This window comes from Poecile atricapillus, chromosome 6 (assembly GCF_030490865.1).
Source record: "Poecile atricapillus isolate bPoeAtr1 chromosome 6, bPoeAtr1.hap1, whole genome shotgun sequence".
NCBI lineage: Eukaryota > Metazoa > Chordata > Aves > Passeriformes > Paridae > Poecile > Poecile atricapillus.
The window spans coordinates 15238183-15382361 of record NC_081254.1 but is presented as its reverse complement, the minus strand read 5'-3'; the positions used below and the strand labels follow the sequence as shown (position 1 = coordinate 15382361).

At 38.7% G+C, this 144179-nt stretch overlaps 1 protein-coding gene across 5 annotated transcripts; it reads right to left on the bottom strand.

The window, feature by feature from the left end:
* Positions 1-45161: 45161 nt before the first annotated feature.
* Positions 45162-143089, bottom strand: DLG5 (discs large MAGUK scaffold protein 5). Of its 5 annotated transcripts, none has more exons than XM_058841418.1 (34): positions 142682-143087; positions 107333-107401; positions 95576-95741; positions 90160-90303; positions 88472-88655; positions 85152-85411; positions 83828-84140; positions 79761-79991; positions 78568-78752; positions 77847-77972; positions 77051-77183; positions 74070-74197; positions 73211-73386; positions 72554-72657; positions 71754-71846; positions 69843-70862; positions 66676-66814; positions 64714-64861; positions 64105-64226; positions 62976-63065; positions 61583-61751; positions 58529-58606; positions 57708-57870; positions 56702-56835; positions 55895-56059; positions 55344-55527; positions 54271-54419; positions 53808-53978; positions 53296-53492; positions 52457-52600; positions 52141-52268; positions 51273-51382; positions 49410-49519; positions 45162-47009 (listed from the first exon to the last, which is right to left on the bottom strand). In XM_058841418.1, exons 1-34 carry the CDS (start codon positions 142980-142982, stop codon positions 46906-46908), a joined length of 6138 nt encoding a protein of 2045 aa, XP_058697401.1. In that variant the 5' UTR covers positions 142983-143087; the 3' UTR covers positions 45162-46905. The 5 variants fall into 5 exon arrangements, with proteins under 5 accessions (XP_058697401.1, XP_058697402.1, XP_058697403.1 ...); XM_058841419.1 differs by having other exon boundaries at positions 64714-64858; XM_058841420.1 differs by lacking the exon at positions 58529-58606 and having other exon boundaries at positions 142682-143086.
* Between the last annotated feature and the right edge of the window lie 1090 nt (positions 143090-144179).

Below are 144179 nucleotides of genomic sequence, written 5' to 3'. Positions count from 1 at the left end.
TCATAATGTGCAGCAAAATCAGCTCAGCTGTATTAAGGTTATTCTTTCCACATCTCATGAATTAGCCACTCGTGTTTTCATTTTCCTATGAATTAAAATATCATCATTTCAGTCATCATTTTTAGCAGCTATTCCCTTTTCAGTACTTATTGCCTCCAGTTCAAAACTTCACTGGAACAGTTGCTCAGCAAACAATCTTCCATATGTGTATCCTTCCACTTAATAATAATGATGATTGTTTTAGTTCAATCCTTCAACCACATCTGAATAAATGGGACAGCTCCCTTCAGGATGACCCGTGTTAACACTGCAGTGACTTCAATTGTGTAATTCATATTCTTCCTGGCATTACAAGAGGCATTACCATGTGCTCAGGGCAGTCATATGGGCAACAAGTTCAACGAGGTATTTCAATCTATGTGACACGAATAGGCTTCACCAAAATGAGCGAAATGCCGGTGTTATAAAAGGCAGAGCATAGATGTCACGTTTATTTTGTGCTTCGGGCTCGTGAGCTCTAATTAGCTGTCAAGCCAATTAGTCTAAGCAGGCGTGCCAAAGTCCTTGCTGTAAGCCTGGCTCAAGTTGGGCGAGGCCAGGGCTGAGGAGGAGCGGGAGCTGCTGCCGGTGCTGTCCCCAGCTCTGTGCCCTGTGCCAGGGGATCAAACCCAGCAGGGACAGCTCCCACTGCTGACACCCAGAGCCCCCCTGAGTCAGCCTCCAGCATCCATCATTCATGTGCTGCCTTCCCCTTCCTTACCTCCCGTTTATTGCAAGGCTTCCCAGCGGCTAAAGGAAAGGGACAGATTTCGCCCTGCATTTATTCTTCAGCTGGGAAGCAGCACAGGGTTTATGTTTCCCTTAAACCCTCAAAACAAGGATTAAGTGTGACTTCACTGCTGTTGGCCTAGTTGGTTCTGTTAGAGAGGTGTGAAATTCATCTAGACTGATCATAGCAAAAATATTTTAGTCTCCTTTTCCAACTGGTATTAAAACTAACTTCTGCAGAAGGAAACTTTTGTTGGAACAGCTGCAGTAGCAAGAGATGGGGAGACAGGAGGAGAACTCTTAAATTTTACAAGCTGTTTTAAGTTCTCTGAGGCTTTGAACTGTTTTAGGGTGATCCTGCTTGTTCCATTTTGAGAGCTGTTCAGGTTTTTGGCCTTTATTAGATTTTTGCATTACATATTTTGTTATATTAAGATATAACTGTATTTCAATTGGTCCCTATATTTTCAATAGTTCCTTTCTTGAAAAGCTAAAATTCAAAAATTAAAATTATTAACTCTGTACTATTAAGTCTTTCTAAATGAGACTGTCCTACTTGGTTATTTATTGTATCACAGTAGAAGCAGTAGTGTCTTCTGCAGTGTGAGCATAAAAATATGCTTTTTTAGATGATATTTGTTTATTCCCTAAAGCAAAGAGTCATTTAATTTTTCAGGTAAAACCAGAGCAGTTACATAGATAGCCCTGAGGTTGAATAGTAACCACCTAAAGACAACTCAAGGGAAAGTTGCTATGACAATGGCTTCTGAAGAGAGTAAAAAATAGAAAAAAACCCAAAACTTCACCATTGCTTATCAGAAGAAAAGTATGACACAGGAGTTGAGGTCATTCTGAAATTAGACCCCCTGCCCTACAGCTTTCAGTAAAGCTCTGACAGAGATTTCATGAATCCAAACCTTGCTGTGACCCCCAACATTTGTAGAAAAGTAAAAGTATGAGAAATATTCTCTCACTCACAGTTGGAAAATAATGAGATAGCCAGGTAAGCTACACAAAGGCACAGAACAAATTGAAGCCAAGCAGTTAAGAATACCAATTCTCAGTTCCATTCAGACTCCAAATTTGTACATCTTCCTGTGTAGCTCCTGTGCATTGGCCTATGTACAGGAGTTATGTAGAAGAGTTACAAATGTGCTGTTCTACACCCAAATCTGGAGCAACTCAGCTTTCCCTACCAGGGCTCCTTTAACATCTCCCCAGCTTGATATGCCTGGCATGCATCACTCTGAACATGTGAGCTGTTAATTACCACAGTGCAAGGTTTCCCTTGGAGGAGAATTCCCATGGTGGGACTTGTCTGCAGAGCCTATTTTGTGCTACTTAAGGGACAGCTGTTACAGCAGATGAGAAAATCTGAGCACAAATTGATACAAGCATGCTTTGATACGTGGAACTGCTCTTTTAGAAATGCCAAGAGGTTTGCATTACAGCATGGCTGCAGGGGTGGTTTCCTATGATATCTCCAGGTCTGCATGTGGCACACAGTGCATGCTAACTCAGCGAGATACAGCTGGGGGAAAGTGGCTGCTTGGATGCAAAGCCTACACAACCCATGCTTTTAGTGAAGGTAAAGATGTACCACCAAAAATACTGGTTTCTGAAGGTAACCAACATGCTGTGTTTGGGTACCCTCTGAAATGGAGACAGAGACTATACAGGTTTAACATTAATGATTAATTAATATTAATTAACAATCCCAGAGTGACTTGTGATGCCTTCACTTCAGGATGCAAAACTTGTGATGCTGTCAGAGACAGCTCCTGTAAACTCTGAAATCAGTTCAAGGGGTCTCATACTAGATGCCCAAAATAAGGAACCCAATTGATTTTTCAGTGCTGAATTTCTGGATTTTTTTTTCATTACAAATTTGTGCATTTTCTATTCAAATAAAGAACAGTCAACACATTTCTACTAGGAAGAGTATCCAGCTGAGGCACTAGGCTGTCAGCATGTTCCCTCCAGGCAAGATCCTCTCTCTGCTTTAGCCATACTGAATTATATTTTATAATAATAAGTATAATGACAGTCTTACCCGCCTATATGTAAAAATGCTATTGTTTATTTTAGACAGACCTTGATCCATTGATTTAATGTCCTTTAAACATTGATCAGTTTAACCGGTTAATAGCAGTGGAAATCCCATTCTGAATTCTTCTGGCTTTCAAATTTTGCCAGCCTAACGCTCCACTTCTTGCTATGCTGTGGGCATCACTGTTGACCCAGCCCATGCAGTTTCACTGTCAAGAGAAAACCAGCTGTAAATGAGTTACTCCTGGTGTATGACTTTAATCCATGCAGGTTTGGGGATTTCCCTGCTAATCCTTGTGTGTTAAGCAGTAGGTGGTCGATGGGCTGCTAACACAAGGCATAAGTGGCTATGACAGGTCAGTTTGCAAGAGAGAATCTCAGACTTTCCCTCTCCACTTTTGTATCACTGTGCCTCATGTGCAAGGCTCTGGGTGGGAACAGCAGACCTCCTCACACATGGGCATCTTTAATCTCTCTTCAGCTGCCACATTCAGGAAAAAATGAAGCTGTAGCAGGGGTGTATGGTACAACCACATGAGATAAAGAAAAGGCAATCTCAGCTGGCCAGAGTCACCCCAAGCTCTCAGGCAAAGATCTTGCCCCTGGCTACTTTTTCTCTGACTCTTTGCAGTCTGTTTCCCCCCCTCCCTGTACACCTCTAACCAAAGGAGATACAATATTTCTGTGCCAGGCAGGCAATTACGGCTTTCAGCCACATGGCTTTCTCCCAGCTATCGACCACATTACCTTCAAAACAGCACAGTGTCAGAAAATTTATGTCCCCAGTTTAGGCTCAGTCTTGTGTTTGCAACACAAGCCACACCAACCAGAGAGCGCATCTCAGGTTAATGATAAATGCTCCACTTAGAGCAATTGTTCAATATATTCTCCCAAGGACTTTATCTGACAGCCTATATCAACAATATTAGAGTATTTGTCTTAATTGCTGCCTACAAAGAATGGTTCCCCACTGGAAATATAAAGCATTTCCCTCTTTCTTCAAAGGAATTTGTGAACTGGTCCTCTCTTACCTCCATTCCTTCTGTAATTGATGTTGGCATCCAAAGCAGACAAATGGTAGTAGTCTCCTTAATTTCCTTGACTGATTGTCCTGAAAAGATGTTCTCAGTTGGTGATGTAAGGAAAACGACTGTATCTAGAAGACACAATATGTCCAGACAGCAGATAGAAGGTACTGCTTTTCAAAGGGGCCTGTTCCTCAAAAGACATGTCAACAGTTTCACGCTTTAAACATCTCAGTAATGCGGTGACGTCTGGCCTATGTGGTTCCCATTACTTGACATACCACAGCATAAAATATAACAGCAAAGGATGAGGCATAGTACTGAGTTGAAAAGAGAATCCATGTGCTATAGGAAGTCTGGAGCATTTTGGCTGACTCAGTTAACTCCATTCTATTATAAGGTTTTCAATCAGGGACCAGCTGTTACCAAAGGAAAATGTGCATGGAGTCAGATGGACACTTTCTATAAACTGACCAAAACCCCAAACTTGCAAGCTTGAAGTAATCTAATATATCAAATGTTCTCATACGGATGTCAGTAGCTGTAATGTTGTCCAGCCATACAGATTATTTTATGAAAAATGTGGTTTGGCAGTATTACTGGCATAAATGTTTTAATTTCTGCCTTCCTTGTTATTTTAAATATTACTGCAGTATAGAAAAAACCTTCTGAAATGAGGTATTCATGCCAATTTCTCAAGCAGCTTGCAAAAAATCTGAACATATTTTTTGATATCTATAGTACTTAAGCTCTTTTGTTTAGCTACTGAAAATATGCAGTAGTGATAGCCCTGGTGGGCTACTCCTCACAAAAGCAAGTCTTCTTCTAAGACCCTTTCACCCAAAGTCTTATTTGAGATTGGCAACAAAGATCCCTTTTTTATGTTTCATTTTTTGTGTTGGTTTGGTTTGGTTTGGTTTGGTTTGGTTTGGTTTGGTTTGGTTTGGTTTGGTTTGGTTTGGTTTGGTTTGGTTTGGTTTGGTTTGGTTTGGTTTGGTTTGGTTTGGTTTGGTTTGGTTTGGTTTGGTTTGGTTTGGAGGTATTTTGTTGGATGATTGCTGGTTTGTTGGTTGGCTGTGTTTTGTGTTTTTTTTTCTTTCATTAGGAAATAAACTTTAAGCACTAAGTTATCCCAGAAAGGACCTCAGACTTCAAACTGTTGAGTCAGTGATCGTCAAATCTTCAAAAATAACAGTTAGATCTGAGTTGAGGCAATGATTGAGAGTGACAATTTCTACATCCCATCACCAAATCCCTTCAGGTCAGGGATATGAGCTTACATCCTGAACCATCTGCTGCCAGAAAAAAAAGCCTGCTCACTTACAGGCCTCACTCTCACTCTTGTCCAAAAGGAAAGGGGACAACTGACAATGGATCTTAACAGCCAGCACTGCACTTTCCTGGAAAAGCTACAAAACCTCATTTTCACATAGAAGGTGATGAGACAGTAGAGCTGCCTCTCCAGCTGCAGCAGCAGGAACTGAGAGCCACGGTTGTGCCCAGGCTTGAGATTTTACTGCATGCTTGCAGAGGACAGTTCAGCTCTGGTGCACTGCCCGCTCTTCCAGAAGGGAAGACTAATCTTACTAGCCTGTGGAGCCAGCTACTTTCTGGCAAGAGTCATTACAGTGTTAGCTGTGATTAGCCATCTCCTTCTCCCCTGAGCCTACATACTCTCCCTAAGGCAAAACAAAAACTTCCTCTCTCAGGGTTTCTTGTGTCATAAAAAATGGAGCTGCAAACATCATCCTCAGTCATTTTGTACATTTGGGCTGTATTCTGTGTGGTGCGTTTGGGCTCTTTGCACAATGCAATTTCAAACTCAGAGATATCTGTTCCTCAAGTAATGGATCTAATTTGAAACCACAAGTTTCTCCTTTAATCTTTACAATGATATATGAGTGCATTCCTCCTCTAGAAAATAAATGATTCTCTCTTTCCGGAGCACATTTGATTATTCATTTTACATGTTTGAAAAGGGTTCTGTGAGTAGTCCAAGCTGTAATATTTTATTTCTAGGCCCCTGTCAGAAACAGCAGTTGATATCATTAGATATTTTCATTCAATAATGGAGGCTAAAAAGGGGTAATGCTAATGGACACCCTGTCACATCTTGTCCATCTTAAAAAACATGTCTCCTATAGTAAAAAAATACAACAGGATGCCTCACTGCCTTTAGCTTTCCTTTTAGATGAGCAAAGCAAAGTCATTCAGATTCCACAGACACTATTCACAGTACCTTAAAAGTGAAATCCCAGCCTCAGAGCACCTGCCAAGAGAAGAGAACAAAATAATACGAGGGAAGACTGTGTAAAGGGATTGAAAAGCCTCAAATCCCTGAGAGAGCTATTATTAACTGACAGATTTAGATTTCATTTCTGCTAGAAAAAATTCAGATGTTAGGGATGCTTCATCATTAGCTACAGAGCAGAAAATAAAATATCATGACTTTTTACCATCTATCCCATTTGAAACAAGACAGATATTTTAACCAAAAACAAACCAATATAGTCAAGACAGGTTAACTGAGAGTTTCCCAATTCATTTCTCAGAAGAAAAGTAAAAATTTTAACCTTTCCTAATAATAGTAATTTCTCAGGAAGAAGCTGGTTGACCCAGCAAGTCTCCTGAAATTAAATGAGTTGAACCATGAGAGGAAACAGACCATAATGTGACTACAGATTCTTCTGTAAAAGTCTGGAACACTTTTTGAGGGGAATGTTTCAATGGAAGTGGCAGAAACTATGGCATTAAATTTTGGTTTTTTTCCTGTTTCTTTTCACCGTATTTATTGAAATCTTTCCCCTCATAGAAAGAAAAGCATGAATAAAAAGAAATAAAATAGCTTTAAGACTGCCAAAAATGTTTCAGTTCTCAATAACTGAAAACAGTTTAATGGAAATTAAAAAATCAAGGTTTGAGAAAAACCTTTGTGTCCCCTCTGTACTTCTATTTGTATGGAATCCAGCAATGTTATCTAGTGCTTATAATGATCACTCATGTGAAAAGCACTTCCACCATTTGTTTTTTTCTTTCTCCCTAGTCAGCCATCCAAATGTAGCCCATGGGAGTAACAGGAGGAGGACAAAGGTAGGAGAGCAGTTCCTTGGGTACCAGGAGTAAGAAAGCTTTGTCCTGAAGTCCCTGCTTCAGCCAGAGCACTGCAGAATCTCCCCTCTCTTTCTAGCCCAGTGTTTTTTTCTTGATCTATAGAAATCTTGTTTTCCTACAGATTTATTTTTTTTTCTTCATTTCTGCCAAATGGATGAAATCAGACAGCTATTTAAAAGTGATTTGAGAGAGACAGCAATTGCAGGAAACAGACAAGGACAGCACAGCAGGTTGCCTTTCTCTAGGAAAACAGACTATGAAAAACTAGGTGAACAGAGAAGACAGTACATTTTCTGCAAACCAGAGGGCTGTGAGACACCAACAACCATGCAGAGCTTGAAAATGAAAAGGCAGAAAGAAAAGTTTGAAGGCTAATGAAGCATTTTCTGAAATACCTACAAAGAGTTTTATAAGAGTTCACATTCTGACATCTTGCCAGCAGCAGCTTTAAATAGAATATATAGGAGGGAAGAAAAAGTAATTTTGTTGTTTAACAGCAACTATCCAGTGGCCAGAAACAAGGAGAACACACATGTAAGGGATGGAGCTTAGGGCCATAGGCTTGGCTTCTCTTCCTGGCCTTGACATTGTCCTGTAGGAAGATCTTCAGCAAATGGGACTTTTTTTGGCTCTGTGTCCCTGCAACCTTCTTGACCATTTTGGTTGTGAATATCACGATGCTACAGTTACAGAAATAGCCCTGTTTGCTGTCTCTCATACTCCCTTCTGATTAGGCAAGGTTTTTAACAGGGTCACATCTCTGTAAATCTCAAAGTCCTCCCTGAATTTCCATGTTTTAGTGAAAAAAAAATTTTAAAAGGCTTAAAGACTGCAAATAGTTATTTTACATGAAAGTAAAAGTGATGAATAATTCAAAAGCAGAATTCAAGCATCGGTCATACTCTGGATGCACTCAGTAACCACTAGAAATAACAGTAATTAGCAAGAGGCTTTGAAAATGCCTGTAGGGTTTTTCTCCTTCAGTCCTACAAAGCTAAAATTCATCTTTTATTTGCTATTCTCTGCATTCTACTCCTTTGTTTTTCACATGCATCATTATATAACAAAGAAATATAAGTCTTCTTATTTAGTATTTTTCCTCTTCAGTGAAAAAAATAAGACAAAACAGGGAGAAGAAAAGGGATTTTATTTACTTTGGGGTTAGGCCAGGATATATTTCTCTGGCCTTTTGCTTGCAGGCTGCATCTTAAGGAAATAACAGGATTGCCTCATTCTTTTTCTTCAGGTTTTCATTGTTAGGTGTTCCTCAAGTTTTATCTGCTATGCTTTTTTCCTGTCTAGAAAATTTCCTTCAATTTTCTCCCCTTCCCTTCTTACAGAGAGAGGAAAAGATGCTGATTTATTCTGGAACAGTTATCAAAGAGGACCAAGCTTACACATCAGTGCAGTGAAGCTGAATAAAAAAAGCTATAGTGTACTTTAAAAGGGAGACATGAGCTGAAAGGTAATGAGGGATACTTCATTGGTAATAAGAAACTCACTCTTGGGACCCCATGCATATGACAAAAGACCAACTAAAAGATAGAATGCCCTAAAACAGGTGGATATATAGGACAGGACTAGAGCAGGAAGTGTCTCTGATATGTCACTTTAATCGAATATGACTTAAGGAAATAAAGTGCTTAAATGCCTGCACAAATGTTGCCAGCATGGTGGAATAAAGAGAGGAAGGAATCTGCAAATAGAGGCTGTGGAAGGACCTGGCTAAGTAGAACAGCCAGGTCACAGGAATTCATGGCAGGATGCCAAGCTGGGCTAAGACCCTTCCCTCCTAAGCCTTATACCAGTCCTGTCACCAGCTGTCAATGAAGAAAAAAATTAAGGGGCAGTTTTTAAAATAAAGGCCACTTCTGTGGCTAAGGTCCTCTATAATATAACAATTTTCCTCTGCCTTTCAGCTTTATTTTCTAAATAAATAAATAATTGGATTGTGAAACATGACTGAAGAGTATTAAAGGCTATTAGCATGTGAAATGAGCTGTCTTCTGGTGCAGTTCTAACCCCATGTAGAGCAAATCTATGTAGTTCATAGGGGACTGATGGATAATTAGTCCTCAGAGCTGCTGGAAGCCTCTGATGTGTGAAAAATCAGAACAACTTTCAATAAGCTTTCTTCTGCCACTTCCTTCCCAGTCACACCAGTATGTTCCAGTCATACATGTAAAACTGAATGTGTAGCGAGGCTGACAGCTGGTTCAAAGGCAGACACAAGCAAGGCAGCAACCCAAACAGCTTCCTGCACTGCTGGCTATTATCCTCGCTCTGGCCTGAGCTCCACTTTGCACACTCTGCTGGGAAAAGCCCTGGAGACCTGCCGACAGACTGCTGCATCAGCTTATCGGGATCAAACACAGAAAAGTTGAAGTTCTCTCTTTGTCTTTGAGGGCTCTTTGCTGCCTGGCATAATTCTAGCAAAGCTTTCCCTTTCATTCACACAACCACGGCAGCTGAGGGGAGTTTGGAGGTGAAGCCAAGACTCACATAATAGTGAAACAGGAGAAGAGACATAATGGTAGAGCTCTGAGCTTACCCTTTCACAGCTCCGAATGCAGCAAGGCAAGGGAGCATGACTGGACCCAAGGGTATCCAGACTCAAAATCTCCACCTTGACGTGACTCCTGGCTACCAGGTTCCTCTTTTCTCCCTTCCATACTGAGGCCAAGGCAGGCAGGAAGCCAGCAATGCCCTGCAAAATCTGGATAGCACTTTACACTTCTGTGTAACAACTATTTTAGTGCTTCTTAAGCTTCTGTGCAGATGAAAAAGAAAATGCAAAATTTATTAGTGAACAAAATGTCTTTATTTTTCTTTAGAAATATCTTTTTTCCTGGCTTCTTTAGACTAGGCAATTGCTCTTTGCCAAAGGACACACACTCTTCAACTCTGGTTCTTTACTGTAAGAATAATACTTATTCAGACTAAAATGAAAGTTTCCATCTTCTATATTGTGGCAAAATCTGTATGACAAATGTTGCTGCTGATAGATTCTGTAGCTATGCCAACTAAGGAGACCACACTACAGCTCTCCACACTCTGCCATCTCCTAACAAGGCTTCCAACCATGCCCTTAGTACAATACACTTGGGTCTCTGCAGAGCTGATAAGAAGACATCTAGATGTACATGCAGTTCCCAAGCTCTCCCTTTGCCCTGCAGTCCAAATACTTAATCTAGTACTCCCTGAAGCCCCTTGGAATCCATACTCACTGTATAGGCAGTGCTGTTTTACATTTTTCTGTGTAGTATTTTGCATTTGCCTTAAGTCTTCAAAAATTCACAAATTGCTTACACGGAACACAAGGTGATAAATTCAAGCACGTACAGATTTAAATGAACCAAAAATTTTAATTGAGCAAGAAGGAGAGCATGGCAAATTACCAAGGCTGCAGAAAGGCAGCTTACTCAGTGAAGTCAGCTAAAGAACCAGCAGTACAGCTGGTTTCACACTGACCTCCCTGGCTTCCATTTCACATTCTTCCTGTTGATGTATGTGTGTGTATATTCACATATATACACACACATTAGCAAAGCAGCTGAGATTTTCCATATTCAGTTGGACAATGTTTATTTATTTTATCATTCTGATCTCTTGTGCTGTGCAAACATTTGCTTTTGGAATATCTGGAAGAAAAACCTCCAACAGGACAGTAATATGTCAGAGCCATACAGAACTTTGTAATCCCTAATTTACACATTGTATGGTATATCTAAGGTATCTCTCTCATCTTGCATGAACTTTTTACTTTTTACCTGAGCTTGAAGAAAATGAGAAGAAATAAGAGCACAGAAGAGGAAAGAAGATTCCAACTGCATTAGCAGCCCATTGGGAGACCCCAATTTCCCAATGGCTGCTTGTCCCCTCCCCTTGTCTCCAAAATGCTCCAAATGGCTGCATGGAGCAGGTCTTGCATTCTGTAATTTGTAACATGATATATTTAATAGCCACCCAGCACTCTACTGCTGCCACACCGTAAGATTCATGGAGTCTGCAGCCATCTACAAGTTGATTATCCCTTTTTATTTGGCTGCACTGGGCTTTTTTTCATTAGAGATTATATATTTTAATTCTTGTGTTAGTAGTAGGTAGCTATATATTTCTTTATTTTTTCTTGAAATATGGCTGCTTTGGGAGTTCTTTCTTTGCCTGAAGTTGCAAGAATTAGTATGATTCATGTTCTCAGCATTTTGTTGGGGATATAAACTGTGAAGCTTACTCTGTACATGACAGAAATACAGATTTGCTGAGCCATAGAATCATCAGAGTAAATCCAAAGTTGCATCATTCCCCAGTCTATCATACTGCTTTAGTCCCTTTACTTTGGTTGAAAGTTATTATTTAACTTTTAACTTGTAAGGCTGGTACACAATCACTTACTGGAGAACACCTTAAGGGCGGGATCATCTGGAAGCACCCAATACCCTTGTGCTCATGCCAGTGCTCTGCATCGTGTTCTACATCCCCTGCAGCTCATTTTCAAACATTAAGCTTGTACTGCAGGTTAATGCACACATTCACCCAGCTAAGTTCTAGCCATGTAGCTGCTGCAGACAGATTCAGCTGGAAAACTCGCCCAGGAAGCTAAATGAATATTCAGGCAGTGAGCCCACACTGAGCTCCAGTCTGCCACAGCTCTGTTGATAGCTGTATTTCATTTGTGGAGTTTAAAGCTGGCTGCTTCTTCTGTGTGTGAGATGCAGTGCTGGCAGTGCTGGCAGGAGACAGAAGGACAGGAGGGGAAGGCAGGCAGAGTGTGACCCACAGCAGCGCTCCCAGTTCCAGGTAACCCTGCAGGACACACCTGCCTCAGGAGGAGTCACACAACATCGGTTCCTTGCCTGTGGCACAGGTCACAGGACAGCACCACAGGAAGAATATCTTCACCATAGGGTGCCTCTGGAAGGGAGCAGGAGGGGTCAAGAAAAATCACACCTAGAGCTTAGTAAGTAAAACTTGTTAGTGATGACCTTAGTGATTGGAGAGATGCAGAGATGGAGGTGGAAACCTACCACAAAGCTTAGCAGCCTGATCTGGGCCCTCCCCACCAGGACTGAAGGAAATTGCTTGAATAAAGAGTGGGTTCTTACCTACAAATGAGAGGACAGGTTACTGTGAAAGAAATTTAAGTTTGATGTTTAGCTTCTTAGTTCCTGTGGCTGGAAGGGTTTGACAATTTTCTGGGAAACAGCATCACAACTCTCTGCCAAGATGATCTGGAATGGAGCTAAACCTTGATGAGACCCAGGACCCCCATTTATTTCAGTTTTGACTGCAGTTATATTTAGCATAGATACACTATCTTAAAAATAATAATAAAAAAATCTCTAAACTACTTGCCAAAGAAAGTTTGTGCCCATATATGTGATTCTGTGTCATAACAACTCGGGCTCTGCTCCGTGTCTTAATGACGCTCATGTGATATCAGTTATAAATGGGAACTGTGAGAGCAAGTGACACAGTGTATCTGAGAAGGAGTTATAAAAAAATATGCTAATTCTTGGAAGATTCTTGGAAGGAAATTTGAATATGTTGATGGAACTCTACAGAAAGTAACATATTCCTCCACAAAGACCTCTCTGTTGCCAAGAACCTCTTTTTACCCACCTTAAAGAATTACTTTATATAAATGCAGAAGTGGTGAGTGTTGTCACAAAAGAAAGAAAATTCTGTCTTAGTTGTGTTCACATGCTCTTGGGGATGCAAAATCTTTAATCAGCCATTATGTTATACGGTTTTTTAGATGTCTCTTCGTCTTCCAAATTCTGATGACTGAAACATGTTTAGAACAAGAACAGCTATATCTGTAAAGACTTGTGCCTTTTTGAAAAGTCATGGCTAATGATAGTTTTTTAAAATGAGCTTCTCAGTACTCTGTATCCTCTAGAGGGCTGGTGGGAGGAAGGGATTACATGCGTTCATGGCTGCTCCTGCTAGTTCATCATTCTACTTCTGAAACCTCTTTATGGCTTTCTGAAACTAGCTGCTGTGGAAAAGAAAAAACAAATGGAGAACTAAAGCCCTTTCTACATTCACCATTTGCACATTAACCCATCAGCAAAAATAGAACGCTTTGGAATCTTCTTATTTAGAAAGCCCCTGTGTTCCCTACCTTGAGTGAAAACAGAATGGCCAAAATATTTCAGTTCAAACAATTCTGCTCAGGGGATGCTAACTAGCCAGTCACATGCAATTTTTTCAAGAATGATGAGTTTATGCAGATTGGTTTGGGTTTGTAAGAAAATGCAATACCTTTTATTATTAATTTTAATTTCTTTCTAAAGCATAGTGTTTCATACTACCTGCGGTGTTCTTCAACTTCTTTCGTCCCCCATGGGCTGTGACTCCTCACTATGTGTCTATGCAATGTCCAAGGCTCCCTCTCAAGAGGAGATTGTGCTGTGCAAATTCAATTTATCCAAAACCAGCTGTACAATAACCACGCTACTCCATCTCAAGATGGAAACAGAGCTGTTTTCATTCACAATATTATATGGATTATTTCCTGTGCTTTTCATTAACACCCACAAGGTAAATTGATGATTGTTCATATTGCAGTTGAGATGCAGTGTTAAATTATTCAGTATGGATGCTGTGATATGTAACCACGTATTCATGTAATGTGATTTTCATTCTTTCATAGACAAGCACAAACGCTAAAGACCAGTGACAATGTTAATGAACTGAAGCACAGGTCTAATTGATTCCATTGGTAAAATTAAGGTAGTAGCTTATATCTCTTTTCTACAGCTTCCAAATTCTTATTGTCAGTCCAGGATCAGTACTGTTGCCCCTAGACACCTTGCATTGTGCAGCACTGAGAAAGCAAAATATGAAATAATGAAAAAAATCCAGAAATCAATAAAAACCCCAACAACAATCTTGTTAATTTGCTTTAGCAGCTAACATATTTGTGCTAGAAATTAAGCCTCCCCCACTTTTTTCCTTTGAAGATACTGATAATACTGTCAGAACAACACAGAGAACATGCATTTCTATTACCTAAAATATTTGACCAGAGACACTTCCTTCTCCTTTTTAACTCAATTAACATCAAGACAAAAATGTAATTTTCTTTCCTTTATGCTACTCAAATGAGGATGAAGAATAACAAACTGCAAATACAGAATTAGGGAATTACCCTACCATGTCTATTAAATGGACAGTGTAAGGAAAAATGTTAGTGAATTCACCATTTATTTTACAATATTTCAGTTTGAAGGGTATATGTGGGAAAGCTTCTTATGTCTACTAGGGTTTTTCCAGAAGAAAACATTTATAATAGTTGTCTTGGCAACATGAGCTCTGTGGAAATATAAATCACAGCTTACAAAGGTTTTGTTTTTAAACTCTGAAATAAAACAGAAGAAAAATAGGATAACTAGGTGAGCAGAATTTTATGATCTTAAATGCATGAAATGACCAGACCCATTACATGTTAAAGTATTCCACCTTGCTTTGTGCTGATAAAACCTTGGCTGAGGTAAAGTCTTAAACAGGAGCCGGGAGCGATGCACAGAAAAAGCTGTAACAAGCTGCAGTGAGCACACATTAAAACAGGATAATAAGCAGGATAATAAGCTTAGAGGGAGAGGACCCTTAACAAAGTCAGAAGGAATTCAGAGTAGAATGTAGGAGACTGAAGGAACTCATGATTGTGATTTTTCAAAACCTAAATGTTGTTATAAAAAGCACGGTTATAAAACTGTTATAATAGTTATAAAAAGAACAGTTCCACATGGCCATCAGGATCCCAGCCTTGAGAAGCAATGCAGGGAAAGACTACGAAAATTCAGCTGAAATGGGGTGAAATTTTAATTTGTTAATAAATGTCTTTAAACGTGTTAAGAAGTTACCTAGAAAACCTCCTAACCATTAGTAATTTTTGAGACTAAACAAGAGATTTTAATTATTTGTCCGTGTGCAGTCATAAATTGCTTCAAAGGTTTACAGAGCTGTAAAACATTCTGTTGCACACCATCACATATCTTTTTTTTAACTGGAAAACCAGCAATCCCTTCCTCTTGTCTGCTGGGTGAGCCTGGCCTGAAGCAGGGTGTTTACAGGGCTGCCCTCCGTGTAACAGAAGAACAGGACACAGCTCCAGCTGAGCAGGCACACCTGCCTGTCCTCCAGAAGTTGCTGCTGCTATCTTTGCCTTGATATTTACCTTTACTGAGAATCAGGAACTTAGAACTGGGAATCAAAGTCTCGGAAGCTTTCTTCTCCTGGTATTTTAACTACAAGGCTCATCTAGCAGCAATTGAAAGGGAGAGCAGAGATATGTGTGACCCTGAGGGAGCTGAGCCTTTAAGGGTTGCCCCAACTCCCTACTCCCACCAGTAGTTTTTGTCCAATACCACAAAGAAAATATACTATGAAATTTCAAAGAGGTAGCTGAAACATTTCTAGCTACACAGCATGCAAACCTAATTTCAACAGGAAACAGAAGGTACAAAAATAGATGAAAGACAAATTCACCGACCAGTGATTCCAGTCTGGATACGAATGTCAAGAAAATTTTGACTGTGTTTTCTGAAGTCCCCAGCCCTGCCATGTCGTACAAAGATACTATTTCTTGTTCAACTTTCTGGACAGCAGTAGTAGCATATTTCTAGCTTGGCACCAGCCTAGCAAGGACAAATACAGTTCCTTCTTCAAGCCATCACTAGTAAAATGGTAAAGGAAACAGTCAACTAAAGCCCACATGACACCACGAAGAAATCAAACAAATTTGACAGGAAAAATGCCATTCTTGTGCTCCTATTGCTGCTGTTCCATTTAAAGCTCAACTGTGATCTAAAATGAACAAAAAGGAGTAGTCAATGGCTAAAGTTACTCTAACTCAGTGAGAATTTAAAAAAATTCAGTAGCACTTTTTTCCAGAACTTTTCAGGACTTCCTTGATCTCAAAAACTCATCTCATTATAGCTAATGTTCTCAAACACTTTCAAGAACCTTGATAGATGAAACTTATCACAGAAGCAGCACGTCTGGATAGAAATCACTCAATGACCCAGTAGGACACGTCTGCTCTGTCTCAAAGAAATGTTCAAAACCTTCTGATCTTCAGAATGTCTCAACTTATTTCTGTAGAGGTAAAAAGAATTAAAAAAAAACTCTGTGTCTCCCTGCACTTTCCTTTATTGATCTTTCTCCTTTAGCACCTGTTAACCTAAGATGTGATAAATCGACTCTATGCAGTAGGGCAGACATGCAATGCACACCTGTGATCTCAAAACTTGCTCTTGTCTTCATCTCAGATGTAGGGAGGGACGGTAACAGCAGCTACAGGAAATGTTTTGAGTTTTTGCTGGTGCTACACATCACACAGTCCTGATGAGGAAATGAGGAACACTGCTCCCAGGCATGACCCGCTCGGCACAACAGTCAAAGTATAAAGATTCAAAGGACATAAGGACACCTACTGAAGGTCTTTAAGGAAGGAAAGGCTTCTTCTGCTTGAAAGTATTATTTAGGAAGCCGGTACACACAGAGATCATCTACCAACGCAGGTCAGACTGTTGTCTACACATTGCTTAAGAGTTTACCTTGGCTAAACTTGTTAAATTTAATCTTTCTTGAGGAAGCTGCTGTCTTTCATTCTTCTCTGTTGCCCATTACAGAAGTATCTATGAAACTTTAAATTTGAGATGTACCTGTCTTCAATGCATCACAGTGAAACAAAGATAAAGTACAATTTCCCCCATTTTATTGATGGGTAACAGAGCTGAGATGTTTAAGATTGTACCTAGGATTCCAGGAAAACTGTCAGAATGAAGAAACAAGCTCCATTCTCCCAAATTTTCATCTGATATGTGAAACTTCACTCCATTTAATGCTTTTTCTCTCTTTTTGCTTTTTTTGCTATGCCAATCAACAGTCTGTGAGTGATTCTTGATGGAAAGAGCAAAAGTGCAGGGGAAATAAACCCTAAGATACATTTAGAGCTTCTCTATATACAACAGTGTAGCTCCTTATTTGTATGGGGATGGTTTTCAGTGCCAGCAAAGTTTGGTTATGTTAAAACAAATCAGACTGTGTTTGAAACAGGTGTTTTTACCAGCATCAGTACCCTATGTACTGTGACAGCTGGATCATTCAAATATTCTGAAAAAAGCTGCAAAATTTGGTTTTCTTTCTCATTTCCAAGGTGGAAGAATGTATACTTATGTGATAGAAGTAAGAAGGAAAATGTTTAAGCTGGGGAAGACAAATGCTGAATTTTCACAATTGCCTGCAATAATGTGTTTTCAAAAGACTCTAGTCTAAAAGCTGCTCTTTCACTTGCCATCTTGTCCTCAGAGACAGGTTTTGCTCATGTCAAGGTTGAGTGATCTCAATATCTGAAATGGCAGCATGATGACAAGCACAGAAGAGAATGAGAAATAGAAGCACTCGCTCTCTATTTCAATCTCTTTTCATTTGAAGCTTGCTGCTGATGCTACTGCAGATGAAATCATTATATTTCTGGTGCAGAGCCTCTAGCTGGAGACTCAGAGCTGGTAGTTTTAAGGAAAAAAATAAGTGATGCTGTTCACTATATTTTGTGATTGTCAAGAGATACTTCTGCTTCACTAATGGAATCCAGCGCAAGCTTGTTGGAGGAATTACCAGGCATGGGAAGATATGGCAACTATCAAAAGAATTTTAAGTTTCTTTACTCCAAACTTAAGCTGCTAAAAAGGTGGGAAGAATGTGTATGCATTCTGGAGCAGCTAAACAGCTGCAGACATAGGAGACCAAGCCCAATAGCAGCATTAATGTTATGAGCTAAGCATCAGCCAGCAGGAGGATATCTTGCAAGAAGAGGTAGAAGAAGAAGGAAACACTCTCTTTGACTGGCCAGGGTCTCTCTCCAATGATTATCCCTCAGAAACCTTAATTGCTATTATTAATACTTCTTTTTTGTTTCTCTCAAAACCCATTAAAAAGTCACACTATGAAAGCTTGGGTGTCACAGTACAAAATGTCATTGGATGGGCTGTTTTCATAATGCTTCTCATCATCAGAAGCAGAATAAAGACAAAATCACTTATTCTTTGGGGTTATTGGAAGAAAACTAGTTTTGTGGTTAAAGTAGTAGTATCTAAATTTTTTGTGCTTCTACAAAGTTTAGTGATTAAAGTAGTGCCTTCTAAATGTTTTGTGCTTTTACAAAGTAGCAACTATTCTTGAAGGCATTTGCAAAGCATAATGTGGTGTGACAGCTATAATCCTGGAACAAAAATGTAAAAGTAAGATGCTACACTCCAGCTGGGGAAATAAGCATTTAAATTATTTCTCCATTGTTTCTTTTTCTGGTTTTTCTCTATAAAACTCTTCCCCCTTAGATCTTAGAAATTTTATAAACCTCACTTAGAGCAATTCCAAGTGTACGCATATTAAGTGACTTTTACTAATCCTTTACATCTGCTGATTGACCTTCTGTCCAAGTGATTGCTTTAAAAATATGGGCTATTTTCATCTAGAATTCAACATACTGTGATGTAAATTTTAGATCTTATTTATTCTGTTAACCTGTGAAATGCTACACAACATTAAGTGCTCTGAAAAAATCCTGTTCCTGTGTGTATGAAAATAGATTGTCAGAACCAAGCAACAGCTTTAGAATAAATAACTGCTTCTCTCAGGTCTTCATCTGTAAATTAGCAAATGAATGATAGCATTCATTTTATCTCATAGTGACAGCAGTAATAAAAATTAATATTACACATAGTTGAAATATTTTAAAGATGAGCCCATAGAAAAGATCATGAGGGGATATATTGCTATTTTGTCATCAGTAAAGATGCATTACATTTTATAAGGAAAAAATATATCTTAAATAATTTTTCATTATGGCTTGTCTGTTGGGAAAGGTCACCATGAAATAAGAAATTTCTATGATAAACTGATTTTGGACAGGTCTGTTGGCTGATCTGCCTCAAGACAAACACTAAGACCCCAGACTGCAAGTTCTTCCTGGCATCTCTTTGTTCTTAAAACAAGAACACACTGTGATAAATTTAACATGGAACCTTGTTTCCTTGTCTGTCAAATATTTTGTCAGCGTAGGCTATGCTGTTACAGGTCTGCTACACATTGCTGTGAGAGGGGATTTTAAGAAGTGTTCTGTTTGAGCCACATCAAACTAAGTTTTCCAAACCTATGAAAGACATTATTTCTCAGTGTGGCTAATTAACAAGAGATAGGAGAAATCTAATGTTTTACCATAAGTCATTTTGTCTGCAAAGACAGTTATGAAAAAAATCCATAGAAATCATATTTATTGGTAGAATATGCCGCTCCTCCTTCCTCCCTCCTTCCCCTCAAACCCAATGAAATTTATGGAGTTAGTGCTTATATGGACAGTAGTCCTGGCAGAGAGCTTCATAATTATTATGAAAAGTTTAAAAACCTTAACTACCATTGTTCTGGATCCTTCAATAGTAGTATCTAATGGCACAACAAAACGTCTTCTCCTGATTTCAAAAGAATTCAGGATCACACCTTCTGGGAACAATGTTTTCCTGCTAATGATACTATGTATTACACAACATGAAATGAATTAGAGGCCTTGTTAATGGTCCCTAAAACAATGGCACCTTTGAATATGAAATGAGCTCAAAATGAAAAACAACATTTTAAAATCCTAGCAGCATTCCAAAATTCTAATAGATTTGTAATATACTGTAAACTATGGAACATTTATTCCTTATGTTTCTAAGACACTGTATTCAGATGCATTTTAAATACAATGAAGATATAACTACAGCTCATAATGGGAAGTGTTGCTTACCAGATATGATTCTGTCTTGATAAAAAACTCATACACTACTATGCATAAAAATCTCTTGTTAAAATACTTACTGAGTAAAAATGCACACAGAGAAAAACACCCATTAGCTTTTCTCATTATAGCTAATGGCAAAACCTCATTGATTACAACAGGAGTTCTTTTCAGAGAGCATTTCTGCTTACTTTCACTGCAGGCCAAATTATACCTCTGTAATCTCTGGAACTCTCAGTATTTTCCATTGCCACATCAACAGCTGCTAGCAAGCGCTCAGCCTTTTTTCAAGTGCCTGAGTCTCTGCTGATGTCCCCAGCCAGCCTGCTCCATGGGGTCACATCTGAAATACACACATTCTGCTGCTTGAATTGTCATTTCCCTCCCACCTAATAACTAATCTCAGCAAGGATTTATACCAATCAAATGAAAGATGTGCAGAACATGATTATTTGGGTGTAAATCTCTGCATACACTCATTTTTGGGATAGTAAATCAATTTGGTAAAGGTCAGCGACAAGCCTGTTTTAGCTAAATCAAGATTAATTACTGAAATGCTAAGTAATAATAGAGTCACTGGTTGAACTTAGACAATGTTTTAAAATATGTTTTCTGTTAATTTGATTCAAATCTGGTTTTATTAGGTATCATGTAAGGAAAGGGAACAGATACTATTCTATATGTATATAAAAAAATGCATGTTGTTTGCCATTTGTTGTGTGTTTTAAGTCAAGATGCTTAAATTTTGGCTCATTATTTTTGCTTTCTATGAGCATGAAGAATGGGATTTTGAGTTTGTTCACATGAAGATACTAAATTCCAAAACTTCCTATCTGTCAACATCTGTTGCTTCCCAAAAGCCCCCCTTTCATGGTCACTCACTCCGGAAAAATATTCAAAATATTAGAGTTCATGTAGCCGAATGCAGCTATACACAAAATAATAACATGTACCTTTAAAATTTGTGGTAGATCTTGGAGTAAAAAAATAAGTTAAAATAGTCTTAAAAATCACCCCCCACAAGGGGCTCCTGAAATGCAAAACTTCCAAAAAAACATGCAATAAAGATTCACACAAGCTCACAGGGAAATTGCCATTTGAGATCTCATCCAAACTCCCCTCTGATGGCTGTAGATGTAAACACATGTCCTGTTTCAGACAGGGATGTCTGGGACCAGGAAGATGCAAGGAGCTATCTACATGTATGGGGAACTTGTGAAGAAAAAAATGACTATAATGTGAATTAGATTCCTGGTTCTGACAAACTCTTGGCCAGGAATTATTTCTCTTAGCGCTGTCAGAGAAAGGCACTGATTGTGGCAAATTCCTCCTGTCTTCATGCTAATTATTTTCTCCTGTTCTGTGTTAAAGTTTCTGTACACTTTTCATTTGTTATCCTGAGTGAAATATTTTACTTTTTTTTTTTTTCCTGGAAATTCAGCTTCTTCTATTTCTTTGAAGATGACAGTAAGTTTGTCATTACAATGAACTGATAAAATGTACAGTTCCTCAGCCCAGGCCATTTGCAGCTGTGGAGCATCACTTATAATGAGACCAGCTGGAGATGCCAAAGGTATCATTAACCAAAGATAGAAAAAATTCCACAAAACTGCAGAACAACCAGCAAGATACATTTGCTGTTATTATTTTTCAGTCTCTTTTAATAAGATATGTTTTCAATGAGCCGAGCCAGAACAAATACTATGGCCAAACCTCAGCTACCTTGGAAAGAATCTATCATCAAAAAGACAGTCACAGCATTACCACTGCAGCCTGTAATGACAATGCACCTGTACAAAGATTTATTTTTTAAGTTCTAACCAGATAAAGAATTGAAGCCATTATCAAATTGACAAGGCTGCTGATGTAAAGTATGCAGACAATCATTTTTGTACATTGATGCCTATATTTCTCACACAGGGTATTTAAACATGATAGCTGCTCTTTTGCTCCCATGTTAGATTCTCATGGACATTTATTAACTGTGCAGAGCAGCATATAAGCTTGTTGGATTCACTTTGCTAAGGGCTGGGCTCACAGTGGATTTTTACTATTACAGGATATGATCTGTACAAATTCATATTTTCCTGCCTCGCTTTCTTCCATTAGGTGTTTCCGCGGGGCCTGGAGAACTGTTCTCAGTTGCCTGCTGCCTCATTGAAACAAGGGCAAGAAGCCTTGGGGACCCATGATACAGGAAGGTCACCTGTGGAGTTTCCTGGCTCTGCAGGGACGGCAGTGATGTGAGCAGGCAGCAGCACGTACACGTATGGAACACACGTGCAGAGTTCAATGGCTAGTGATGAATCCCATCAGATACTCACACATTCATTCCCTTTCTTTTTGTAAATTGCTTTGCATCTGCCATCTTACAGTTCCTTGTAGTTGGCTTTTGCTGATCACCTTGACTTTGGGCAAGTCACTTTTTCTCTCTTTTACAGATAACATAGGAATAGACTACTGGCAACCTCCTTCTAATGGAAAACTAAGCACTTACTTGTCCCCTTTGTTTTCTGTCATTTCTTTCTTAATTCAGAACTGGACTATTCCTCTCATGCCAGGGTTACTAAGCTGCCCTCACAGACCTCATGAAGAATCTTCTTTGCTGCTTTCCTAAAACCCTAAGCATTTTGCATTCATACCTCATGAAGCCTTTGACAGTATTAACAAACACAGAGGCGTGAGGTTGTGCCATCCCTTTTACAAGGTTCTCTCACCTCTTCTCCAGTATATTACAGCTACCTGTGTGTCTACTAATTGCATTCTTTATTACAGTTCTACTAATTTTCCTAGCATGAAAATCAGATTTACAGTCAATCTGCAGTCATCCCTGAACCCAAGGGGGACAAACCCCAGGCTCTGCCTCTGGTAAAAATTTGAGGAACCCATAACATACCACATTGCTACATGAACCATTTCTATTTAACATATTTTTGAACATGATGGTAAATAACCTTAAATCCTGGCACTCTACTAAGAGAGTGGAAGATTTCTGTAAATAAAATCTCTTTTATGGTATCTTCAATATTTCTCCAATTAATGCCTAGTTTAAAAAAAAAAAGTACAGCTGGAAGAATTTCTTTGATCACCTTTTCCCTGAATAATGATGCAGCCAATATATTTAGCTTTTCAGCAACGGCTTTTATCTTCTCTGACTGCTCCTTTTATACCCTGGATCAAGAGTCTGTTCCAAACAACTCTCTTAAAACCTTCCTAAGTTCTGATGTGATAAAAACAGATTTTTATATAAATTTTCATATCTCTAATAGAATACTCCATTTTTTAGCTTTAGCTAGCAATACACATTGTTTCTTCATGGAAACAATCTCTATTTGGAAAGACTGAGTGTTGGAATTTTTAAAAAAATCTTACTTTACTTCCTTTACATGGCTGTGGAATCATGTTGACCTTTGAAGGTCATTAAAATAAAATAAAATCCTACTGCAGTGGGTTAGTTTCAACATTTCTCCCTAAAAAAATGCTCTTTTTATCGAATATATCTGTTAGATCTTGAACACTTCAAAATGGCAAGTCACAGCACAGTACGGAATGCCATATCCCACATTATGCTCATCATGCCATTTATGTAAATGTCATTATATGCCATGAAACAGTGCATTGTTTCATTTTTAATACATAAACCCTTTTTTTTTTTTAATGTGGTACGTGTTGACATCTCCTTTCTGATTTATTGGATAGCTTGCAATGGAAGTGAACACCAAATTCAATGAAACCATTTAATACAAGGAAGAAGAAAACCAGATAAGCATTCAGCGTACTAATTAGAGGAGCAGCTATTTTTTTGGATATGTCTCTTAGCCTGGAATCATTTTTCCTAGGATATTCAAAACAGATGCTCTTTTAATTAGAAGCAGAAAATCTGAATTTCGGCTAGCAACACCCAAGAGTACGCTTGAGTGTATTGGAGATAAAACACCCAGTTTACATAAGTTCTACCACCTTCTGTTATGTAAATGTCTGCTATGTATACATCTGCTCGGTGGCATGGGCTCAGTCAGAACGTGTGCCTCTCCCTGTGGCTGTCACAGCCTCCCCTGCACGCAGGACAGACTGCAAGCCAATAAAACACCATGAGCTGCTCTTCTCCAACAGCAGTGCTCGAGACCTGTGGTGTTTCAGACAGAGGATCCTGGATTCTGCTGCCTGTGCTGCCTATATGCAATTTAGTTAGCTGTTGCTGTCAATGGCTATATATAGAACCAGATTTATTACTAGGGGTATGTTTCCAAGAGAGCAGATCCAGCCTGATAGGAGAAAAAAAATATTAATTCCATTGAGTTAAAAAAATACCTCCTGTAGCCTGCTTATCCTTGTCTCAGTTTTATAGCCATGACAGCGGTAATAGATGTCTGAGAAATACCTAAGCCAGAATAAACCTCAGGAGAAAACCCAAAATGAAATGTGACCTCTCAAAAATTTTAATTTCATGACAGCAAAAATACAATAGCACCTTATTGCAAATGACAACTTCATAGACACAAAGAAAGCAAACCCATATTATCATCCTAGTTCACTCCATGTCTAAATGTGGACAAGAAGAATGAGAAGGGAAAAGCACAGCCTTGTTTACAATACTGTCTTCTTGAGGTTCAGGCAGCCATTCCAAAAATAATAGCCAGCAAGTCACAACAAAAAGCATTGCCTGGACCTTAACTTCTTTTGGCTCTACATAAGATAAAAGTTAAGTATAGCAGTTTTATTCCTTCACAACCCAGGGTTTTCCATGACAACACAGTTACCACAGTTCTTATCTTCCACACTGTTTTTGACTGCCTGAGGTTGCATTCTGTACACTGCATTTCCAAAGGCAGAAATACCCTAACATTTAAGCTTTCCCCTGGGTCAAGTCTCGGTTGGAGGCTGAGAGGTGAGTGAGCAAGAGGCTCCTTGGTGGTTTAAGATAACACAATCAATTATGAGACTCACCTAAGCTCAGCCAAGGGCCAGTATCAAATATTCTGAGAGCCCTAGAACCAAGGATGTCTATCAAAGGCTTACTTCTGATGAGAGGGAAAGCCAACTTCTTCTTGAGCTCTTTTAGTTACTTTGCAGAATGAAAAGAGGAACAAGATCTAATGGAATAGGGCTTTAATTGGCTCATCAATGCTAATAAGACCTGCAGTAACTAGATTGCTCAATACTTTCTCACTGATTTGATAAAAAGGATTGGGTATTTAGGTTGTCCTGCCTTACTGAACACAGGCACCACACCCAGACAAGCTTGCAGACCCTGGCCCTAAGCAGACCACAAGACTTTGAACACAGACTGTAGCTGCTTGTTACTATAGAGAGGACAGTGTGGGAGGCAAGCTGTAGAGTTTTAAATAGGTTTTTAAGACCTAGAAAAAAAGCCTGAGTCAACTGCAGAGAATAGGGAGAGTGAAGGGAAGGAAAACTGATATAGTGAGATGCATAAGCAGATTGGCAAGACTTGTGACAGTTGGTGCTTTCCTTAGAGCTTCAGCTTTTAGAATTAAGGGACTAAGGAGAGAGATTGATTTAATTTAATATTAGAATACTTTTAGCTCTTGACCAGGTCATTTCAACATTAAATTTGTAACAGCCTCTCTGAAATCACACATTAGAGAAAAGAGTAAATCCTTTAGAAAGGGGGAAAAACTGTTCAGGAGATGCATCATTTATACAACTTATCTATTGAGAAGTAAAATGTTCTTATCATAAATACAATCTTGTTTTGAATGTCAGTACTACTTTGAGAGAATCACATGGAAGTATCAAAGAAACCAGCAAAGTTTTGGAGCACAGAGGGCTAAGTGAGAATAAGAGAAAATATGGTGTTTTCCTTCCATTGTAGCTGCCTTGGCATGCATTATTTTAGGGCTAGCTTCAAACTGCATAGTGCTGTCCAAAGTAAATCTTGAAATCACGGTAGTTGGGGCAGCAATGCAATTTGGAAGGTGCACTATACATGCCTTCTTCCCAAGGAATGACTTCAACTTTTCTATTATAAAAACATTTTTCTTTTAGAATTCAGAGAAATGAAAAGTGAATATATCCATGGCTGCCTGCTGATCACTAGGACAGCTTGAAGACTCCTGAAGCACTCTGCAAATACAAGTTCTTTCATTCACACACAGGAGTTGTAAGACCAGCCTTATAGCTACGTTACAGAATAAATGGTCCTCTGGGCACACCACAAGTCAAGTTCAAGGTCACACAATTAAGGAGAAGCAGACCTTGGAATAAACCAGAACAAGCCTATAATTCCTGGTCCCTCTTGGTTGGCATTCTTTCCTATTCCTATGCTCGAGTCTGATGACTCCACAGCACTGTAAATACCAGCCAGTCCTTCAGTACAGAAGGACAGGGTTTGCTTTAATGCTATTTTTAGTTAAGCAGATCCCACTTTTAAATCTGCAACGCCTTCATTTTCAATATCGTGATTATGTTTAATGTTCCATAGGAAGATGAGGGGATTAGTATGAATCAGAAAGCACAATGCAGCGTAGGCAGCACCACGCTGCCTCCTGAAACACCAGCACACAGCAAGTAGGAGCTTCGGAGGGGGCTTTGCACGGGCAAAAGGCATTAGGCAGCTGGACGTGTCAGCTGGGTGCCTCATCAGGCAGCTGGTGAGAGTGGAAGGTCAAGAGCACATTTACTGTTTACTGAATTTGTAAATTACTAATTATTCAGCTCACTAAGCAAGGCAGGCTCATTGCCTGCGCGTGATAGTCCCCCTCCTGTCAAGCCTAAGCACACGTGGAAGAGAAGGAATTCTCAACTATATTTTGATAGATGGAAGTCATTAAAGTACCACAATAAAGGACATAAAGAGCTATAATGGGTAGGTCACTAGTAAGTGTAAGCACACTTCTGTGTTGGTCAGAGAACAGATATAGAATCCAGCTGGGCACTGAAAACAGCAGTTCTCTGTCTCTGCAGAGAGCTCAGGGGCTGCCCTGCTAACCAGGAGATGGTAGGATTTGGTGTCTGTGTCCATGGGAAGCAGTGGCCAAGGAGTCAAAGAGGGGTCTGCACTCACATTCCACTCTGGGAGACAGAGGCAGTAGCCAGGCAGACACCACCTCAGAGCCAGGGAGATTTCAGAGGTACTGGCCAGTAGAAGCTGTGGGAGCTACACCACAAGGAAGGAGACTGCCAAGAAAGGAAACAAGGAAATGGTCTGCAACATGAGGGTCAGGAAAAAAATTGCGTGGTGGGCTGGGCCTTGAACCAAGAAAACAAATTTGTTCTTTCTGTCCTGTCTGTCAGCAAAAGTGATGATTTTGGAAACAAGCTACTCAGGAATTTGTAAAAAAGAGATCTGAGACAATCACATCATCACAACTAGCAAAATAAATGAACTCTGATGTCTTTTAGTCTGCCTCCATTGGGGCATTCAGAGATGACTGACTTAAGGATGCTTGTGGCAGCTTCAACTGAATAAACTCAAATGAGAGAAAAAGTTGGTTAGGTTAGCCAAGTGGCCAAATAGGCATGTCTTCTTCTCCAAAAGTGTATCCTTGCACAGGGAAATATTTGCCAAAAGTAGAATCAAAATGTAACACTTCTGGAGTGAATGGGACTAAAGGATACCCTCTCTGCCAAGCCTCTGGGTATGTGCAATATCTACCAAAATCCTTTATGAAGTGAAAAAAGATTTACCCTCTCCTGTACTTGACTGGTCGGATGAGACTAGGAGTGAAGATTAACAAGGTACCAGATCTTCCCAGGCTGAAGACAAGAAAAGTCAGGAAAAGAAGAATTATAGATAAAGTCAGCATTTGTCGTGGAGGGATGGAAATAGGGGTAGCTATAGCAGACAAATGAGATAATCTCAGAATATTGGAAAAACAGAAGTAGTCCAGGTGGGAGGGTGGGCTTGGAAACAAACAAAATTTTAAAATCCTCAGACACTTATTCCAGTGGAAGAAAACAAAGCAGCAATGAAATCAGCTGTTAAATCCAACAGAGAGACTTTGGATAAACTGTACTCTTTCAGAAGTTTTACACCAAGGCCCAAGCATGCCACTCAATCTGTGCATATCACTAGAAGGCAGGCTTTAGAGGCAGTGTTCAGGCACTGGAAGCAGGGGAAGTGAGGTAATGCATTGGTGAGAGGGCAATGAAGACTGTTCTGCTAGATATGCCAAAAAGAGCTGGGTTTTGTGATGGCAACTTTCATTTCTCAATTCTGGCTGAGATAATTCTGCATCAGAAAAAGGATATTCACCTGAGATGACTTGGAAATGACAACACTACATAGCTTTCTCTTTTTATTTTTTTCTTTCCTTATTTTTAGAGCAGGACTACTTTAATACAGACTTCCATGGAGACAGTTCAAGACTTTTTCAATCACAGTTTGATTTCCAGACCCTGCATTATCCTAAAATGTATGAAATTGCATCTGACATTCTGAAAGATCTGTTTCAAAAGTAAGAGGCACTATCAGCTTCTCAAAGCGCTTCATGCAGCTCAATTCCCAGTGGACAGATGGGAACACCAAGGGGCTGCCAAAGCATATCTCCAGTCTTGCAGCAAACAGAAAATGCATATGCATCTACTGGTTTGAGTATATGTGAAGATGTTCTTATAAGCCTTCTCAGTATGATTTATTATATTAATGTGTATCTCAATTGTTTCTATCATTTTTTTTTCAATTTTTGCATATTGTTGCAATCATGCAAGCTATGATCTTGTGTCCACACCTGGTTGCCTGCCATTGCACTGTGGCGAGTGACCTTGGTGAGGTTCAAATAGTCCTGGAAGGACTGGGGCTTTTAAGAAGATTTGAAAATCTCCCTGAGTCATGATGACATGCTGGGCAGCACATCCCCAGTTCTTGGAAGGTGTTGTTCCTACAAGGGACCGTGTACTCACAGGGTCACGGGTCAGCAGGGCATGGACCCCGTGTGGGAGCTGACTCTGAGGGGCTTGAAGAGGAGGGAAGGCAGCAGCTTACACTCTGCCTAATGAAAGTTTTATTTTAACTCCTACTTTAAAAGCTTTCAAGGTTATAAAAGAAATAACACTCCCAAGAAACTACTAAAGAGAACTATGGGACAAATTAAGCTGGCAGAACGACTGTGGAATAAATATGGTGCTGAAAGCAGAGGCAGAAGGGCAGGCAACTATTTCCTATATGCAAGTATGGCTAGAAACTGCTTCTCCCTCGTTTTCATCTTCCCTCAAGCACAAAAAGGGCTAAGTAAAATCTATACAAAGATAAACATCACACCAAGCAGTCAGTGCCCATATACCCCTGGAGGTCAAGTAGTACCTTGACACCTTGTGCTTCCCACCTTTGTTTCTCTCTGAACTACATTTCAACTCAGTTTGTCTTTCAAGCCTAAAAGAATAATCAAGAAGTGAAACTTATAAGTGAAAAGCAGATTTAGAGATCCTCAGGCTGTTGAATAATGTGATTATGGATCTTCAGTGTTTGGAAGGAGCAGCAAAATGTGATGCACTAAAGACTTTAGCATATCTTTTCAGCAAACTGTACATGTGTTATGCTTTTGATCTGCTTTCTACGGAGAAAGACCAGTCACTCCCATCACAGACTGGAAGCTTCTTTTGAAAGAGAATGGGCAACAGCGAGATTTGGAGTTTGCATGAGTTTCTAGAGACCCCCTTTGCTGTTGTGTCAGAGGCTCTGCAGCACTGCCTCACCCATCCCCACACTGAGCTTTCAGAGGTCTGGTAGAAATCAACTGCAGAATAATTACTGCAGCACTTGGCTCCAGATCTAACTTGGAAAGTGCTAAGTCACCAGCTCTGCAAGATATAAATTATCATTTCTGGTCAGTTTCAATGAAAAGTATGAAACCCACAGCATCTTGAAAGAGCATCTAGACATAGCTTAAGTCCAAATAAAATAAAAACACATGATGGAAGTGTGCAATGCTTTCTGCAGTGGTTTGTGATGCCTTTAGGATGAAGGGGCAGATAAGGATGGCTTTGAGACTGAGCAGTGCTTGTGCCATCCTGTGTATATTTCTTATGGTCTAAACCTGGTCTGAAAAGCCAGAAAGACTTTTATAGTGGAACTTCTCCATAATCTTAAAGTAAAACACTTTCCTTTTCAGAGTTCCATTCTTAGTGCCTGACTGCAAGGTAAAAGTCACATCTAGACAGAACTACTGGTCCGGGAGATAAGCACACTAGAAAAAGTATTTTGGTTATGAATTGCTATTGAACATCTTCCAATTCTCACATTTACTAATATTCTCTAAGTGATTTCTGCAATAGGTTTTTGAATTAAAGTCTAAGAAATTTAATTTTTTTAAACCCTAGCCTTGCAAACCACTTGATGAATAGATCATGTGGGCTGTTTCCATTACTTTGAGTGAAACCAGGCTCCTTCTGCAAATAGTTGTCTTAGAGTTCAAGATTTGCCTTCCTTAAATACTTCTATTTGTCTAAGATTAGCTGTTTCCCAAACATTCTTTGCCATGATTTCTTAAAACTTCTTTGCTAAAATACTGCTAAGATGAGAAAACTGCTCATAGATAAAATTCTCCATTTTCTTAAAACAGAGACAATATGTACTTTCAGTTATTTGTTGTACTGTGCTAACAGGATATTAATCAAACAATTAAGAAGCATTTATCCACTTACTGCGCAGAAGCCAGAATCAAGTACCTCACAGTCTTCTAGAAAATGTTTCCACATGGAAAGAATGGACCAATGCTCCCATTTTATAGCCTAAAAGCAAGGCCTAGAGAGGCTGAACAACCATGTAGAGATTGCCCAGAGCCTTTGAGTAAAAGGAAAACATAAACAGGGGCTCCACTGGAATACCTTTCCTTTCCTGAAGAAAAAGGAAAACTAAATTACCAAGTGACCCTCGCCAAACAGCACCACTCGGTCACAGAGCACTCACTGATGCTTGTTGGATTGTTTCAGGAATTTTGCAGGCATGAGTCTTTGTTTTAGCCTCCCTGACACTTTGTCTAATTCCCAAATCCCAGTGGTACTGAGGTAGGATATATTTTGGCACACCACAAAAAGTTCCAAGCTATTGTGAAAGATTTACTTAGGTAACTTTTTGTAAAATATGCAAGAGTCATTACAAGTATCCCATTTACTTCTAACTTTGAAGTTAAAAAATCACAAATGCTTTAGCTAGCTAAATATTTATAATAGCTTGTCTTTATGCATGCAATGCATAATGCCTTCCAAGTACTTTAACAAGCTAGAAATAGAGAAACATCCAAAGCTGAAAGAGCCATATTTGGGGTGAAAAATGGAAATTGTTTAAAAACATCACATTCAGTTAGAAGAGAAATGACACATTTTAATGTATGGGCTATTTTGAGTCAAGCAGGCGGTAAGGATTATAGTTAGAATTTGGCCAGAATATCAGACCAGGATATCATACTTGCAAAAGAGAGCAGCTGTCAGTAATAAAAGAAAATAAGCAATAGGAGCCCTCCAAAGAGACATCTGCACCCATGGCCAGCCTGGAGGCTGAGCTCAGGCATGATCTGTGTACAGCAATCTCAGTGCTCCCTCCTGCAGTGCCCTACGTTTCCTGGTGAGGAAGCATTCCTTGAAATAAACACCTACTGTCCAAAATTGCCCACAAGATGCCCAGGGCATATAATGTAGTTGTACTCATTTGTCTCACAAAGTTCTTGGAACATGGGTGCTCATCTTTCAGTGTAGGCTCTCCCTCACTCAAGCAGCAATGCTCCCCTTCCTACAACTTGGGTTTCTTCCCTGAACACCACAGCCCTTTGATATCAGCCAACACAACAGCAACAGGTGAAAGCCCTGGGTTCTTTCCCAGTTCTTGCCTACAACTGCTGAGGATCTAAAACCTCTTTGTGAGAAGCTCACAGTGCTGGCAGGAACAGCCACAAGATGGGAATTGCAGTGATGCTACAAGCTGTCAATATTGCCACTCTACAGCAGTTGGCAGCAAAGCTTGTCACTGCAGGCCTGACCTCAGCCTTGCCTGCTTGGGGTACTGGCAAATCAACTCCCACGTCACTAAATGCTATTTTCCTTAGTGGGAAAGAATGAAGGGGGACACATTTGCTCTGCAATCAATACATTTATCTGTGCAGTTAAAAATTTGGGTAGACAGGCACACAATTAATTTCCCAAAGTGCTTGAAAATTTGCATTAAATTAGTTTATGTGTATATATATTCCATTAGCCAATTTTCTGCAGTTTATCCATTTATGTATTAACTGTTAGGTGTGCATGCAAAATGCAAAGCTTTATTCTCTATAAACCAGAAATTCCATTGTGGCACTTGCACCCTTTGGTTTTTTTCTCTGCTTTTAAAGTGTGTTTGCCAAATGCTGTCATTTTGTTTGCTGAAATTTCAAGACAGATGCAGGACTGGTAGCACAATGAAAATGCATTTGACCATTTCTGTGGAGTCCCAAAGAGCTCAAACCAGAAAGACACAGGGGAAGGAGAGCAGGGAGAGCCAGCACTTCTCTCATGTCACTTGGCTCTGGAGACTCTGCTGGGTGCTGTAAAACACCAAACATTCTGAGACCAACAAATAACAGCAAATCTCTGGTTTGTGCCTCAGTTGCAGCTCCAGCAGCTCCAGACCCCTCCTTTCACCAGACATGCTGTATAAAAGCTGTTACATTAATGTTTTCTTCCTCGTATAACAGTTCTGGAAATTTTCCTACCTGGGCTGCTCAGGGGTCACAAATGAGATCCTAACCTCTTTCTACAAGGTTCCATACAAATTTACTGATCAGAAGCTACTGCCTGAGGTCAAAGAAACTGGCAAGGAAAGGTAAGTGGTGTTATTCTTCACCCAAGTGAGACAGAGAATGTCACTTCTTTGGGGTGGGTCTCCTTAATCTAGATGGCCCATGAAGAAAACACACTACAGAAGATACAGACAACCTGGGGCAAAGCTTCTGAATTTGACATAGATTTATTCCTGTTCAAGGTTATTATGACTGCAATATTTTTTCCATTCCTTTCAGCCCTGAGATTTTCACAGAATACCTAGTGTCAAACCAGACTGGCTTGCCCAGGATAATAAAAGACACTATTTCTCAGAAATGGGAGACAATTTTCTGAACCCCTACCTGGTACCTTATCATATCTTCCTTCCTTATTTCTGCATCTTCCAACACCACATCCAGTATATTGAAGGCAACCTTGGCTTTGAAAAAAGCTATACCTGTTATTTACAGACAGAATAGCTCTATCCTACCTTTTTCTAGTCAAGATACACATCAAAGGCTTGGACAAAGATGGAAAAAAGGGAACTGAAGTAACTGTTTCAAAGCTATGTGGCTGACAGAAAACTGACCCATAATATAAATATGATATACATGTACAGATATAAGTGAGCACCTCTTTGGAAGCACACACCTGACAAATCCCTTGCAATCTTCATCTAAACTACTGTGGCTTCAGATGCACATATTCCTCCAGGACTCAGTATATTCACTGACTCTCAGTTAAAATAGAAAGGCAGCTACTGTGCCAAAGGGAGATGCTGTGAACTGCTCTCATCTGGGATTCTCATTTATGCAGTTTACAGAAAGGCTCTGAAATGCTGCACACTAACGTGAAACACAAATGCTAACAGGGTACAATGAGGCTGCTCTCACAAATGTCTCATCAATAAACATCATAAAGGACTTGCGTCAAGAAATACTACTCCATCTACACCATAAACAAACCATAATAAATAATGAAAACATAAGTAGGAGAGCAATAAGGAAGGCAGGCAGAAAGTACAAATAAGACCACTGAAATAAAGCAAGCAAGGTTGCTGGTGAAAACAGAATATTTTCTATGTAAGAAATTCTGCATATCTTTCTGCTACAATAGACATCAGTACCGGGGTTAGGAGTAAAATGCATGGATTCATTCTCTTATCAAGATGTTGGAGCATAGGGAACCAAGTCCTTTGTGTTTGCAAAGAGTCACTTAGAAAAAAGTAATTAGAATTTATTTTTAAGTGAAGAACTTGCACATCTCACATTGCAATGTGAGTCAGAATTCAAAGAGCTTTTATTTCTGCAGTGTAACTCACTTCAAAAAGCCTCTGTTCTTGAATGAGTGTATCCACTCAGTCCATTTTGGTTTGTGCAATCAACGCTAAATTCACCTGACTAGATTAACTGTCTGAAGCACCTCCACACAGACAGACAGTAAATAAGGAAAGGAGATGCACCACAGACAAAGAAAAGAATAAGAGAGGACTACCAATCTCATTTTATCTCATGCTGCAGGTAAAGCTTGTCTCTAAAGGTATCAGGTGAGGGAAAATGCGGTCCTTAATTCATCCAAAAAATGTACAAACCACCCTGGCACAGGGAATGAATAAGCTAGTATCCATAGGAAGAGGCTATTGAAAAACAGTAGAAGATAAAAATTGGAATCTATTTATTCTTGAGTTCTTAAAGGATAGGCATTTTCTTTAATTAGAAGCAAGCATCCACATAACAAATGCAACCTTGTAACTTTTAATAGCTGGAGCGTAATCATAATCAGTTGTGATGGAAATTCCAGATTGCACGCTCTCATCTCTTGACCTTGGAGTCACCATGTTTCTCTCTATCTGTAATTAATACCTCTGTGTTAGGGGGAAATGACTTTGTAGGGAAAGTCAATAAATACAGGCAGTCTAACGTCCTTGGTACTGTCACAGGTGGCAGAGGTTGTGTCTGTGTTTGAAGCTGCTGCAGCCCAGCAGCTGCGCAGGCAGCGCTCGTCCTTGGGGCAGGGAGCACTGACCACCACAGGTCAGGGAGCAGCACACCCCATTTGCACACACCGTGAGGAGAGCTGACCTGCACAGCTTCATGCAGCTCCTGGGCACAGACTCCCTTCTGCCAGCAAAGAAAGGGAGGGGATGTTGGTACACAGAACCTGCTGGAAATGGAGGCTGCGCTTCAGCTGCCTTTCAGATGTCCTGTGTGCAAAACCGGAGCTGCCCAGCAGCTGCACAAGCACTGAGCTTCCAGCAGCAAGTGGTGCTAGAGCAGAACAAACTGCAGCAACAGACAAATCACCCACATGGTCCAGACCTTTCTCCTGCAAATTGCTCCCTTTGTGCTACGTGTTTCACAAAAAGAAAAAGCCAAATATTTACATCTTGTTGGACAGATGGGATTTATGTCCCTCTCTGCTCTTCTCCGGGTTATAACTAACTGATGACTCCTCCAGCTTTGGCTGGAGACCGTGGCAACATCCATTATGTGGCACTGCCCTGCTTTATACTTGAAGAAACTCAATTTTACCCTAAAGAAGTCCCACAAACACAAAACACCCCCAACAAACCCAAAAAAAAGAAAGAAAAAAGAAGAAACCAAACCCAAACAAGCCAAAGAGCACCAAATTTATCTTCCACTGTTCTCTCTGCATTAAAAAAAAAAATAAAAATTCATGTTTGTGTCCCCTACCCCTGCATTCCTCACAGGTCAGAATTGTTGGGCTACTGAATAACAACAAAAGGCAGCAACAAGTTTTGCCTTTTGAGCTGCAAAAGAAACGTTCTTGCCTTCAGTGGAACATGGGCAAGAGGTCAAACTCTGTTCTGAAAGACCAGAATAAAGAGGAGCAGAATGATGTGAGGAGTAAACTCAGAGAAATGCTGATTGTGAGATACTGAAATGTTATTTCCTGGAGCAATTATTTGCCTCAGTGAGTGCCCAGAAATCAGCCACACTTAAGGTAGTTTGACACTTCACACAGCTTTGTGTAACACAGCTCTCTGGTTAAGCTACATACTTGGAGCTCTAACATGCCTCTCCTCTTTATGGCATCATTGAAAATATTTTATTAGCCATATTTTAAAAATCCCACATGATTTCTTCAAAACTGGTCTCTATTTGCTTGCTTTCTATCTGTAAAATAGGATACAACTTTCTATCTGTATGATGTCTGTAAAAAAACCATTAAGCTGTATAAAAAGAATTCTATAATCTTCTGGCATAAAGCACAAGCTCTTTCAAGAACTAGAGGCACTTAAAAAAAACCCCTGCAATTGCATCTGAGAATGTGCTGCTCTGTCTCTCACAGAGAATTTAGCTGTTGAAGAGCTTGTTTTAATTATTTTCCTGTCTGAAGGAACAGTTAACCACTCATTGACCTCCCTGCCTCATTCCCTCTCTCCAACACTAGATTATGTACAAATACAGACAGGTAAGACCCAGGTAATTTTACAGCATGTCCTCGGCGTCAAAGCAAATGAAAAAGTGAAGTGTAGCAAAATGGGCTCTGGGGCCTCCAGCAGGGTGAAGAGAGAAGCAAGAAGCGTAGGCAGTGTCTCAGTCCCTTCACAAACAGCAACCCAAAATGTCCAGAGCAAGCACAGCACAGCAGGCAGAGCTGGAGCGCAGCCACACTCCTCCTCACGCCACAGCCAGACTGCTCCTCGTGCCCTTTGATGGTAGAGGTTGGCTCTGGGAGCCGGCACACAGCGCTCCCAGACCTGCACCCCGAGGTGCCTGTAACTTGAATAAAGAAACTCAGAAGTGAAAGGTCAGGGCCCAGCGCGAGGCTCGCAGAAGGAAAGACACGTAGCAAAGACCCTGGTGAGGCACTGGGACAGGCACTGGGACAATTTGCGTACGCCGCGTACAAGACAGCAACACATGGCACAGGAGCTTGTTGACAACTTCATGTCTGTATTGCTCTGGTGGCCAAACAAAAGAAGATGCAGCTCTGTAGTTTTATCAAGTACAAGGAAATTCTGTAAGTCTAACTTTGGAAGCTGGTGCCTAAAAGTGTGCATCTTATCAGTGGGAAATATGCTGTTATTGCTGAATTCTGGACCTTTAAAATTTAAAGCTCAAAGTCCAAATAACTAGACACTGGTATAATTTTGTGCCTTAGAAGGCTTCCTCCATAAATTTGTATGAATATACCGTAAAGGACTGCAGAGAGCTCTGAATATGTCATAAAAGGAAAATGTTACTCAAGCTGCACATGTTTCCATAATGAGAAAAGCAATGTATTTGTGAAGGCTTATACAACAGTGACTTCTGCTGTGAAAACCTTGTCAAACCAGCATATCAGTTATGAGGGTTAAAACTGCCTGCTGTTGCTCCCATTACTCAAAATACCGAATATGCTTTAATTAGAACTTAACAATATGCTTCTGGCAGGGGCATTTGAAATGTGACCGCCTTCAGATCCGGTTTTTGCTCCTATAGGAGGGAGTAAAGTGTTTCAGTGGGACAAGGATGCAGATATAAAAATCCAACTGTTCACTAGTCCCAAAACAAAACCAAAATCTTCTAATTTTCATGAAATTTTGAACACTTAATTTTAGTCACAGGTGGAGTCTAAAGAGTATTCAGGACTTGCATCTGACGTCTTGATCAGATGCCATTGCATCTTACCTGAGTTAAAAGCAGAGGCAGTTTTAGTGAACTTCTGTTGTGCCTGCCTCCTAGGAACACATAGGGATTTTCCTTCCAAGGAAGAGTGCAACAACATGTTTGACAGACTTTGCCTCTAAGCAAAAAATCAGAATATATTAAACAAAAGGCTTTGGAGGCTTGAAAAAAAAAAATCTCTTGGTTCTTTTATTTTTTTTTTAAATTGAGTGGTTTCAACAAAGAGCTTTACTTAAAATAAAAGAGCTCATGAATCCTCACAAATTCTAATACAGGCTAATCTTCTGGAAAAACAATTACTAATGAAGAAAAACCATCTGTTCCCATAAATTAAAACTGGTTAAATATTGGAAAGTATTTATTTGACTAAACAAAAGAACTCTATGCACCCCTTTATGTTTAAAGCCAAATATTCAAGCTTGTGTATTCAGGAATAGGTGGAAAATAAGTATCTGCACAGGCTATACACATTAAGTTAGTCTGCATAAACTGTCACAAAGGCTTTCCATTTTAAGTCATACCTTTTATAAGAAGGACTTGACACTAAGCCAGTGAGCCTGATGCTCTCTCGTGCTTTTTGCATACTTGAGAGACTAGATTATTATTGTCTGGTCTCAACTAAAGGTCCGTGGCCATACAAGGCTTAGCATGCCTTCATCAATTTAGAGTGATTGTTATAAAGTAGCCCATAATAGGTGTCTGAATTTAACACACTAGAAATGTTGGATCTACAGATAAGCCATATGCAATACTTTTCAATCCCTTCAGAACCACCAATATTTGAAATCCCATTAATTTTGCGTTATAGACTGCCACACACATTATTTTAAGATTCAATTACTTTGTTTTTCCATGCCTTGCTTGGCAGCTGCTGATTTAGAGTCATCACTAGGGCTGCAAGTTCTCACCATTGATTTTGCTGATACCTTCTGTCTTATGGAAAAAAAATGTCTTAGAATACATATAATTTGATTTTCATAAACCTAAGCATGTTTGTCTGCAATTTTTTGTTTTGGTGTGAAGGTTTTTTTGATTGCTTGTTATTGAAGTACTTCACGATTTGCAAAAAGAAATCCAAGAATTTACTGCCAGGCTTGTGACCTTGAGGAAGACAATTTAAAACTCTGCTCTTAATCTTTCAAGAAAAACAATCAGTGCTATATACAGCATAAATTGACTGTAAATGAGATGTTGTAACTCCAAAAATAAATAGAGTGTCAGAGGTGTTTGATGTGTGAGTTTGCATCAAGGGACAGGTTCTCAGATTTTAAAAGAATAATTTGATAAATGCAAGTCATATTCAACATGTTGCTGAAGAAATACTTTTTAGTGCTTTTTTTCATCTGTTATAGTTCCTGTAGTGCTATATTAGCACACTGTGAAAAGAAACATTTATTCTCTCTCACATACCAGAAATATTTTTTTTCTCTAATCATTTTACAATCTGTACTACACAGAAAAAAATCCCCAAGCACAGCTTTGAATGATGAGCAATTATGTAGTATAACTCCTGTGTTCAGGAGCTGGCTTGAGACATCTTTTAAAGGGTACTTTCTTCTTTAGAAATTACTGATCATTTTTCATGAAAACAGTAAATATCAAGATGAAATAGAATAATGGTTTTCCTTTTCAGGAAGGTCTTGTTTCAATGCTTATTAAATTAAGTACTCCAATGCTTTTATTTTCCAAATGTAACTTTCAGGCTAATAATACCCTTTTAGGCAGGTTATTAAAAATTAAACACAAGGCTAAATAATTGAAAAACAGAGCATCAGGGGTTTGTGGATTTTATGTGACCCATCGGCTTTGCTCTGAACTATTTTGCCATTCTCTGCTTCATATTGACTAACAAGCCATATCTTGGTCAATTACTTATCTGTAGTACCATTCATTTTCAAGACACATTCTTGGTGTGTGTGGTATCTGCAGAATTAGATTTTTAAAACATACAAAACAAAAAAAAGAGAGAAAAATGCTCCACTCACAAAACTTGGGAATATGTATATATATATGTGTGTGTGTGTGTTAAAAGTGCAGTCACACATTGGATAGGTTAGCTGGCCTAGCTTTCTTCCCCACTGAGAAACAGGACACTTCAGTTTAGAGTGACTATGAATTCACACCAACAGTCTGGATGATGGGTTATGATGGAAAAAAACTTTATTTAAACAAAAAAACATACCCCATAAATAGCAGGGGGTAACAAAAAGCCATAAATCCCAAGTCACTGAAATAGATGAGTCTTACATCTAATAAAACAAAAGCTCAAAGTAGTCTACATAATGAAGTACATACCCTGAGGCAGAAAAGTTAAAATAGTATTTTCACAGGAACAAGTATTAAGGTGCCACAGATGCCTTTGGTCTGGACACCAGATTTTTAAAAATAAGGGAGTGAGATATTGAAAGTCTCGTTATCAGAGCACTGAGAACAAGAAAGAAAATAACTTTCAAAACTTTTCTTAATTGTTTCTGTTTCTGAGTAGCTCCTTCTACTGAGAGAGCTGAAAAAAGGATTTAAGGGCCCACGACTTGTAACATTCAACAGTGGTTTGTTGCAGTTCTTGTTCTTTTAATATTGTGTATTATAGGCTACCTGCATCTTCAAATGTCTGACATTACAGAGGGTGGAAAATAAAAACTGGGCTTTAGGGCAAGAGTAGGATGGAAAAAAAACAAGCCAAAAATGGCTACTTCTGCAAATTCCAGCATTTCAGAACTCTTTATATGTCCTCTTGTAACTCCAGTAATATTCTAAGTGATAGCAAAACAGGTTAAAATTAGAATAATAATAGCTCATTTCTAGTGAAGGTCAGGCACCATCCGTGGATCTCAGTAATTTGCAGCAAGTCAATTCAGCTATGCCCCTGCATACCTTACCAGTGCTGTGTTATCACAGAATCTGAACAGTGCAGAGGGAAATCCCAATCAATCCAAAGACCTAAGCCTCTGTAAGCCAGCAGAGGCCACAAAATCTCAAGACAGGTTTGTGGACTTTCTCAAGTTGTCTCCTGTTGCTTATCAAGTATGTCCTGCTAGAAATGTGCCGCTGACATTGCTGGAAACACAGCAAGGCATCACTTTCAGACTCTGCAGACATGCAGACCCTCTAAAACATTACCTGAAACTGCTGGCTGCTGAATGCTGCAGCAGATCAGCCACTGCTGCTCATGAGATCATCAACAGCGAGAACAACAAGTGTTTAAAATCAAATCAGTGATTAATGCACAACCACATAGAATGCTTTGTGAAACAAACAGACTTTACATAATGTCCCAAAATACTTTAGCATTAGATAACAGGGCGAGGAAGGGAGAGATTAAGTTGCATCAGCAATGGAAAAAAGATCTTTGAGAGTTTAGATGTGTAAGTGAAGCATAAAGCAAGGAATGGGGCAAACAGGAAAGGCTGCACTGGATAAGGGACACACCTTGAAAGAACATTTATCTACTAGTGATAGCAAGACCATAAAGCAAAGGGAAACTAAAGCCACATGTAGTAAAAGAAGGGGAAAGCTTGCAATGTATCCATAATACAGCTCTCAGAAACCACAGCCTCGCTCCTAATCTGAGAGAAATTTCATGGAGCGCTGGACAAAACTATGTCTGTGTATGGTTACATAGCAGAAAAGGGACTACTGAAAGGAAAAACACTGCAGCAATTGCTGATCAGAAATCCCATTTTGGCTCTGGAAGCCACAGAAGTGCCCTGTGGAGCCAGGACTGGAAGCATCTTGGTCGAGTTAACCCAGGCAGAGACTCAAAGCTTCCTTGCTCCACACCACCAGGAAATGTCCTGAGCAGGACAGCAGAGCAGTGTCAACTTCAGACAGGAATTCCAGCAAACTCATGGCAGCTCCAGGCTTGCAGCTCTGAGGGAAACTCTGCCATGTAAAGACCAGGAGGAGGGGGAGGATATCCAGCTGATTCTTACAACTTCACTTGAATTATTTTGCAGCTGTAAAATAGTCACTCTGGCACGAAATATGTGGTACCACCCTGACAAATGAGTTCTAAATAATTGAACTGAAAATCAGTCAGAGCAGGTTTCAACAGATCACATTATAATTGCAGCTATTAACAACACATTTTTTAATGCAGCACAAGTCAGGATATAAAAGTATGAGAATTCATCTGAATCCTAGAAATATATTTTCAGCCAGAAGCTCTTCAAGGCCATACAGTTCACCAACCCAGGTAAAAGAGACACACATTTGCCACCACGGGACCAACCCTGGTGGTTGCTGAGGACATGCAGTTTTTATCACCTTCCTGGAATTCAGCTCCATGTGTTTGGTTTCTTCAGCAATTGCACTTACTCATCTTTGCATCACAAACCTACTTGTTACTATAATGATACGAGCAATTGCTGGCACTCTCAAATCCTATTTTCACAGCAGAGGACAATTTTCTCTCTCTTACCTTAGGTTCTTTTGGCTGACTTTGCTGGAATTATCCTCTCAAAATGTTATAACTAACAGTTATTTTCATCACAAAACTATAAAACTTACAATCACGTTTAAACTCCTTGTACGTATTTAGATTAAAAAGAAACCAAAAAACCAGCATTTTCAGCCTTCTATTTCTTATACCAGCCAAAAGGACAAGCCTCTAACTCATACCATAAGTTTATCACAGTGGGCTACAAATATCATCTCAACTTAGTTAAAAAAAAAATATCTGATGATTGAGTTAACTACTGAACTCAAATGGCAAGCATTTGTGGACCAATCAAATGAGGGAAAAAAAAATAATTTTAACTGACTGCTCTTATTGCTAACAAGATAAGATTAATCTGCAGCAAAATGTGGTGCAAAAGCTGCAAACAAAAGGGTCACTTACTCTGAAGATCAAAGTCACCACCTTCAAAAAGCTGATCATTCCCTGCCTTCAGAGGAAGGGCATAGAGAATATAACATAAGGAATGTCATTACATTTGCAATGAAAAAAACTGTAAAAGAAAAAAAGCCATTGCAAATATAAATGTGATTTTATCAAGAAACAGATTTTTTTTCAAGCTGTTGAAAGAATTTAACATTTTTACAGACTTGTTTCTAATTCTGGAGAGATATGAAGTATGTTTGTGAATTAAGAGTAAACTGATGTGTTTTTGTTTTTTTTAAATGAGATTCTCATGTATCTTCAGGAAGACAGGAAGGATGTGAAATGAAAAAAGCCAAACTGGACACTTTGAAAGTGGGGTTTGGTGGGAAGGGAATTGTTTTGTTTTGTGCATTGGGTTTGGCAAGGGTGGGGGAGTGATGTTGTTTCAGGCTTGGGTTGTTTGTTTTTCTTACCCAGCAGCAGCAGTAGTTTAGCTCTTGGACACTCTTTATAGTGTGAGCCAATGAAGGAAAAGGGTCATAAATGAAGATACTGAACCTTTGAAAGCTCCTCAGCCCTTGGTGCTATTTTCTTCAATATGGTAGACACAGAAAATATCTCAGTGAACACACACATTCAGCATATAATGTACTGTTAATAAAACATATCAATTACAGATAATTCACCATAATATGAAGTGATTAGGCTATATAGAACACAAATTTTTATGATTTGATTCTTGAAACAGTTATTATATATCTTCTATTTTCCCTCCTACATTTTTAGAACAAAGACTCATATTTTAAAAACCTGTGTGTAAATCTGTGTTAAAAAAATTTAGAATCACCTAGATATTCACACTTCACACAGGAGGATGAAACCTCTTCATCTTTAACAGGTGCATTTTGTAGAGGAAAATTAATTAAAATTGCTTAATTGAATGAGATCTAAGGAAATCTGAGAAAACTTTAATACACCTCACTGTTTTTCAAGTGAGATAAGTACCAAGATTAAATAAATATTTTTTTTAAAAATTAAAAAACTTAAATCATCTTCCACACTGAGTCTACAAGCTAACTCCAGACCTGAAAATGTTTTAAATTTCTTTAGTCACAGTATGCTTCCACAGCTAACCACAGTTTATCCACAGCTTGCTTCAAGAAAAGGATCCATATAGACAGACAACTGATGAAGTTGTCTAAATATAAAGTTACAGTCCTCATCTAAAATTAAGATGATGTAAAAAACAACTACTCTTATGAAAGCTTGTAAGGAATTGCTTGTTAAAACAGAGATGAACAATTCCAGATTAAGCTGGTACTTTCACTTAAGTAATAGGATCCCCTATTCACCTGGTTTTTGGATTCATGCTTGCATCATTCATGTCGTGTTAGCAAAAGCATCTTAGCATCTTGCTATTCAAAGAGAATATTATTTCCAAGTATTCAAAGAAAGAAAGAAGACAAATTGAATAGCTAAAAGGTTTACTACCAAATGTTATCAAAAATGTACTTTTTCAGTGAAGAACATCAAGACATTTTCTAAACAAAATCACAGAGTTCCCATTGGAAAAAAAACAACCAAATGAGTAAGAAATTCTCACACTCATGGGCACAACAGCCTAAGAAAATTTACAAGAAGAGGCCAAGCACCTTCCTTCTGCTGCTCAGCTTCAACTTCAGTTGCAGTTCTAGAACCTTCACTAGTTGCTGCACAAGACAAAAGTCTGCTCCATTGGGTATCTGTATTTTTCACAGTATTCTCTTTAGCTTCCAAGCCAGTGCATATTTTTCCAATGTCAGTCTATTTTAACAGAAACTGTCTGTGTGAAGTGTAGGCACAGAATTGTAGAAATTACACGGAGCCTTAAACATAAGTCTAGAAAAGATTACAGGATTGTATTTTAACCATGAATTCATCCATCAGAGACAGCCCTAGGAGAGCTGCTCAAGACTGCTTAAGGCAATGTTTGCATTCACTACAAAGGATTAGGATAGGGCCTCCAAATTTATCAGGCACTGAAAAAGAACCCTTGTCTGAGGTGGAGAGGTTGGCAGCTGTCACAGTGTAATTTTGGATCAGGCAAACACTTGCCCTGCAATTCAGGTCAATGTGAACACAATGCAAAGGTTTGAAAGCAAGCAGATGTTTGTCAACATATTAACAACAAATCATATATATGGAGTATCTTCAACCATTTTATGTCAGTTTAGCTGTGGAAAAATAAAGCTCAAATATTTTGATTTCTAGTTAACTTTACCTGCAGCCACACATGCTCAATTGTGGCTTGTAAGCACAAGGGCGAAATTTTTGGACTTTTTGTTTCCTACATTACTGCTTTGAAACTATCTTTAAAATACCCATGTAACTACATTCTTTATTTAAACACCTGGACAAAATTACTCGTTCCAGAACAAGGGCTAAATCTATCTCTGGCATGTAATATTATAAAAGAAAATGGTATATCAGGAAACACCTGATCTGAGCTAAAGGCATCTCTTCCTGTAGAGTTCAATCACAACCTCAGTTCCACTTTGTTGTGATCAGAAGATGTGCAATGTATGGCTGTTACTGACATGCCAGAACCTGCCTATTCTCGTTTTCTTCGTGCCCTATTAGGCAATGTTAGCACAGTGTGTTTTTTTTCAAGGGCAGGTAAGGTATAAGTCCTCTCTTATGACTAAAGGCTATTACTAGTTATGCAGATTACAAGACCAGTCCATTCACCAGCTGGGTTCATGCAGAAGGTGACTATTTGGCATCTGAGAATAAAGAAACTGATAAAGCAGAATAATAAAGTACATAACAATTATCTTCCCTAGGCTTTTGGATAACTCAGTGAACAAAGGAGGCTGGACTGTCTGAAGTGTAAAAACTCAGAGCATTCTACAATGTGCCTTTGAGCTAATATTCTCACTTTTCCCCAGTGACATTCCCTTGAAAATATCAGTGATAGACTCATTCTTCAGTTAAAGCCTCCATCCAATCAACTGCATTTCCATTTGAAACCCTTAACACCAATGGGCCAGAACATTAAAAATGTGAACACAAACCAACATCTAACTTCTCGTGTCCTACAGTTTGTGAGTGTCTCTGGTATTTATGCATCAAAGGATAGGCATGAGCACAAAACAAACTCGTTCTTCTCAGGGTGGGTATTGGAAGCTATCAGGTGGACATGCCAATTTCAGCCAGAAATTAAAACCTTATATGAGGACTCAACAAAGTCAAGAACAGCATGAGCCCTACGCACCCATTACACACAAGTGAAGTTACAGAAATTGACCTTTATTTAGTAATCAGTTTCTTTAACTTTTTTTGATACAAAGTGACATTTTCATTTAGTACAGAAAAATCCATGTCAGAACAGTACCTGTCTGTTTCAGTTGTACCACTGGAGTCTACTCTGATCTCAAACTTTAAAAAACAAACAAAACAAACAAAAAATAGAGATAAACAAAAAACAACTTCTGTCCCTCACCATGAGAAGTTCTTGGACTACTAATTCATCCATATCATTTCATAATTATTCATTTATATATACAGTATTGTAATAGTATGGTATAATACTATATAAAATACTATATATATATTTTTTATGCTTTTATAGTTCAGAATACTCTATATAGTGTATAACTATATAAATACTATAAAAAGTATTTTGAACTGTAAAATAGCAACTGTAAAACAGAATTTAAATTTAGGACCAGATCTTTCTTGAAGAACTGTGCAAGAAGAATCCCTTTTTTTTAATTATAAAAGCTGCAAACAGAAGCAAAATTACAGCCTGTAGTGTAAAACTAGAAACCCTACATAATGAAATGTTAGAAACAGTGACTGAGAAGCAGGTCTATTCAAATATTTTAAAAACAATTAAAATACAGTACCCAGGAAACATGGCACAAGAGACAGAAGAAACAGGTACAAAACCTGTGTTAGGAACACAGAGTCAGAAGTGCAAAAAACCAAAAAAGGAACTGATATAATAGAGTTTGGTACAACAGGTAAATAAGTATTGCAACCAAAACTAAACAATCACTTATTTTTTGACAGTGAAAACACTAACAATTCAGTACCTTTCTAAAGGCTTTTAATCAAAGCCCTAAAACTGTGTCTGCTCTTAAATAAAAACAGTCTATGTGAATGCTACACACTGAAGTACAAAGCTTAAGAATTACCCTGCAAAATTGCACCAACATAAGCTTTCCATATTTACAGTATCTAAAAGTGACAGAACACAGCATGCTAGGCCTAGTTTATGACTCTACCCCACCAGTATTTAATCCAGGCCCAACAACCAAAAATTATTATTTGTCAACACGTTAAGCTCGGATTGCTTAGATACATTATGACGTTTAAATATTAGCTTCATGCATAAAACAAGAAACTATATCTTTGACAGACAAGCATTGACAGGATACAAACAGTGGTCTGCCCTGTGTAGGAGTGTACTTCCTTTTGAGCTTACTCCCAAGACGTACCGATTCAATCCCACGTTATTACCTGGTTGTCAAGTCAACAATGTGCTCAGAAATGGTAAAAATTGTAACTAAGCACATAAACTGTCCGCTCATACTCAGAAATTTCACTCCATTTTGAAGAGTTACCTCATTAAGTGGAAGGACACAGAGTTAAAAAAAGAACAAAAACAAACCAAAAAGACATTCAAGTAAACAGCAAGAATCAAATACTTTGAAAAGGTTTTTGTAAACGTGTCATTCTACAGGGTTTTGCAGCATTGTTAAATTCATTACTCATGGACAAGTACACGCAGGTCACAACCCTTGTGACAACCTGTCATGTGTACACGTACGACGTAAGAGACAAGCTCGGTGAAGTGATCTACCCCTTCCCACATGCCTTGTCAGGTCCTCATGTGTTCAGTGTTATCATTCCCCTTCATGAAACAGAAATCACTCATGGATATCTTTATAAAGACAGAAATGAACTGAGTCCATTGGATAGAAATTTAGTTGGTTATTTACATCTGGAAAGTAGTTTCACAGCAAAATAAATCTACAGAGGGCCAGCTGGGATCCACAGGACCTTGTTCTGTTCTTGGTCGACAGTTGTCATAATCTGAGTGCAAATGCTTGAAAGGGCTCCTCCCTGGACAATGCCTGGAGAAGAAGAAACCCCACATACAAATGAGACTGGGATAAACAATTATGAGTAATTACCAAGAGCAGTCTTCTGCATTTATCTGCAAAGTGTTTATCAACAGGTAAGAATTAAGCAACTCAACTTAGTATCTGACAGATGAATGTCTCTATGAAAAAAAAAAAATAAACAGAGCAAAGAGGTCAGGCACTCAATACACAGTTTCTTCTGCTAGCTCCAAAAACAATCCAGGGAAGTCAAGGAACTGATGGCTATAATCAACTAAGACAACTGTTTTGTAAGTGGCCTCCATGTACTATTTTAAGCGGCATCAGGTGGCAAAGTTTAAGTCTAAAGATGGTCAGAACCTGCTATAATAAACCTTCTCTGTTCAACATGTGGTGTTAAGAGTTTCATATTTACGGGGTAATATACATAGAGACTATAGCTGTAGCAACTAGACACTATTTACAAATATTAGAAGTAAATTATGAGCAGCTCACAGATCGCTGAGCTAAATAAAACAGCAGCGGTTGCTACTCCAATTCTTATTGTCAACTACATTCAAGGAACAAAAGGCCAACAGCAAGCAACTCCCTGAAAAATCAATTCACATGATAAATGAACACCTTTTATTCTACCCTTGCTAAACATAAAACGTAAAATGCCACCACTGACACATGAGAGAACATATTGTCTTCAATACTTAAAATCCGAGGAACTTCGTGACTTAGGAAATATGTCAGCCAGCAAAGCCTCTGGCTACAGCTACCACTAATGCTGAAAAAGTATGGAAAGTCTTACACAGCTTAAGGCATATTTTTTCTTTTTGAAAAGAGAAAATGTGATGTCACGTAAATCTATAATATTTGGCTCTGCAATATATACTACAGTTAATGATGTATAGTGACTCTGGATACAGAACACAGTAACTGAAAAGGTCTATGGAAAGTGATAAATGGCAGCGAAGAAGTGATTCAGATTACACACAGTGTTCACAACTTGGTAGAGGAAACAAAGCCAACCTGAAAGTCATTAGCCAAAAAGTGAACTCCATGAAGTAGTTAAAGAGCTCTTAGTAGCAGCTCTTACTAATTAAAGAGAAAGTGGGACCTATAGCTCCACGACTGACCTACCAGGTACAACATGCTTACATCTACCTACAGGCTTATTTTATGAACAATATTATAACTTCAACAACCTTCAATGTCAGTGCAATTTGAACATCAGCCCTCTCTGACTACCAGCATCTGGAAGTGTTGATGACAGCTGCAGTCCACTGCACACTGGCACCAACAGAAGGAGGCCCTTCCCACGGGGCATATGAGAAGATACACATCAGACTCTCTTGGACTGAGTGCCCCTTCCACTGTCAGGGTGAAACTAAAATGCCACGAGTGACTAAACAAGAAGCAGAAGACAACATGTGGTGATGCAATCTGGCCATGTGCATGTCAAGTTCTCCGTAGGTTCAGTATGTACCATGTAAAAAACATTTGTATAGCTATTACATAACATTTTATTGAGAACACAGGGCTTCTCTCAGGATGCACTGAGAAAGCTCTAAACTAAATACACCCCTTTGTCTCTCTGCACTTGGCAGTTATGCCTCAAAATATTTCTGCAAGAATCTCATTGTTCAAGGGATGAAAAGTTAAATTTTGGCTAGCTTAGAGTGTTTGTTCTTCTGTTTAAATTTTCTTGCCATGCACATCAAGATACATTCAAAAGAGTGGGGATAAAATTCTAGGTATGTGGAACCACATGGAAATATACTCTGAAATGAACAGAAACAGTCTCCAAACACTGTTTTTGTTCTCTAGTAAAAATACTGCAATCCAAGATTAATTTCATAATTTTATGAAGTTAAAAGGGCTTCTAAAGTTGAACTTAATTATTCCAAATTACAATGCATGCTCAAGAAACCTTGGACTTCTTTTTTTCCATTGTTGAAACATTTAAAGTATGTCTCACAAATCACAAAAACACAGAATTACAGAAGGGTTGAGGTTGGAACAGACCCTTGGAAATCGTTACTTGTTAGTTTAAACAACAAGGGGTTTCTGTTGTTTTGTTTGATTTATACAATTAAAAAACCTTTCTACTTCTTACATGGTATAACACTGACAACACTGTCAAATTGTCAAATCTTGATCACACTTTCTATACTACTGGCTAGTAATAAAACCTTCTCAGAACCTGTTTAGATCATAAAATTGTAACATTCAGAACAAAGGAGATTTCTATCTTGACATTTCCTCTCCTGGTAAAATAAAGTAACAGAACATGAGTGTGTCAAAAGGGAAGGCAGAATGAAAAAAACCAAGGTGCTTATTGAAGGGGCACTGATCTTTTGAATTAAAATGCAAATAGATTAAATTACCACTGTGTTCCTACTGAAAATATGATTAAATACTAACCTGTAAAGTACTTGCTATACTCCTGTTCTATTTTTTGAGCTGTCTCAAATTGTTCTTTGGAATGCTTCTGTGTAACTTTGTCCCTCAGGAAGATTGGGTCTTTTTGCTCTCTGAAAAAAAAACAAAAAACAAACAAAAGAGAAAAAAAAGAATGAAACACCTTGTATAAGAGTAGGTCTTTTTAATGGACTTGAAAAGAGTGCCTCTAGCTGGGTGAGTACCAAAGGCTAATTCACATGCAAGCAGACTCCTAGGCCCAGAGTGCCATCTACTGTGTTTCAGCAGTATCAGCAGAGTCATCAGGATCACTTCAGTGCTAACAAAATTTATTTGATTTCAGACAAAGATAGTACTTATTTAAAGTTTCAGAGACTGGGAGGTAATTGATGAAGAAAGAATATAATTTTTTAATATTGGATCATCATGTCATATACATGCCAGTACTCCATACACAAAGCTGGGCACAAGTACTGCTCTTCTACAGGCTTGTGAAATATCAAGCATCAAGTAAATACAGTATTTCCATGTTATCATATCTATGACACATTTTTGAGATGCCTCTTTTTCTATTACACAAGCTCTTGAAAATAAAATATGAAAAAAACATAGAGAAATACAAATGCTAAAATAATTATTTAAAAGCATCATTACTAAACTAACCTATTATTGCTGTGGAGCATTTCAGAGAAAGTCAATAGAACTTGCCAATATCAAAAAGGGAGTTTGTACAAACTTTTGGTGCACAGAACAGGCAGACACACTGCAGCTTATACTTATGACTGCCAGAAATCCCTGCTTGACTAGTCTGACCTTTGTCACTTCCCAAAAAAAGCAAAAAGCTGTAATGGTCACCATTTCCTTTCCAAAGGGGGTCAAGACATGACAGTTCCATGTAGCATTTAAGTGCACAATCCTATAGTGGTAATGAAATACACCTCATTGCTCTATATCCCGCTTCTACTTTAAAGCAGTGATACTTATCTTCTTTATTAAATAATAGTAATCAAATTAACCTACAGATCAAGAAGATAAGAAGTCTTCAACCTTAAATATGAAGATAGCACAAGTATTAGATCATAGTTAAAGTATTTCTCAATATTCATGTCGGGATATTATGTTCTTTCTTGCCAAATCAATCTATCAAAATGTGTGAAGGCCTTCTCAGACATCAGGGGAGGGACTGGCACTTGCACATCCTGTGTTCTGTTCCTGGCTGTATTCAAACAGGAATTTCACAATTACTGAAAGAACACAGCCTGAGAAGACAGTACATGTACTATGTGGCAAAAAGGGACTTCCCTTGCTTTGTTTACTGAAGAATGAAGGTGGGGAAGCTGAGGTTATGAAACAATTGGCACTGCATCCATCCCTTGCACCTTTTAAGATGAAGAACAGCTCTTTGTCATGGTCAACGCTTAATCCTCATTGGATCTCACCCATATCAGTCTTACATTGTACCACAAAGGTTAGCAGGAAAGATCCTCCAGAAAGGACATTCAGTTTGGTCTCCATGGATTTCTTTGAAAGATTCACTTAATTGTCATGCAACCTAAATGAAGTAGGACCATATACCTCACAGTGGGTTTTCTGAGAATTAATTTCCCCATTTTACAGAATCACTGAATGTTCTGAGCTGGAAGGGACCCAGAAGGATCATTGAGTCTAACTCTTCAGTGAGTGGCCCATACAGGGACAGAACCCACAACCTCGGTGTTATTAGCACCAGGCTCGGATCAACTCAGCCAATCTCAGTGGCTGTTGCAGAAGAATTAAGATGCCTAGGATAAAATAAACAATAAAGGTAAAACAGACTTATTTTAAGCTAGAATAAACATCCCTGAACTATACCCCTCACAGACTTACTTGATTTGTTTAGCATTTTTGTAGCGAATAAAAATTACAATAGGGTAGATATGAACACTGTGGAGCCGTTCGATGGCATGAGGAGCGATGTCAAGCAGACAATGACAATCCTAAGATCAAACGTAAATGCAAAACACTCATTCAGTTAAAGAGCACAAGCACACATGCAAATCCCCCATTTCTTCCCCTAATTAAATCATAGCAACCCAAGAGAATTTTGCCATACATGTAGCATTTTGGGACTACTGAGTAATTTGTACCCAAAGGATTTATAACAAAAGACAGAAGATGATAAAACTGCAAGAAATTGCATTCATAGTACCAAAAGATACCATGCATTGATAGAAAAAAAAGTACTTGAAGAACTAATGAAATGAAAACTCAGAGTGAAATATATGCAATACATTTTTTCAAAGTTTAAATATTCCTATTTAAATTTTCTCTTTCAGAAATCATAAGCAAACACAAGCATTAATAGGACTTTCCATGTGGTTTGACTGAAAACTGTAAGCAACGAACAGACTTGAGGTAACATCTGTCTCCAAGATTATATAGTTATATTCTATATGACTGCCTTAAATGGAATAGGTAAAAAAATTAATCCTTTTTTGGAGGGGGTACAGGATGGAACTTAAGAAAATTATTTCTACTTTATTTAGGAATACTGTAGAAGAATATGTACATTTCTAGTTACTATAAAGGTGAGCTAATTTTAAACAGTCACATGCAAAAGTAAGGTAAGTTTTATTTAGCAGCCTGGGGAACAGTTCTCTGAATGTCTTAAAGGATGACACTGTTAACATAATTTCCATCCCCCAACACAAGTATGTAAATTGTGGCAAGAACTACAGCATTAAATTTGACTCACCTTTTCTGTTATCTCTTTTATTGAAGCTACAGTTGTCACATCGAAGTGTCCACTCCTCCGTTTGTAATCGATAAACAGACAATCCTTCACACCTCGTTCAATGGCTTGCTGGGAAGCTTTCATAACCTCTGTTGCATGGAAGAGATCCCCTTTCATTACTACTCCTTAGGTACAGAACAAGGCTAAGAAGACAATGGCTGCAAATTCAGATTCTTGGGGTGTTACCCATCTTTGTGTTGCCATTTTGTGAATTTATACAGATGTTGCTATCATGTACTCTAAAGCATGAATAAGTTAGCTATATTTGCATACTTACCAAGAGGACATCTGCAAAATTTCCCAGGGGATTCTTTGACCAGCATGTCTTTCACAGCGTCAAGTAAAGGTCCTAGAATAAGGACAGGCCTAGGGGAGGTACAGTCCACTTTCTGGACACGCTGATAAGCCAAACTTGCAGAATCTACACACACAGAAGATATTTAGTTGTAAAAGCATACATTTCCTAGCATTCCTCAAATAAGCAGAAGCATCCTTATAGGAATTATGAGAAGACCTTCTCTGCAAGGGCAAAGGGCCCTTGACAAATACAAAATATGGTCAGTCATTATTTATCCACTTGACAGCTGAAACTAGACATTTTTTTAATTGAACAATAGGTTCAATTAAAAAAAACTAAACTCCTCACCTTTCCTAATCACCCCTAAAAGTGTAAACAATACACAATATTTGATATCTCTGGCTTGATTGTTGAGCTATTGCAAGGAAGTAAGCATTGTAACCAACATGATTTTTCTAAATGAGTGAAGAAATAAAAGCAAAGATTCTAAGTGGTGCACAGGATTTCTGTCTAGACTAAGCAACCTGGACAGAAATCAAATAGTTGAAAGGAAGGTCAAAACCATGCATCAAAAAGAGTCTCCCTCTCCAAATGAAATAGTAATGGTAATAGGTCTAGGAAGAAATTATGAAAATATTATTTTGAAACACACTGGTTTGTAATTTAATACAAACCAAAAGTTGTTATTAGAGGTAATGATCACTATTTGTATTCAGAGCAATTAGGGAGTAACATCATTTGTTGTGCTGTGCTGCACCTGATTGAAAATGAAAGAGAAGCAAAGGCAAAGCCCTCCCAAGTATAACAGAGGTACTTGCCATCCAAGAAAGGAATTGAGTCTGTACTGATTGTATCTAGAGCCAATAAATCTTTTCCATCTTTGGAACCACTTCTCTTATGTTTATGTTTTCTTCTGAAGAATGACCTCCTTGCTGCTGCTGACAAAGTCTTAGATGAACTATTCTCATCTTTAGCCTCCGACATGCTGTGTCTCCTGTAGAACTCCTGATCCATCCTAGGATAAAGCAAATAAAAAGGCTGGTATTTAAAGTTACATTTTTAAAATTTTTTGACAGTATCACAGCTGTGCCTGATGCACCCCAGGACATTGTCACTTCTAGTTTACTATTTAGCATCATTAAACTTGATAGAGCAATATTTAATTCAATGTATGTTAAAATACGCCATCCCTAAAATGACAAATCTAAGAACTACTATCTCCCTGAAAGAATAGAAGCAAACAAGTCTTTTACACCACGTCTCACTCATCAGTCACTATTTTAAAGACAAACACTCTTCAAAGATGAATACTGTAACTGAGGTTACTTACATATATTTACTGGGAATCTGTCCTCTTTCCAGCTTCTGAGCATTCTCATCCAGCTGCCAAGCCATCCAGCAACCAAAATTTCCCTGTGGTAGAGTGTCATCTACATATAAAATGTCATCTTTCTTAAAGCTTAAATCCTGTTCCATCTCTGCCACACGGTCATAAAGTGCTCTGGAAAGGAAGACAAACAGGCTCTGCGACGGGTCTCCATCAACTCAAGGGAAGAACACACCTTTTCTGAAAAATGTTAGCAGATCAGTGGCATTCTCTACATCTCAAGAACACATGAGTGAAAAGTGAAGACTTGCTATACTAGAGTGAGTGTACTCACTCTCAGAGAATAGCTGGATAAATTCATAAATTTCAACTTAAAAAACCATGGAAAAATTTGTGTTCTCTCATATGATGGTCAGCATATTATCCTAACAGCCTTATGCTGTCATTACCAGTCATGCTGAAATACCTGATGTAGAATCCATCTCCAGGAAGCTCTTTTATCTTATTAAACTCTTCTATTCTGTATTGAGTCTTTATTTTGATGTTTTCTCCAGGCTTCAGCATTTCAAGATAAGCTTCCTCAGCTGTTTTATTTCGCATGTCAATGGACCCATACTGCAAAACACAAAAACAAACCTTTAGATGTGAAATTGCATTTTAACAAGCAATAGAACTAGGTGAGTTTGTAAAACATGCAAAATGAGCTTGCTTTTCTCACTTGCAGGTTTTATATATGTCTTGTCACTTGACAGTAGAGTTTGCACCTTAAGAAAGTCTAGCAGGAGACTAAGACATTACAGTGGAAAACAAATGCAAACAGCAGAGAGGTACTGTGAGAAAGCACCTCTAAAAGTTTTCTAGGTGTAATCTGAGAATCATAAAATTCACACTGAAAAAAATCAGTATTTTTAGAGATAGCAAGCGGTCTGATGGAAGTCAAACATGATTACAAAGCAAAATCTGGGTACTAGAAGTTCAGTGGAAGACTCTCAGTGCTCACTTGTATCTGAAAAGCTCATAAAGATGTGTATTTATCACCTTAACAGTCTTGACAAGTAGATAAATAGTCTCATTTCAGATACAGAAAGCAGAGTCAAAGATACAATATATGGTTTTCCCTAAACTCTCTTTAGAATTTCACAGTGGTAAAAATCAGTATTTTTCTCTCTTTTACAATATCTTTCATATCCTTGCCTTTCTCCTACATACAACAACTGGATTCAAAGCTTCCCATTTAGATGAAGGGAGCAGATGTTAGTAATTACACGTATATAAAACATGTATATTTGAGTCCTTCAAACTTTGGGGCATCTTCTGCTATCAACAGTCACAGTTCACCAGGTTCACATCATCCAGCTCCTCATGTGCTGCAGCTAAAATGCAAGTCTGCTTTCTGAACACTCTTACCCAGGCTTTGTGGCAAGAGCTCAACACTCACAGAACATTCCACACTGTGGGACAGCACAGCACTTGGCACCTCCCTCTTTATACCATCCCAGCCATTTGTCAGTACACTGCAGACATTTCTGAAGTGCTTACCTCCAGTATCATGTCACCCAAGACTAGTCCATCAGGTCCTTTTGCTGGGCTGTCATCATCGACATCTGAGACAAATATTCCATACAGATTTCCACCACATATCTGGATCCCAAGATCCACTTGGGATTTTTTAACAACAACAATTCTAGGTTCAGGGGTCCTTTTGTTTGTGTCCACAGGGCCCCTTTTGACAGAAAGAAATAACACGCATACTAGCATTGAAAAACTTGCTGTGCATAAAATCAGCTTGCCATCTGAAGAATATATATTTATATAAATATTATTCAGAATAGGTCACCTACAGACAAAGTCTTAAATGACAAGCATCACCTTTCCAACTAAACCAATCTTGCAGAAAACTTCCTTCACTCCTTGCAGACATCATGTTTCAGCAAGTCTGAAAACATGTACATTTATGTCCTGGGGTCCACTTGTCTGCTGACTTATTTCAATCAGACACAGCATTCACAGAAGTACACTTCCTTTTTTCATACCCTTCATACCCACCCTGACCATTTATTTTCCTTTAAGACAAAAGTTTCACTCTCTACCTTAAGGAATTCCGGGGACTGGTAGTTGGAGTGGTTTGTTTGGATGGAGGTGTCATTGTTCCTTCATCCTGTTCACTCACAGTGTCGATTACGGAATGATTGTCAGGCGTTGCAGCTCCGCTGCCTTGAGGGGTGGAATGATTACTCACAGGTTCCAAGCGAGAACTACGACAGGGAAAAAAACAGAAGAAAAGACTGGTGGGTTAATGCCAAATATCTTCCACTCAAAATTTTTAATTTGGCTTTAAGTCAATTTTAGAGTAAGGGAGATAAAACACAAATTCTGTAACTCAAATGGGCATACCAAAAAACATGTTCATCTTAAGTCTATGAGAAAGACAAAGCTCTGTTTTGAAGTGTGATCATGCATCAAAATAGGATGGGTAATTTCACCAGGTCATATGGTTCTATATTTAAAATTGGAAATTTGGATTTTGGAAAAAAAAAAAAAAATTTAAAAATAAAAAATATATGTTAAAATGTTACCATCCTAGAAGAAGTCATCTTTGATTCTAGTTTAATATATTTAGTATATTTAGTTTAGTATATTTAGGGATTATGCCCAAATAGAAGAGAATATATATATATAAATATATATATAATATATATATATATATAAATATATAGATGCATCAAGCATTCTTCTTCTGACAAACACATATTCACACATTACTTTTCAAAGCAATCACACTTAACAGCACACATGTGCTCATGTTTGCAAACATATTAAGTGTATAGAAGTTAGCTACTAGCTAAACAGTGGTGTGGACAGGAGAGCTGCCTTTATCCAGGTCTAGCCAGCCTTACCTTGACCGTGAGTGATTGCCAAGCTGATACATGTGTGGGTTATACTGAGCCAGAATAGTGATGGTGTCGCACTGCTGTCCAATGATTAGTCGAGCCTGTTGCTCTGTAGCATTTCTCAAATTTATTCCATTAAACTATGGAAAAATTGCACAAACCAGAATGTCAGGATTTCAAATGGAAGGTAGCAAGCTCATTCTTTCAGGGTCCTAATTAGTGTGATGTCTAAATGCTCACTTATTCCCACTGGAGGAAAATAGGAGAATGAAAATGTTTCTATATAGTGATTTCTAGGGTTTACTCCCTTGGAAGGAATCAACATAATTTTCAAGTATTTTGTAACCTGACAAGGAGTTTAACAATATTTTCACTGTTGAAAGACATATGTATTCTGAGCTGTGCTATGAATATCACTGATTAAATATAGGTTGGTTCAGACCAACAATATAAGAAAATTCAGAATTGAAAGGAAAATTCAGAATTGAACGATAAATTCAGATCTATTCAGGTCTATTTTAGTATCAGAAACACACTGTGCAACAGGTGTTTTAACATGATGTTACATTTACAAAGCAGCTCTGTACTTTACAAAATGCTATTCCATGTGTTTATCTAACACAGTAGGCACAAACATCATTGAGCCTACATGAGTAATTTTTTAACCTGTTATCTTAGCTAAGAATATGGCACAGCAACAACAGCATGAAACCTGGTAAAAGCCAGCTGCTTGAAAATATACTCTCCTTACAAGGCAGAGTATGGGATTGGGACTATTCTGTTTTAAGTACTGAAACAAACTAGTTTAAAATTTAATTGTACCTATATAAGACAGGATGCAGATATACCATCTATACATACACCAGATATACAATTATGGAATATTACAATAGAGGGTACCCCGTTACATCTCACAGTGCACAAGGTTTCACAACATAGTCTTTTTGGGAAAAGCAGTTCTGACTGCAGTCTGAAACAGATTGATTAAACCTTAGCAATAGTAAACAATTACCTCCAGTAACTGATCACCATATTCAAGGCCAGCTTGATGGGCAATGCTCCCACCTGTTACTTTAGAAACAAATATTCCACCATTTTCTCCGCTCACAATGGAAATCCCAAGTGGCTCAGAGCCCTTCTGCACTTTCACATGGCGTGGCTCTTCCATGTAGGGCCTTTTAAAGAGATAGTTAAAACTGAGTTGGAAAAAATTGCACTTGAACCACCACAAGATCCAAGTTTCATGCAGTATTTATGCCTGTCTGAACAGTAATAATAAAACAGCTTTGAACAGTTACTTTAAAAACCCCACTAATTGTCAATGGTCTTAAATGCATTCCTTTAACACCATGCAATGTACAGTGGCAGAAGTAAATGTACACCAGGTACATGACTGCTCCAAAAATGATGGTAAATATGAATTATAAATAGAATGGTCATGAAGTTGATAGCAAATAAGCTTCTAGACGCATATTATATGAAAGTAATTGAACCACTGTATATAATATGTCATTGCCAAACCATATTCCAGAAGGGTATGTTACAAATACAAATGCTGGGAGTCTTCATGGCCAGTGAAAATAAACATAATGAATACCAAAGCGGTAAACCAAAGGACAACAAAGCACAAATATAATATTTCATATTTGTATGCTGGAAAACACAAATTAGTAATGAAAACTAAGCAGTTGCAAACTCAAGCCATTAAGACAGCAGTTTGCATGGTAGCATTACAATTACCATGCAAATTCTCCTCAGGGCAATTATCCAAACGTAAAAAAAGCACAAAGTGCGCAATACTGCTCGAGAAGGACAACCTTAGATCAGGCCAACCTCAAACTCCTTAGTGATGAGAACCTAGGCCTAGGAGCAACAGGGATTCTCAGAAAAGACCTATTACGGAACAGATATCTGAAAGATGTAGAAGATTTGAGAAGACAAGAACACTTAGAACAGGACAAACAGTAGTATGACACTAGTAAGCATAACAAGAAAAAGGCATATACAAGAGAAAACCCTGATCCATTCCCCTTTCCTCCCCCCATATTTGGGATGTATCCACCTGTACACATGGGGCTGGTCCATTCATAATGTGTATAAACAAACAGTAGCCTTCTAAAAAGTCCTGGTTTTCATCACTGTAAACTTAACAATGTCTACACAGCAAGAGGCATCACCAGGTGTTAACAGTTGAGCTCACTGTGAATGAAACAGCTTGGGCACCTGGTGTGGTGTATTTTTTATTTTAATACCATTATACTGCATTTGACATGCACCAATTTGAATGCTTTCTCTCCTAACATTTCATTATGCCATACAGATGTTCCCTAAACTGCACTAAATGCTTAAACTACTTTATTGTGCTGTTCAGAGACCAGAAGTTAACTGGACTTCACTCATTACCACTGAAGCAAGTGAGGCTGAGGAAGGGTATTTTTGGGAAAAGCAGGATTTGGGGCTGGGGACAGAGGGAAGGGGACATTGTTTCATAACTGTGCATATTGCCAGTCTTTGAAGGGATCCATTTGGTGGCCTTCTGCAGCAGAGGCATAATAGTTTGCCAGCTTATTAATGCATATGAGATAAAAACTGTTGGCTGCTGACATGAACGCAAGCCTGGAACTCAGCCATCTCACATCACTGTTAGAGGTAATGCCCTCTGCAACTGCCTACCAATGTAGTGAACCTATTCCTGATGCTCGTATTTTTTGCATGTAACCTAAATTAACTAAATTCTGATTACTTGCAGAAACATTATTTTATCACTCACTTATGAGCGTGTAAGCAATATTATATGAAGTTTCTTCATATCACAAAATTTACCAAGGTATATTTCCGCATTAAAAACTAAAACTGCATTTTTCAGAGCTTTTTTTATTGTACCTTTCTGCCTTTTCATCTACCACAACCATTTTTAATTTGTTTCATATAAGAGTAAGAAAGAATGAAACCTATACAAAGCACACAGAATCCTATCTGAGAATTCTAGTAAGTACAGAATGACAGATAACTATGCCTGTAGAGAAAATCAGTAATAAAGTAAAAAAGAATGATAACATTAAAAAGGTGTTTATTTGATAAGCAGTTTTATCAAAATCAAGTGAAGCACTTTTCTATAATATTCAGACTGCCTGCCAGAGTCACTAGACATGGAGTAGTGAAAAAGTCGTAATTTATGAGATCTTTTAATTTTCATTTAAATTAAAATAAACATAACAAACAGAAACACTGGATTTTTCTTCATCAATGTAATTATTAATTTTATCTGAGGAAAGGCCAAGTGAATTATTTGCATTTTGTGGGAAAGAGAAAGTTTATAAAACCCCCCAGAAATTTAAACATTTCTTAGGATAGATTCAAGTAGCTACTTTCTTAAACTGAGAACTGTTTAATAGTTTGTTTTGCTTTAAAAGCCCATCACCAAACCTTAGAATTATACTCTTTTTAGAAAGTCAGTTCAGACTATGATTTACACATAAGCACAGCAAGAGCGATGGGGCTGGAATCTGGATGTACTTCAATAACATGATCAGCATTAACAAAAACTGTTATTTCCCAGAGATCAGAACATGTATCTTGTGCTCAAAGACACAAAGGTAGAGACTGCCAAAACCCAAGCTTGCTCAGCTGAACACTCACATCATTAGTCATGTGAAAGAGAAAAGACACTCTGACTTGGAATTTGCAAGTGACAATCAGAGGAACATTTACACGAGAACACGAGCTGAGTACATGCAGTACAAGTGTCACACTGAAGTAAGAAAGAATGTAAATTCACAAAAACCTCTTTACATTTCCTTTCAAAATAACACTGTTCATTGTATACAAGACATTCTATAATTGCTACAATAACTTAGTCACAAATTCTTCAAACAAGACAGAAGTTTCATGTAACATTTTATGAACAACTTTTTATTACTACCAGAAAAGTTAGAATACAGAATATCCTCAATTTTATCATTCACATTTTTGTGGTCAGTTTTTTACATAAATTAAGCATACAAAGGGGTCTTGAAGTGGACATAAATGTAATCTAATTCAACACATCAGAGCTCCTTTACACTGCCAGAATGGCATTTAGCTGCCTTATTGGAAATAAAAGTGTGATTCAAATTTGTGTCTTACTGTTCTATGCTTTGAATTTGTGTAAACCTTTTCATATATTCAGTCTAGCCAAATCATGATAAAATGAAAACAGATGTCCAAGACTGATAGTATAAGCAATGTATCTTTGAAATATTCATGGTGAGATATAAAGTCATTAAACACAAAGCACATGTTTTTAAGAAAGCTATCACATTAGATTCAAATTCTGCAAGCAGCTACATATACACTGAATGCTATTTCTAGCAGTGGTCCAGGTACAGCCAAAGGGATCAGTCAGAGCAGTAAAATTGCATCTGTACATTCCTCCACAGTTATGTGCTCTATTTTTTATGTTATCTGGTTATATAGAATCAAGGCACAGTGGTTGGAGCACATATTCTGCAATGCTAAGGCACCTGATATTTAGCTATCAGATGTTACTAGGTCTTAATTTTGTCTAGATTTCCAGAGTACAATACAAGCCTATCAAAAAGAAGCATGTGAGGTAGCTGAACTGAAAGGGTATATTCCAATTTAGACTGCTCTTACTCGGTGTAACCACTAGTCTGACATGGAAGAAACAAAACCTTAATGAAATCACTTATTCTTAAAATCCACAAAAAGATCTCTTACATACTTTCTAAAGAAAAAACATTCAGTAACAGGACCTGAGATGCACCTCTGCACCTACATATTTTTCATTTAAATTAAATGTTCACATTACTTCAACCTAATAAAATAGAAACACAAAAAATTTCCTCAGACCATTTTTATTAAAAACAAAAAATGTGAGGACCTTACCTATCTTTTCTACGCTCTCCAACAGACACAGGGCTAATGGAAATCCTAGGTAATGTAGAAAGGGAGTTCTGAGACTGGCTGCTGGTGAAGGAAGACGTTTCCAAGTTGAGAGGTGACTGGGGAGGAGTTATCAAGCTGGGACTGCTACATTCTGAGTGTGACAAGGAGCCTAGGAAAAGTCAACAGGTGAGTTTTAGTATCCTGCATCTGTCATAGCTGGCAGATGTACCCAGACACAGTGAAAGACACCACACACATCTGAGACCAGAAAGAGGACTGTTCACTATCTATTAGTCATGTAAGGGCCTTAGGAAGACCAGGTAACTCATTTCAGACAGTGCAAACTTACTGTCCTCAATGACTCTGAGTTAAATCCACCCTCTCTAAGTGTGCAAACAACTACTGCCATTTTCAACAGGAGACAAGGTTACAGACAAGCTACACCATGAGCATGTCTGAAAAGCACGTTAAAGAAAAATAAAAGTCAAGATAGAAGTAAAATAAAAAACTAATATATAGGTTTGTTTTCAAATAAAATATTTATGTGCAGGCCTTCCCTTTATATAGGAGGTATATTATGCAACACCTGAAAAAAATAACAGAAGCCAATCACAAACCCTACACACAGAGACAGGAAAGCTCTAAAATTTCAAACAAACTTGACATGTTTAGTTTGCATCTTTACCCTGGTTGTACCCTTCCCAAGTAATCTACAGAACAAGTGCCCTGACACAGTTTGCTTCCTTTGAAAAGCTAGAGAAAATAAACCTCAAATTACTAATCACAAATGAAAGCTATTTTTCAGAACTGTATTTGCCCAGTTAGGATAAGCACAGCACACACAATACATTAAAGCTGCAGAACATTTGAGTGATGATGGCAGTGAAGAGTTGCTGATTGCTGTCAGCAAACTCCTGATTCTACAGCACTCCAACTACTGCTTGTCTTTAAATATCTTCCACTAAGCAATTTTGAGTGAAGTACTGAAATATTTTCACTGCATTTCAAAGTAAAAGTTACAATAATGATACAACAGTACATAAATAATATACCTAAAGAATGAAAAAAAAAAAATCCAAGTCAGCTCACTGTTAAAATTTTCAAGGCATCATTCTACAAGAAACAACAAGTGTAAAACATACAGCAATTCTTAGTCTTACTTTTGTCTGCACTTTTACTCGGTGTGCCAGTACTTGAGCCAACTATCTGAAAAAACAGCTTTCACTAGAAATTTTATTTTCTTTTTTAACGTTTCTCTGGCAAAATGCAGATTTTGTAACCTTATCAAAATTGTCCTACTTAGACAGTGGCACAACCAGATTTAACAACTGCAAGGGCTTTGATTTGGTTATACTAAAAAAGTACGACTAAAATTACTTATTAAATAATTCACCTCTGTCAGAGCCCATCATGGACCTTGGATATCTTGGTGTTAAAGGGATCTTAATTCGTTCTGTTCTGTATTGCAAGTTACTTGAAGAACCTATTTTTAAAACAAGGAAAAATTAAAAAGACAGAAATAAAAGCAACTACAATTAACAAAAAAGTATGTTTAGATTGTACTTCTTAAATGATCATTAAAGTGGCCTCTAAATGATCAAGGCCAAAGCCTTCATGATTACCCCCGTAATTGTGAATATCATAATTATAGCAAATTATCTTGATTAAACAGTCAGTATAAAGAGAAGACAATGCAGCTACACAGTAAACATGCACTGTTCATTCCTGCATGAAAAAATATTTTTAGTATTTTCCAACAAAACCAAACTTTACTCCAAGTCCAGGCAAGAACCTAACATCTCTGTTCACTAAGAATCCATGGGACTTTGCAAAGGGCATTTAAAATACTCTGATTACATTCTGCTTGGATGAATACATCATCACTGATACCAGCAGCAACTTGTTATGCCCCTTTTTGCTGTGCTTATAAAGCTACCATGCTCTACTCAATCTTTGACAGGAACACAAACACATATAAAACCCCCAGTTATTACATAACTTAAAATTTAAATAAATCTAAAATAAAATAAAACATCACTGCTACAAAGCATGCATTTGCTTTGGTATCATTAGGCTAGGCATAAAAACATATTTACATGTCAATTGACTAAATGTAAGTATAATTTATTTTCCAAGAATATAGTTTACATTTGGCCATTAATCATGTTTTTGTTCAGGAGTTCTCTCCTATTCTTTCTTCTCACCAGCTCACTGAACCTCAACCTTTGGCCCTGCTCCCCATCTCTCTAAGGATACTTTTAAAGAGTAACAGGCATGGAAAGGAGAATCCCTCACACACACAGACCATTTCAAAGAGGCTGTAAAGAACAAATTAAACACAGCAACTTCCAGGGAACACCTTTAGTCATAAACCCACAAGAAATGCAGCAAAGGAACACCAGAAGCCTTTAGGCTTTGCCAACCATGACAATCCTTAAGGACAAAGCTTAAGGAGTTTTACATTTATAATTTTCTCCAATATACAGGAGTTCCACGGGAAATAAATCAGAAAAGCTGGTTACCAAGTCTGGCACTAGATGGCAACGAATTTGAGCCATGAGATGCTCTTGTACGTGAATTTTCAGCGTAGTCATTGGAGTGTTTATGACTTAGGTCCAAGCTCAGGCGACCTTGATGCTGGGAGCTACATCAAAAGAAAAGCAGAATAGGGGAACAATTAGAACTGGGCAAAGAACCTCAGCAAACAGAAACTGGCAAACAAAAAATTTTGGTTAACCCATGTGCTGAATGAAATGAATGCTTCTCTCATTTCCACTTCCACATTGTCCCATCATTTTATGAATTGTTAGAAGCTAGAAGAAAAATAGCCTCGAAGTACTATAAAAAAGGAGAAAGCTTTGTTTGTTTTGGCAATGACAGAAAAAAAAATATTAGAAAAAATAATTTCTTCCTCAGTATCAGTCAGTGGGCCAGAGGAAAACCTAATCCATCAGTTACTGAAAGACATGAAAGCAACTAGCACATGATTTATATGCAATAAGGTTTTGAGACCCCTGGATCAAAATAACACGCAACTGTAGCACGTTTCACCCTGCACTCTACAAAAACTGCTAGAAACAATTTTATCCTAATGAAAACAAAATTTTAGGGAGATATAAATGTTAAAACACCTGGGATGCAGATGCTGATGACATATTTGGCTGGCAACTGATGGGCAGTTGCTGGTGTGAACTCTATGGCTCCAGGCAGTATAGATTGGATTTCTCATCACAGCAGTCACTGCAGGACATGGTGCTAAGCTTCTTGGTACTGTTCCTGCTTCAGATGATAAAAGTATATTCTTATCAACATTATTAGCATAAAAAGTCCAGATTTAAAATATACTTTAATATTTAAAATCATGTATTTTAACATTTCCATGTATGATAAATAAAAATATTAGCATACAAATACATTATTAAGCACCATACAACAACTTTTTGATAATACATGCATGTTTAAAATCTTGTTTATAATTCTATAATGAGTCAGTAATAAAGTGGATTATGTTACCAAAAATGAAGCCATTCATTTCATATGATTTTAATATGAGCTAGTAAATAAAAGATTTTCTGTTTTCAAGTACAGAAATTTTTTAACCATGACTGAAAATTCTGCATTTAGTCATTCAAATCAGCATGCAAAATTTTACTTGGCACTTGAACTGACTGCAGCTATAATTATTTTGGTTCCTCTCTTCTCAAAGAGAGAATTCTCTCTCTTCCTTCTCTGTCAGTGTCCCACTTCTAGTGTGACTTTAAATTAAAATATTTATTTCTGAAACTTATTACTCAAGCTGCTTTTTCAAGTATATTCATCCTTCAGTACTAAACCAAAGTCTATCTTAAAATTTCCTCTTGTAAGGTTGGTAACATAGAACATGGTAGAAAAATCTAGTTCTCATTTCAAGACACAGACTCATGTTGTCTAATATTGTCTAAAGTAGCTTTGACTTGCCTCAGTTATTGTGCAAAAGTATCATGCAAAGATAAAAGTTAACTACAAGGTTAGAAATAATATTTATATTTTTTCTACTGCCATTAAGAGAGAAAGTGAGATAAGAGTAAAAGAAATCAAAGAATAGCAAAAGCTTCTTGGTCTGAGCTGCTCTCGTGCATCTCTTTTCAATAGACTGGGGAACCATTGCTTGAAGCTGTCCATTGTTCTGGATACACAAATCATTGCCTTCATGTAAGAATAAAATCTTCCCTAACTTCTAGAACTTACAGGAGTTTGGGACTTTACAAGAAGAGAGGATAAACTCATAAAAATCAATATAATCTGATTCAAAATTTAAGATTAATACACAACTGCTGAAAACTGAAATCTAAAACTAGACACTAAAGACGGAGCAATCTGACAACACATTTCCCAAATGTTTCCTGACTATTTCAAATTAACTAGAGTACAATATCCTAATTACGTCCCTAAGCACACCATCTAGTCTGTGCCAATTCAAAACCTGCTAACATGAACTTCAATACCAAGAACTGTTCGATCAACTGAGACAAAATGCTGTTTTCTGTTCCACCTGATTATACTGATATATGTTGAGCTTCTTGTGAGTCCCCTCGTCAGTATCTTAGTATCTCAAACACACTCACATTTAACCTTTCACTTAGATTAAGATCACAGCAAATTTGGGCACTCAATGTCAGATACCCCAAATGTTTCCAACAGGTAGAACTTAATATGTTTCACTTCTTGAACATCAGATTTTTTCCTTGGAAGAATTTCAGAAATGAAGCAGCTAAAGCCTGGGATACATGCATTTACTTTCAAAAATACTTAAAATATTTTCCTCCTAAAGGACAGGCTACACCTTTTTCCACACTAATGTATTGAGAATTTCTCTGCACAGAAACTGATGAAACACAAATCCTTCAGCCAGAAATTGCTCAGCTTCCTTAAGATTCTTAAACAGGATTCATTCCTTTACAGTCCAAAAGCTGAGCACACCACGTTCAAACAACAACAGACCATGGAAATGGGTTTTGTGAGCTGTGTTTAACACCACTAATCCCCAATATTGTCCAATGTGGACAAGTGCCTTGGGGCATTCCTAGAAAGCAGTTTGGAGTTCTGTCACTCACCTGCTGACATGCTGCCAGGGTATAAGGCAGCAGGCACAAAGCCATCGCTGTGCCTGGCAGAACGTTTTGGGGAATATGGTGCCCATTCCTGTAGCTCTGGAGACAGATGCTCCTCACTAGCTGGAGCATATTTCTGCACCTACAAGAACACAGAAATTTGATTACAGGAAATTGGTGATTCAAAAGAGTAAACCAGTCAAACTGTGGAACAATAAGCAACATCAAACTGCCAAGTATCTGTTCCAGAACGTGCCACCACAGCGCTTCTTACACATTTGTCTTTCAATGATGTCCTTTATATCCATTCTTCCTTCATCCTACATTGTTACTAATTTTTATTATTTGTAATCTTCTTAGGCCAATATTTGCAATTTAACTGATACCTTTTTATCAATGAAACACCCAGGCTATAGTTACATTTGTTCTTTAAAATAAGGCTTTCACAGGGTATTTCAGCCGCTATTGTCGCAAGTGTTTGCTATAGAAAATCTGGCTAAAAATCCAGAAAGCATTTTCCTCTAACCTGCATTTTCAGATACATGTGGAGTAACCTCTCTTCAACAAGCAAGTAAGGTTTTAGAACCTCACAACTGCTGTTCTGTATATAACAAGTAGACACTGGTGAGATAAGAACATGAGAATAGCTCAGACATTGACAGTGATGCAGGAGAGCTGCGAGTGCAGGGCTCAGCACATGGCGTTCACACATTTGAAATGTACAGCACAAAATATGTGACTGATGCACATAAAAAGTGAAAAATAATTATTGAAAATGTACTTACTGATTTCATGATAGCAGTACTTTAATTAAATGAAGAGTTACTGAGAGTACAAAGACTCTAAAAGTCAGAGGTGCCTTCTTAGAACCAGTACTTGACAATTTTCATGTCTGCACTAATAATTGTTCCACCTACTATTCAGGAATTACAGCACACCTAAATGTATCAACTTATCAAAGTACTCAAAATTAACTGTGTATATACACATCTAAGTAAAATGGCAACAGCCAATATGGCTACAAATGAAACTACACTGTGTTTTTCTATCACAAATACTACTTCAGGAGTGAATGCATGCAGACTGGGCACTACTGCCACAACAGCTGGATGTAGTTGCAAAGGACAAGGACAGTTCCACCAGAAAAAAAATGTTCAGAGCGACTGATGCTCCCATTTTGAGGCACAGCATCACTTGTGCTCTCTGGCCAACAGCTTCAGAGTTACAAAGCTCTGCCTATTTTCTGGGTGGACAGGGGAAAGAGAAGAGAAATAAAAAAGAATCACAGAGCCTAGTTTTAATTTAATCCTGGAAACAAAAATTAACTAATACATAAAGAAACCTTAGAAAAACAAAACAAAAGAAAAGTCATTGTAAATCTATTATATAATTTTCTTTACTGCAAACCAACACCTACTTGCCACCTGTAACACAGCTTGGGCAGCACATCGAAGCAACAGTAATGTGTCCCCATATATCCTTTGGTCTCCTCAACAGTGAGTGCCAAAACCACCCACTCTGTCCCAGCTAACAAATCTCCTGGGCATAAGTTCCCACCTACATGTGTCCTTGTTCCAACTGGCAATTCTTTACTCATTTCTCACTGTACAAATATTACTACAATTATAACCAGAGTGGTGCATATGCTCATGACAATGCACTACAAGGAAGAATGGAACTCTCAGTACTAATGGATCAACTTGACATTCTATATAAAGCAAACACCCCCTATTCCAATGTGTTCAATATCTTGATCTTGTTTTGTTGTTATATACATGCTAAAATATGACATCGAAATATGCCCCCCCTTCACTTCTTGCACTGCAGCTCTTATGACCTTTCTCTTAGCCATACTGCTCCCCAGACCAAATCTGCTGATTATAGCTACAAAATTAAACTCCTGTGCTTTTCTGTCATTTGTTTTGCTGGTTTTGGCTGGGACAGAGTTAATGTTCTTCATAGGAGCTAGTATGGACTATGTTTTTTTCAGTGTGCTCGAAGCAGTGCTGGTAAAAAGGTATGTTTTCATTTTTTGCTGAGCAGTGCTTACACAGAGGCCTAAAGCTCTCCATAACTATTTTTCCCAAAAAATGTTGGGAATGCATAAGGAATGGAAGCAGAAAAAACAAAATGGGAGCAGACAAAAAAAAAAAAAGGCATAAAAGCCTGCCAGTTGTTCTCTCACTCCAGTATTTTTGCAGGATATGGCTCTAATCCTGCACTACTTCCAATTCAGCTCTGCCATCTCTATTGCTTCTCAAACTCTCTGAATAGGGTGGGATTATCCAGGTATAAACAAGTAAGGGAAAAGAATATGAAAATCTAAGTCATTATGATGTAATTACATTTAAAAAAATAACACTTCTATAAGTTTTGGTTTTCAGTTGGAAAATTAAAACAAAACAAAACAAAACTCTATCTGCTCTCTATCAGAGCAAATCTGAGGCAGTGGACCTGAAATAACACTATTGATTGTGTCACTTTATATAATGCACTCATCTAAATAGGTCCTTCCCAGAGCACAAAAATTGCTCCGTCTTTTTCTTCTATCCACTCTGTCAAGATATGATCCACTATCTTCTCAGAAGGATTGCTTATTCTAACAAACTACATGCTGATTTTGAACTTGCATCTTATTCTAATAAACAGCTCACCTTTATAGTGTGAACACCCTTTCAGATAAGATGCACAGAATTATTTTGACACATAGAAGGACTTAAAAAGCCAACACTATGGCTGGTACACCTTCTTCCATTAAATTGTACAGTGACCTGGACAACCAATCTGATTTTTGTGAAACTTCAGAGACCCTATTTTCAGTTTTTCTAAAGCTGATGCTTTGCATTTTTATTTATGTCTTTTCAGGTTGTCAAAAACATACAAGAGCCCAGATGTTCCAACAAGCAGCATTAAAACCCAGGTATGGAAGCTAAGGAGAACACTGTCTTTCTGTTTGGTGGCCACCACTTCCAGTTAAATACTGGAACTCCACATATTGGTTTTGTATTTTGTGATATTGCCAAGTGCCAACTGATCCCGAGTTCAGAGGACCTGAATTCTGAGGATGGGCTATGCTTCTCCTGCTCTGGTATGTAACTGGGCACCCAAAACCACACTGCTAATACACTTCAAGGCTTCTAGTTTTGTGCTTCAATATACCAAGCTTCTACCTGAAGTGCAGGATTAGGAATGGGCACAGGGGTCATTTTATGTCTCAGAGCAGGAGCCGATTTTGGCCGCGGTCTTTTAATCTCTGGCTCTTCAACTCTTTGAAAGCCAATGTCATCTTCACAGGATTTCCTTGAAGATAGGTGAGTGCAGTCAATTCCCTCCTCCCGATAATAGTGCCCAGCGTTCCTGCTGCGCCCCTTGAGAGTAGCAGAGTCCTGTTTAAGTGCCAAGGAAACTGGAGCTTGGGCAGTGGCTGGGCTGGTGGGTGGTGATCCTGTTGTTACCGTGGACTCTGATGCAGAGCTTGCCTGCTGTTTATGTTTAAATTTGATGGAGTCACTTCTCTTAGGAGGAGTTGGAGGAGTTGAAGCCACTTCAGCTTTTGATGGCTGAGGTGAATGGCCTGTCACCTGATTAGGGGAAAGGTAGTCCAGTTTTGGAGGAGTTGGTGGCCTTTTGAAAGTATCAGGGTCAAAGATAGATTTCCTTTGTTTTGGCTTTTTATACACAGAGAACTTTTCTGCTTCTGTTGCTGAGATATTAACCATGACTTTTGGCCAGGTACCACCACTATGCTTAGTTCCATGTCCTTTGTCAAATGCTGTCTCAACCACCATACAGTCGGTTCCTGTAGGTTCATAAGGCAGCCTCCTGTTGTCCAAGTCAACAGCCCCATAGCTTTGGTCCCCGTATGTCTCTGGGCTGAAGGAGCTGAGACTGTGTTCTGAATTACTGTGGCAACTGTGCACCGTGTTCCTCCGAGAGTCCACTCGCAATGTGTTACTGGGGAAAGGTTTGTGATCGCAAAATGGAGCGCTGCCCTGATCGCCCTGGTCCTTCTTGCCATCCATGATGTCTGGATTAAAAATATCGGTCTGGGTTGAGCTGTTGAGTTTCAGATTTCTTTTATTTTGTGCTTGTATCTCTGATGCATGAACTCTACAGTTTGGTATTTTTTCTGAATCCTTCAAATTTTCAAATATATTCTGACCACTCCAAGATGAACTCTGAGGAAAAACCTAAAATAAAAACCACACGTGATCACGTTATTATTGTATCTCATTTCTGTTTAGTGTGAGTCATATCCTAGCCTCCTTGATTTATCTATACCTGAATATACACTTAATAATCTCACCATTCAAATCACAGAACATCAGATGAAATGAAGCTAGAAAAATTTTTGTAACATTTTCAGAACAATTCCAAAAGGGCAATCCCACATGGTGGCAGAAGTACTCAACTGTAAGTGAAGGGACATGCATTCTACTTCTGCCTCTGACAAGTGATGCCAATAAGATAACTTTCATTGCCCATTTCCCCTCAAACATTTCATCTTCTTACTTTCTTAAAACCTCAAGCTCTCTAGATCTGAAATCACAACTCAAAATCCATGTGACAGGCCCAGAACAATGGGATTCTAAACTCAAAAAGCAAAAGAGAATAAATATAGATAGAAATAGATAAAATAAATAAATAGAAATAAGCCTGAAAATCAAAGCCTTGTACTTAATCTTCATGATAGCTAGAGTTCAGTTTTCTGCACAACTCTCTCCTGACTAAAAGCTAACTTTCTTCAGCCAGCAGGCAGTTTATCTTTCATGTACAAAAGTGCTGCAGCTCTGAAGCAAAACCCAAGAAGCATCAAGCAATTGTGATAGCATTCATTTCATCTGATCAGCAAACAAATGGGAAAGAAGACAGTAAGTTAGTCTCATATCCTACTAGATGGCACAAGAGCCTTACTTTGGAAATAACTGTTGAAGAAGTGCACCACCAGAGAAAAGCATCCAGATGGTTGTCTTTTTCCCATTTTGATATACTCATTTTTTTCCATATACTCCTCCTCAAACAACTAGAATAATTCTGCATAAGTTCAAGAGAATTCTGCAAATTTAGCTTCTGCTACTCACCTTCATGAGTGACAGAGTAAGGGAATCCCTACAGTTTCGTAGCAGAGCTTCACATTCAGTAAGCGACTTATTATCTAGTGCAATGCCATTGATCTGCAGACAAAAGAAACCACAACAGACATCTGTAAATCAAGGGTAACAGGTAGGGAGGATTTAAGGCAGATTCTCTCTGAGACAGGGAAAACACCAGTCTACACATGTGTACGTAACTGAAGTCTGGTTGATGCTTGTGCATTTTCAAGAGTGAAGAAAGTAAAACTCCTAAGTCCAACCTGGGGGTGCTGCAGGACACAGGGTAACGCCCGCAGCTCACTCCCCCCGCCATGCAGCTGTACCAGCAGTGCACAAAGCACACCCATCCCTGGCTGCAGACACACCCAGGGACACACTCCTTCCTTCCCCACAACAGCTGACAGCTGTGGAGCCAGCAGTTACAAGACAAGGAACCTCTCATCCAGTGAAGGCATGCCATTTTGGAACTGACCATTCCTAGTCAATATAAGAATCACAGATATCATTAAATATATGTTTATATATATAAATTCCAAGTGTGAAGAATAAGCTAATGCTTCTGACAAAAATTCACATATGAACTCAGGAAATAAGCTGCACATTATATTCATCACTTAGCATACAAAAACATTAATTTAGAATAAATATTCAGTGAGTTTACAAAAAGAACTTAACATTGCAAAAGTGAAAAATTAATTGGAATGGTTGGCATCTTAAAGAGTAGCATCAATGATAACTCTTCAAAATAAATAAAAATTTAAAAAGGCAAATGCATTTTTAAGACTTACAGCAATTATTCTATCTCCTACAGTAAGGGAACCCTCTTTGGCAGCTGGGCTTCCAGGCACAACAGCAGCAACAAATACGCCATTTTCTAGACTGACCCCACTATCTGAAATACACAGAAAATAATTTGATTCAATTCAAATATATATGAATGCTAAAATGTATTTCTGATATATGCTCAAATATATTATTGCTCAAATGGCATGTCTGACCTGCCTGCACAAGAAAGAAATATGACTACCAATCCAGCTGAATTTCAATTTCTGAAAACCTTTTCAAAGAAATAACAAGACAGGGAAAACAAGGATTTTGAATATCCCAAAAATTAATATAATCACATGAAGATGGGGTTTAACAGACTTGCTTACACTCCCATGACCATTCCAAACAGGCAGTTAACTAGAGACAAGTATTTGAGAAAAAAAATCAACTAAAACCCACCCAAGGACAAAAGGAAAACTTGTACTTACAAGATAAAGCTATTATTAATAACAGCATTCTTGGTTTGCTTAAAAAAAATTAATGAAAACTCCTCTCTAAGAGGCCATTAACATGTAAATGTGATTTAAGCAAAGGCCCAGAGAACATGCACCTTTATGTCAAGCCTTATTTGGCTAAACAAACATGTGCCATTTACAGCCATCCTTTATAGTCATTACCTTTATGTCCAGAAACATTGATGTGAAGAGGAGTTATCACTCGCCCACCTAAAGACTTCCTTCGTCGAACCACCATATTAATAACACCTCCTCCATTTAGAACAGCTTTTATAACTTGCTTTTTATCCTTATTGGTAAGATCCACATCATTTATCTTCAGCAGCCAATCATTCACTCTGGTAGATACACAGAATTAGGAAGGTCAGTTATAAGCACACTTTGCTGGACATAGCACATGAATAATATTCCATGAAAAGGCATGCAACAGAGCTGATCTCAATTTCATCCTTCATTACCTGGAGTTACCTGTTCCTGAAAAAGCTTTAAATAGCAGCTAAATTAAAACCAGGACTGCTAGTCTGCACTTCACTAGGAAAAGTATATCCTCAAATCACTGATGACTACTTCTTGCTTAAAAGCAATGCTTTGTACTGAGCAGAGTTACTAAAAAGCTTCTATCAACACCAAGAACAGCAGATGTTCCAAATGATCCCTTGCTCTACTCTCCTTATCTCTTGCCCTCCCTCAATAACTTACCCTCACATCTTTCCCAAGATTTAAATAAATAGATCTAGGTTTGAGGAGATAATAATGGAGTAATAGGAGATAATAATGGAGTAAAAAGAACATTTCAAATTCTTTGAGTTTTAAGTGCTGAGTCAAACAGTGTTTAATTTCTGTAATGCTTTCAGGCATCGGCCTTCTCAGTGTGATTTCCTAACCAACACTAATAATACACACATGGCAAATGATAAAGAAAAAAGGACTCCAAAAAATGAAAGTAACAATGTCCAATATGCTCATATTTAGTTTATTATGATCAAAAAACCAACAGGTATCTTCCAAAGTCAAAGCCTACCTTAACCGACCATCAGCAATACTTCCTTTGTCTACTTTGGTAACGAAGATCCCGCAGTCTCCAGGGAGGTATGGCTCATTCACACCTTCTGCCACATCAAAACCAAGGGCTTTCAAGTCCATATCATCCTAGTAAATATTAATAACAAATGATTCCACTGCACTGGCAAACAGTGTTTGTTAGCAAGAGGCATTTCTGCATGTTTGCACTATGTACTTGTATTTACAGGGTTCCTGCCTCAGGTAAGTTTGTATTTTTTTTGTACGTAAATATATAAACTCCCATTTCTATTACTCTTCTGGCATTAGAATGATCCTTCTCTCTCAGATTAAGGCTTAAATAATACAAATGGGGAACTTTTGAGAAACAAAGAAAAGCAGCTGAGAGAAACAGAAAAGCAAAGAGAAACAGAAAAGCAGCTGAGCATGTGAAAAAGCCCATTCAGACCCATACAACCTAATTCAAGGTACAATGATGGTTGTGTAATGACAAAACAAGATCATGTCTCCCAAGAAAGGGGGAAAAAACAATTGCCAAGGTAAGGAAACGGCATTGTGTCTTAGTGGTGAACTCAGACAGACCTCTGTGGTATGACTAGAGACCAGAAGTAAACAGGAAAGACAGCCCTAACATTATGGGGAACAATTTCTAAATACGGATTTAGAGGTGATATTCTACCAAGCCTGACCCAAACCAGACCATTCTTGATGTGAAAAGTGACAGAAGTCTTTAAGAGATCATCCATTGAACAAAACATGGAATTTTAGTGTAGTGCTTGCTTTGGTAAATTATAAGGTCACTGTAAGGAAAAAAACTAATCCAAAAAATAGTAAATTGGTATCAACTGACCACAAACTGATTTATTATTGCTATTTGCACTGTTAAATAATACACTCCTAAAAATTAGAGAACTCTCCTTGAAGCTGTCCACTGGATCAACCATCTCAGCACTCTAAAGGGTGATCATACTTGAAATTTAAATCCAACATGAAAAAAATTAGTGTCTAAAGCAGATTATGAGTACAGTTCAAGTTTCCATCTCAAAATCAGAAGAACATAATGTCTTCAGGGAGTACAAAAGATGCCTGATAAAAGCTGAGGATAAAACATGCAAAAAGATCAAAATTTACCAGAAAATAAATTGAGCTAAAGCTGACAAAATTATATTAAAATCCTTATGATTCTTCCAAATGTCCTGTGTAAGACAACAATTTCACAGGGAAGAGCATGAGGCTGCCACAAAACAGGGAACAAGTAGAGATCACAGTATCATTACACAGCATCAGAATTGAAAAGTGAGTATCATTTCTCTCATTTTTGAGCTGAGTGATTACGTATAACACAAGTTTAATCAGACAGGTGAAGTTTAAGCAAAAATAAAAGGACTGAAGTATATACAACTCTATAATCTTGACCCTGGAATTCAAGTGCTGATAGGTCAGCAAAGATTTTTCCCTATATTTGATCAAGGCTGGCACAATATTATTACTATAATTTGACAGCAGCAAGTGTAGACCCTATGTTTAGAAAAGGGAAACACATTCAAATGACAAAGTGCACATATATGATCTCAGTGATGCAGACATGTAGAGCAATCTTTGGAGCAAAGAAAAATTCAATAACTGCACAGGAATGGAAAATTCATCAGGCTGCAAATGTTGTTTATAACAGGCATATCATATGCTAGACTTGCTAATTAAATTAACAGACAATGGAAAAGCAAAATTTTTAGTTTTCAGTTAAAACAGAGGAGATGGCAAGGAACAAAACTGATGGAGTTGATCAGAAGTGCTGAAAAAGCTTGGTGAAAGGGGAATTATTATTCCAGAAAGAATTTACAGATGGTGATTCTGATGGATCAACACTGGTACTCAGTTCATATTTTCAATACGTATTTCAAAATATAATAATGCTAAATAATATTTTTGTGTCAAAAAAGGAACATATTAGTGATTTTGTAGGGATGCACTGTCAGAACACAGATTGGAAGAGCATAAAAAAAGATGGCCCCTGAATACTGGAGTAAAATAAAAGGGATTTAATTTGACAGTATTTAATCACTAGAGGTTGTCATTCAGGAATGACAAAGAAATTCTGGTATATACAGAAGCTGTTATAAAAGAATCACAATCTGGAAGACTACCTGTGTATTTTATGTGTTAAAAAAAGTTACCATTAACAATGGGATGTACCAACCAAACATTTCACATAGAGGAGCATACAAGAATTACATACATTGCAGCAAATCAAGAATTTTAGACTACAATGAAAAAAAGTGAAATTATATGGAGAAAAATACTAGTAAGGTAATGATAGGAAGGAGCGGTTATCTGGATTGCTAAACTTAAGAACTTCACTTAATATGCTGAAATAGAAAAGGGATTTAATTTTCTCTAGAGACAAGCAAGAGATTAGCATCTCCTTTCATCCCAGATTTTCAAACTGATCTGTAATGTTGCCCTAAAATACATGTTCACCATGAATAAGTACTTTTAATACTTTAAAATTTCAAACCAGCAGATCTGAGCAAAAGTAGGAGAAATAGCTTGGTGTAAAACATTAACTATTTTATGTATGGATTTTAAGTGTTGTTGCCAGTAAAATATGGGCCTCTAATATCACTGTTTTCTTCATATTTTAAGTTTTGACTGCCTCAGCACTGCAGTGAATCACAAACTTAAAGACCACTATACTACATGGACCTGGGTAACCTGCAACATTACATGTAGAAACTATTTCTATTTATGAAGCATATGAAGAAAATCATAAAGCTTGTATATAACAACTTGGTTTTACCAACTACTTTCATGTTGCTGTAACTTCACTTGGTGCTTTCATGTGCACCTACAGAGTTCTCTGCCAAACAATAAAGAATTAAAAAGACGAAAATCATATTTTTAATCTTACCTAGTATTTAAAGACTGTAATTAGCTTCAGAGTTATCCAATACACAAGACAATGCAGTGTGTGATTTTACTTACTCTGTCTTTTTCAAATTCTACCACTTCTGTTTCCCATTCCAGAGAATCTGTATCTATGGCTGAGTCATGGGAACTATGGGCCATCAATTGACGAAATCTGGCCTCCTTTTCCAATTGATTTTCCATCTTTTCTCTAGGCAAAGAAAATTATTACTTGCAGACACAAACAACCTCCTTTTAAATAAACTGAAAAATAATGTTATGACTGTGATTGATATCATATTTGGTTTTCTAAATCGAAAATCCAAGCTGTGTTGAAAATTTCCTTCAGCTTCTGTCCTTTCAGTATTATTGGTCTGCTATCAAATTGACCTTCCATTTTTATATATTGTCTTAACATAATCTCACATTTTTTGCAATATTTTTACATGGCTAAGTGCACAACTAGGTTTCTCACATCTTCTAAAATGCATTTAATTTACCCTCAGATGATCTCTATCAGTATGTAGGGCATGATAAATACCAATGGCAAAACCTCTCCCATAAACCAGTGAGTAAACAGCTGAGAGGAACTGAGCTGCAGTTAATATGATTTCAGTGAAAGGATCCCAGTACTGCTAAAGTGCATCTCCACAGCACAAAGCTTACCCTGAGTCTCATTAATAAGATAAAACCGATACTGTCCAGCATAATAATTTCTGTGATAACTAAAAATACAGGCAATGCTTCCACACACAATAACATGAAAGCCTGCTGCCTACAGCTGTAACAACATATGGTTCACTTAAGAACACAGCTAACAAAATGAAATGTTCATCACAAACTTTCATGCAGTTTGGTCATTTCTCTAACATACTTCAGTTCCTTCAGTTCACGAACAGCATCATTTTTCTGCTTTCTCATGTCATCCAGATTGCGAAGAGCTTCAGCCAAGTCACTCACAGCTCGGTCTCTCTCCCTCCTTAAGTTGTCACACAAAGTTCTTCAAAAGAAAAAGGTTTCAATCTAGTTACTTAAAACCCTATTAAACTGGTTTTACCACATTGTATAGTTAATGGAAAATTTCAAAGAAAAAGGATAAGGAAGAAAAAAATGACATATGCTAGGTCTTAATTTTTTATCTCTTCACCCCTTTCAGGACTTTATTTCTACTTATCCTCTTTAAACTAGCAGAAAAAAAAACTTATTTAATAATTTTTCTTAGTTCCTTAGATATATTTAGTAGCAAATACGGTGGATACTTTTTGTGCATGTACCCACAGGCAAAGAATTATGTGCAGGACTAGAGCTACAGCAGGATTATTAGTACAGCATGCCTAAAAGATGGCACGATTGGCTATTCCTACACAGCAGTGCTGTTAGACTCAAGGGTATTTACTACAGACATTTTGGTTATGAAAGCACAGAAAACAACAAAGACCTTGTAAGGTGCCCTCAACATTTTTTTTAAAATGTCACATGGTGATGTGACAGCTAATGCAGAGGAAGTGCTGGCAAAACCCAGCCATGCTAGAATCACATCAACTGCACAGCAGGTGTTACAGAGATCACTCAGGTATCATCTAGCAGTTGTTTACCGTATGCTTTCCCTTTCTGCAACAATCTTATCCCGCTCTTGAAAGGCCCAATCCCTCCTACACTTGGCTACTTCTGCTTCCTGGACAGCTTCCTTTAGTTCTTGTGACATTGCCTCATATTGCTTCCGAAGCATTTCAATTTCTTTGTTTGCTCTTTCTATGTCTAGGGTAGCAGAATCTTGTATCTAGGAATTAAGAAACACAAATAAGTATTTTAGGCACAATTTTTAGGTACATATGCACAAATAGCTTTTACTATCTGTATGTTGCCTGATGTATTCAATTATTAAGATTTCATGAAAAATACTCATTTATTTTAGCTGCAACTTTGGAAGGTGGGGGTGGGAAGAAAGATAAAACCTACTGTAATGCATTTCATCCAGTACCACACAAATTTGTTCAACTACATGAATAAGAATCCTCACTTCAAAATAACATCAATGAACGTTTCATATTTCAGACATGACATTCTGTGCTTCAATCTTGTTCTGCTTAGCAGACAGAAAAAACCTTCAAGTGTACTTAGAAATCAGATGCATATAGAATATATAGACCACACATATTTCCTGCATTAACATCTGTTATTTACCCTGAGACAACAATCCCAAGACTTGGGATTCATACAGGTCCCTTAATTCCAAAGCAATGAAATTGAAGAGCAATGGAATTGAATGAAAATTTTTATTTAATGCTTCCTGTTTTAGATAAGAATTACTTCATTCTTAAGTTAACTTGTCCCTCCAAAATTCCCTATTTTGAACAAGAGTGATGGTGACAACAGTAAGACAAATACACAAAGAAAACTCCAAGCTTGCAGCACAATAACATAAGCCAGCTACAACAGTACAGCTCACTAGAAGCTGTGGGCCTGCAAAAACTGTGTGTGGTTAACTCCAAGAGTATAAATGAAACTAATTATTCTAGACTCACAGTTTTACGATTTGGTTAAAATGCAAACTTTCTCTATTTATAGTTACAATCAGAATCTCAATATGAAGCACAACTGCGTTTCCTCCAAACAAGAATTTCTGTCAGTATGTCTTGAAGAACATACATGCATGTGTTTATACTTTAGAGTGACTTGAGGAAAAGAGGGGAGACTCCCAATGTGCCCAATCTTTAATCTCTTGCAAGTTACTGACCTAACTAAGCTAAGAAAGAAAAAGGCATCAGTAAAGATTTGCTGTAAATACCTGACGGGCTTGATAATATTCCCTTAGCAGATGGTCTCTCTGGATGATAGCTTCTGTTCTCTCTTTCCTGGCTACATCTCTTTCTTCCTTCACTGTCTCTATATCCTTGCAAGCTTGATCAAGTTCCTTCTGGGCCTCAGCTTTGTCCTTCACTTCATGACAGTATTTTTCCAGTAACTCATTCCTCTCACAAATCGCTCGATCTCTTTCCACTAGAGCAGAGTTCAGTTCCTAAAACAAGATCCATTGTTTGCAGTGGGTTAACTTCAGAAGGAAACAGTTCATCTTTCCAAATGAAGACATGTCATGACGCCTTAAAAGTCTAGAGTTTACCACTAAGTTCTGAAAAATGGGGGCAGATCACATTACATACAAGTACTAGCAAAGAATATTAAATGTGTTATTAAAAACATCACACAATCACATGAGCACAGTGCTTTGTCAAAAGTAAGCAAGATTTTGGGAGCACTGATAACACTGAGGAACCTAAATGAGAAAAAGTTATTAACCCGACTTGGTGTCTAAAGAAACAAAAAAAGTTTTCAAATATGGCAAAGGGTAAAACTATATTGCAAATATTTTCAAACAACTGCTTCAATTGTACAGGACTGAAATAATTTAGACAACCCAGCTACATAAGCATATTACAGCTTCTCCATAAATTTTAAAGGAACATTAAAGTTATATGCCATTAAAATACCAAGGTGCTATAGAATGTTGAAGATAAAACTACAATATTCTATAAAGCAGAATGACAGTACATCTTAAATGTGGAATTCAACTGCATTGTAATAAAAACAATAAGGCAAATGTAGAAGTGTTCTAAAATAAAATCTGCCCTTCTAAAATAATTTAAATTAGACTTCCCATTAGAAGAATGGGTCATTGGAACAATCCCGTTTCATGCCACTACATTTTCAGATGGCTCAGGTCTCTAGAAGCATTCAGTCAATGGCTACAAAGAAGTCCTCTTATACACAGGCACTCCAAGCGGGAAACTACTGATGTTTTGATTGCTAAAAGCTCAGCAGAGACAGCTGACATCTCAAAAACAAAAGAAAGAAAGGGTTGAAGTGCTTAAGGATAGAAAGACACCATGTCATTAACTTGATTTTCATTCTATTTACCTTTATAGTTTGCAAAGAATAAAATTGAATATTTAAAGCACAGATGACAATTGCATTTTGCTGTATTAACAGAATAATTTTTGAGATGTGTATCTAATTAAGGCTATTCACAATGACATTAAGAGTGCCATTTTTGCTGTAGAGTAGCAGACAAGCACTGAATTAATGACTCACTCAGTAAGTGAATCTCAATTACCATCCAAGTGCTTTCAACATCAGTAAGACCTTCCTTGCTCAGTAACTCTGAAGAGAGAAAAATCCCTGAACTATCTGTTGGTGCAGACAAGTTTTAGTACTGAAAACAGCATTTTGCACAGTTTAACTACAGTTTGTATAAAATGTGCATTCAAATGTGTGCATAAAACTTAGACAAAAATATTAAGTCTTTTCCCACAAGCAGCTGAGATGAAAGTCACCAAGGCAGAGGGAAAGTTCTCAGCATGACCACTAAACAAGAATTTACAGCCCTTTAAAGTGATTGGAAAAAATACACGCTACCACAGTTTAATTCAGCATGCTCAATATAAACCATCTGAACAGGAGCAGCCATTGCCTCCTGTGGTCAGTGGTAAAACTTCACCTCTGTCTTTTTCCTACAACATTTGCGCAAAATTACAACTACACAGCACAGGGGAACGTGCCATTTGGTACTGACTAGAATAGCTTCTGTTTGAAAACAGTAGAGCAGTTTGAGTTGAATGATTCTGAATTTGTGAATTATTTTTATGTTTTAAGGAAGTTCTCACATCTGAAGATAACATAAGGACAAAACAGAACAGATCTGTTAAACTGAGGGGAAAACCGACTACCACTGAGATGAAACATAACATTCTAAGTATTTCCCAGAGTAGAAGATTATGCCAAACAAAAAATCCACCATTGGAGAATGGAGAGAGAGAAATCTCTAACATCCAATCCTGGTGGGTTCATGAGAACTTACTCCAAAATTGTCCTATAGTGCAAAATAGTGCAAAATTAGTGCAAAAGTAATGAGATTTCTTCTATCATTTATAAATACCAGAAAAATTGTACATTTTAGATGTCTACTGAACCAATAAGTTTGGGCACGTGTGACTAATAAAAGCTTACATGTCTAACTTGGAAATGAACTGCCTGACCTCATCAGTAGCTGCTCAGATATAATGCTTTAAAAAATCAACCTCTTCTCCATTTCAGCTGCTTTACAATTTCTCTAGGACAGCAAAAGTACACTAGAAAACACAAGCTTCAGGGAAGGAACTGCATTTAAAATTACGTAAATGGATTCAGCGCTGTTTTTTAAACAATTCATGAGCACTGCAAAATTGGGCACTTAAAGGTGCCATATATCACATGGAAAGTGAAAGCCACTAAGTTGCCTTTTCAGAGAGCCCCAGACAAGCTATGCACTGAGAGGACAAGCCCATTTACAGGAGACATGTTTCAGGATACTGTTTCAAGTGAATTGATACATTGGTCGATACATTTTTTTTTAATGGTTCAAACATTTTTCCTAACAAGCCTACAAAATCCCTTATGCACTGAACAGGGCTGCAGCAAGCCAGCACTACGGGACATAAGAACTTACCTCTTCACAAGCCAAAGAGCCATAGCTACAGGAAAGAAAAACGGGAACAAAAAGACAACTCAGGTATGGCTATTTTACACCTTTTAGAATATTACAGCAGCAGTTATTTCTGCTTTCTGAAGGGCCAGTTCTGGGGGTGAGGAAAAGTACATGTCTCTGCCTTGCCAGCATCACACTCCCCAGTCCTAGGCTCTTGCTGATTCTTGTTCAAACACCCTTTAAGACAATACCCATGGATTTAGAATTTTAATTCCCTGCCCCTTAAGGCACTTTGGCAAATTACTCATAGTGCCACAATGACAGATATAACAAATTGGAGAAGAATGACTAATTGTGGCTATTTCCGTGAGTATTCCTAACTAACCCTGATCCCACTGAAATCAATAGACATTTCAATTGGCTTAAAAGCTTTGATGAAAGTAGAAGAGGTATGAAACATACTAAAACCTCACTCACTGTAGAGCTGAATTACTGAGCTGACAAATATGAAGGGCTGGAAAATATGACTTCTTAAAACCAGAATTTAGTCATACTTTGAAGCTCTGACGCCACATGTCACAGTCCACTTATGTTCCTCAAAAAATGGTGTTATTTATTTAAAAGAAAGTTCCACCCTTAATTTTTTGTAAGAATATTTTGTTCAAATGTAATGCTGTGAAAAGAGTGAAGTAAGATTTATAGGCAATGAATACATTTGCTTGTATCTATTTCATGCTGAATTAAGTATTTGTAAACCAAATAGTCAAGTGAATGCATGTCAGCGGAAATGAAAATAAGCAGAAAACTGTGTTCTGCAAATCATAACAGCTTCATTCTGACAGGGCTGTGATATAAGCGTTTCAAGAACATATTGCTGAAAAATAGTTCTGGTTTCACACACTTTAAGGCATGCCTGAATTCTAAGGAAAAATTCTTCAATATATTCTGTTTAACTTATAGGCAGTAGAAGGGCATGCATGTCAGCACAGGCTTTGCATAAGTGTTTGAGATGACTTGATCATGTGCCATCCTAAGCCACAGCAGATAGTATCCAGTGGTTCCTGTAGAGATTAAAAGTTTAAAATAATGAATATTTAGAGCTATATTATTATAGAGAGCATTACTTAAGAAGATATAAAAGACTAACACAGCAAAGGAAAGGATTTATAATATGCAGGACAGAATTAAGTCAAGTGTACAGCACATTTCAACTGGCAGGTACTCTGTTCAAACATGGAAATTGACAGTAAAAAGAACTGGTATAGGAAAACATCAGAATACAATTTCCTCTTTGCAATGGATTCCTATTTTCCACTAATCAGTCATACATTCCTGATTCCAGCATCAACAACATATACTCATTTCCCTTCTCCACTGAAACAGTAGCTTAATACCTGTCTTAAAGCTTCCAGCTCTTCACTGGCCACTCGCTTCTCAGAAGAAGTGTTCTTGAGCTTGGACTCCGCGAGCTCCAGCTCTGTTTGAAGCTTATCTACCTCTTTGATTACTTGATCTCTCTCACTCATTATGAGGCGGTACTCATTGAAAACCGAATCCCTTTCTTCCTTGTATTTTTCTGCATCCTTGGTTGCTTTCAGCTGCATTGTTTTGAACCTTGTCACCTCTGACTGTAATCGCTCCATCTCTCTCTGCAACTCTTTGTTTTGTGCTGTGGCGTTGCTTAGTTCCTGCTGTACCGATTCAAACCTAAAACCAAGTGGAAACACCAGTAAGACACTTGTTACTCCTTTTCATACATTAAGGATTTGGCTGTGTAACCAAATGTGTCCATTGGTAAAACACAACAACAGAAGACTTGCTAGAAAATGTATTCTCTGTGCTGTAAAATACCCATTGCTTTAGGAACGTCAGTGAACCTTAAGGAATATTACAGAATCTCTTTAAGGACTGAACCATAACAGTTACAAGGAACCATTTATGAACGTGGAGAAAACCATTTTTTGTCTTTGGTCTGTGGGAGTTGTGCATCCCCCCTAACAGTCAATGAAAACATTCTTAACACACCCACAGATGCTCTCTGCAGTCTCTGTGTGTGCTGATGTCCTCCCTACCCCATGTGGTTAACGGTGTAGGCTGGGTGTGTTCTGCTTGTAGCAGCTCCCTCTCAGTGAAACAAGACTCCCAAATACCTGCAGCCAGAGAACTCTGCTGCCAGCCCAAAGCCCTGTCTCACAGCCCCCCCCAGTCTCCAATTCTAATACCATGAAAAGTTAACTTAAGCTTGAGATGATCTTCATTTGCAAACATTCCCGTATTGATTTTCACTTAGTATTTAAATAAAGAGATATATATGTGGGCTCACCATGAGTTAAAGAGATTGTTTGGAACAAAGTCTGAGGTTTAACAAAATTCTGTTTGCATTTGACTTCTGTACCTACAACTAAAAATAAACATAGGTCCCTTTCTCGCACGAGCTAAACAACGGTTAAAATTTCTCATACAATTCCAAAACTGTAAATGGGAAACCCTTTTCGTAAGAAAATGCACCATTTCTCTAAATTAGCCTCCCCATCACACATTCTAGAATCTTCCAGAAAATTTTATATAAATACACATGCTTACTCATCACAGCAAGATTACATACACTAGAGGAAAACTTTAGAAAAAAGATTAGAAAGGTATTTGTGATTCTAGCACAATGGAAATAAGATGCTACATTACAACGGATCAGTCAAAGGTATCAAAATTCAGTTATACCTCCTAAGAGAAGATGAATATTGCTGCTGGAAATGAATTGCTGTGTCCCTTTGCTTCATTAGCATGTCAATCTGTTTCTGAAGACGTCTGTTCTCCTCCTCAGCCTGTTCCAGGCGGCTCAGATCTGTGTTGTGACTCGCGATCTTCTCATTGTACCGTTTCCTCAGGGCATCGTAGTCCTTCTTCACACCCTCCAGCTTGTCCATTGCGGTATCATAAAGTTTATTTAGTATCTCTGATGACCCATTTTGCTTCATAACCTTACAAAAATGCCAGAAACTCTATCAATAACCTTTACTGTTAATCAGTTCAAGGAGTTTGATTTAAAATATATACATAAGAAACAAAATTAGAACAAAAATATAGTGACTTGATGACCAAGATGGTAGTGGTAATTTAGGAGCTGCCCACGAGGTGGCATTCATGATAGGTTGCCTGTATCCTCTGAATGAATTAAATAATTAAAACTTAATGAGAATAAAATCTACCCAAAATATGTTATACACTCAGGCATATTATTTTAATATTCATACAATATTTCATCTGAGAACTTCCCACAGAGGTTTGTGTTTCAAAAAGAATACATAAAAGATTAACAGGAAGAGAAAAATCCATTTAAACATGAATAAAGCCTGACCTGAATCTTAGTTTTAAATTAAATTTACATCAATGTAGGAATCTTGCTGTAAATTGCAATCATTGTAATTGTATCATACATGACCAGCAACAACATAAGAAAGCCCTAATGAGTGTCAGCAAATCTAGTTCTTATTCATTCTCAAAAAGAAAAAAATATGCTTGAAAAAAAGCCTAAAGCTTTTTTTTTTTTTTTTTTTTTTTTTTAATTCTATGCTCCTTTTTTTCTGGTTTTGTCTTTTAAATTGAAATCTGGCCCTGATGGAGAAGTGGGAAGAAACAGGAATGCTCTATGCAGAGAGGTGCCAGGAATTGTATAATACTAACATTAGCCTACAGAGGTATATCCCTAACTATCTCAAAACAAAAAGCATTCAAAAACTAGAAGGAAAACAGAAGAAAACACGAGCTCTATAAAAATTTGAAACCAAACACGCAGCAGCTATCCTGCACAAATTGGCTCCTCATCTTTTGTGTCTTATATTCAGAGTAGGGACCAGTTCCTGAGCATGGAGGAACCTGGATAGCAGCAGACCAGAGGGGAAGGGGAGAGCAAGAGGCTGCCCACTCTTCACTGCCCAGAGGTAGAGGCTAACTCCTGTCATTGTTAATAAACCACTTGGCTACCCAGGCAAGATAACAGAGCAGAGACAGAAGTTCTGCAGCCTGATGCTGGTCTCCTTTAACTAAGCAGGATAGATAAAAGTGGCCCTGGAGCAAGACTGCACTTGGGCTATTTCCATGCACATCCCAATCCTCAGTGGATTCAGCAGCATGACCTGCACAGAGCTGGGCACATGATTAGCCAGCATGCTTCAGTGAACCATTTCAGATAAGCTAAGCACATGGTAAACTGTAGGCATACGCAACATGTAAATACTCAAGAAAGCCGTTTTCCTGAACACTACTTCCCAAATGAGTTTAAGAACAGGTTTGAGAACAAATTATTTAGGAATTCAAACAGAAACAAACCACTTCTCACTGTCTAAAGCATATGAGGTATGTATTTATGTTGACAACACACAAAATAACGAAAGAAAAGCAGGACTAACACACAAGACATTGGATGGAATTTAGCATTAACTTGCTAACACAGATTTGCCAGGGGAAGATGGACACACCAGTGCAATAAACGTCTCCCATTCAAAACCCCAAAGAAAGAAAGTAAATAGTCCCAGCTGGCCCAAGGAACACAGCCATGGCAACATGAAACTCCATATGTGAACAGAAGAAACTTAAGCTGGTCAGCTGCTACACAGCAAATCCATGACAATCCCACACAAAGAGTAATTTGATCAAAAGCTTTTGCTCTCTGAGGCCACCAAGACGTATTTTGTTATGGCCTGACAACGAAACAACACGTCAGAGAGATCAACACAGAGTTGGACTAATTCATAGGAGAAATTACAGGAACAAGATAAGACTTTTGGCACCACGTCAAGACACCATGAATCACTCTGACAAGCTGAGAAATAGAGTTACACGATTTTCCCACTAAGAGTCACATACATCATTTTCTTTAAAGGTTTAATCATGATGTTGACATGAGACTGGATTTCTTTAAATCAATCCTGACAATGATACTTCAGCCTCCTTCTATGCTTCCAGATAATTCCAAACTTCAGGTCAGAATGGCAAAATAGAATAGCCTTCACTCAGAGGTCTTGCATCCCTGCTTTGCAGACTGGGAAACTGAGGCACAGACCAATTAAGTTATTTTCCCAGGCTGACACAGCAAACCATTTCTGTTATCTTCTGAACCAAACCACTAAACAGTTTCAGACTGTAGTTTCTAACACTTGCAAGACAGTGTTAGAAAAATGGATAAAAAAAGAAAGAACAAACTTTCACTCCTCTTTGCACTACCTTCAAGCACCTCCTAAAGCACCATTCAGCACATCCAGCTTGCTTTGACCTTTGCCCCTCTTACCCTAGCAAATAATTATTTTGGCTCGCATAGATTTTGCTTCTGAAGCCTAATGTTTGACTTGCAAGTTTGCCCTGTGAATCAGCCTACACACAGTGAACCCAGATACTCTGTTTAACCATTCCACATGTTACTGTAACAATTCTAACCAAACGAACAGACTTTTTCCTAGGTGAACAGCGGACCTGATACAACCAGCTGCTCCCTAGCATTACTCTGCTTCTAATTTTCAGAGTATGTGAACAAAACTGGCCTGGAGACAGCCTGTGATATGAAGCTCTGAAATGTCCAACCCTTCCTTTCCTGAAAATTTTGTCGTTTTGTTTCAAGTTCAAAAACATTAATCAACCATTTGTGATTCTTCCCAAAAAATCAACAACCATAGCATGCAAGCTTAAAGTAAGCCCTGCTCCCTAAAATACCCTAGGAAAAGTCATATTTTTAATCACTTTGCAGCTTCAAGTTAGATTTCTGATGCCTTTTTACCCATTTTTTAAAAAATATCATGCAAATGCCATCTTCATCTATATTTTTTCATCTCTGCATTTAAATACTCCTTATTCATTTCTTCCAGCTAGACAAAGAAAATCAATTAATAACCAAGATGTCATTGTCTCTCCCTAACACTGTACAAGGTGAAGAGGCTTTTTGGGAATGAGTGAGACACTAAAGGCAGCAATGCTGCACACTCAGGTCTCTCTGGGGAAGGAAGAAGCCCCGATCTCCTCCAGCACACGCGCTCCAGCCCGTGGCTCACCTGCTGCTGCTGGCTGCGCAGGTCTGTTATCTCCTTCTGATCCTCGTCGTGAAGCCTCTTCATCTCCTCACAGGACTGCTGCAGGTGATTGTGCTCCCGCACCAGCTGCGTGTTCTTCCTCTTCAGGGTATCCATGTCCTCCTTCAGCTGGGACTGGTCGCTCAGCAGCCGACTGTGCAACGTGCTGTCACGGCACACAAAAAATGCTCTTAGGGTCCAACTTGCAAGGACAAAGTCCCAGAGTAATTCATTTCAAGCACGAGTTTCCTACCAAGAAAGCAGCTAACTAACTCAATTCTGCATATCTGTGTATTGCAAGCATCAGGGAAAAAAACCAAACCCAGAAACAAACAGGGATGTAAGTATGAAAATACATGGATGTACACAGCACTCTTAAACCTCGTCAGAAGAGATGATGGATTTATTGCACATGTCAATGCCATTTCGTAGCCATTAAAAGCAGGCAGACAAACAAAAACAGCATAATATGATGATCCTTGAGATAATAGCAATTATCCTGCCAGTAATTTCTACTTTCTGCTGAGCTCCTCAGATGAGCAGTAGCTAAACAAAACACAGATGAAAATGACAAAAACTCTGTTGTGTGATACTGTTGCAAAAACAAAAAAAACCCCACCAAACTATCAAAAAACCTCCATAACCAGAAAAACACACTATGCATGTTTCAACTACACTCAAGATAAAAATTTTCTCCAAAGTTCATTATGCCAGCTATAATTATTGAAAGAAATACACTCTTACTTAAACAACTGAAAGCCACATGAGGAGGCTATCATTCAGATTAAAATTCAAACTACAAGCCTAAAATCAGACTAAAGCAATGCTGAAAAAGAGCAGATAAGTCAACTGGATGTATTTTACTACTGCAGATCAAAAAAGTAACTTTTGGATACTGACAGGTATTTCTATTGTTGAAACAGAATGATTCTATGTAAACTCTCATACTTGCTGGTAAATATTAGAATATGTATACAGAAAAAGTTTGCATCTAAGATATGTTACATTTCTTCCTTATGAAGAGAAATACCAACGTTTCCTGCACTGAATGAACAAAGCATAAAAAAAATTTCCTTAAAATTTCAACAACCTGTTAAAATAAAAGCATTTTCATAAATTATATTCCCACAGTTAAGCATATGTAATCTTCACATGTAGGTTATTAATCTGCTGTCATTCAAATTTCAGTGGAAGTGATAAATTCTTTAGAAGGCAAACTTTAATTTTTAAAAAGAACACAGGATTTTAGCAACTATTGCAGGAGAAAATAACAGTTGAATTAAACCTGTGTTCAAACTTCCACAGATTGTCACAAGAGCTATCACAATCACAATATATGATGGTAAGAAATTCCATTCTCTTGGATTATAATCTGCTCTCTAGCCTGACAGTAAAACTGTTAGGCTGCAACTTCAAATGAGTAATCAGGCTTTACTTTTTTCCCAGGAAGACACTGGGAACTTCTGTCTCAAATTCCTAAAAGTAAAACAGGCAGTCCATACTTGATCATTTCAAATGGCCAGAAATATTTTATCTGATGCAAATATCAATCTTACAGTTTAAGAGGAAAAACAGCATTAAAAAATTACTTGATTACCATGTTCTAATGCTATTTGATCTAGCACTGGTACTGCTGAACTCTTACCTTGTACAGCTTTACTAATACTTACTGATAAAAATCTGCCTCTTTTGCTGCTTCTTCACACCTTTTCAGTGTCTTGGTGTGTTGGTTCTGCAGAGACTGTAGGTCTGACATGGCTTTCATACACTGAATCTTCAGCCTTTCATAATCATGATTTGGTTTTGGACTAGGCCTAGCATGGGAAAAGAGTATGAGGTCAAACATCAAGTACTAAAGTGAATGGGAAATTATTATCCAATAAAAAATGCTATCACACAACTGTTGATATTTATGTTATAATATTTATTAATTTAAATATTGACCAGTTCCCATTAAGATGCAACCACTAATAAAAAGTCACTGACTTGAACTTACATTAGTTTTATATTGAGGTGTAACATTTAATAATGGGATGGTTTTGTCTAATTATGACTAACATGGCCAAAAATAGCAGTGAACCTGCATGTCCCTCTCTTCTGAGCAGCAACACTATCCCAGAACAGAACTCCCACTGACACAAGGACGGGTCCATCACAGCAGACTCACTTTCCTGTGCCACCACAGCCCAGTCCCAGTGACAAAGCCCAGAGCTGCAGTGAGGACAGGCCTGGAAGAGGCTGCCCAAGTCAGCTGGGCGTGCTGGGAGACCTGGGCTAAACAAAGCTTCTCACAGGCAGCAGCTGGAGGACCTTGTTTAACTCCCTAGGAAAACATGCTTGAGAGAAAGACTTCCAATGGGATATCAAACACACACATCTGTGCTGGCAGAGTTTGACTTGTTTGACCAAGTCATTGTGCTGAATTACACACCTGATTGTGTGCTACCATATTCTTTCAGGCTACAATAAATAATGAGAAATCATGTCAGACTCTACCTTACATTTTCATAAGATAATTATTTTTAAAAAAATTGGGTTATTAGAAATCTCCAATACAACATAACCTTCAACAAGCATTTTTCAGAAAACTGAACAAAATAAAAGCCAAAATGAGGCAAAATAAATTTTTTACTCAAATTTCCTTTGGATGATTGGGAGAGAAATTTTCTAAAATAGTCTATGTGGTCAAACAATTGACAAGCATAGATTATATCTAGAATGTATGGTACTTGTACGTGATACCTTTATTTTTAGATTAGAATTAATTAGATTTGGATATTCTGCTCGAAATTAAATTAGCAGGATTATATCTTCTCTCTTTGTAGCACTAAGCATCTAAAAGAGACTCTGAATTGAACTGTTTCTCCTCTGTACAGTCACTGGATTTTTGCTCCATTGAATTTTCTAGTTTCAAAATGAAGCTTCTGACATCTGTCCCTGTATCATCTCCTGGGTTTCTTATAACCCCACAGGCAATGTGAAAAAAACCAAGCAAACCACCAAAAGAGAAAACTAATGGCTCCAAAAGAAAACAATTGCTTTCTAATTTAACTCTGCTTGTTCTCATATCAGATGTGCTCCATTGCTGCACAGATGACTCTTCCTCTCTCAAACCTCAAACTCCCCCAAATGGCTTCTCTGGAAGGACAGCCTGAAAAGCAATCAGAATTTTCTTTGCTTCCTACAAAAAATAGCAACATGGGTTCTGGAACTGAAATGCAGCTGGCAATTGAATCAAAATGAAAATGGCTTTGCACTACTGCAGTGGTGAAAGTTGCTAAAAAATAATAATAATAAAAGTACAAAACTTAAAAAAAAGAAATGCCAGCCACATCTGTTTCAGATTTTCAGGGGTGGGGAGGGGTGGGTATGATATAAGGTACTTTTTGGCAACTCAGTTGCAGCTGGGTTCCTGAATAGTGACCTATTATATAGACCTTCAATTGTAATTCCTCCTTCTCTCCTTTCTCTAGAGAAGTGCTTCTGGGGAAAAACAAAACAAAAGCCTCTTCCTTGATTAATAAACTTTACCAACAAATAAAACCTAAAATCATGTAAAGTTACCAAATGCTCAAGTCATGTCTACAGGGCTGTCTTTTAGGGTATTTTTAAATTAATTCTTGAGAGGTACCAAAAGTAGTGTATTACTCACACACCATTACGGACATCACCACAACTAGTGAAGGGTTATTCTTTTAAAACACAGACATAGTTAGCAAAAGTTAAACTTGATTTGAAATGTTTACACCCTTGACAGAATAATTAAAACACAAGTTATTGATTTAAATTAGACCTTAGGGTGAAATGATTGAAAGTAGATACCATCTGTCCACCACAGTCTTAAATGACAGCATTAATTGGAGTACAGTTTAGGTCTCAGCTGTAACATTTCGTTTACTGAGACCTATTAACAGATGTTCATATTAAACTATTAGGGCAGTCTGAAAGCTATGGTGAAACTTGTTCTACAAGTCTAACATCTATCACATGTGTTTCATATATTGCTCAAGTAACACAGACATTATTTAAAAAAAATAAAACAAACAAAAAACCCAAAACAAAACCAAACCAACAAACAACCAAAAAAGCCCCACAACCAAAACCAACCATCCAAAATGCAAAGCAACATTAAAAAACCCAACAAACATCTAAAAACATGTGGAGACCATGTTTATTAGTTTATATATAGAAAAAAATATTTATTTATAATAACAATAATTTATTTCTTATTTAGTTTGTTATTTAGGGATTTTTTTCTCCATTTTTTAGACCATATGGAGACAAGTTAGCCAACCTACACAATGAGGAAGGACCAACAATACCACCAACAACATTCTGCATTCTACCTCATCTACATGAAATAAAAGCCACATGGATATCCAAGGCCATATGTTCCACACTGGTGTTCCAAGGCTTTATTGTCTCAGCAAGAAAAAAATGAGTAAGGGAAGGTATACTGGTCAGAAGTCAAGAATCAAAACTGTTGCAAGACAACAGTTCAACTGCATGCAGTGGCTGACTCTTGTTTAAGCAAGACCACCAAACTTTCATGCTAAAATGCCCCAGAAAATACCAAAAATTATGATTTCAATAAAGGAGAAATATCAGTTACTACTTTGGAAGCACTTGTTCAAACATTAACAAAATTTAAAATGCTAGTGTCAAAGACCCAACTGTTTTTCTGATATTTGTATAAGAACTTCAAAAATCCTTTATGCTATAGTGGAATTACCCTGGCCATAAAACAAGGCCATGGCAAGACTGACATTTATCTGATGCTCACAGAAAAGCTAATGCCAACCACAGGTCCAATTTTGTGGGCAATCCTACCTAACAGCTTCCAAGGACTTATCATTTACTATTGTAATTGCAATAACTAAAGATTACACAAAAAACAGCCTCTTATGAAAGACAATTTTGAGGATATTTATTTGTGTTGTGGTTCTCTTCTACTGTTACTATTATGTGAGTAATAACAGCAGGTTTAAGTCCATAGCATGCAACTTGAGCATGCTAAATTATTTTTAATTAATTACTCATTAATTATGTGCTTAATCTCCAGCACACATGCACACACAGCCACTGTCAATCCACAGGCACAGCATGAGCAATCCTACTCATGTCCAGCAGGATGGCACATGCTGATCTGATTCAGCACATCACAATCCACTGCTGTGGCTCCCCTGCCACTGCTCTACACTTAGTCAACATTTGCTTGGAAAACAGCTCTCTGTTTTGCAACCTCCTCAGCCAGCACAGCCCAGACTGCAAATGTGCTGTGAGCTGATGTGAAGCATCCAAGGTGACATGTCAAGGTCTGCCTCTGCACCACCTGTGTTTGGTACAGCCATAGTTACAGCAGCACACACAGCCAGGAAAATAAAGCCAGGGTAGTAAAAGTCACCATCCACATCATTATCTCTCAGCTTGCACACTTCAGTATTAAAGTTTACCAGGCTTTGACTCCTGGAAGGATGAAGATTATAGTTTTAGAAGAGGAAAGAATTCAAAAAGTAAAACAAATTCCAGTAAGGTTTCAAAAACCATAAATGTGTATGCAGATGGGAGCAGTGGTTGCTTTCACACTGAAGGAAAAGAATGTCAATAATCTTCATTCATTTCTCACTCTTCAAATACTTGATTGTTTGGAAGCCAGCATTCTCCATCTAATATGTATTGTCCAGGGACTGCCCAAATACAAGGTTTATTTTGATGGGTTGTTCTTGGAGCTGTAAACATTCATGCTTTATACAACATACAAATCCTACACTGAAAGCAAAGGATTGATTTGACAAAGAGAAAACTAGGGCAGTCTAGAGGACAGCTCATCAGAACTTTATTAATAGCATCCTGGATTATGCAGAAGATTGTGAGCTATAAAATCCTCTATGCCTAAGCTCTAGTAACTTCAAAGAAGAAATCCTTCTATTTAACTAAGTAACTGGAAGCTGTGCAAAAGATGTTGACATTTGACAATTTTTTCCTTTCCCATCCCCACAATGCTTTGAGATGGTTACATAGAACATGATGCTCTTAAAGGAGCCCTCAGAACTCAAGGGGGGAGGAAGGGGACATTAAGAAGCTACTGAGTTTATAAAATCCCCAGGTTCTAAAAATGTCAGTTCACTGGTTCAAATCTTAATACAGACAAAAAGTTTAATTAACCACCTGATCACATACAGACACAGCTGATGAAGTAACAAAAAACAACAACAAAACATTAAAGTTCATAAAAGGTACATGATGGCAACACCTCTCGGAAAAACTGTTCTTTGCTCTTATTCCAGATTCAGTGACACACAATTTTTTTTCCAAGGTTCTACACATATACAGACAAAAAGTGCTCAGTGTACCCAGACACATTGAAACATTAGCAGATCTTTAACCCTTCAAAATAAACTAATTCTATTGCCTACTCAATAAAACCCTTTTTTACAATTAACTCATACTCTGAGTACTGTCTTCCTCATAACATGTCAGCCCCCAAACTGGAATGAGCTAGCCAAGCCTGCTGGCTGTTAAATGACTGAAAAAGCATGCTCAGTGAAGAACTCCTTATTCTTGACATATTTCTGCTACAAGTTTCCCAGCGTATGTATACCAGAAAGCTGATATTCCAAAAAACACCTACTCCACTCAGTGTAAATCCAAACCCCTCTCCTCGCAGAAGCATAAGAATAGCTGAGATATTTTTCCTCTCCTCATTTCTGCTCTCCAGCCAAGTATTCAGAGCTATTTCTCTTTCCTCTCTCGTTTTCCAAACACCAAATACTTCATCCACTGTCTTTTTTCTCTTCCCACAACAAAACCCATGAAGTCTAAGCAACTTCTTTGCTTTCTTTTCTCAACACAGAGATGAGACCTTCCCCCCTCAGCCCCACAGAAAAATTGCTGGACAAAGTGGGAATAGGCACTCAACAGGAAACTCTGAAACATGGATGTGGGCACTTCACCAGGATGCAAGTAGGTTACAAGCAACATATATACACTGCAAGCTCCTTAATGCTTTCCAGGCAAGCAGGTGTCAAGACACTTGAAAACACTATTGAAGACGAAATGAAAATGCTACATTTCCTTTCTGTTTACCTGCAGTCATCAAAAGTTGACCCTGGAGATGAAAGTGCAAGTTGCTTGCGCAGCTCGTCCCTCTCTCGAGTCACCTGACGGAGCTGGTATAAAATAGTCTCCAGCTTCTCGCTCATTTGTCTCGTGTCTATCACAGGTGGTGGAGATGATGCTTTACCAGTCGTACCTGATGAAGAGAGAAATACCTGGCAGTGAGCAAATGCCTCAAAACAACAATACAACTTCACTAAAGAAATTAACGCTAATTTTAAAAAAATCCTGTATTTCCGTCTGCAGAATCCTGTTCAAAAAGAAAGCAATTCATCTAAGTTTTCATCAGTGAGTTGAAAGAAGAGTATCTCCAGTCAGATCCCATGCTAGCAGAATGCCCCTGTGTTGCAAGTTCAGTTTGCATGGGTAGGTTCCTTGCTTACTCAGGAATTTACAAGCAGCTTAAAAGGCAAGTTGGCAGCTACAATTGCAAAGACCTCAGAAACTGACATACTGACAGGAGTCATAGGTAAAAATGTTATTTAAAATAAGGAACAATGTCCATGCTTAAAAAAAAACCAAAAAACATGTAAAATTCACCCACATCAACTTATTCCAGTGATAGTAAAGAAACTGCTACAGTGCAGGGGCTCTTTTTCTTTTTCTAGCAGCACAGAAATACCATTCTGTCATGGGCTACAGACAACTTTACCTGCAATTCTATGCTTCCACACATTACCATTTTTCAGTCTAGTATGTGAAGTTAAGGATTTCACTGACCAATAAATCATGAAAACTGGGCTTCATTTTTAACAACATTGGCTAACACATATTACATATGTGTTACATATGCATATTACAATCATTGCAACTGGACTACACATCATGTTTCCTCTAAGGGGCAGTCATACATTTAAGTGGGACTTTTTAATTCTCAGCTTTCCTAATATCAGAGCTGAACAATGATGGCTACTGTCCTCTCAGACAACTGTGAGAGCACAACGTTTCCTTCCCAAGAGAGGAGAGGCTGGTATATCACTTCCTAACAACTGCTGACAAATAATTCAACTCTAATTTTAGTTCTTCTCATTTAAAATTAAGCTGTAAATGTAGTTTTGCTCACATGTCTCACAGACACATATGAGCAGACTCAAAGATCCAGGTCACAGATGTGAAAGTTAAAGGCTTAAACGTATGCAGGTGATTACTTTCTACCCAGAAGAGAAATTTTAAAAATAGTTTGCAAAATTATACAACTGAAACAAGTTGCTGACATATGTATTAACTTGTTAGGATGCATCTTTATTCGGCCTATTTTTAGTTAATTAAGCAACAAAAGAAAATGCTCTCCACTCATTGTCTTTCAAAGAAAGAAACTCCAAATTATTTCACTGGATCAAATGCTAATGAATTGCAAGGATTGCCTTTTAATCCCTAAACACAATTCATGAAGGTATTGCAGAATGTAAAAACCCATTCCAACTTTTCAGCAAAACTACCTGAGCTTTGAAGTTGCCACACCAAAATAACTGCAGCGTCAGGGCTATCCCATGTACAGCATCTACAATAACAGGATCCCTGCTCTTATACCTTCCAGCTGCTACTGCAATGAGAATTTATGAGCACAGACTTTTTAATCTGTTGGCTGTTGCCTAATAATGGATGCAAATGCTCTAATAGCAAACTGAAAAAACAGAAATTGCAGGAAGAATGTGCATTCTGTGTGAAAAAGACACAAACACGCATCACTCTGAAGAATTTTCAATGGAGGCTGCTTTTCCTACCACTTTGTTTCACTCCTGCAATCCAGACAAAGCCCCTTCATCCATAAGGACATGGATTTCACACTTCCAACATGGAGTTATCCTTTCTTTTACATGAGAAATATTCTACAATTTTTTACGGCAAGAAACCAGTAATACATGATACAGGGGATACAGAGAATAAATGAAGGAAGATAGATCCAAAAAGCCAGAATATGTATTAATCTGAAAGAGTTTGGACTCATCAATGAAAAAAGGAATTTCATAAACAAACTAAAAGGTAAAGGCAGACAAATCAAATTCAGGTACCTGGAAGCTGCATGGTCTTTGATAAATTCAGTGGCAACCTGCACATCATCTCACTTGAGCTGACACATCAGAGGATGTGCAACATGGAAAAAATCCCTTTCTCATCCTTACAGAGAAGTTCAAAAGCTTATGTCATCCTGGGGCTGCTTGCAAGCAAAACAGATGAACAGGATGCAAGAGGTCAAGAGGAAGGAGGAAATGAATCAGGAAGGCTGCTGTGCTTTCCAGGAGGAAAGGGCACCGGATCTACAATGTCCATCTCTGTGCTAACCCCGCAGCAGTCCCATTGACAATGTCTGTGACAAAAGACCTAGACAGGCACCCAACAGCTGCCCTGGGGATTTTTAAGCACTGTAAAAGCAGGCCAGAGATCTACCTCTGCTCCTCAGCCTCCCTCAACAGCTTTAACAGCATCCAAGTGACAATATTCTCCAGGCAAGAACATTTGTGCACAGCCCCAAAACTGTGCCAAGAAAGAAAAGTCAGCTTTAAATAAAGACGGGCTAATTAGCCTTAGGAAAGAAGCTTGTTTCACAATTGTGAAACCATTTGTCTTAGTACCAAAAGGGGTTATTTTTCATTAACTTGTCAATTTTTACATCAACTTTCATCTCTAATGCAATCATATTTTTGACACATGTACACCTGTTAAGTGCTGTAAAAACACAGATCAATATAATCCAGTTCTGCCCACCCCTATCCTTAGTAGAAGACCAAAAATTTACCTCTGCTTTACTTCCTAACATTTCTATTTTCAATAGCTGTACAAAAGGTCTTCTAAAGCTTAAATGAGATTTCTGAATGCTCAAAAAATAAACACACATATTCAGTAAAACCCTTTTTCACCAGAAAAATTCCTGTCTTGGTTTCTTTCAAAGGAGCTTTTATAGCTGAATGCTAAAATCCTTTTATTGCATCTGACATCTTGATGCAGCAGAAGGAAAGTGACCTGTGCTTCCAGCTTCGTATTCTTTTTCCATCTGACTGCATATTTTACACAAAAGCACTTCCTTTTTGTACTTCAACCAGTCAAATGGATCTTAAAATGCACAAGCCCAAAGGCTAAACCTCCATTACCCAAAATATGCCACCTTTCAGTAACTCACCTTCTTTCTCAGACAACCTGGATATCTGAAAAGGCATTTACTGCAGCATCTGCTTTGATGAGCTACACAACTGATTTCTGAAGTGAGCTGCACTTGTGTTGTGAGGACTGGGCCGCCTGGAAGGCACTCCCTGGGCAGGCTCCAGGTGAGTGGCACCCATGGGCTCCAGGTGAGCGGCACTCACAGGCTCCAGGTGAGCGGCACTCACGGGCTCCAGGTGAGCGGCACCCACGGGCTCCAGGTGAGCGGCACTCACGGGCTCCAGGTGAGCGGCACTCACGGGCTCCAGGTGAGCGGCACTCAGGGGCTCCAGGTGAGTGGCACCCATGGGCTCCAGGTGAGCGGCACTCACAGGCTCCAGGTGAGCGGCACTCACGGGCTCCAGGTGAGCGGCACTCACGGGCTCCAGGTGAGCGGCACTCAGGGGCTCCCGGTGAGCGGCACTCAGGGGCTCCAGGTGAGCGGCACCCATGGGCTCCAGGTGAGCGGCACTCACCGGCTCCAGGTGAGCGGCACTCACCGGCTCCAGGTGAGCGGCACTCGCCGGCTCCAGGTGAGCGGCACTCACGGGCTCCAGGTGAGCGGCACTCAGGGGCTCCAGGTGAGCGGCACTCACGGGCTCCAGGTGAGCGGCACTCAGGGGCTCCAGGTGAGCGGCACTCACGGGCTCCAGGTGAGCGGCACTCAGGGGCTCCAGGTGAGCGGCACTCAGGGGCTCCAGGTGAGCGGCACTCAGGGGCTCCAGGTGAGCGGCACTCAGGGGCTCCAGGTGAGCGGCACTCACGGGCTCCAGGTGAGCGGCACTCAGGGGCTCCAGGTGAGCGGCACTCACGGGCTCCAGGTGAGCGGCACTCAGGGGCTCCAGGTGAGCGGCACTCACCGGCTCCAGGTGAGCGGCACTCCCCAGCTCCTGGAGCAGCCCACAGCAGGGATGTGCCGTGTGGAGAGAACGCACCTCACCTGTCACACAGCACAGTCCCTAGGTCCTCAGCGTGCACTGACTGAATCCAAAGTGAGGTTTTGCATCACAGGTTGTATAAAATAAATGCCTTAAAAACAGGGAAAATCATATTTCCCTGTTATAGACCAAATGTTGGACTTCACAGAAACCACAATAATCCATTCCTGTAGCACATACTGAATATAATCCTTGATGATTACTCTAATCAACAATGACTGAAGAGATAATATGTCCACCCAGAAACTACTGCTTAAGAAGTTATCTCCATATGTGGGGAAGAGGTAGTATATTTCTTTGAAGAATTACAGAACACTTTAACAGAAACAGGGCTGCAAAACTTATTAAGCTGACCAAAATGTACTATAATGCCAAATGAGTATATTGTTGAGATAAGAAAATGGGCACCAAGCCATAAACAGCCAATTTTAAGAAATATCATTAACATATTTTGAGTTATAACAAACTCCTTGGTCTTTGAGAAATACACTTGTATGACAGATTCAACGAATTCAGAAGGCAATCTGTCACAAGCTAACAGAAGGCCTTAATTTTACAATGATTTTTCTTAAACTCAAATTTGTGGTCCTTCCTGCTTGAAAACAAACAGGAGACTACTCTTTGTACAGTCAAGCCTTTTACGTTGTTTTCTTTCATAAAAAAGAAAATCAACAGAGATATTCAGGATATTCTTTCTTCATGGCCTCATAAGTCATGACATAAAATGTTAAAAAATACTTGCATGGCATATTGCAAAGAACGATCAACAGGGTTTCTCCCTAAGCTAGGGAAGGTGTCCAGAGTAAAGACTTATGCCTGATGTAGGAAAATGCATTCTAAAATATTTACTTTCTTTCAATAATTTATGAGCACAAGAAGAGGGTTACATTCTACATTACATTCTAGTTGTCATTTAGATACATTTCTTCAGATGTATCTTTTGAAGTGATCATGAAACAGCAGAGAGCAGAGAACAGAGTCGCAGGTGAAGTAAAACATGAGGAAAAAAAAGCAGCAGTACACTGAGGAAAGAAAAATGAGAGGTAGAATAATGTACTATAGAAACTGTTTCATCTGATGGACAGAAAACCTAATAGATTATGAAAGCAGTAACAACCATGTAACATGCAAGGACAAAAGGATGGGTATAGCATTTCAGTATATTGTTTTAATTCAGAATGCAAAAACCTGAACAAAGCCATCAGCATCTGAAATAAACTTTCAACTTCAGTAAATTTAAAACTATAGAAGGAACTGAGCAGTGGTTCTAGGAAGGTCAACATAAAAAGAAATCTTGAGCCTAATACTAAAAAATAGCAGAGGAGATGTGGGACAGCAGGGGAAAGGCAGACTCATCAGTTTGAGAAGTCCCTGCAGAAGTTTGCTGAGCTGAAATACAACTGAGTAAAATCTGTTACCATGACCAAGGCATGTACAGCTGAAGCCTCTGGGTTTGAATTTACAGAAGCTCCCTGGCTCAAACCCTACTTTTGTCAGGCTTAAAACTGTGTACTGAAAGTACAGCCCACATTGAAGTGTCCACACTGAACCCAAAGGGGACAGTGACTATGGGCACCAGCTGCACACCAACCAAGGGGACAAGCCTCCTCCAGCACTCCATCCTTCACATCTTCTCCTGTAGGCATTGTGAGCACTAACTCATCACATCAACTTCACAGCTCCAGCAGAAAACCACTGTCACCAAAAGGATTCCTTAAATGCACAGACTGAGACAGGGGCTCAAGGAGCAGTGACAGATCCCATGCTCCAGAGGTGCTCTCTGGAGTGTAGGAGATGGGTATTCACATACACTATTTCCATTCTAATCACTCTACACCAACCAAATCATCACAAATTCCTACACGAAGCTGCCAAATGTTAAGAAGATACCATAACAAGCAAAATACTATGAAGTGGTCAGCTCTATTATTACTGGTTCTCTCACCCCCAAAACCCCATTGTCCCTTCTTCAAAACTGTATCAGTATAAATGAGCAAAGTTAACTCTTTTATGGTTATGTTCCTTTGTTTTTGAAACGGCATGATGTCCATGGAGTAAACTCAAGTACCTTTGAAGAGAAAGAACCCTGTGCATGACTAATGCAGAACTGCAACTGCCTGAAAATGGACACCAAAGAAGACAGCAATAACACAAAGTCATTCAGAATGGTTATTACTTAAGAGGAGATGTTTATTAACATGCACACTGAAAGTCACCTAGAGATTACGGATCAATCCTAGAGACAATTACATGATTCACAAACAGTAAAATCAGAGAACAAAGTTTACTTTAAGTGCGTGGAAGAGCGTTTATTTCCAAGTTAAAAGTCTTGTTTTAAGCAAACTAAATGGGTAGTTTACGACATAGGAAATAAAGCTAGATGAAGAGTTTTAATTGAATCATTCAGAGCAAATTTTACAGGAAAATACTTCTGAAGAGAAAGAGTGATTAGTGAGGAGGCAGAACATGGAAGGCACTTACTGCTGTAGAGAAAAGGACTATATGTGTCCTTTTATAGGATCCTTTTACTAGTACTAGGAACACTACCAGTACACCACATCCTTTTACAGGACCTTTCCTTATTCATTCATGGCCTTTCAGCAAGTGTAATATTGTCACTTCTTCCTTGGGCAAGAAATACAATGAGAGACTACCAGAGGCTGTCAGGGAAAATAAATAACTCTTTCAGACAAGGATAGAGTGTTTATTTTTGACTGAAAGAGCATCATAAGCCACACCTGCAACTAAACAGTTCCGGTGAACAATGAAAACAATTACTTCGTTACATCCAGCTGCAGAAAGTATGAAGCAATATACTGAAATCACAACATGAAAGGACATAGTCAAAATGGCCAACATGAAAATGAGGAGTGAAAGACTAACATTGTTGGGAAGGAACTGATGGAAGGGTGGGAATGTTTGCTTTGGAGCAAGAATTAAGGCTCTCAGATTAAGCAACCTGAATTGCAATTAGTGAAAAACTATCTGTAAATAGCCTGTCAGGCTGATAAGCTAAAGAAGTGTTAAGTAAGGAAATACTGTCAGCTGAAGTCAAAGCTGGACAGATTGGTAGAGACAGATCTATGACCACCTGATGGCTGCAAGGAAAGGCGTAAAATTGTAGAGCCAGTGCTCACTACAGACTGCTATCCATGGCATGGGGCTTCAAACTAGATGATATTTAACATCCCTTCCAGCCCAAACCATTCTATGGCTCTGTGTAAGCTCCCAGAGCAAAATGTAGCAAAGTGATAAGAACAAAGAAGAATAAGAAAAAACACTCTGGATGAAGAAGTGATACCATTTGCAAAGAACTGAACAGTAACAGCCTGTTAAAAGAGAAAGGTTTCTCTGCTAATACACAATGTGGAATGAAGAGGCTACAAGATTGACAGCTATAATCAAAACAATGCAAAGAGGTCTCGCTCTAGAAAGAAGAAATTTATACACTTGAAAAAATAGAAGATCTTTTCCATTCAAAAATTCATCTAATTAGGAATTCAGTATCCTTTAAAAGAATGGAAGAGTATGCAATGCCTTCCTGTTAAAGGAATCCTATTGTGGAGGATCTTCTCAGAGTCACAGCCTGTCACCTGCATGCAAGCTGCTGTGTTCCATTAAAAAACATTTCCTAAAACCAAACCAGAACAAAATCCAAACATCTGTGCATTGAGAAGGGGAGGAAAAAACATTTTTAAAGCACTAAAGGAAAACTCTGAAGCTTCATTATGATACTAGGATAGGTAAAAAAATGGCTTGATTCTAGAAACCATAATCCTGTCACGACATCAAATGTCAAATTATTAAGTGCTCTATACAAACTGACACTTTTAAAAATACTTTTTTAAGAAGGAGTCTTGATTCTGTGTTCTAGTCCTCTCTGTTATCATGACTGGTCAAGTGGGAGGGAGACTTGCCAGGGACTGTCACATATAGCTGTGTTACTGGTTTCTATCCAATTCCTAAGTGACACTGTTGTTCCGTGCTTGGCACGACAGGCACTGAATATCCATAAATAATTGTTCTGATATCAGAGACACAGCACTATAGTTCTGTTCAGAGAGTTTGCTGGGCACAGGGAGTGGGCAGATGAAGGATGCTTTTATTTACACACAAAAATCTTTGTCATTGGCCGAGAGCAAAGAGAAAGGAAATACAGAGAAAGACCATGACAATTTAATGAGGATTTGTTCCTTTGAGGGGACAAAGCTGGGGCTGACAGACAGTGGTGTTATTACACCATTACAGCAGTTTATATTTTACCTCTTTTGGAAATAAACCATGAATATTTGCTCTCCATACCCTCAAAACTACCTGTTTTACATGCACGGCATGAATTTTATTAATACATCAGAAAGAAATGGAGGCAAGCAAAAGAGAAAAAAAAAACATTGCCATCTAAATTAATTTTGAACAATGAGGAAAATACATAAGAAAAACCTGCTGTCACTCTGCATTTTTATTTACATATAGAAATATGTATACATATACAGATACAAATGAATAAAAAGGCAATTTCTCCTCCAAGGCTGCTAACCTGCCATTACACAAGGGGGAAAACTGGCTTCCACTCAACTGTGTATGCTATCACGTGCCCTTGAGGATGGAAGTTCATTCTTCTTGCATCCCTCAGGCTCTGCAAGCCCCACAGAGGCAGGGAAAGAGAAAAAAGCTTGGATGACAACACAGTACTCAGAATAGACTAGCCCTAAGCTCATCTCTCAGTCACATTATGTAAATTGCATCACTCCTTGCTCTGCTCTTATATTGACATTACTGAAGACTGGGAGAACCCCAGAATATCCATTTGTTCCCCATACAGGAGCTGCTGGATAACTGTTCATTCATCCATGCTGCTGCTCTCCATGCTTGTTGCACTCTTGGCTTTCAATGACAGAATCAGAACTGCAAATACACCCAAGACTTGGGTACACCATGGGTTTACATAGTGATCAAATGATGTTGTCTTATCTCTCTTTTCAAAATCCTCACACTATGTTTTATTCATTGCACTGAGGCTGAGCCCATGTTTTCTCAGAACTATCTTTTAACAACAAGCTTAGTTCTATTTAAGATTAGTTCTTAGATCAGTCTTTTTCTGGAAAATAAGGCCATTGTTCTACATCTTAGCTTCATAAATTTACTCAAACCCAGGATAGCTGTAAAAAAGTATAGCAGCATCTCCATTTCACAACTTCCTGAGTTACTTGGAAGTATTTCAGAAAAAGATCATTTAATTAAAACTGCTGGCAGCAGAAACCATCTCTAACAATAGCTAGGGTAATTAAGGTTCAGGAAGAAAAGAAGAAGCACATGGACATACGAGTCTCTAGTTACATCTATGAACTATGGAGTCTAAAGACTACATATGAAAGATGGTATTATCTCGCCTAATTAGACGATGCTAAACTTAATTATCTGAAGATTTATCTGGGCGTAATAAGTGGCCCCAAAACCTTTTGCATTTCCCCTAAAGAGTCAAATGTGCCAATCTGTTTCTGAGCTACTCAACAAATAGAATCAAAACCAGTGTTTTGTACACAGCTATAATAAAATAGATCCCTTCTCTTTCCTGTGAGGAAGGTCCATGTGAGTGGGGAACTAAAAATACTCCTTTATATAGATGTGTGTGCACATAATACTATCCATGTCAAACTGAACATATTTGAAAGCTTGTGCTGTCTCCAGACCATGATGTGTTTACCCTTTTTCACTGGTGCATTCATTTCATAGGTTAAACTTACCATTTCTACTGCACAGAATTACCCTTGTGGAAATTATTTCGGTGAGATGGGGCAGAGTTGGGGGCAAGATGCATGTGAAATTCCTCAAATGCTACAGCATCGCAGTATTGGTTAGGATTCCATTCAAACAAGTCATATGAAGCCTTAAGGGAGCTGGCATGCCAGCAGACTTAGTTATGATAGTTTGTCATTCAAGGAATCAGTCAGTATTAAAATAATCTTTGAAGTGACTTACAGAGATGTCTATTAGTATATGTCAGTTATTAAGCAATTTTTCTACTGATACTGGATCACAAAAAATATTGTCTCTTGTAGAACAAGACGTGAGGCTGAGAAACAGTTGGAGCAAAAATCAGACTCGTTAATAGTAAGTCTGTAATCATACCATAAAATAAACATGCCAGCTTCAAACAAAGAATTCCCCTGGCTGTTACTCTCTTAAATATTAAATACCAAGCTCACATGAATAATTTGAATAAAACAAAATTACAGAGAATAGTAGATCACAATTTTTGTTTAATAGCAGGGCACTTAATTTTCAGGTCATAAAATAACTTTGATCACTGCAAACTCCAAAGACATAAATCAATTCTGAGGACAGCCTCTTATGTCAAGTGCACAGATCCAAATTCAGTATAAACTTCAGGATCTTAAAATACAAACAAAACATAGTTTATGGCAAGGAATGTAAAAAAAAAAAAAAAGTTAAACAAAATTAAGATTTAAGTGTGCCACTCCTTTTTAAAATGAGAAACATGGAACTAGACAGGACCACCTGCATTTCTCCTATCTGAGCCATCATTTCATCCAATTATCCCACAAATTAACTGGATTTCATTTTAGAATAACTACCCTCTTTAGAAGATGCCTTTCTGAGTCTGGTTGTCCTAAAAATTTAGGAACTTTTTTCTTTCTATTTCCAGTCCCCAGTTTATTAACAGCAAATTAAATCTACCCTTCCTTCAGGAAGTAGCATACAAGTGCGGTTTTGATTAAAATCAGACTAATTCACAGCTTCCAGTATTTTCAGTAGATAGTTCATTCAGGCCTAAAATCTTGTTCCTGCTTGCTGGAGTTAAAAGTTCAACTCAGTGACTACAACAGATGTCTACCCACATCCTTAAAAAGACAACTGACTTGCCTGATGCTGTTGGGGAAGTCTGCAGATGCCTGACACAACATTGGAACTTTAAATATGCAAGAGGCTGCATTCCCTATCCAGGGCAAATGACTTTTACACGGACTTCACAAAAGAAGTAAAAGTAAAGATGAGGAAAACTGACAGCTAATAGAGCTGCTCCATGATCACCTTGTGGACAAAACACCTCTAATAATGGTTCTTGTACCTCCCAAACTTTTTCTGAGTATTTTGTCTTTCCCAAGGATTTTAAAACCAGAGAAAATGAAGCAATTAATGATAACAGGAAAAAAATGCTAAAGCTTGTGGCCACTGTCAAAGGTTTAGAAGGCTATGGCCTTGGCTAACATTATTTATAACTTCTATGGTGCTTTTGACTCTGACCACGATTTTCACATTTACATAAATATATACCTACACATATACACATGCTTATATATATTTTCTTATGTCCAGACTCGTGTAAACACAATGCTGCCAAGTTTACACCATTTTACTAAGTAACACAGAGCATAGATACATCATTTAATATATCCAAATGTAGCAGATTTTACATGCAGCAACTGCAGCCAGCCGTGAAAAGGCTTAGCTTGCACTGCACAAAAGTACACTTGCTCCTGGTGAAGATGGATGGTTATATCTTATAGTTCAACTTCTTTGATTTTACGACCAGGATCCCTCTATCCTTCCCAGAGGCAACCTTAAAAACTTGTTCTCCCAGTTCCCAAAAGACACACTCATCAAGTTCTTATATTAATACTTTACTCACCAATGCTGCTCAGAGAACTGCTGCTTTCAGAGTCAGAAGGCATTATGGACAGCACACTGTAAGTAGACCCTAGAATCAGGAAAATAAACAGTATTAATTCCTCTCCCCCTTTTCCTCTCTCCAAACAAAGCAATGAATAATTTCCTAGATATTGTAGATGCCAAAAAGATTTACTAAAATTACTAAAATTATTCAAATTGCTAAATTAGAGAGAACACACATCACTGAAACATAAAAATCTAGCAGGCAAAGTATAATTTGTAAATGAACAGTGCACTGTGCACTAGGTAGAAAACCATTTTGGATAACATGGTAAAAATGAGCTCTGCAAAATATTAAATACGTTGGCTATTCCACACAGACTGAAAATACAGTTTCATGTCTATAACAAGAAGATTAGGAATGATACTAGGGACAAGCAGCAATCTATTTTGGTTTCTCATGTCTTTACATGTACCAGCTCCTAATTCATTGTGTAACTGATTTGTATTCTTATTCTCAGACTTCATTCAGACTTAAAAATTTCATTTAATTTGTAAATAAAATTTGCTTACATCAATTTGCAACTTTCAGTATCTGGTCTTAAAAGCAGCAAGTTTTCTCATTTATTAATAGATCATAGTGAAGCCCTTCATTTTAGCTATTTTAGAAGTACACAAGGTTTTAGTTACCAGAAGAACTAGAAGGACAGGTACTACTTCAAAACATTAACTAAACAGCTCCAGCATCCCTCACAGACAGGATAAACACACCATAGTAAAGGCAGGGAATGATTATGTACGAATCCATTAGAAATCCAGCCTATTTTCAGCACTCGCCAGGATGTGAGAGCTGTGCTCACAACAGCCAAGCTCTAAGGCAGTTTCAATACGTCCAGGAGCTCACTTCCCTATAGTCCCTCCTTCTTATATTCCAGTATTTATTTCTTCTAGTTTCTTTGAAATTAAGAAATAAAAGCTGAGAAGCAGCAGGAGTAACTGCACAGAACAGACTGAAGGAAGGATAGGCTAGAAAATAAGAAAAATTAATTTTTGTTCACCTCCTCTGCCTCTTACTAGAGAAAAGCATGACATGTGTAACTACTATGGTGTTTGATGGATGAAAGGCAAGATGTGATAAAATAATTCTACTAGCACAAGTAATAACAGAAAAATCAATTAAAAAAAGAAAAAATTGAAAACAAGAATTGCATCTTGAAGTAGACTGACAAATCTCTGTGAAAAAATGGTTAAAAATAATTCTATTCAGTTGTAGGTGATGTAATTTTTTTGTTCAGATCTTTAAACAAAACACACAATGAGCATGTCACTGACTGGCTTCAGAAAAAACCTGCTGCACATTTTTGCTTCTATTTCAGACATTTTTAAATAATAATAATTTTATCTGCATTCCTATTTAATTAAAACTTATTAAAAGCAAAATAATTCCACATTAGCTATATTTAACCTCCTTGCATATTCTAAACTCATACGACTTGCAGTATTTCTTGCAGTCTGGACCTAGACTGATTAGAATCAAAAGGAAAGTTGAAAAAAAAACCAAATCAATATATTGAACAGAGTAGAACATCTTTATGACAGACAACGTGTCCTGAGATTGTATGAAAACTGTGTGGGACACAGGCACAACAAAATCTTGTGCCAGGAAGTGACACTTAATTATGCTCAGCAATTTAAGGCAAAATCACCCAGTTCCTCTGAAAGATTACATAGGAGTTCCGCACCTAAAGAAACTTGTAGTCATTGTTAGCTGCTTTTGCTTTTAAGAGTAAAGAAATAAAAGACTCAAAATCTCATCATCTTAACTGATCTTCATTTTATTTATCTTCAAGACACCAATCCTCTCTGTCTCCTTGTCCTGCATTACAAACCAGAGACAGGACTTAGAATGAGTTAAATTCTGCTCTCTGCAATGCACAGAAAGGTTCTGTGAAGCTGACTTCATGAATGGAGAAATATGACTCCCCAAAGCAATGTTCTTAAAACATTAGCTCATATTTGTAGACGCAAGATCCGGTATGCATGGCATGCTATCAAGAAAACCTACAATTGTGAAGAGGGGAGGAATCATCTGACCCGTTCATAATTCCTCACTTCCAACAACAACAACAACAACCTGGTAACGTTGTTTGATTTTGTTTTGTTTTTAAACTACACAGGGTACAAATTCATTATCTGTGACAAGTGCCACCTTTGTCATCAGAAGCAGCATTAGTAAGCATCAGAAACAACAAGCAGAGGTCTCAACACAGCTGTCACAGTATTAAAATGCATCTTTAGCTACTGTACTGACACCCATCCTTGTATTAAAGCCTGGCTGAAGTGGCATTGTGCTTGGCGTATTTTGCTTGCTCAAATTAGCAATAGATCACCGGTACCTGCAAATGTGCCAAGAAATATTTCCCCACTCATTAGGATGCCTCCTAACACAAATGAAAACACTCAAAATCATCCCAACAGCAATTCAGATATGGGTAAAAAAAAAAAAAAAAAATTAAAAAATAAAAAGGCACAGGCTAGTTTCTACAACCAAAGGCACTAGAACACCCTGTTTATTTGTGAGCCACACAACCATGGTATTCTAATAAACTTGTTGAAAAATCACTCTCCCCCAAAAGAATTTTCGACTTTATTTCCTGTTCTTCATTTTTTCTGACTGTACATCTTGTCAAATTGCATGGAAAAAAAAATAAGATCAGAACACCAAACCCAGTAAGAAGCCATAAATACCTTCTTAGATAAATGTTGAAAGTGCTTCACACCTAGTTCACATGCCTTTCACCACACTTTTCCCAATAGTTGACTTCAATATTTTTCACTTTGCATACTGAAATCCCCCAGTGGTAAAACTCACTACATTTGATTTCAATGAATCAATTTAAAAAAATAGATGACATGTTACTAAAGTTCAAAATTACACCTTGCATTGACAGGATTCTGAGAAACACAGTAGAACCTATACCTACTTAAAAATAATAATAAGAAAAAACCCCAAACCCAACAATTACATCAGCAAAAAAAAAAACCAAACCAAACAAACAAACAAAAAAAGACCCAAAAGCACAAGGAAACCAAAAACCAAATATATCTTTTACAGATACACATTCATATGGAGAGCAAAAATGCATAACCAACATGGCAGACTTGCTTTCTCTTTTACTCATCCAGACATAAGCTTTGGATCAGCTCCTGGCTGTATTAAACAGCTTTGGCAGAGCACAGGGATTTAGAAACTGCTACAGTATATACTTGAGAACCTTAAGAATCTCATTTCCTTCTGTTTTCAATAACTAGAGCAAGTAAAATTTCTTTAAGTTATTACTGTCTGTATTAATCAGATTACAGGAAGGCCACTTAAGAACTCACAAATTCAGGAAAGGAACTTGTTGCTTAAGTGTGGAAACCACCTCCAGGGACAGCAAAGAACTGTGTTCCAGTTTGCCCTCATCTTTCACACAACAGCCACACAGAAAGAGTGATGTGTATTTTATTTTCTAGAAAAGACAATGATGGAAGAAAGAGAAAAAAAAACAAAACAAAACAAAAAACAAGCAAACAAAAACAATCAGAGAAGTCCTAATAAGACAGCAACTGTCTAAACCAGCAATACTGTCATCAGCAATACCAAATCAAGACTGGCGGAATTAAACTAGTCACACAAAATTAAAACAAAACATTTCTCTCTTCTGTCTAACTTCTGAATTGTGAAACACCACATAACACTGGAACAGTCACCTGTTCTTCAAGGAGAAAGTAAAAAAAGCCAAGTCAGCTAACCTCCAAAACAAACTTGCACTTGGCACCTGCTGTAATAAAGCAGTATAAAGGATCAAGTATGATGTCTTCTATGATACTATTGAACGATTTGTGAGAAAAAAATACAGTGTTCAGATTAAGAAAGATAAGCTGCCAATTGCCAGTACTACATAGAAACTTCTCATCTTCCTCAATACAAATACAAATATGCAGGCTCTGCTCATAGCTCTAAAGCATAGTGTATCCAAGGGGACTGGAGTGGCAAGAGAAGTGATAGGGATTCATCTTTACAAAACTAATTGCACATATGCTTTCAATCCTCTCTTTTTTTCTCCCCTCTTATCTATAATTCGACTCAGAGAAGGCGGTTTCATCTTCCAAACTTTATTATATGAACTAAATTGTGCCGGAATAGCTCTTCTCTCAGATAAACACCCTCAGCACAGGGCCAAAGAGACAAGTATACTGAACCTGCTTCAGTGTGTGAAGAACAAGGGGTTTATTCAAGGAGCATGAGGTGCTTTATCCCACAGGATGGGGATTGCTCAGGTCTTGGCTGCACAGCTCTTGGTAGATCATCTATCTTTGGGGACTGCATTAAGATCTGCAGTATGGCTGACTCCTAAATTAAGCATGTTTTCTAACTAGGAACATGGAGCTTATCGTAGGACCGAGACTAGAAGGAGCCTTTGTCCATGCAAATTTCTTTTGCTACTTCTCTGTGTTGAAGGATGATGTTATAAAACCCTCCATGCTCCTCGGCTGCAAATTTCCATTGTTAATTAAATTCTGCTCTTCCCCACACCTCCCTTTGCAGTGCAGCAACTGCCAGATGATTCAACTTCTTGTCAGCAAATGATTTTTCTGATGGAAATCCAATGCACTGGATGAGAGGGCAGCACAACAAACATTGCTTTATCCACATCTCCATGCACCAAACCAAACTGACATTGGCAGGACTCCTACGTGCTGGGGGGGAGAAGTTGTTTGATTACAACTGGCAACGACCCAGAATTCAATGTTCCCTTTGCCTTTACAACAACAAAAGTGCCCAAGAAGCTCAAGACCACATGGATCTGCCATGCTCTGTCTCTGAAGCTATTCCTTCCTTGGCAGCCTGTGTGGCCAGGTTTGTCACAAACCACAAGACATGGTCACTGCTTGCAAGTTGTGTGACATTCAGACACTAAATCCTCATCTCATACAAAACCTTCAATTGCTTACTTGCTTCCCTCTGTGTCACACTTATTTCAGACATTTCACAGTCATTTACCTTGAAGGTTATGAGCAACTCCAAGAGCAAAGGTACAAACTTAGCAGTAAAGGTCAAATAAAAGTAGATGCCATTTTGACAAAAGTTTGCTGTTTCTTCCCCATCTGCTTTTAAACACGGCTTTGTAATTTATATTCTGTAATTTATATTAACGAAATGCCTTTTTAAATAATTAAGCAGCTAAAAAAAATCACATTTCTTTATTTCCCAAATAGCTGAGTATGTAAAAGTTCTACAGAAATGGTGAGGGTCAAAAAGTTTATTTTCCTTTTCAATAAAAAAAGCTTTTTGTAATGAACTATTAATGAAATATTTAGATATTAATATTAAAAGTGTTGTTCGGAAAAATATAAATGCTTTATTGTTTAAGTCAGTCTTGAATTCTAAGTGATTAAAAATACACTCTTGTTAAGGACAGAATGCTCCACACATGAAAAAGGACTGAGGCACCTTTCTCTGAAACATTTAGTAAAAATGAACCTAAAGTCATATTTCAGGGATAATTATGATTTAATATGACAATTTATGTTAAGGCCTAGATTAAAAAAGATTAAGTAACCTGCCAGAGGCCAGAGACATCAGTAAAGATGCCCTGAACTCAGTTCCTAGCTGTCCTAGCTGTCAGTCAGTACAGCATCAGATCTTCAGCTATTAAAAACAACACTCTAAAAATACCTGTAAAATTCCTATTTTCTTAGCATCTGAACAAAAGAAATAGTCACTTTTATAGGCTCATACACAAAAAGGAAAGAAAAGAATAATTGATTATGGATTCTTCAATCTCAGTATTTAGTACAGATGGGAAAAATTTACATTTAAAATCAAGTTTTAGTAAAAATGCAGTGCAGGTAGATGAAATAAATTGTCCCACATTCCAGTTCATGTGGATTGCACAGGTTAAACAACTTATTGTCAATGCAGCAGTGACGTCTCCTGTTCTAAAACATGACGTGGCACTACAGCTGACTATCTTTTCTAACAACTACAGATATTTTTATGAATTATTTTTAACACAGATGCTTTAACAATTCCCATTAATGTATTTGGAGGAATCCATTCCACTTCACTGGTAAAAAGGCAAAGGTAACCATTTTTTCTTCCTTCTAGATATCAGGAACATTTTAGTTGTTTGCTGGATTATGTATGATAAGTCAAAGATAAAAAAATAAAGAGAAAATTATAAAACATAATAAAAAAAGGCTTTTTTTACTCTCTCCTGATACTATCTACATTTTCTAAACTCACCTGAATACAGTTTAATCTTACAAAGCTATCTATCTGCTCTGAATATCCTGATTTCTACAACCCTAGCACACTGACATGGGCCAAAATTCTTTTTCTAACAAGAACCAGAAGAAAGTATTTGGAATCTGCTCTCAGAAAGCAGCCCATTACTACTGAAGAACCAAACCAGCAACTGATTGAAGGAGTTACTTACACAATACCTCCTCATCCCAGCCTCTTGGGAATCCCCATTCTGCTACAAGTTACAAAGCAGTTCACATCTACTCCTCTCAGGACTGCAAGAGATATATCAACACAGCCCATCACATCTGAACTATGTGGGAGTCACTGCTGAATGTGCCTCCTTGGAAATTACAGTCAATTATTACAGTTATGTTGGGAGATTCGACTTTTCCAAATCATACATCTCTCAAAAAGGTGGTTCATGTTACTTGATGTGAAATCTGGCATAATGCTGAAGAAACTTACTTGCAGCTTGAAAGGGGATACATACTCCACCCCCCAACTAAGCCCTAAAAACATGAACTCTCTTTATACTGCTCTTCATAGCATGCTTCAATATTCAACCCTCAGTCAGAAAAAAACAAGGGGGAAAAAAAGTCCCAAGATGGTTTCATTAAGGTATGTTACAGAATGGTTTTAAACTCAGCTTTGTGTTGTTGCAATGGAAAAAAACTATACACACTTCCATACAGAAGAGCACTCATATCCAAGCTTCTCCTGTCTCTGTTTACAGCAATTGTTACTAAAAATGCTAAGAGAAAATACATATCTAAGCTAAATAATTTAATTTAAATCTTCTTGTCACCTTGGCAAGGAATTTTATTCCTCAATATGCAACTTCATTTAAGATAGCAAAAGTAAGGAAGAACAAAAAACAAAGCTTTTTTCCCTCCTAGTGCTGTAGATCAGCATATCATACCACCAGCAGAAATTCCATATTAAATACATATATATTTATTCTATAGGCACAAAGTACAAGACTATGCTCAGTAAAAGAGGTGTCAGCCCTTGTTACCTACAGACTTCAGGCCCAAGTCCTTTTCAGTACATCTGCAATTACAGGAGGGTCATCAGAGCTGTGTGAATGCTACTTGCACACACCAAGTACCACAGACAGGAAATGTTGAACCCATGGCAAAGTGACCAAGAGCCCTCTCTAAACCCAGACAGATTGGAGCAATCATTCTGTGTGCAGCTATACAGGATCTTTCCAGAAATGTATTCGTTTTCACAAAGCTAATAGCTTAACCAGACAACTCTTCCAAGTTCCAAGCACTGCTGTGACTTCAGAAGGAGGGGTAGAGAAAGAAACAATATCAATTAAGAATATATTCCACAGACTACTTTTTCAGAAGACAAAAACACAGATATAAAAAAGACACTGCTCCTATGCTCTCATCCGAATAACACAATGAAGTATGTCCTTAATTGCTCTGCTGTACTGAGTGATTATTACAGGAGTCTATTACCTATGAACTATTTCCAAAAACAGTTTGTTGCAGAAATCCCCAGGCTGAACTTGATGCCTCTTCTGGTTACAGCTGCAGCACCCACAGGAACGTCTCATCCCTCACCAGAGGTAACCTTAGGCTGTGACGAGGCAGTAACACCACAATAACCTCGTCCACCGGCACAGGCACTGCCAGGCTGTGGGAGAGCAGATCTCTCCCTGACACACACAGGGAATACACAGAAAAACAGCATTTAAGCTTCCTAAAGGCAAAAGTAACACATGTAACTAAACAGAACAAAAAGTCATCTTCCCCCAAGTACCGACTACAGTGCTCATGCATAAAACGTTCACTCTACCTGGGAGCTAAGAGCTGAGAAGGCTGGAAAAAAAAGGAATTCATCTGGAAGCAATTATAGCTCAAATTCCCGCTTTTTGTCTCTTCTCTGGAGGAAACAAGTGCTGCTACTTTTCCTTCTCTCTCGGTCATGGCAGGACAAGGAGGAGACAATGTTCTCAGCCTCTGCTGGGGCTTGAGAGAGCGGGGAGGCAGCAGCCACATGGTGCTTTGCAATGCCGGAGGAGTTTCCTTGCTAAGACATAGATATTCCTAGTGGCTTCTTCTTGTCTTAATGACAAGACCCTGTTTGGACACTAAATTCTTTTGCGTGTCTAGAGAGGATTTTTCCTACATAGCAAGGGTATCAATGTGCTAGATGGGTCTTTGAGCTTTTTTTTTATTATTCTGGGAGAAAGCAACTCTAACTGCAGCAAGTGCATCAAGTCACCCATGGCTAATGACTTAGGACCTTTCAAACCAACAGGTCTGGGGTACCAAGCAAGCAGCTGCAGTGTGCTTACAAGGAATAGGTGGGAACTTGAGGTCCTAGTGACAGGCAGGCAGATCTCACCAAGGGGAGGATTTTTAATTTTCACCCAATTTTTCACCATAAGAACAACTGTAAGGGGGCAAGGGTGAAAGGCGGGGCGGGGGGAGGCAGTGCCTGCAAAACAGACAGCCAAGTGCTGTTGGCTTTATCAACTCTGGCAAAAATTCTAAAGCTTATTGCACTGACAATGTAATGCTAAAAGCCTGACATTGCACTCTGACAGGAAGCAGTAGCATTAGCATTACATGATAGCACACACTGAGCTATATGGAGTGGAGTGCAGCTGACTGCCTCAGAGCCTCTGCAAGAGACACAGGCTAAAAATGCAGCAAATGCACTAGATGTCCAGCATGCTACTCCAAATGCAAATATAATGCCCTAGTCCACTAAGATAGCAACTGGAGAGAAGAAAGAAAGAAAACAAGACTACAACACAGGAGAAGTAGAACATGGCATATTGGATGGCTCAAGTCAGAGCTGTTGAGGGGAGAAAGAGTGGCCTCTCACCCAAGAGAGGTGACTAAGACAATAAATAAGTCAAGGCTTGTCATAACTCGGAAGTCACCCGCCTGTCAGAAAGGTCCTGGTTTCTCCTTAACCATCTCTCATCTTCATTTTGGAGCGGAGGAACAAATGAAGATGCTGCCTCCCCATCAGCACCACTTTTCAAGCATGAAGATTGAATGGGGACAGTTTTAACATTCAGGTTCACCTACTGATGGCAGCAGAAACATGCCCTAAATAAACATGCCAGGTGGTTGGGCATAGCAGACTGCAACATTTTGCAACCTCTTCACTTAACCAAATAAACATCCATATTTCACTGATTCCACTTCAGCAACAGAAGAGGCAGTAAATATTGTGTATCCAAAGGTAGCCTTGAACAGGCTTTGCTGTGCAGGCCTCATGGCTGGCTTTGACACCCTTCTCTTCAGAATGCTGGCATTCCCTTGCCTCTTTTTCTTTGAACAGGTTCTGTAGATATTGGGGATTTTCCTAAAGGAGATGGTATCAATAAAACCAGCTGCCATCAGGATCGAGTATTCGTTCCAGTGTGCTTCCCATTTCAACAATAGCTATTAGAATAGTGATGTCAAGGGTGTGCAGAGGACAGAAAAAACATGAGGAGAATGGTAGTGGGTTTAAGGAAAAAAAAGGGTAAACATTCATTGCATCCATTGTTTTCCTCTTATACACAGTTTCCAGCATGAAACACTGACATACAGTTAAACACAGATTAAACTATAATCAAAACCAAGTTCTATAAACTAAGAAAAGGTTTCTCCCTAAACAAAACCACCAAAAGTCGAAGTGGGATGAATTACAGTGCTACTGCACCCGTAATTACCAAATATTTGAAAGATATTACAACAAAGACGAAACTCAACTACTCTGTAACATGAAAAACTGCTTAGGAAATGACAATGAAGACACAGGTTGAGAAGGACCACTGTTTACCACAGGATTAAAATTTCCTGCCATGAATTACAGCCATCTTCAACACTGCAACTCTTCTCTACAAGACATATTCACTGCTTTTTTCTTTATTCTCTCATAGTACTGCTGCTGTTACAGAGATATTCTTATTCTACATTGCCAATAGATAAGTCAAGACTATTGAAGATATTTAAATCACAAACAAGTAGGTTACATTCAATCACAATTTTTCCACATCCACCTATTCTTATGTCACTATACAATTTTTAAGAATACAAAGTAGGGAAAAAAAAAAAAAAAAGAAGTCTAATTGAGTAAACTGAAGTATGTAAAAGCAAAAAGATGACTGGAGCTCAGCTCAACAGTTCCACGCTTTCCTAAGAGTGCTATAAACCACAAATTCCTCACGGGAAATACTACATCTTCTCTCTCTGCTTGGATAATATCTTCCAAAAATCGACATTTTGAGTACATTAGATGATACGTCAAAAACAACTGTGAATGTTAGTTTGGAACCATTACAAAGTAGTTCACATTTCAAAATCCACAATGCAACAAATCCCAAAAGGGTTTTAATTTGTACAAAAGCATATAAGCATCTATTTTCTTTCACAAATAACATCATAGGAAAACTTCAAAGAAAATTTAAATTCTTCAACTGAAAAGAGGATTGATAGCATGTAGCTCTTTAAATCATTGCTTTCCCTTCCTGTGCTACCCTTTATCCTGATGGGAGAATAAATCCTGCAGCTTTTCACTTAAGGGCTAAATTTCCTTTTTAATTAGAGATGCTTGTGCTGATTCTGTTTTATTTAAAATGCAGAGATCCTTCCAGAAATACTTAATAAATCAGTACTTAAAGGAAAAAAAAAATGCACAAAATTAAGATAATTGAAATAAGTGGGGAAAAAGAAACCCAAGTTTCTGGAAGTAAAAAAAAAAAAAAAAATCCAAACAAACAAAAAAAGCCAAACAACCAACAACTTATTTCCAGCCAGAGGAAACATTTACAACTTCACAGACTTTTACAGAGGTCCAGACTTTTTTGATCAAGAGCAAAGTCAGATTACCTACATGCTACTATCTTCAGTATGAGAACAATGGGATGAACCAGAAATATTTCATCCCATGATCACTCTTATTTTTGGCATGTTCTCTGTATGTATCCAGTTATATATCCTGACAGGTCAGAGTTTCAGGTTGATCATATTTATTTATCTTTTAGCTTCATAAAGCATGCTTTTCTCCATTCTCTAGACAGATTGTGAGAGGGAAGGGTCTCAATGCACAAATGTATATTAGCACTTGAGAAAACAAATAAAACCCCCCACACACCCTCTTCAGCCACCCAAAGAGAGCTCCTGTCTCAGCCCCCTGCACTATTAACAGCTCCAAGCATCACAGTCCTATAATATTATAAGCAATACAACAAAGGTGTTACCTTCAGGTAGGTGAACAGGGAAAAAAAATAAAGCTGGTGACTTGCCACTAGCTCTGCATACGTAAAACCCAGAAGCTGATCAATATTTGCAACTATCCAAGACACACTGGGCAGAAACACCCTCCCAGGCATAAGAGAAAAGTTTTACAATTCAAAACTGAGCTCAGTTTGTGTATAAGAACATCTGGAACCTGTTCATTCTACATCAAGAAGTTTGCCCATCAAAAAGCACAACTTTGAGTGCTTTTTGGTGATGCCATCAGACAGCAATTATGACATGTCAAGAGCAACCATCAGGAAAGTTTTGAAAAATCAAACCCTGAATATCTGAGCAACCATGGCCCTTTGAAGAGATGAGCAACACTCCTTTACTAAAAATCTGCATCAGGGAAGTATGTTGTTTTGAACAAGTCAGAACAAGCCCTGCCTGGTTACAGAACTTACCTCTCTCCTGCTACTTTTAGGCTCAACCCCTGTAATCATTCCTAGAAGTGCAAATACTATGCACTACTTTTAATCACTTGACATTTGGGCACAGCAGATTAGCATCATCTGGTTTTCAAGGCAGGATGATTCTAGTCACAACTTAAGTGTTTTTAGAATGTCACCTCTCCCGTTCCTCAGCTCAAGCAAAAAAGGACAAGCATTTGCACAGATTAAATGATCACTCACTGATTCATGCCTGCATGGCAAGTAGTGCTCTCTGGCCAGAATTCATCAGAAACAAAGTGTTGGCAGATTGGGAATTGGGATGCTTTGTCACACACAGAAACACAATTACACATTTATCACCTACACAAATAAAGAGAAGATACAAATAAAAGCAGTATCCAGCAAATAAATACCAGTGATAATGGACAGCTAAGAAGAACATAAGACACAAAACGATTCAAAGAAATTGTGGAGCTAAACATTCAAACTGAAAGACTATACACAAAACAACCATTATATTTTACTGGCACATCTAGTGAGGCACTGGAATTTGCTTTGTGTTTTCAAAAGTACAGTGGCTCTTCCAAAGCATTCCCCTTCTATTGGATGGGAAAAAAAACAACTACTAGAACTAGTAGAAACAGGATAAGGAAATCCACACTGGCACCAGCAAAGTTATTCTTGGTCTATTAGGACAATGGAAAGCAACAACCACACTCCATGCTCCCCCTACCAGTAGAAATCAGAGCCCAAAGGAACTTGCTGACCCCGGTACTATTCTCATCCCTCTGAAGTGAAGGTGTATTCTGTCTCCTCCTTACATCTCACTGCAGAAACAGATCTCTCCTAGCTCTTCATCATCATCTTTCACAGCTTTCTGAGACACAGTTTGTCTTCTTACTGAAGCCAACCTCTAGAATTTTCCTACCTTTAAGTTTTAGTTTGAATTAGCACAAAAAAGCCAAGAATTTTCATTACTGCGGGGAGGGGGAGCTCTTACAATTTGTATTTTTGGAGACAAGAAAGAAAAGCTGCATTCTGCGAACAGAAACAAACAGACCAACTTTCATAGGACCAGAAACACCCTGTCATGTCCTTGGCTCCAAACACATGTATGACAATCTTTCAAAGCACCCATCACCTCACCAATATCCCCATTTCCTACCTAGAAATCCTGTTTTCTATTTTCAAAACCAGAAATCGTGCCTGTATTTTCTACTTTTCAAGAAATGAGGTAAGGAAAACACTTGCATACTTTTGGTTTGTTGATTGTTTTTCTTAATATAGAATACTTTATCTGGAGGATGTATATTCATTAATTGGAAAAACTGAAGTATTAACTGGCAGTACAAAGACAGGTGGATTGCATATTTAATTCAATTTACCAAGGTGGTCTTTCTGTGTTATGAGTTAAACAAAGAGATGTCACTTGGAACAAATGACAACAATTTTCTGTTGCAAACCTTGGCACAGAACAATAAAGTAGCTTGATTAATTTCTTTAAAACTAAATTCAAAAAACAATTAGCAGTGTCACTTTTGATACACAGAAACAAGTTTATGTTTAGGCTTACCTTCCCAAAACTATGAACTGATAAAAACCATTCTAACCTTTGTGCCTGAGGTCAAGATCAACAGTATCTTTTATGCCAAGAGCTGTAGCCTACATTTATAAGACCATGAATACGGATCTAGTAATGACTAAAAGTATTATTACTGGTTTTAAAATTTCAGATTAAAATTTGTTAAAACACACTATGTCCCATAGACTAGACATGTATTGTTCTTCCCATAAACAATGAAAATAAAGAAGAGAGATAACAGATGGGCTGACAGCCAAAAGTTTTAGCCAGCAATATTAAACATGAAAAGAATAGAAATCAACCTTAGCAACTGTTAAATTGCTGTCTATTTTCCCAAAATTAATGGGAAGCAGAAAGCTTTCTGAGAAACAGAATCACTCATAGTAGCTCAGTCTGTTCTCTAGTGGCTATCCATAAACCATTGCATTTTAGTGAGTGACACAGGCATGGAAAAAGAGGATAAAAAAGAATGGGAAATAGGATATTTGCAATACTACATGCTAATTAACAGCAGGAATAGGTCTGGAGAAAATGCTGTGGTGTGCAAGGAAATGTTCACCTATTGAGGAGTAACACCAGTGTTAACACATTCTTTAGTGTTTTGCTCCCTATGCCAAACTTCCAGGGCACTTGAAGGAACCTCCTGTGTCCCTGTGAATAGAAGGTCTAAGCACAGATGGCACAAAGTGAAAACAATGCAAAGAACAAGGTCAGGAGGGATGAGTGGGGAAGTTTTCTCAACTGCACGCAGAATTGTGCTGTGGTGCAAGAGCTCTCCTGCCACTGTGACTGCTGTTCTCATTGCAACAGCTCAGCCTGAAACACAGCTCCCAGCTTCACACATCCACAACAATAAGCAGATATAGCATAAGAAAAATCCTGACACCAAATCATAGTCATTTAAGGCATGATAAATATTTAAATGGTTTTCACCTTTTTCATGTAGTTTGGTATTAAGCTAAATTATGTTAACACCCAGACAATAAAACACCAGTCTGAAAACCAAAAATTGGTCAAACACATTGACTTTTTTCTACCAAAAAACTTCCAGCAACTCTAAACAAAAACATATCCTGGATAGAACAGCCTGCAGTTGCAATGTAGCATGCATATGCTCTCTATGGGTCTCGTCAAGCAACACTGAAGCTCTAACAGTGTTCTAAGAGGAAAAAGATTCATGACCCAGAAGCCCTAAAGAACAAACCACAACTTTTGTTTTAAAAAGTCCTGTTGCCTCTGTGTTTAGTTGTGAACAGCAGAAAATCTGTCAGCATGGCTCGTGCACACAAAGAAAACTGGAATGATAAAACCCACTCTTGTTACCAGGACAGACACTCCAGTATGGCAGTATTGTGGTTGTTAAAAAGGCAGGCCAATAAAATTCTGCTTATTATCTGAATAGAAATACTACAGAGGAAGTTGCAAAAATTTTCTGGGAAGGATATTTAAGAGTGCTTTTAAACTGCTGGACAAAGGGATGAAATTGAGAACCTGGAGAAACCTGAGCTACAGCTGGAGCCAATGTTCATTTGTCTCAATATTCCTGTTTCTGCTCAAACAACAAATGCTGTAATGTGAAACATAGCAAAGGCAAAATTTACTTCCCACATAAATTGTATGTCTCACATAAATTAAGTTTTAAGTCAGTGAAGCAAACAGTAAAGGCACATTATCCCTGTCTCTGCATTTCCCTGCAGGCTGAAAAAGCTGCTGACCTCAAATCTTAGTCTTCACACCAAGGTGACAGAGATCCTCATTCTGTTTATTTTTCATCAAAACAGACAGAAGACCTCTTTATAACTTGTAGGAGACAAAGGATCCTCAGAAGCTGAGCCTCAGCACAGCACCAGCAGAAGACAAACGCTGTGCACCATCTAATGCTTATTTTCATCCTTAGTGATTTTTTTTTTTCGTGTAGAATAAGAAGCAAATATGCAGGATGAAATGCTACTCATGTTTCCAAAACTTTGAACCTTGTTAATTTATTGCAATTTGCTCATTTTGAAATCTGTTCTCACTACTGAAATACTACAGCAATTATTGCACCAGTGAAAGAACTGAGAATGGGTATTACTCCAGTTTCATACATCCATTAAAAGCATAATTTCCTTCGTCTGAATGTCTCACATTGGTGTGTACATTACAGATGTGTCTAGGAACCTGTGTGTGTACACATAGGTACAAAAAACCCTGGAAAATGCTTCAACATCAACTACACATCTCACTTTTCTCATTAGAAGTATTTTTTTAAAATAAAAGTTCAATTATGAATGACAGTTTCATAAGAAAACAACAGCTCTGAACTGCATCCACATTTATGCCTTCAATAGACCAAGTCTTCTAGAAAGGCTTGACAAGCTTCAGAATTGATGCTTTCAGCCATCCCCCACTTCTGCACTCAGTGAAGAACCAACATTGTGACAATAAATTAAGTTCCACAGCAAAAGCTATGCCACTCACTTCATCCAAAATACAGGCTGCAACATGTCCAAAACACAGCCACTTCCACGTGATTCTACAGCTGCAAGCTCAAGAGTTCCTTACATACACTGCCAATACAAACTCTCCCATGAGATTTCCAGGAAAAGTTCCACAAGATTTTAAAACAAGGAATAAAATAATCGAGGGTGTGGGAATGATGATACAGAAATGAAAACACCGTGTCTGAGGACAGTGAGTCACAAGACCTCTGCTTACATACAAATCGCTTGTAGAAAGCCCTGATGTCAAAGCCAGGTCTCCAATGCTTTCATTTTCCAGCCTCTCCTGCTGGTAAGACCATATCCTCCATATATGATTATAAATGGAGAAAGATATAAATTGATATATCACAGTTGCACACTCAGGACTTCAGCATCACACTTGGAAGGATCTTTCTATCAAATTCTATATGACACATATGCAGACCAATTACATGCTTGATATTTTTTCGACATGCCATTTTAGCTATTGGCAACCAGAAATCACTTAGTTTGTCTCTAGAAAAGCTGACTGCCTGGGAACCCACCTAAGACCTGAAAAGCTATCCAACTGCTCTAGATTCTGTACAAAACTAAAAAGCTGATGCGGTTCAAATAGAAATTACTTCACAGCACATATACGACTCTATAACATGTACCCTGGATTGGTGATGGCATGAACACAACAAAGCCACAAATATTTGTCTTGGAAGAAAAAAAAAATAGTTCTTTTCCCCCACATTTTGCTTTTAATTAGTATACACACAAATACAGGAAGCCCAGGTTGTTGGGACTTCAGCTGAAGAGCTTCCCATGCTGCTGAACACTGAAAGAGGGAAGTAGGTTATGACACTACCACAATGAAACCACTAAGAAACTCTGATTTTGGCCACAGAATGTTTCACTTCCTCATGATGCACAATTCTTAGCTGGAACCTTATAAAGTAAAGGCTAGATTGAACATTCGACTTTGATTTGCCTGACAAAATGTTTTTCCTTCTCTAAAGGAATTTTGGCAATTTATTTCCATTAGTTTCTGCTTGTAAACAGCAATTTGCTGTATTTCACAGCCAACTTACTCAAAAGAACGGCTGAAATAAATCTATTCACTGTTCATCTAACCACAGATCAATGCTATGAAAAATCAAGTCCTTCAGAAAAGGAAAGGAGTAACATAAAGGAATTACAAAAAAGGAAAAAGGAAACATTACCCCAAATTTTTCACAACCTTTAACTGTTTCATTTCCAAAACCAAGCAGAAAACCAGAGGCATACTGACAAAGAGCCCATAAAGATACTCAACACCAATGCAACCACTCCACTTTCCAATACCTTTCAGTGAAGCTCTACAGTAATCCATTTCTGCTTCTGCTCTCTTCCAACTCATCTTCCTTCTCAGCTCCAAAGATTACAGGTTGATTGTACAGACAGTATCTCATATAGGCTGCTCCCAAATCCTCCCAGCCCGGCTAAGCTTTGTCATTATCACGTTGTTATTGTCTCATCAAGTCCATGTTCCACAAACAGGTCTCTGATTAAAGACAGACAAGTTTGCTTAATAGCCATAGCTATTATCACCTGGTTTCAGGTGCTGCCTGCACAACACTTCATTTTCCTTATTTCTACTATGTTATAGCTATAATTGTATTCGTTGCCCTCTTCAACATTGCTTTCGGGATGAATGAGATCAGCAAGCAAGCTCATAACATGAAATAAATCTTAAGCTTAAATTAATGCAAGCTTGAAAACAAAAGTTTGGAATAAGAAACTGTGAAAAAAAAAAAGCATACAGGAAGCATTATTACAAGCAACTATTACTTTTGCCAAGCACTGTATATGGACCAGCATATATTCCGTGGCTATGACCAAACAATTGAGCTCAGCCCCTGTGGTTTAAAAATATAAGCTAATGCTGTGGGGTGGGGGTGGAGGGGCTAAAGAAATTATAGTTCTGTATGCTCAACAACCAAGTATTACTGGAACACTGCTAGTCAAGCTGCAGAATGAATTTATATTAAAGTTATACAATCAGCACTAACAATCCTAAGAGCAGTGTCTGAATAAATGAAACACAAATTCATGTCTTGCATGCCAATCAGTTTAGATACAGGTTCAAAATACTTCATGTGCTTCCTGGCATGGCAATATTCTTCTAAAGCAACATCTCTGTAACCACCCAGATTTTTGGTTTTCCAAATACTTGGAATCATAAGACAGTGTGCATATCTCAACATTTTTCTGTTTAAAATTTTATTCTTGATAATAGAACATTTACCAACTCAGGTCTGGAGAAGACATTCCAGTATTAGCTTTAACTATAAATGAGTAGAAGCCTTTGTCCGAAGAGAAGCAGTAAAAAACAAAAAACACAAACAAAAAACAAACAACCCCCCCCCCCCAAAAAAAGCCACAAAACCAAAAAAACCCACAAAAATCTCCAAAGAAAGAAACAAAACCCCCACCCTAACTAACTAACCAAACCCAAACCACTTTCTAATCAGCTTTTACAAGAAACCCCACTGGTATAAACTAAAACACAGCAGATTTCCTGCAATAGCACAGACTGAAAGGTCTGCTAACTCGCCCAGAAACTCCTGCCATATTTCAGGCACACATTTCTGTGCACAGAGCAGACACCTTCCCAGCCTAAAGCAGAGAACAGGCTGCGAGTATGGCCTGCACTTTGTGCCGCTGCTGGGAAGGCACGGCAGAGCTGCGGGCCCGGGCCCCGGCGGTCCCCGAGCAGCGCCACAGCCCGGGCACAACAAAGGGCTCTTGTTCACGGCAGCGGCAGGCGGCAGCTGAACCAGTTGGCCCAGTACCCTACCGTGGTCTGTGGGACATCAAAGGCTGCCTGTGACCTAAGCAGACAATTAGGATGTGTGGGTGTAGAGTTACAGAGTTCCAAGAGGTCACTCACGGATGAATTTTAGCGCTGCAGCACAACCCCTTTATAAAGCAGTATTACTGGCTTTGCGCAACCAGCCTTCGGGCTGACCCCAGATCTAGGCAAGCGACTGCAACGCTGCTTTATTTTTTTTTTTTTCTGTATAAAGTTTACTACAAAATTAAAGCGCAAATCCTGAGATGAGCTAAGTAACTTAAACATATGTGTAACAATTTTAGTTTGCAAAGATACTGTGTTACCTTCTGTTAAAGAACCTTGTAACCAAGTGCACCAAGACCCTGAGGAGGGAAGGAGGGAACAGCTGCGGAGCAATTAGCAAGGACAACAATCACACCCTATTGACAGACACTCAGGACACAGCAATAAGCTGCAACACGCCAGCACAAAGTAAGGCTTGTCAGTTCTCTCTGGTGTAAACATAAATTCAAGAGTTACCTCCTTACAGAGAAACTCAGCTGTGCTTTGTCCTCTGTTGAAGACATCACCAGCATCAGCACCATCGATCCCACCACACAGCACTGCCCTTCTCACCACCTCAATCCCCAGGTGCTGCCACAGGACCATTTCCTCTCTCAGTTCTGCTGCTCCCCAAGACACAACTCTCCTGATTTAACCATCAGTTCCAAATGCACATGCCAAACTAATGAAGACAAACCTGAAGCAAGAAAAAACTGGTCCAAGATCACAACACCTCTATACCATACCAGTCATTTAATCACATAAAGATGAAATGTTCCTAGACGATGCAGTAATAAAAATATCAGAACATGTTTATTTCTTCTCACTCTTATGGCTCCAGCACTACAGCTAAAGATCACCTTCTGATCAGAGATTAGTTTGAGTCAGGTACTCTGAACAGTTACACAGATAATAGAACATTTGTGGCAGACCTTCTTGCAATCCAGTACTTGGGGACTCACAGTGACAACAATTGGTATACTAATCTGCATAGTTTTGTATTTTCAAAATATATTATGTCTAGGGTAAAAAGCAACTTCATTTTCCCAATTTTTAAAGGTTCTTAAAAATTATTATCCCATTATTCAGGTGCTTAACAAAAGTTTTAAATAAGAACACTGAAATCCTGAGGTTTGAAAAATATCTTCATGTTTTTGCTTCAGTCCAGCACCTTCTATCACATTTAAGATGATTCCTCTGTAGGATATTCAATAGCAGCAAGGAATCACCAAGCCAGGGCATTTAACTTTCAAATGCTGCCGAACTGGAATGCAACTGACAATATGAGAAAGCAAATTTTGTTTGCAAATTATCGCATCAGGAACTCAGGCACTGGTTTAACAACATCAGGGTCATACTTAATCATCTTAACTCATGCAAGCAGCAAGAGCTGAATACAACCCAAGAGACCAAGTGTTCTCTTGCTAAAGAGGAGCATATGCTTATACACCTTGTTAAACTGGACTGAATCTTTCAAGTGATGCTCTTTGAGGAAGGTCTTTAGGATTTCCTCCTTTTTTTTTCCTTCCCCCTCTTTTCTTAAGACCTAAGAGGGTATCTTGATGAAACTCACTTCAGCTGAAGAAAATTCTCCAGGTACCAAACCACTATTGTTGCAAGTTGAAAAAAAAGCAGCAAAGAAATCAAACAAAAAAACTCCAAAATTTACAATGTACTGCTTGACATTTGTGTTTAATCAAAATTAAACATAAGTGGGTACTTTTCTCTTTTTCTCTTCATACACAACTCATTGAACAGTCAGAATTTTCTCTGTTTTCATCAAAATGCATCCTGAGAGCTTCCAGAATGTTGCAATTGTTAATTCTTGCACATTTAATTAAGTACTTCCAAACCACAACTTTGTGGAACAGATCTATTTCAGTCAGGACACCATCAGAACAAGAGTTAAATGTAACAGCCTCACCATGGATAGTTCAATCTCTGTATGTTAGTTCAAGAACTGAACCATATATTTCTGAAAAACATTATATTTTGCAGAATAAAATTTGATTAATTACACTAATTAGAATATTATACACCCAACTCAAAGGGATTATGTCAGAGCTATGTTCAACAGCAGTAAATCTCAAAAGATAGAACAGCACTATTTTTCATAGCATTTAATAACCTTTGAAATGTTACTGTGATCACAAAAGTAATTTCTACTGCTTTTTCCTTTAATTAAAAAGCCAAAGAGCAATAAGCAAGATGACAGAAGCCAAGAGTAAGATGAAGAAAGAAATAAACCAGATGGCATGGGAATATATTTATATATACTTAAGTTATTCACAAATTATGAAAAAAGAAATATCAAAATCTTTTCATTTGCCCTCTAATCAGTGTTCTTTTCTAGAAGAGTTTTCAGATATTTTTATGCAAAGAGGATTGTGAATTCTAATTAAGATATAGCTGTAAGCCAGGATCCTCCATCACACAATTAACCTTAAATCCAGCCTCCAGCCGAGCAGGGTACAGATGGAGATAGACAGATGTAATTACAAAGTCCGTCAGCAGTAAGCCACTGGGAGAGGTTGCAGGCTTTCCTGTATTTCTACTTTGTACAGGGTGGTAGGCTATTTTTATCAAAATATACCAGGAAGACACAGCTACTGTGACATAGTCACAGCACTTTTATATTTGCTTGAGCTTGCATTGTATACTTTAAGGAACTAATTTTTTAAAAAACTGCATTCTCATTTCTGCAGGCTGCACTGTCTCACAGAGCGCTGGAGTAGGTATTGCATTCCCAGCTTCATTTCTGTCCTTCAGGATCAGCTCCTCCCTTCTGTTTCAAACCTCTCCAACTGTAAAACTCTATTTTACCACCATTCTGAACCTGTAAAGTGAGATTAATTGTTGAAAAAAAAAATTAACCTAAATTCTAAAAAACCAAACAAACAAACCCAAAAAATCCATGCATTCACGGAAATTCACATTTTTTGTAAATTTTGAGATGAGACAATAATATCCTGATCCACCTATGAATCAACTTTTCACATGAATTTTGTAATCCTATGTCTAAACATGGTAAACAAGTAGAACTAACTATCCTCCTATAATTTCTTACAGCAGAAGTATTGAAGAGGAATACCAAATAGCAAGGTGCAAGATGTAGTTTGGCATTTTCCACTAATCACAAAACCATGAAGAGTTTCTGCTTAGTGTCTGAAAACAGCACTAAGATTGCACATTTTGAATGTTATTAAGTTTCCATTTAAGATCTGCAAGTAGCATTTAAGCATAGCAAAAAAAGAATATCTTATCTTCATATAATGCAGTCAATTCACATCCCACCATCATACATGAACCATTTGCTTATCTGAAAGCAGCAGCAAAGATTAAATTTGCATTAACCATTTTACCAGTTATCCCATCCAAGCTGGGGAAATCAGCTACACCTCCCATGCACTACAAAGAGCTTTCTTTAGGAGTTTTACACAGGAATTGAGAAAGGAATCACAAAATAGACGGATGTAATGGTAAAATGTTCGGACCCAAACTCTTAACTCAAGGGTCATGAAGTGACAAATTTAAGAACATGAGAGTTAAGGTATTCACACCCATTTTTAATTACGAATCGCTGAATATCTGATCATGCCAAAGACCTGGACAACCAACATCCTGACCTTTATGTTCAAAATGATATGCCAAAACCAGATGTACTTCACTAGAGTGGCAACTACAACAGTAAGTAAACAGCTTTTTAAAACATTTATTATTATGTGTGGAAAGGAATTCTTTGTGCAAACTAACTTTTAGCGAGGACAATCTCAGCTATTTTACTGACTCGATATCAAAGCACCCCAGAAAAGCTCACAGCCACTATGGCAGAGGAATTTCAACAAGTTTGCTCAGCCACCTTCTCCACATCACAGCCCTGAATCTCCAGGAAGATCATCATCACTCCACCCATGCCACAAAGTTGAGAGACCCCAATCCCAGGCTGGCTGGTGTGTTCTCCTCTGACCCCGAGCTCATGGAACACTTGATCTGCGAGGCAAGTTGAAAACACCTAAATCTCACCTCAGCCTGAGCCCATGAAAGGTCACTTAGGTCTGCCAACAAACTCAGGGCCTAAGCAAGCACATATAATTTCCCATTATGCATTTTTTCTCCCCCTTAGAGAACTCCACCGGATTTTCATCATGAGAGCAGTCCCTGCAATCAATTGCCTCATACTTCATTAACAATGCATTATTCACATCCTGCTCTGAATAGACACCCTTTCCTTCTTCCCCATGGCAGAGAAGTCCTTTGGAGATGATCATCCTGTGAACAACATTCTCACACTTATCTCCATGATGTTTGTTCCTTACTTTTGCACTAGGAAACTAATGCAGAGCAATTACCATCAGTAATGCTGGATCTTCAGCTTAGACATCCACAAAATGGCTGAAAAAAATCATCAGAAGGCAGCTGGCAAAGAAAGCTTCCCTCTGAAGCTTTTTTCTCCTCTCTGCCATTTTTAAAGAGCATTACTTGAAGCTGAAATTGGTTTTTATACTAAGATGAAATGAGCATTTTTAGCTTAAGCATTATCAGGTTCACTCTTAATGAAGCCCCTAATGAACACAGACCTAGAGCTGTTTGGAAGACTCAGAATGGCATTGTTTCCCCATGATGCCACTTCCAGTCAAAAATGCAGATAGACACTATATCTTGTAGTGCATACAGAATGAAACTTTCCAATGCTCCACATTACTTTATTTAAATCCTAATCTTGATCTGAAAAAAAAAAAAATTACAGGGAGAATTATATACATTTCATTGTTTTAATTATGATAATTAGTCTATTCTTACTGAAAATTAGTCTTTGAGTAATTTCTGTTTAGGAAGAAGTCTGTAAATTTCTCGATGCTGATATAAAATTAAGACAAAAAAGCGCCACAAAGCATTTTCTTTGAATTTTTTCTTTGAATTGTTTTTAAAAAGAAGGAAAAAAAAAACTCCTGTAAGTTCAGCAAGATCCGTGATAGGAATAAACACTTTGGGAAACTTAAATTTTACATTCAGAATGCTGCAGATATTAAGATGCACTTATTAAAACACCCACACAACACAAAAAAACTGGTGGAGCAGAAAGACTAACTTCCATCATTCACTTCTGTTCTCCTATAAGAGAATTCAAGAGGAATTTTATTTCTTCAAGGACTTTCAAAAAACCTTTCAGGAAATGCCTAGCTCCTGGTGTACCCTGCAATCCAATATCAGACACAGACAATTTGTTTCCCCTTCCCAACATACCACACCATTTACTACCTTTATTTATAAATTTTCAGAACAACTTCATTAACTAAAATAAGTCTGCAACCTGAACATCAGAAATTTGTGTTTTCTGTAATTTTTGCAGGTCAAAATTTATGTAATTTACAGAAAATCATAACTTCTGAGTCTCACTGAAGAAGCTGTGCTTAACATAAGGATCTCTCTTAAGGTAACACAAAGTTATTTGTCCTATTAGTCTCTTTCTTATACGTTTATTTTACACGAAGCATATAGGTAACAAAGATAACATGTCCTCTACCACAGCCATCATGAACAGACGCTGAGTACCCAGTGGGAAAGCTGAGAAGCCTGTCTTCACAATACACCACATGTGAACTGAAAAACACATGAGGACAGCAGAAAATGGAGAACAGAGATTAGCCAGCCAAATGAGACTCCACTCCATAAGCTATCAATGTTCTGTAGAAATCAAGCAAATGAAGCACGCTTTTGGTTATTTTCTGAAACAGATCACATAAAATGCAGATACTAGCTATATCAGACACTACTTAGAATTAAATCAAAGACCAAGGCCTCATGATCTAATCCATAAGGTCAGAAATCCTACAGCCTCAGTGATCCAAATTCACCTCTTCTCACTGTCATAAGACCAGGGAATTATTCTGAACATTTAAATTATCTCTCACAAGATACTATTCCACCACAATGGTTTAGAATGGTTTTAGCTATTGCTGTGCATTTGCATTTTACACAGTAACAAAAATGTATACAACCATACTTCAGCAAAGCCTAATTTAGGGGTGCACTTTAAGAACAAGTAAAAATATTTTGATGGGGTAAACTAGTCTTTAAAAGTCTTATCTACTTTCAATATATATATATATATATATATTTTAAAAAAAGTATTTCTCATTAAAAAAGGAGCATGTATTAAAAATTTCCACACATGAATGTGCATATACAATGCAATTGGTGAGATGAATTCATAGAACTTTTTATGTGGATTTCCTCCATCAGCTACTACAACCCTGAGATAGGATCTGGCTTATGTGCCCATGAGAAAGCTAAACAGACACAGGGCAAAGCCAATAAACTCCACACTGTATTGTTGCAATGCAGAGTTGCAGAAGAAGAAAAAAACCTTCCAGAGATGCTGAGCAAGGTGCTGTGTAGCACCCTGAAATTCCTCACAGGAGAGCACAGTGCAACAAAGTGCTCCTTGCTGTAGCTGGGCAATAGCCACTGCAATTCTTCCAGTTCCACCAGTCTGCCTTTACCTTCTGCTTATCACCGATACAGAGGAAATCAAGGGCCCCAAAAGACAAGCTCAGTATCAAAACCATACTAACAACCTGGTATTTTGCAGCACTTAAGAAATTCGCTATAGTTGGCTCCAAAATTAAGTCGAGATTTGACATTCTAGACAATATAATGAGGTACTCCCTGACAAATGAAATTTTATGCAAGTCATGTATGCACAGCATATCACTGAAGATCAACTCAGCCAGAGATAGAAAAACAGCTCAGCATTTACACTGTGTTTTCTTCCAGTCCAGCACACACTACACACGGGTTTCAGCCTAACAGTGCTGTACAGAACAGGACTGACACCAGCCTTGACAGACAAGTTTTTCTTGTATGTTTTTACTGATTTTCATATTAATACCAATGCTCCTGACTCCTACCAAGTCCAAAATCCCGAGGCAGAAAGTACCTCTGACCTTAGTAGGTGACACTACTACTCCATGTTATCAAGGAACGTTCTGCCCAGCCAAAACACTGCTCTGACACTTGTAGCAGTGCAGCCCTTGAAATCAACTCCTGATTACCTCAAAGGTGCCAGGAAAATAGGAAAGGTTCATGAACCAGGATAACAAATGAATGTATCTGAAATACAGCATACTTTTAAAGTGCTGGCCTACACATTTTCAAGGCCAGAAATTTAGAAAAATATCTCACAATGTATCTCTCAAAGTTCATGTCTGCAGTCTATACCTAAGTCAGCCTTGGGTTACTCAGTAGGGAAGGAGGCAGGGTTAACCCACTAAGGCAAACTAATCAGACCCTTAACCAAAAGCAGTCAATACATGTTACAGAAAGAGTCCCTTCCCAATATGCTTGAAAGTTAACTAGAAGCCTCAAAACTTTAGATTTCCCCATCAAAAAAAGCAAGGACTGCTTGTGCACTGTCAGAGCAGCAAAGGAATGCTGTGGCAGCATATCTAAATAGAGAGAGGGAAATGGGCAACCTGAGCATCCTCCTGAGGTTGATCACCACAGAAAGCAGAAAGAGATTGAACAAGTTAGATTTTTAGTACACACTTCATTAAAAGAGGGGAAAAAATACCAATACCTCAAGGTAAAACTAATATAATTGAAAGTGAATGCCCTCTTGAGAATACCTCTTTTGTGATCTTGAGAGGGTTTAGTACTGCTTTTTCTGCTTTCATTATTACTAAAATTCAGATACCTACAGAGTTTATTCAGAGTCCAGCTCTACATCAGAAGTACACGATGGAACAACTGATGACAATAACAAAACAGTACATCAATTACAAAGGAAAGCCTACTTTTACAATTTTTCATTTGGTGGGGAGTTTTTGTTTGTTTTGCTTCTCTTTAAAACCTTAGCATTTTATATTATTTTTAACCACACCTACTTAAGTCAAAGGGCCCTTAAACTGAAAGAGCAAAAACACGCCCTACATTCAATTAAAGCTTAAGCAAGCTCTCAAATAACATCACTCCTTCTCATAAAAGAGTTCAGAAAAGAAAAACCAGGCTGGAAATTCATGACTACTTTGAGTATTGAGAAGTGAAGTTAATAACTGGGTATTTTTGTTGTGCTGATGCACTTAGCCTCAAATAAAACCTTTAGATAACCTGATGTCACCACCACTAAACACACACACTTGCTCACCACCTGAAAACACATCATCATGACCTAAATGCGAATTAGACTTTCTTAAAAATCACTGCAAGTGTTCACAAGATTATGCATGAAGTGTTTAAGAGAACTTTAAAACTGAATATCAAAATTTACTGAAAGAATTCATTAGAACAACATCTGTCAATCTTCTGTCAACTTCTAGTTGAAGAACTCCCAACAATTCAATCAACTCCTCTTTCTGCAAGAGGATCATAACTCGGGAAGGCAAACTCAGATTATATAAGATTATATAAGTGCTCCAAAAAGAGCTAGATCACATGGCTACCCAAGTCTCAAAATTCCCCTTACAGTGATTTTTCCACAAAAGCATGCCATAGAGGAACGCTATCCACAAGAAAACCAAATACAAACAAGAAACAGAAACAATAAAGAAGATAAATATAGTTTTATGCTGATTAAAAACCCCTATGAACATCTATGTAACAATTTAGACAGCTTGGTAATTTTGATAAGGATACGTTCTACACTAGCTTTATTTCCCCAACCCAAAAGCTCTGATTCCTCTACAGAAAACCATACTCATGCTTGTCACCCAGTCTGTTTCAGAAAAAGAGAATATATTTGAAAAGGGATTTTGGTGCACCAGCATCAAAAGAACACAGTTCACTTAGACCAAAGGTGACTTCACAATTCCCACTACATTTCACATCCATCCTCAAGGGAAGTACCTTTCTTCCTACACCACAGCTACCTCTTCCCACACAAACTCCATTTTGAGCACTACTGAGCAGCAAACAACCATCAGCCTCACTTTCTGAGGTACAAGAGGTACTTTACTGGTGACATTGTTCAACCCAGAGAGCTCAGTATGCAACACCTGGATTCTGCCAACATTTGTGCATGCCCAACCTGATACATATAAACAGGGATTACTCACATGCTGGAAGGTAAGTACACGAGTAATAAACATGTTCATGAATCAGCAATTACGTGCAGGTAGAATAAAAAGCCAAAGCAAAAGGAAATTTTTAGGAAAGCTAGCTCTGAAGTAAATTTAAAGAACATTGTCTTTGAGGATTTGGAGGTGGGGAAGAAGAGTTTTTGGTTTATCATCCAATACATAATAAATTGTCAACTACATAAAAAGTCTGCAAAAAACCAACCCCTCAACTCTCCAGTTGAAACACTTCATGGTTTTACATTCACACTTGCTTTTTTTCTCCAGCTGCAGGTCAGCAAATCTTAATCAGGGTAATACAGCCTATTTAAAATACAATGCCTTCATCAGACAAGTAGAAAAAACCCCATGATTTTCTGAAATACAATGAGCAGCTCTCCGGAGCAAACATATTAATGCTGTGAACAAGCAAACTGCTGAGCAGCTCAGCCCATGAACTCTGAAATTAGAGTTTTTGGAAGCTGTGAGGAAGATGAAGGTGGCATTGTATATATGAAATAGGCTGCCTGTAACTTCCTCTGACAAGGGTTTGGGCAAGAAAGACCTTCCAACTGTTGTATGTTATCCTGTACTGCCCAGTAATCACACATTGTCAAAAAAAATATTGCTCAGTGTTCACCCCAAGTGGCCAAGTGCTTCCATCAGCTTCAAGGGCCGTCAATTCTCGCTATCACCAGCTTCTGAAGCCTGGAAAGGGTGCCCCATGGAGATCAGACTCTCTTGAACAACAGCTGACAACAGGAGTTGATGCTGGTATTATCCCATCAGCTCCAACACACCTGCTAGTGCACCACAACCTGTGATAAGCATATAAATATACCTATTGCACATCACACATTGTGCTCTGGCTATTTTGAATTGTTTTTTAAGTAACAGCATTATGGTCCTTCTTCAATATTTTAGTAATTCTGTTTCCCATTGACAAGATTCAATATACCAGAGTGTCACTGAGAACTCCAAAAAATGGCCCTTTCAGAAGAGCCAGGCTCCAACATTTGGGACAGACTAACACTGGTCTCTTGATAGGACAGCATCCTTCTTGTCTGCTTCTATTAGAAAAGCACTGCTAGCCTCAAGCCCAAGCTCAGCCACTGCAAACTTGCCAGCTCCTACATCAGAATGATTCAGTTCTAAATTGCCACCGCTCACAAAAAAGCAGCCAACAAGACTCTCATCTTGAAGGTCACAGGTAATGTTTCACCATGAACTGCTCAATATAGCTCAGTAGCCCAGATGTCTCAACTACATGCCTACAGCTCTTTCCACAAAAAGCTGTATCTACAAACATGTTTTTCTGTCTGCATCAATCCTATGAACAGCTTACATAAAGAAAAGTTTTAGCATTACTGTATGTGCAACATTTTACGATTCTTCTTATGAAGAAAAATCCACAACAGGAACTAATTGCTTCACACTAACACCCAATATGCGCTGGTAATTTATCATGGCTTAACCCCAGCCAAAAGCAGGACAGCACCGAACAGCTCTGAAAGATGCCTCTGTCCTTGAGATTTTACAGTGTAAGGAATTGTTACAAGTAATTTATTAAGACTTACTGATATCTTTCTAACGACTGAAGTTTTGAGTAAGGAATTTTAATGCCAGAAAATAATAATTAAAGTAACAATTAACAAGAGCAAGGAAAACTAAGAAGCAAATACTAGGAAATGAAGGCTAAAAAAATACGGAAAGTGGTAAAAGAAAGCAGCAAATGGGAAAAAAAAAAAATACTTAGCACATACTTAGCTCATATTACAGACTGCTGAGAGAACTGGAAAGCTCAGTCACTACCCTGTGTGGTGGCTTGGTTTTCACTAGCTAGACAAGGGGTCCAAAAAAAATCTGACAAACCAGGACTGATTACAGCTGCAGGAGAACAGTGAGACTGAGAACAGTAGTTAAGCTAAAGATCTGAAACCTCTGAGACAGGCAATCTCTAAGTTACAGAAAGCTGTTGGCTTTCTTTAGTGATCATGTCTAATTTTGTAAGACACCAAGTCCTGCTTGTGTCCAAAGCAACTTGATAGTTGGATGCACCAACGCCACAAAAATGGTTATTATTCCCTTGACTTGATGAAAACAATGTCCCTGGGAGTTTACTGTGGCCAGCTTTCCTTCCACTCCCTGCCTGAGCACAGCAAAAATGTAATTGAGAACTACCACCCTTGGGATTTATGAACTACTAAAACATGCATTTCCTTCTTTGGAATTGAGAGCCTACTTCCATGAACTTACGATTAGACATTTCATTGGGAATACCCATCTGGACACTTGCCAGAATCTTCCTGAGTTTTTTCAGCCTGGCAATTCCATGAGATACCAAAAATCTGAGATCATCAGAAGACACAGGTACTGCTAAACAACCACTGGGTATTTTATCGAGTTTAATTACTGCTCAGTGCTGCTGAGGAGCTGCACTCCTCCAAAGGTGACTTCTGAACGCTGCCTGCTTTTTCATCAACACGACTTAAGAAATCCTGCAACAAGACTTGCGTAGCTACCCTGGGAACTAATAACAGGTCTGGAAAAACCCAAACATACTGCTCTACTTCTCCCACTCTCCAATTTTCAGTGACAGAAGGGAGTATAAATTGTACTTAATTGCAAAATTGTCAGTTCAGTCCTTGAGTCAGTAAATCGTGTTTTTACAATTTTTCCTCATTCTCCCTTCTGTCCTTTCCCAGGGAATGCACTAATTCTCATCCCCTTGAAAAGGGTGTCTTCTCCCCTTACCTCACCCAGAGCCTCCTGAGCTCCCCTTTCTTCCACCTTGCTCCTACAGGAGAGCACATCCTGCCTCCCCATCTCACACCCTTCCTCCAGAGTCTCTCAGCTCCTCACTAGCACAAACTCTTCTTTAGCCACCCACCGGCCGATGTTTTGCAGGGATCAGGCAAAACTATGTGAGAGATGGGAAAGAGGAAACAAAATGTGGATGTCCCAGCACCAGGTCCAAGCAATCATGATTCCAGCTCTTCAAGGTCAACCCTGGAATTACTGCATTTCCTGTGGGTCTCCTGTGATGATGTCAGAGAAGCAGGTCCCAGCTGTTATCTCCTATCTCCTAAATTCATACTTACAGAGCTTGCCTTTTGTGTTTGGTTTTAAACATGCTGAAAGACTTGGAAGTATTCAAAACTCTGTGATTTCAAATCCCATAGTTTGAAACAACTCAGTTCATTTTTTTAATATACAAAGCAGACAGAGGAAGTTGAGATAATCCCTCTAAAAAGAGGAAAAAGCTGAAACTTTTTCCCTACTCTTAAACATGCTCACATTTATTTTTTGACTCAGACTTAACTCTTTATGTCTGACCAAATGCAGAAAAAATAAGTCTTAATAAATAATAGAAGAAAACTTTTCAAAGTCAATCTACAACCATCTTCTTCCTTTCTTTCCTGCCCCTTTTAAGAGCTTTTTAATTATGTAGTCAATTTTGAGCTCTAGAACTTAAATTCTCATCTTGCAACTGTTAAAGAAAACACCTTTAAAGCCTAACACATGCTAGGCTGACTGCAGCTGGAGGGGTACAGGAGACAAACTACTAATACAAAAAAAACCCTGTGAACCTAAAATTTCATTAACTGTGCAAGCTGTAGCGAAGCTTTTGAGTTCCGCAATCTACTCAGTTTCAAGATAAAGAATAACCTCTGTAGCCCCACAAGCTCATCTCAACAACCAAACCTGCCTTTTTCCCATCTTTGTAGTATCATAAAAATGCAAGTACAAAGCTCTACATTATCTGAAGAAATTTGAAGACTTCATAGGTTCCTCAGATTTCTATTCTGGTCTTTAAATTACATTTAAAGAAAACACATCTTCATAGCACTTGTCACAATGAAGTACCTTCCACTGCATTATTGTCATGGACACTTTTTATGAGACAAACTCACATTATAGCAATAGTAAAAACGAAACATTTTCTTGTTAGCTAGATATCTAAGAGACAACTGAATGCTCAGAAGTAATTTATTTTCATATTAAAAAGGATATGCAATTCCATTGGGATAAGGATTTCCCAGACGCATGATGGAGGTCATTTGCCAAATCAAGTATTTAATGGTAATCTATAAGTTCAGCCCCAAGTAAATAAACAAAAACACTTAGCACACTATTTAAAGAATCCATCCATGTGCAAAACAGGAGATTTTAAATCAGCCAAGCAACCACTCTCACATTTCTCACATTTGCGAGAAATTGAGCAGAGTCAATTTCTCGCAAATGTTTACAAAGAAGTGCAATGTAGTAATCAAAGGTTTTACTCAAGGAAGAACTAAAGTATCCAAACATGATTAAATGAAACAGAAAATCCCACTTGGTTTTAGCTTCTGCTTTACAGAAGGCAATTTCCTGTCTGAGTTTGCACTCTTAACTAACACTGTTGGCCATATTATACTTTATTTCTAATCTGACAAAACTTAAAAAATGTACATTTTAGTGGAGAAACTATACAGTTTTCAGTTTAAAATCGGCAATTAGAAGCCCCTATAGAAGTTAAACACATTTAAATGGTGTCTGAGCAGGAGGAAACTCTATAAAGATAAAAAAGCTCCTTGTAAAGTAGAGACAGAGTGAAAAAATCTTTCAGCAGCTACCAGGACCCCAGTTATTTCCCTTGAGCAGTCTGCCCAGCTGTTTACTTCCCTCTGTGTGGCACAGATAAATACTTATAAAAGTGTCAGCTCTACATTGTGCAGCCAGTCACAGGAACTGCTGGTATAAATAACAACCTGAGTTCCCATCAGAGTTCACACATCGCCTTTAAAAAACAAAAGGAGGCAATAATTAAACAGAGAAGGAAAAAAACAAAGTAATGGTACAGCTTGCACACATAAAAATGGATGAAGAAACACCCAACCTACTTTAGTGAGTGGTCTGTATGCTGATTTGAAGCTTTGAACAAGATTATGTTTCTAAATTACCTTCTCACTTCCGTCACAACAGCAGCATGCTGGAAAAAAAAAATTAGCAAGCTCCACTACAAGACATTACTGATTAAATAATTTTCATCTTCAGCAAGCATTCAGGTGATGTGCATTTTATTAGCCTCCTCTTCCAAACAATACTAAAATTACATGTACCACCATAAGCTACCATCTTTACATACACTATTGGTAATATAAAAAACTTATTCAACTCTAAAGGTTCAATCAAAGGGATGTTTGATATACATATTTTTTGCTTTTAAGAATCAAGGCATTTTATGTAACATGGACTGTTTTAATTGGGTATTTCAAATATATAATCCAACACTTCTCACTGCCACATGTACATCTTACTTCTTGCCAAAAAACAAAAAGTGTCTTGACTCATCCACCTACAGTATCTCCAGTGTAGAGGAGTAAAACTCCCAAATGGCATGAGAAGAGCAGAGGGGTGGTCAAACTCCCTACAGGGAGATATCAGAATAAAACTGATTACAATAAAATAGCTGAATACATGTTCAAACAAGAATCTTTCTATCAGTTACCCTCAAAGCATTAACTCTTTGTAAAACACATCCAGGAAAACCTCACACAAAGACCAGGAATTACCAGAGCAGACACACAAGCAGTCTCATTATTAATTACCCTAACACCTCTTCAGGGGGGTGCTGGAATACATACAACAATATTTGAAGGCTCAGATTCATTGCCTTTCTATGGTTTTCTATTAATTAGGCTCATTGTCAGCAATCTCCTGTAAACTAATTTTAAAACATGTTTATCACAAGGAAAACAAATCCATAAGTCTCAAAGTTGGCTCTTTATTACCACTGATAAACAAAAGCAATAACATTTAAAAACTTATCAGAGAAACACCGTTCCCCACACAGATGTTAGTTTAAGTCAGATTAAGCCTCCTGAACACAGTCAAAGAGGACATAGCTCACTTTTACAATCAAACTATTTTTCCTTCTAGAACTCAGTGTTGTGAGACATTCTTCAATTCCAACTTGCATTTTAAAAATGAAGACTATTACTACATCCAACATATACTTTATTTTTTTCTACCTCTCACGTTTTACACCTTTGATTCTAAGCCTGGGGAGTGCTGGAAGTCCAGCACCATTAATCCATCTCCTCAACAAGACAAGAATGTGCTTTACTCCAACCACACAAAGCCATCATGGGTGCCATTCTGGAAGGCAGTGAGTGCCTTCACCTCCCATTGATGTCAGACCACATAATATTTCAAGCATTGAGGTCTATTGTTCCGTCCATTTCTCGCCCATCTTGTGAGGTCCTGCCATGTAGAAAAGGCCATACACAACAGTACACTGAAATAAAACAAAACCTAAGACCCCCAAGCATTTGTGTTTACAGAACTCTTACTATCCACAGCATAATTCAAGCAAGGGCAGAGTACACAGTGCAAGCACACAGGCAAGGGCTATTTTCCAGACAGAAGCAGATCTTAAATGGCTTTGTTTTCTTAAAGAAATGGTATGGTTTGCAAGAGTCGAGAAGCCCTCCCAATGCATTTCCTTACATAAATAGGTAGTGACACTGAAAATCCCAAATCCAGTAACAACACCAGAGAGACCCCACATCTCTGGATCAGTCAACTTGGTCACACTGGATAAGAATGCCCACACATCACTATAATTAGTGATTAATAATACAGAATTACCATTTACTCCAATTTCTCATTTAGAATCAAAGCTGCACTTGCAAGGCCTTGTGTACCGTCACCTATTGTTATTTTAAAGCTTTGGTTTGTACACATGAAAGTAGGCTGCGACTTGTTTTGGAGGAAGGAGAACAGGGAAAGACCTGTGGATCTAAGCCCAACTTTCTTAAGGAGGTGTTTCACACCCAAAATCTCGTCTGGATTTGCACTTAAATCAATGTTCTAGCCTGTTCTATTAAATGATCTTCCCTGTTATAACCATCAAGAAGAGTTACGACAATATAGCCTCAAACAAACACACGGCTGTCCGGAGAAAAACAGTTACAGTATTTACTCAAAGGCACATCTGCTGGAGTCCTGCCAGCCGGCCAACTCCGGCAGAGTGGCTGCAGGGGGGAGGTTCGGTTTTCCCCGGTCAAGAAGCGCCTGTGTAACACCTCCGGCGTTGGTGCTCAAGGGAGAAAAGCCCCTTCGGGTTCGGTTTTCCGAGTCCCCAGGCGACACGCCACTCCGGGGAACGGCAGCAGCCGCAAGAACCCGGCTAGGCTGGCCTCTCCAAAGGGCAAGGCGCAGCATCCGCGGCACCTCTCGGGGACCAGCGCTCCCGCCAGAAGAAAAAGCGAAAGGGTCGGAAGCACAAAACAAGCATCGAGAGCCCGAGAGCAAACACGGGAGAGTTTTATTCTCCACCGGAAAAGGAGGACCCCCGCCCGCTCCCTTCCCACCTTCGGGCGGGGGGCCCCGAGGGGCCCGCGCTGCCCCGGCGGGGGTGGGCGGGCGCAGCCGCTGCCCTCCTCCTGCTCCCGCCCCGCGCCCCCGGCCCCACTCACCGGCCGTCTCGGCCGCGGCCGGCGTCCCCGCCACGCCGTTCAGGTAGAGGATGGAGAGCAGGTGGGGCTGCGTCTTCTCCAGGGCCACCCGCAGGTCCTGGAAGTGGTCCCGTTCCTTGCCCAGCAGCAGGGCGATGAGCAGCTCGGCCTTCCCGCCGCCCGCCGCCTCCAGGTCGCGCAGGTCGCGGGGGCCGAGGGCGCCGGCGGCCTCCAGCAGCTCCACCACCTTGTCCACCTCGGTCATGGCCTCGGCCAGGCTCTGCCGGCACTGGGCGAGCAGCTCCTTGTGCTTCGGCTCCATGGCCGCTGCAGGGCCGCCGCCGCCGCCGGCCAAACTTCGCCCGCCCCCGGCCCCGCCGCTCCGCCACCGCCGCCCCCGGGGAGGCGCGGGCCGAGGCGGGGCGGGCGCCGCCGGCCGCCCTCCTCCGGCAGCCGGCGCCCCCGCAGCGGCCCCCGGCGAAACTTCGTCCGGAGAGGAGGAGCGGAGCTGGGACAGGACCTGGGCCGAGGGCGGCTTTGCTTTCTCCTCTTCCTCCTCCTCCTCCTCCTCCAGCAGGCGGGGGGCGAGCCGCCGTCAGGGGCTGCTGCTCCTCTTCCTCCTCCGTCTGGCGCCCCGCTCGCCTCCTTTCCGCCCCCCCGGGCGGCGAAGCAACTTCTCCTCCTCCTGCTCTCGCCCGCCCGCGGGAGGGGACGGCCGGGAGCAGGAGCCGCGGGGAGCGCCGCCGCCTCCCGGCACCCCGCACCCCCGCGGGGCAGTCGGGATAACTTCTCTCCGCCGCTCGCCGCAGCCACACGGCCGGGAGGGGGTGCGGGGAGACGGGCTCAGCTCCAGGCGCCTCCTTTCATCGGCGGGCGCACGCAGCCATATTGGCTACACAAAGCTGCCGCCTGCGCCGAGACGGGGCTGCGGCATCGCATCGCCCGCCCCGCGCCGCCCGCCCGCCGCAGCGGCCGCCGCTCCCCCGACCCGCCGTGGCCCGGCCCGGCTGCCGCCCGCCCCCCGGCCGTCAGTCAGGGGCGCCCGCCGGCCCCCGTGCGGCGCGGAGCGGGGCGGGCCGGGGGATGGACCCGCGGCGCGGCCTGCGGGAGGTTCTGCCGCTCCTCCCTCCGGGGCTCCGCCGGGCCAGGACGGGGTGCCCAGTCCGGGTGTCTGGGCGGCGAGACAAAGGCGGCGCTGCCGCGGTGGTGACGGGCCGGGGCCGGGCGGGCCGTGCCGCTGCCCTCTCCCGAAGGCGGGAGCGGCCGCCTGTTGAGGCTGCCGGCGGTGCGGCGGCGGGGCCGGACCCGGAGTCTGCGGCGGGCGGCAGCTTCGGCCGACAAGATTTACTTCGTTCTAAACCGGGAAAAGCTAAACATCAAAACAATAACAGACTGCTTAGGGGCTTTGTCCATTAGAATTTGCAAAAGCGAAAGTTTGCAAACGAGATCGAAGCACTAGTAAGAGCTGTTGTTGTCATCTTCTTTGTAAATTTCTTCAGCGTTTCATGAATGACCAGAG

Bases quoted from the DNA above. Each gene is read 5' to 3' on its own strand.
- DLG5 (XM_058841418.1), bottom strand. From the start codon at position 142,982: ATGGAGCCGAAGCACAAGGAGCTGCTCGCCCAGTGCCGGCAGAGCCTG. The intron at 95,742-107,332 runs GTGAGTAAAGTA...TCTCTTCATCAG, and splicing joins CAGTTCTCTGAGCAGCATTG to GTACGACTGGTAAAGCATCA. The intron at 74,198-77,050 runs GTAAGTAAAATC...AATATTTACTAG, and splicing joins TAGAATTTGAAAAAGACAGA to GATGATATGGACTTGAAAGC.